The following is a 121,896-nucleotide window of genomic DNA, read 5'->3' as shown; positions in this document are numbered from 1 at the left end:
CATTATACCAGAAGGGTGAAAGTCCACTGTTCAACCTTGAGTGGGGTTGAGTGTTCAGACATGAGGCAAACAAGCAAAGCTAACATTTGTTTAGCCTGCTCCACAACTAACAATAACTGATGCCTATTAATGTTTTACAGAGGTGATACTTCATGAACACACAACCTAAGTTAATTTGAGATATTAAGCCATCATCTGTAGACAGATAATAATTAAAAGGGATTAAACTAACTGTAAAGGGGCTAAAGTTATGGCTCAGCAGTAGAGTGTTTTCCTTTCATGAGTGAGTCACTGAGTTCAATCCTCAACATTAAATAAGTTAATAAATAAAATAAAAATATTGTGTTATGTAAAAAATTAACTCTAAAGTTATAAACATTAAAGTTAAAATAGAATATTCTCAGTTTAAGACTGATAAAACTGACTTGCTGGATGTTAAAGGTCAAACTTAAAAATTAAGGTTAAAATAAAGGGGCCAAGAAAAACAATATTTGGCTCTTGCCCTCTGAGTCAGCCTGAACCCAGGACAGTGGGAAGAGCTTTGCAACTATGGGCTAATAATCTCCTGATAAGGGAGATTAATGAGACCACTGAGGAACAGAAAGCCAATGAGTGTGCATGCTGCAAAAGAGGAGGATCATTAAAAGGGGAGACATGTCTGATGCTTCCAAGGGAAGCCTCATGGTCAGCAATGCAGATGGCACTAGCAGAGCTGAAATGCTGCTCACAAGTTCCCCACGAGTGTCCTCCAAGGAAATTCAGCTGACTCTTACCAATAAATAGGAAAAAGTTCAGTTTGACCAGCTTGGTCTTAAACACCTAGCAAAAACAGTTAAAAATCAAAGTACAGCCATTCCTGGGCATTTAAAATAAACAACAGTTATTTTAATGTAACATAAAATGTAAACTTGTGTTAACACCCCCCAAAATAAGTAAGACTGGAGGCAACAAAAGAAAAATTCTTAGGCAAGAATGCCTGATAATAAAAATTGCCAGAGTCAGAAGTTTTTAGTCAGTTTAAGGCCTACATATTTTCCTAACCTCATACACAAGTAGACTTAATCAGTGTTTGCTAGTATAATTATCTTCCCCTAAGTAACAAAAAAAATCTCTACTGAATGTAGAGGTCATGCCAATAAAGATATTTTACAAAAATAAGATGACATTAACTAACTTAACTAAATGTTGTGTCTACATTCCTGATAATTCTGACAATGTTTTAAGATTTATGTCCCTAAAAAAAGGCCTTATTAGGCTTTTTTAGGCCTTGTTATGGGAACAATTTCTCAGGTCTTCTGCCTCCTGGTAAACAATTATTAATTTCAATCATTTTCATAATATTCATGAAAAGATTTCAGATGCTACAACTGCTATTTTGCATTAATCTTATTTCAGTACTCATGTCTTGTTTCTCTCATAGAAGTGCCCACCCCCAGATGAATTTACAATCTGTTCTTCCTGAACCAGATTTTACCATGGACTCCTTGACCCTCTCAGTTTCTACACAGGGACTCCAAACTGCTTGCCCACTGCACATTGCTACCTCTCAATTCAAAGCAGTAAGAACAGTCATCACCCTTTTCCCTTACAACAGTAGTAGGTCCCTAATATTAGTGAAAAAACTATGGTCAGTATAGGTGTTCGCCAATATGTCTAGCTCAGGAAGATGTACCTGGAGAACTACCCCCAAGATCACCCTGTGTGATCTCTCAGAAAGAGACACTTGCTTCCACAACCCAAATTATAAATGGGACAACTCCCTATTCACCAAAAATTGTGCTCCCCAAGTCCCACTTCAAACTCCTTGCCTTAATCTCAAAACTGTCATTAACTCTGAACTATGTAACCTACTATTTTGATGGAGAAAAAGGAAAAGAACCTGGGCTTATTAAAAGGCCAGGTCCCACTGATTTATCAACATAGACAGGCTGCCCCCATTTTAGTTCCCCTCCTGGCTGGTATGGGAATAGCTGGATCAGTATACTGCTTTGAGAACTGCAGATCTTATCACAGGCTCTAAAAATTTTAAGTCCCTCAGCCATCAAATAGATATAGATTTAAGAGAACTAAAAATGTCAGTCTCCAAACTAGAATTTTCACTAGACTCTCTGACAGAAATAGTATTACAAACAGATGAGGTCTAGATCATCTCTTTCTAAAACAAGTAGGACTTTGTATGGCCCTAGGAAAAAACGTGTTATTTTTGTGCAAACCATTCTGGGAAAATAAAAAAACAGTTTGGTGCTAGTGAGAAAGAAACACAAAACATAAGAAGCTTCAGGCAATTAGTTCCAAAACAATTTCTCATGGTCTCCTTGGCTGACTACCATCATCTCAGCCATAGTTGGGCCCCGAGTCCTTCTCCTGATTGGGACTACTATAGGGCTCTGCCTATTACACAAGAGTGTAGGTGAGGTCCGAATTATGGTCTTGCGAGCCTAGTATGGTCCCTTAGACACAGAAGGATGAAAAAGAAACTGAAGCCTAATGATGTGCAAGATTGACATCAAATCTACTAAAACCACTGGGAATGTGATAGTAAAAGCAAATGTGACTCCATTTTGTTTTGTGACACAATTCTGTAAAACAACCATGCCAAGTAGAAGGGTCATGACTGGGTCAAGATGTTCTTCTCCTTTTGCTATCAAAACCTTTAAGAATATGGAACTACCTAGTGGGGCATTGTTTCTGTAACTAGGGTAACGAAGCTCTATTTCTGTAACTGGGGTGACTGGACTCAACTGTTATTGGTTAGGCTTCCCATCACTTGACTTCACTCTCCTGCTTCTATAACCTGGCTTGCTTGCATTGGCTGGACCCCCAAACATCCCTTTTGTGGTTTTCAGGCTTATAAGGAGCACCCTTGAAATTGTTCAGGGCTGATGGGGGGAACAGCTTTAAGTTCTGGTCAGTGGCCACTAATGCACTTCAATAAAGGCTTGACTCAATTATATGTGACTGGTATGGACAAAGCTTTAACTATAACCGTACAATAAAACTAAATTACATCACTTCTAGATGGTACAGATTCATTCTTTCATGCTGGAGTGTGGAGGGAAATAAAAAAGAAAAGCACAATTGGGTTTGGGGTGTTTGTCAGGTTGCTAGTAGATTTTATATTGAGGGTAAATAAGTTTCTTTACTGATGCTAATCTCCCAGAGAGAGGAAAGATAATACAAAAGAAAAGAATAAAATTTCTTGAAATTTCTATCAGGTATTTTCTGTTCTAGACACTCATCATTTAGACATTTCTGTGAATTTCAGGGTGGGAGAATTGAGGTTTAGGAGGGAAGGATGTGCTAGGAGAGGTTCACAGGAAAGAGGGAATTGTTCAGTCAGCCTCCCAGGGAGTCTGAGGGGCTATGGTGCATTGTACAAATGGTTCTACAGCCAGGAGGGCACAGAAATCACCGTATGAACAGGTACAGTCCTCCAGAATATTTTTAGCAGATAACCCAGAAGATGAAGAGCAAAACCCAAGGAACCTGGTTTTCCCCAGAATTCCCAAAGCTTGAAAGGGTGAGGTTCCCACAGCATGTGATAAGAACTTATGCATTAGCTGTATCTGTTGAATTCTGGTTCATCACTCTAGGTGCAAACTCAGAGCCAATCAGATTATCTCTGGGGACACACCTCCCCATGAATCCCCAAACCCATAGGAATATAGATTTCAGGACAGGGAGAAGCTCAAGCAGTCTGCCTAAGATCAATAGAAAATTCTTAAGTGTTCATAACAATTTCAATTCCATCATCTATTTTGATCTTCCAAATAGTTAAGGAAAACAGGAACCTGATTAGGCCACCAACTCCAGGCTTCTGGAGGAGAAAAGGCTGGACATGACTCACAGATAGAAAAGCATAAGGCTGATAGCCAGGAGGACCCGGGTCTCTATGGAAGAATTCTGGGTCAGGTTCTTCACCACTTTTCTTCATCAGTTTGGAATTCTGTATTTTTCTTACAGTTATATGGGCTGCCCTTTGAAGAACTGTGCCTGCAGAGTGTCCCTTCTGTGACAAGCTATGATTCAGTGAGGCCAGTTTTTGTGCTGGGGAAGGAGGTGGGGCCAGGGATGAATCCAGTGGAAAGGCCACCTTTGCATCTCCTGGAATTGGAGGAGTCAAATGTCCTCTTTGCAGTTGGCAAAGAATCATGCACTCTCCTACTTTCACCTTTGTTTGAAAACAGGGAATACAGATACTGCCTTGTGTAAAGACATTGACCGTGGGGCCTGCAGCTGTACAATGAGTAACTAAAAGCAGGATAAAGCTTGGCATTCTGCCTTCATTCAATATCCTTTACTAACTTAATATTTGTGACTGCTCAGCTCTGCACATAGACATGTTAATAATTTAAAGAGTGCTCATATAAAAACTAGCAATAGATTACAAATTTATCTAACCTATCTTATCCCCCTTGAAGATTGAGACAAGATTGAAGGGACATTCAACTATCAGCTTTTTAAACAATATTCTTTTTAGTTGTAGATGAACAAAACACCTTTGTTTAATTCATTTATTTTTATGCAGTGCTGAGGGTCAAACTCAGTGCCTAACACATTACAGTCAAGTGATCTACCACTGAGCCCCAACCCCAGCCCCTCAAGTGTCATCTTTTACAGTATCTTATTTCATAACCCCAGGATGGTTCCCAGGAGTCTTCAGTCATTGCTTATTTCCTTCCAGGAAAGGCAGAGCCTTGTAGACAGATAAAAACAGGAGTTTATTCCCTCAACAGGAGCAATCATCCCATGGGACCTACACTGCCCCTTTTAGGATTCCAGGTCTGGTAGATAAACATCCTGAACAATAAATAAAATTTATTCCTTTGAAGTGATAAGGACTTCTCAGGAGCCACCTAACAGTGCTAGAAGTGAGATAGTGATCCTGCAGACCTCAGTTTGGACATGACTGCTTAACAATGCATACCTCTTCCCCACTGTCCCAATTCTGCTTCTATTTAAACCTTCAGGTAATGCCAGCACCCAGAAGACATGACTAAAAACATGGATCCCCTTGTCTCTCTGGTGTGGCTGCACTGACTAATGTTCTTTTCTTGATTTTTGCAATTACTTTTTGGATTTGGGATGGGGGGTGAGTGGCCAAACCTGGATTTTGTACCTGGCATGGGACTCCCATAATTCTTTCAATTCTCATTTTGTAGAAAATCAATAAATCACTGTGTAATCAATAATGCCAAAGGTTATGTGATATTATGAGAAACTCAAGTGAAGCCACTGAGATTAATCTCCTTATATGTTCCTGGAACCTAGCTGCTTTTCTTTTTGCTGTTGTTGTTGTTGTTATTGTTGTTGTTATTATTGTTATAAGTGGACACAATATCATTATTTTTATTTTCCTGTGATGCTGAGGATCAAACCCAGTGTCTCACACATGGTAGATGAGAGTTCTACCTCTGAGCACAGCCCCAGTCTCATAGCTGCTGTATGTACAAATCATGAGATCTTTGTCAACACAAGCTCCATCCATATATCTTTGCCCACACAGGTTCCTCTGTGTAGAATATTTTTGTGCCTCATTTAAGACTCCTGCTGAGCCTCCAAAAGCCAGCTCTTATAGCACCTATTTTGGTAGAGTCTTTCCTTACTAATCTCAAAGAGTAGGACAACTTATTCCTTGTCTGTTCTCCTCAGGACTCTGTAGGCTGAGGCAGGAAGATCATGAGTTCAAAACCAGCTTCAGAAATGCAGTGAACCCCTAAGCATCATATATATATGATATATATATCATATATATATAATTAAGGATTAGGTGATAAATCTTCAAAGTTCTTAAAAATCATATATATATATATATATATATATATATGAAAGATAGTAGAAAGAACTGGTCATTACCCTGTGTGCATATATGGTTACATGACTGGTGTATGTCTGCATCATGTACAACCAGAAGAATAAGAAGTTATACTCCATTTTTGTATAATGTCTCAAAATGCATTCTACTGTCATGTATAACTAATTAGAACAAATAGTGAACTGTTGGGGATATGGCTCAGTGATTAAGCACACCTGGATTCAAACCCCAGTACCAAAATAAATAAACAAATAAATAAAAATAAATGAATAAAGGCTGCACCTCAGTGGAGAATCACCTCTGGGTTCAATTCCCAGTTCAAAACAAAAAAAAAATTCTCACAAACCAAGAAATGAACAAACCACCACCATCACCACCATCAACAGCACTTATTCCTCTGAAGCAACTTCTGTGCTCTGCACACACTTCCATTGTTGTCCTCTCTACTCTTCTAGCACATTGCTTGTTTCCACCAGTGTTTCCCTGAACCAGACATTAAGCTTCTCAAGGGCCCAGTCTGGGTATTATCCACTATTGTAGCCTGATATCCAGCAGAAGGTTTTACTCCTGGCATCAAGAAAAGTTGGCTGAGTTGAATTGGGTGAGATTGTTGTGTTTCTGCATGACCCTTTCTGGGGAGTCTTTGGTGACCACTTCATCTTCCTGCCTTGTTAATATACCAAGAAAAGTTGTCTCTGTGTCTGTCACCTTCACTGTACTTTCAGGCTGAACTGTACTAATTCTGTTTGGGAAGATGGCCTCTCAAGGAGAGATGGGACATAGACAAGATGGAGCTGATGGTCCCACCAGTGGTATTCATGTTGCTGTGCAGTCCCTACAAGAATATTGCAGTAGACAGAAGTTACCCAAATTCTTGACAAAAGAGAGGTTCATGCTTTCTGGAAAGTCTGCATGTCCCAAACCAATGGATGTGAAAGGAAAGAAAAAGAAAACAGTGGCCTGCATGGACACATAGACCTCCAAACCCCTTGGTGCAATGCCAGAGCAGATGCAAGGTCTAGGAACACCAAAATATGATTTGAGCTTTTCCTTTGGGATGATAAGTCAGAATATATGGCCTCCTGATTTTTGGTGAATAGAGAAATAAATGGGTGGACATCAAGTTTGGGCAGCTAAGAGAGGAACAGCTCTGTAACACGTGTCACTACTAACTGTGAGCCCCCATCACTTTGGTGATGAAAGACATCCCCTGATTGTTTGGAAATAACACCAGTTTTTTATCTAATGTCACCATATGATGGACTATCTATCTAATTGGAACATTATCTAATATTCTGTGTCTACTTGGTCTGAGGAATTAAGTATTAGGTGATAAATCTTCAAAGTTCTTAAAAATCAACAGAAAGAGTAGGAATTTAAGCAGCACAAGCAGGTCATTCTTCTTTTATCTGTTCTCAGTGTCAACCTTCTGTATAAACTTATAACCAACCCAGGCAACTCTTCCCATCCCTCTGGTCTGTAAATCCCCAGGGATTCCTGACACTAGCCTGAAAATGTGGACTTCTCCCTGGCAAAATATGATAAGGTTTGAATGCATGTAAAACAACATTCATTCAACAAGGAAAGTTTGGAATATCATTTCATAACTATAAACAATTTAATTAGTCCACCCAAACCCCAAAACATTTTTATTTTCTTTTGGAAACACATTCCTATGGAAACTATATGTTTCTATGTTATAAAAACATGTGTTTTTCTGAGATGATGTTATGACTAAATCTAATTTGACTTTCCACCTGCTCTGCTTACATGAGGAACAGCTCACACATGTTAAAATGGACATAATGGAGTTTTACTCAGCCATAAAGAATAATGAAATTATGTCATCTGATAGGAAATGTTGGAACCACAGAACATCAGGATAAGTGAAATAAACCAGATTCAGACAGACAAGTGTTGAATGTTTTCTGTCATACGCAGAAGCTATACCAAACTAAGAAATAAAAAGGGGAGTGAAATCCCATGAAAGTGAAAGGGAGATCAGTGGGGCAGAGAAAGGGGAATGAGGGGAAGGGAGGAGGAATGAAAAAAAGAGAGAAAAAATAAAAATTAAATTGGCCAAATTATGCTATGTCCATAAATGAATGTACTATGTACATTGAATTTCACCTTTATGTGCATCTACAAACACTAATTTAAAAAGCTATGAATAAATAGAACACCAAGAGATTAAATGAAGTGCAACAGGGGGAAGGAGGAGAGGAGAAAAAGTGGATGCACTGGGGACCAAAGTGAAGCAAATTATATTTTATGCTTGTATGATTACATCAAAACAAACCCCAATATTATATATAACACACAAATAGAATCATTGAAAAACTGACATCAATATCAATAGGCTAATCTGTGCTTAGGACTGAAATGTAATATGTACCAGGTCTTAACCAATGCATTGGCCCATTCATTGATAGGATTGTGTGTTTTTTGGTGTTAAAATTTTTTCAGTTCTTTATATATCCTAGAGATTAATGCTCTATCTAATGTGTATGTGGTTAAAAATTTGCTCCGATTCTATAGGCACTCTATTCACCTCATTGATAAGAAGCTTTTCAGTTTGAATTCATCCCATTTATTGATTCTTGATTTTGATTCTTGTGCTATAAAAGTCTTATTAAGGAATTCAGGGCCTGATCCAACATGATGAAGATTTGGACCTACTTTTTTATCTATTAGGTGCAGTGTCTCTGGTTTAATTCCTAGGTCCTTGATCCACTTTGAGTTGAGTTTTGTGCATGGTGAGGTTTAATTTCATTTTGTTGCATTTGGATTTCCAGTTTCCCCTGCCCCATTTTTTCAAAAGGCTCTCTTTTCTCCAATATAATTTTTTGGCTCCTTTGTCTAGTATGAGATAACTTAATTTATGTAGGATTGTCTCTGTGTCCTCTATTTTGTACCATTGGTCCCAATACCATGCTGTTTTTGTTACTGTTGCTCTGTAGTTTAGTTTAAGTTCTGGTATAATGATGCCACCTGCTTCACTCTTCTTGGTAAAGTTTGCTTTATGTATTCTGGGTCTCTTATTTTTCCAGATGAGTTTCATGATTGCTTTTTCTATTTCTATGAGGAATGTCATTGGGATTTTGATTGGGATTGCATGAAATCTGTATAGTGCTTTTGGCAGTATAATCATTTTGAAAATATTAATTCTGTCCATCCAGGAGCATGGGAGGATCTTCCATCTTCTGAGGCTTCTTCAATTTCTTTCTTTAGAGTTCTGTAGTTTTATTTTAGAGGTCTTTCACCTCTTTCATTAAGTTGATTCCCATGTATTTTATTTATTTATTTACTTTGAGGCTATTGTAAATGGGATGATTTTCCTAGTTTCTCTTTCAGAGGATTTGTCACCAACGTAAAGAAAGGCCTTTGATTTATGGGTGTTGATTTTACAACCTGCTACGTTGCTGAATTCATTTATTAGTTCTAGAATTTTTCTGGTGGAATTTTTTGGATCTTCTAGGCATACAATTATGTTGTTGGAAAACAGTGATAGTTTGAGTTCTTATTTTCTAATCTATATTCATTTAATTTCCTTAATCTGTCTAATTGCTCTGGCTATGTTTTCAAGAACTATGTTAAATAGAAGTGGCAAAAGAAGGCATCCCTGTCTTCTTCCAGTTTTTAGAGGGAATGCTTTCAATTTTTCTCCATTTAGAATGATGTTAGCCTGTGGCTTAGCATAGATAACTTTTACAGTATTGAAAATGTTCCTGTTATCCCTAGTTTTTCTAGTGTTTTGAACATAAAGAGTGTTGTATTTTGTCTTTTCTGAGTCTATTGAGATGATCATAGGATTCTTATCTTTAAGTCTATTAATGTAATAAATTACATTTTATAATGAATGAATTGTATTGATGTGATGAATTACATTTATATTTATCTTGAACCAATCTTACCTCCCTGGGGTGAACCCTATTTGATCATAGTTCACTATCTTTCTAATATGTTTTTGTATTTTATTTGCCAGAATTTGATTGAGAATTTTTGCATCTATGTTTATTAGAGATAGTGATCTGAAGCTTTCTTTCTTTGATGTGTCTTTGTCTGATTTTGGAATCAGGGTAATATTGGCAGGATAGAATGAGTTTTCAAGTGCTCTCTCTTTTTCTTCTTCATGAAATAGTTTGAGGAGTATTTGTATTAGTTCTTTGAAGGTCTTGTAGATCTCAGCTATGTATCTGTCTGGTCCTGGGCTTTCCTTGGTTAGGAGGATTCTGATGCCTTCTTCTATTTCTTTCCTTAAAATGTATCTATTTATCTTGTGAATATTATCCTGATTCACTTTGAGCAAATCATATGACCCTAGAAATTTGTCAATACCTTCGATATTTTCTATTTTACTGGAGTACAAATTTTCAAAATAGTTTCTAATTATCTTGTGTATTTCTGTCGTGTTCATCATGATATTACCTTTCTCATCACAGATGTTAGTAATTTGAGTTTACTCTCTCTTCCTTGTAAGCATGGCTAATGGTTTATTGATTTTATTTATTTTTTTCAAAGAACCAACTTTTTATTTTGTCAAATTTTTTCAATTGTTTCTTTTGTTTCAGTTTCATTGATTTCATATCTGATTTTAATTATTTCCTGTCTTCTACTGCTTTTGGTCTTGATTTGTTGATCTTTTGGGGGGGGGCTTTCAGATGTAATTTTAGGGCATTTATTTGTAGACTTTTTATTCTTTTAAGGAATGAACATCATGCAATGAACTTTCCTCTTAGTATGGCCTTCATAGTGTCCCAGAGATTTCGATATATTGTGTCAGTGTTCTCATTTACCTCTAAGAATTTTTTAAATTATTTTAGATTTTTTGTGTAGTTGTACATGGACATTATTTCTTTATTTTACTTATTTTCATAAGCAGTTCTAAGGGTCAAGCCCAGAGACTCACACATGCTAGGCAAGCACTCTGTCACTGAGCCACAACCTCTAATAATTTTTAATCTCCTCTTTGATGACTTTCACAACCCATTGTTCATTCAATAGCATACTATTTACTCTCCAGGTTTTGGAGTATCTTCTATTTTTTATTTTGTTATTGATTTCTAATTTTATTTCATTATAATCTGATAGAATGCAGGGTAGTGTCTCTACTTCTTTGTATTTGCTAAGAGTTGCTTTGTGGCATAATATATGGTCTATTTCAGAGAAGGATCTATGTGCTGCTGAGAAGAAATTGTAATTCACTCATTGGTGGATGAAATATTCTCTATATGTCTGTTAAGTCTAACTTATTGGTTGTATTATTGAGTTCTATAATTTCTTTGTTTAGCTTTTGTTTGGAAGATCTATCCAGTGGTAAAAGAGGCATGTTAAAGTCATCCAGAATTACTATATTGTGGTCTATCTGACTCTGGAATTTGAGAAGAGTTTGATTGGTGAGCTTAGATGCTCTACTGCTTGGGGCATACATATTTATAATTTTTATGTCTTGTTGATGTATGGTTTCCTTAAGTAGTATGAAATGTTCTTCTTTATCCCTTTTGATTAACTTTGGCTTGAAGTCTATTTGATATGAGGATGGAAACCCCTACTTGTCTCCACAGTCCACGAGCATGTGTTTTTTCCCAACCTTTCACCTTTGGTCTGTGGATGCTTTTTTCTATGAGATGAGCCTCTTGAATGCAGCATATTGTTGGGTCTTTTTAAAAATTCAACCTGCCACTCTATGTCTTTTGACTGGTGAGTTAAGGGCATTAATATTGAGGGTTACTTTTGATTACCTTAGGTTTGAAGTTGACTTTATTCGATATGAGAATGGCCACTCCTGCTTGCTTCCGAGGGCCATGTGAGTGGTATGATTTTTCCCAACCTTTCACCTTCAGTCTGTGTATGTCTTTTCCTATCATATGAGTCTCCTGAAGGCAGCATATTGTTGGATTTGTTTTTTTAATCCAGGTTACTAGCCTATGTCTCTTGATTGGTGAATTTAAGCCATTAACATTTAAGGTTACAATTGAAATATGGTTTGTACTTCCAGTCATGTTTATTTATTTATTTATTTTAGATTGGCTAGTTTTCCCTCTTTCGTTATTTTTCTTCCCCTTTACTGAGATACCTCCCACTGTTAGTTTTGGGCGCTATTTTTCAATTCCTCTTCTTGTAATATTTTGCTCAAAATGCTTTGCAGTGCTGGTTTTCTGGCTGTGAATTCTTTTAGCTTTTGTTTATCATGAAATATTTTAATTTCATTGTCAAATCTGAAGCTTAGTTTTGCTGGATACAGTATTCTTGGTTGGAATCCATTATTTTTCAGTGTTTGAAATACGTTGTTCCAGGATCTTCTCGCTTTCAAAGTCTGTGATGAAAAATCAGTCGTTAACCCAATTGGTTTACCCCTAAATGTAATCTGCCTCCTTTCTCTCGTAGCTTTTAGTATTCTCTCCTTGTCCTGTATGTTAGCTATCTTCATAATTATGTGTCTTGGAGTTGGTCTATTATGGTTTGGGATGTTTGGGGTCCTGTAAGCTTCCAGGATTTGGCAATCCATTCCATCTTTCATCTCTGGGAAGTTTTCTAGTATTATCTCATTTAGTAAGCTATCCATTCCTTTGGACTGATTCTCTGTGCCTTCTTCTATCCCAATGACTCTCAAATTTGGTCTTTTGATGAGATCCCATATCTCTTGGATAGATTGCTCGTGAGATTTCAGCATCTTTTCTGTGTTGACTATATTCTTTTCAAGTTGATAAACTTTGTCTTCATTATCTGATGTTCTGACTTCTACTTGGTCTAGTCTGTTTGTAATATTCTCATTAGCGCTTTTAATCTGATTTACGGTTTCTTGCATTTCTATGATTACAACTTGATTTTTTTTAACACCTCTATCTCCTGATAAAGCTCATTCTTTGTGGATTGAATTTGTGTGGTTAGTTCCTCTTCAAAATATACTTTCAATGCTTGGATTTGCTGTCTCATGTCTTCTCTAATATTCCGTTCCATCTGAATTAGGTATGCCTTGATTTCTTTCCCTGTCCATGTTTCTGATTCTTCTAGGTCCTCCTGTATATTTAGATTGTCCTGCATTGTTTGTAACCCTTTTTTCCCTTGTTTTTTCTTATTGTTCATGTTGCTTTCCAGCTCTGTTTGACTGCTTTGTAACTGCTTTCTCCTATTCATTTGTTTTGGCTTTGTATATCTCTGTTGTCTCTATTTTGTGGTGGGAGATTATGCCTAGAAATGTTGGGCTTTGCTGTACTTTAAAGCTGATTCATTCAATTCATATAAGGCTTCTAGGTTCTGTATGCATATAATGATTTGCTGTTTGTTCTTAGGACTATATGTTTAGGTTGGGTGCTCTGGTGGTACGATGGTTAGTATGTCTTGGCTACTTTAGAAGATTGCTCCACTGAAGGTGGATACTACCAGGCAATTGGATCAGGGTGTTGGTAGTAGCTATGTATTTAGGAGTCTTATAGACAGCCCCGAGACATTCACCTATTTGCATTTAGACAATTACATGCAATGGAAGATGCAATGCTTGGGATGAGAGTTGGGGGGTAGGGGAATAAAGGTGCTGTTAAAAAGAAAAAAGGATAAAGGGAGAGATAGATTAGAGGGGAATGAAAACAACAATAAAACTTGAAATGGGATAGAAAGAGAGAAGGAAAAGGGGGGAAAGGAACAGGGTGAGAAGAAGGAGAGAAAAAAATATCGACAACAGCAACAACAACAACAACAAAAATTAAAGTCTTAGAGATCCACCTTCTTCTCTTCCAGTAGGCGGAGGTGTGCCCTCCAAGTGGAGCGTTTGCTCTCTACCTGCCGAGAGTTATCTCTGTAGGGCGTCTCCTGGGGGTCTCTCAGACTTGTCAGTCCAGAGCCATTTCACTTCTCCAGCTCTTAACCCCCTTCCTCCTGTCAGCCTGCCAGCCAGGTCCTGTTCCCCAGAAGTGATTCTCCAGAGATCTAGTTACACTTGCAGCCCCACCGCGTGTCCCTTTTAAGCCCCAGTGCTGTGGTAAACTGGTGGCTAAGACCTTGGGGGTCACCGCTGGTGATATGGGGGGCTGGGGGGCTGGGATCCCCTCTGCTTCCCTACGGACATGACCCCTAAGAAGTCAATGAAGTTTTTTGCATGTTGAGCAAACAACAATAAGTGCTGGCGAGGATGTGGGGAAAAGGGTACACATGTACATTGCTGGTGGGACTGCAAATTGGTGCGGCCAATATGGAAAGCAGTATGGAGATTCCTGGGAAAGCTGGGAATGGAACCACCATTTGACCCAGCTATCGCCCTCCTCAGACTATTCCCTGAGGACCTTAAAAGAGCATACTATAGGGATACTGCCACATCAATGGTCATAGCAGCACAATTCACAATAGCTAGACTGTGGAACCAACCTAGATGCCCTTCAATAGATGAATGGATAAAAAAAATGTGGCATCTATACACAATGGAGTATTATGCAGCACTAAAAAATGACAAAATCATGGAATTTGCAGGGAAATGGATGGCATTAGAGCAGATTATGCTAAGTGAAGCTAGCCAATCCTTAAAAAACAAATGCCAAATGTCTTCTTTGATTTAAGGAGAGCAACTAAGAACTGAACAGGGGGAAAGAGCATGAGGAAAAGATTAACATTAAACTGAGACGATGATGGGGGGAAAGGGAGAGAGAAGGGAAATTGCATGGAAACGGAAGGAAACCCTCATAGTTATACGAAATCACATATATGAGGTTGTGAGGGGAAATGGGGGAAGGGAGAGAACGGAACAACAACAGATGAGGTAGAGAGGGAAGATGGGAGGGGAGGGAAGGGGGGATAGTAGGGGATAGAAAAGTCAGCAGAATACAACAGTCACTAATATGGCATTATGTAAACATTGTGAATGTGTAACTGATGTGATTCTGCAATTTGTATTTGGGGTAAAAATGGAAATACATAACTCACTTGAATCAAATGTATGAAAGATGAAAAAAATAAAAATAAAAAAAATATTGAGGGTTACTATTCATACATGATTTGTATTTTAAATACCAAAAATAAACATAAATAGTCATTTATGTTTAATTTTTGTATTTAAATTGACTTGGTTTCTCTTTTGGCTGATTTTTCCTTTAGTGTAATAACACCCTTTGCTGATTTTCATTGCTGTTTTTTATTTTCTTCTCATGGACTATTTTGCCAAGGATGTTCTGTAGTGCAGTCTTTCTAGTTGTAAATTCTTTTAACTTATGTTTGTCATGGAAGGTTTTTATTTCATCATCAAATCTAAAGCTTAATTTTGCTGAATATGCTTCTTGGTTGGCATCCACTTTCTTTCATAGCTTGGTACATATTTTTTTAGGATCTTCTAGCTTTCAGGGTCTGGATTGAAAAATCTGCAGAGATCCTAATTTGTTTTCCCTATATGTGATCTCATTCCTTTCTCTGTGGCTTTTAAATTTTTATCCTTACTCTGTATGCTAGACCTTTTCATTATAATGCATCTTGGTGTAGATTTGTTGTAATTTTGGTTTCCTATAGGCCTCTTGTATTTGATTTTCCAATTTATTCTTCATACTTGGGAAATTTTTTGATATTATTTCATTGAAGAGATTGTGCATTCCTTTGGTTTGAATCTTTGTCCCTTCCTCTATCCCAATAAATCTTAGATTTGGCCTTTTGATGTTATCCCATAATTATTGGGTGTTCTGTTTATGGATTCTTACCATCTTCACTGTGCTCAAATTTACTTTCAAGATTATATTTTTTCCTCATTATCTAACATTCTGTCTTCCAAGTGATCTAATCTGATGTTTATGCTTTCTGTTAAGTTTTTGCTTGTTTGTTGATTGTTTCCTTGATTTCTGATTTTATTTTCAGAATCTCTCTTTCTTGAAGTACTCTTTTGCTACCTGTATTTGCCCCCTTATCTCTTTGTTGGTGGGATCAATGGTTGCCTGTATTTTCTCAATTAGGTCATTCTTTACTTTGTGGGTCATTTTAATTATGTATATTCTTAATTCCTTCTCTGACATTTCATCAACTGTACTGTCCATGGATTCTATTATTATAGTATCTTGGTGTGTTTGGGGCAATTTTATCCCTTGTTTTTTTTTTTGTTTTTTTTTCATGTTGTGTATGTGTCTTCCTTTCTTGCAGTGCAAATCTGAGTTATTACAGTTTCCACCCTATAATCTTATAGTGTCCTTGAAGATTACTTGTACCTCACCTTGGTTTTGGACTTCTGGCCCCCAGCCAATGTCCCATGATAAATGCTACTGCAACTAAATGTGTTGGTGGCAATAGTGGAGATAACTCAAGATAGCTGTGGGGTTGTCTTAAGATGGATGCAACTACTTTCAGAGATGGGGCTAAAAAGTGGGTCTTACAGTGGCTTTGAGCTGCCTGTTCTGAGATGCAGCTGCCTCCAAGCCCTACCTGTTCTCCCAAGGTGGAGACTACTGCATGGGGAAGGTTATGGTGACGCTTATAGAGGCCCAAGATGGAGGTGGGGTTAGGCCTGAGTTCTGTTGTAGGCCTGCCAGTCGGCTGGGTGGACTTGGGATTTCTTCCACCCTTTTTCGAATGTTTTCTTGCATTTTGCCCAAAAAGGTGTTAAAGGCTCACCTTGGACTTACAATTTTTAACCTGGAATCAGCCTTTTGTCTAACCAGCCCTGCTTCCTATAGTGAAATATGGTATTTTTGTTCCAGGATCTGGTCACCAAGACTGATCCACTGGTCTTGCTATTAAAATGTCACTGTCACCCAGTCCCATTAGTGCAGACAAGTATGAATTTAATTTTCTACATTCAAACACTCAAACACACACACACACACACACACACACACACACACACTTGTTTCTCTATTTTTCTATCTGGAAAAGCATGAATTCACAATGATACATTCCATTTCAGTCCTACTTAACAGGTCACATCCCACTTTTCTTTCCTGGACCAAATCTAATGGCATTAGGAGTAAATTATTCAAGAAGGGAAGGGGAAGTAAAGGGAAGAAAGAGAAGGGACAGGACATAAGATGAAAAATCCTGTGTAGCTCCTGATACCAGTTGAATCTGAGGAGCAGTGCTATAGAATCAATTGACTATCAACTACTTTCTAATTCAATGCTCCTTGTGCTTGTTATCAAATTAGGGGTTGAAGATGGACTACATATTTGTTTCTTGCATTCCAGAATCAACAAGGGAGATAAGATGGGAGTATGAAATCTAAGCTAGAGATATAGTAATACCTACCTCAGTAGAGTGTTACAAATTTTGTGCTTCAAAAATGACACAAGGCCACTATGAATATTCTTTTCCAGCAATGAGGAAATTCACAATGGATTAACTCTATCTTACTATTTAATTTGAATTTCTGAAAAAGTTCCATGTATTCACTGATTGTGATGATCAAAAGATTGAATTTTGACTCTCACTGATTCAGTACTATATATCCCCTTAAATAGACATAAATGCTTCAGATAAACATCTATAAGGATATGTTTATTGACTTTCTCATTATAAAATTTATCACAACATATTTCAAAGAACACATCGATATCAATGTCACTACAAAAGCCACTACAACCACCCTCATTCTAATTAAAAATTATTGACAAATTTGGTGATAATTGTTGATTCTCTGTTCAGAGCTCAGGAGGAGCTGCCAGGACTAACTGGCAGTGAGAGGAGAGAGCCCATTACACCCAGAAAGGGTGAGTCTTCACATCTGGAACTGAAGTGGGCACCTCCTTTCCATCAGAAAATACATAATACTTTGCACAGACCCTGAGCAAGCTCAGCAAAGGTCCAGCATCTCTTATCATTCATCAATTGAGGAATAAAGAGTCTATCTTCATTTTGAGTTTTCTTCACAAAATACATTTTGGTCTTCATAAAGCCATAGATTTAGAGCCCCCATGGTGAAGAACTCTAAATCTCAAAGATGGTGCAAAAGAAGACTCACTGGACTATAGATCTAAGAATTAAATGATGAATGAGCATATATTTTTCTGTGACTCAGCCCCTCTATTTGGAAAAACATCTTCAAATAAAACATTATGTATATGAAAAGCTACTGACCTGTGTTTTTTTACAAATTTGGAAGGAAAAGGTCTGCATTACTTTGACAAGAGCAAGTTTTATATTCATGAGAGCAAACTTCATGTCGATGCAGTTTTGGGGTCCATTTCCAAAGGGCATGTACACGTAAGGATTATTGCTGTCCTTGTGATTCTTACTGAACCTGGTTCCACAATAGATGACAAGTCAACAAAACATTAAAACCACAACAGTTACTTGTTTCGGTTTGTGCCTTAGACACCCCCAAGCAATAGTGTAAAAACTGATTTTGTGGGCTGGTCATTGAAATCCAGCTGTGGTTTTGCTATGAAAATTGTTAAGCTATGGAGTTTTTCTACCTTTCTCTTCCTTAGCCTATAGGATCTTTCAGTCTTTTTGAGATGAGATAAATGCTGTTTCAAAGGAAATCATGGTAAATTGAGACAGTAAAGAAAACAAAACACACATAAAATATAAAGAGTATAAGAGTGAACACATACAATGAAATGAGATAGTGATTATGTCAGTTATGGCACATGCTATAAAATTTGAAAACACAGAAAGACAGACACACACACACACACACACGCATACACACAGAGTCATGGTGCCATATCTGAGGAGAATTAGTTTTAGCATTGGAATAAACAAAATCCTGGGTGATCAAGTCTCTTATAAAAAATAATGGGAAAATACTTGTATAACCTATGCACATCCTGAAATATATTTTAAATCATCTCTGGATTGCTTATAATAACTAATAATATTTAAATACTACATAAATACTTGTTGTATTACACTGTTTAGGGGAAACTGACAAGAAAAAACATTTATAAGTTAATTGAAATTATAGATGCAAAAACCATACATACACACTGAGCATGGCAAACACCTGTAATCCCAGCAACTTGGGAGGTGGAGACAGCAGGATCCCAAGTTCAAAGCCAGCTTCACCAATTTAGTGAGGCCATAAACAACTCAGTGACCTGTCTCTAATAAAATACAAAATAGAGCAATGGATGTGGCTCAGTGGTCGACCACCCATGAGTTCAACTCCTGGTACCCCGCCAAAAAAAAAAAAAATCATAGATGCAGAGGTTGAATTTATATATTATCAGGTGGTAGCAAAAATCAAATATGATAAAATCTAGTTTAGCAAAATTATCTATATATGCCTAGAAATGTTTATGAGAACATGATCTTATTATTAATTCATGATTATTTAAAGAATTTAACTAAAAAGTTTCTTCTCAGCAAAAGAAACAACTTGTGAGGTGAATAAAGAGCCTACAGCTTGGGAGCAAATTTTTACCCCTCACACATTAGATAGAACATCAATCTCTAGGGTATATAAACAACTCAAAAGCAAAGCACCGAAAAAACAAATAACCCAATCAATAAATGGGCCAAGAACCTTAACAGACACTTCTCAGAAGAGGATATACAATCAATCAACAAATATATGAAAAAATGTTCATCATCTCTAGCAATTAGAGAAATGCAAATCAAAACTATTCTAAGATATCATCTCACTCCAGTCAGAATGGCAGCTATTATGATGCCATTATAAGTGTTGGCAAGGATGTGGGGGGGGGGGGAAGTACACTCATACATTGCTGGTGGAATTGTGAATTGATGCAGCCAATATGGAAAGCAGAATGGAGATTCCTTGGAAATCTGGGAATGGAACCACCATTTGACCAAGATATCTCTCTCCTTGGTTTATACCTAAAAGGTATAAACATGCTACAGGGACACAGCCACATCAATGTTTATAGCAGCACAATTCACAATAGATAAATTGTGGAGCCAACCTAGATGCCCTTCAGTAGATGAATGGATTAAAAATGTGGCATATATACATAATGGAATTTTACTCAGCATTAAAAGATATTAAAATCAAGGCATTTTCAGGTAAATGGATGGTGCTGGAGAAGATAATGCTAAGTGAAGTTAGCCAATTCCAAAAAAACAAATGCTGAATGTTTTCTCTGATATAAGGAAGCTGCCTCATAGTGGGGTAGGGAGGGGTAGCATGGGAGGAATAGACAAACTCTAAATAGGGCAGAGGGGTGGGAGGGGAAGGGAGGAGGCAGGGGAAGAGCAAGGATGGTGGAATGTAATGGACATCATTATCCACAGTACAGATATGAAGACACAAATTGGTGTCAACATACTTTATATACAAACAGAGATATAAGAAATTGTGTTACATATGTGTACTAAGAATTGTAATGCATTTTGTTGTCATTTATTTTTAAAAAAGCAATTTAAAATTTTTTAAAAAGAATTTAGGATAGTGAATGGACATAGCATTCGTTTTGTTCCTTGTCACAAATTCATATCATTTTGTAAGAAAGTGTTATATTTATAACAGGAAAACTGCTTAAAATACAAAGACGTATATAAAAATGATTATATAGCTACCTGTATGTCATCTATGATAAGAAATACAAGGACATGCTTGGACAACCCTAGCCCAGGGTGGTTCCCTTTCCCAGAGGCCCTGTACCTTTCAGGGCGGAACTCCTCAGGCTCTGGCCAGTGCTGTGGGTCTCGATGAAAAACAAAGATTGATATCATCACCACTGTCCCCTTGCTAATGGGCACTCCATTGATTTCAACATCTTTCTTACAGACCTTCTCAAGTCTGCCAGCAATTGGGTACAACCTGAGAGTTTCATTCACCACCATGTCCAAGTACTCCATCTGTAACACAGTATCATAGGTAGCAGGTGCCTAAAGAGAAAAAAAGAGATTTTGGGAAATTCATGTTTGGAACTAACTTTAAATTCAATCTACATAGTTTTATTAAAGTGTTAGGAGGTCTCAAGAATAACAGAATGGTGAAGGAGAGTAGTGCTTACAATTGACTAAGCATTGTAATAACAATCATGTCCATTTGACAACCATGTCCATGGCCCATTGAGAAGTGCAGAGTAGTTATGAACATAAGAGGCCTATGGAACAATCCCAAATTCAGTGTATAATATCCTCAGCATCATCATGTACGATTTTTCCTCATGTGAGGAAAAGTAACTAATAGAATATGACAAATACACTCAGGCAAAATATGTGAAAGTCACTGTTACCTTTCTCTAGAAAAGTCACATGTCTATTTCAAGGAAATAGAAAAGAGGAAATAACCCATTATATATCAGTTTTTTCTTGAATAATCCTGCTTTGAGTATATATATGTATATGTGTATATGTATATGTGTGTGTTTGGGTTTGTGTGTAGATAGAGAGATAGATAGATAGATGATAGATAGATAGATAGATAGATAGATAGATAGATAGATAGATAGATAGATAATATGTACATGTGAACATAAAAATATGTACACTGGGTCTGGGGTTGTAGCTCAGTGATAGAACACTCACCTAGCACACATTGAGGCACTGGGTTTGGTCCTCAGCACCATATAAAAATAAAATAAAAGTATTCTGTGCACCTACAACTAAAAATTATATATATATATATAAAACTTAGAGATAACACTACATCATATAAAAAATGTTGGGAGAAACTGGTAACTTCCATCCCAGTACCACCAAAAGAAGGCTAAGATTTGATGGCACCATGTCACACAATTTCAGTTCCAGAGAACATTCTAAGGAGGATAGGAAGCCACTCTCAGTCCCACCCCTTGTTGCTGGACCAGTCTCCTGGTTGTTCTTCATGGCTTCATTGTGAGCTCTGAAGAAGAGGCTTTGTGCCCACTTCACTGTCAAACCAGCCATGCCAGGCCCAGAGTCCAGGTGTCTTCATATCCAATAGACTCAATAGACTTCCTGTTTAGGCAGAGGTCTGAGGACAGCAGGCACAATATGTGGTTAATGCCTGCTATGACATTGGAGACGATACAAGGTAGAAGTAAAGAGTTTGGCTCAGGAGCCAGAAAACCTGACTCATCCCCTGGCTGCTTCTCTCTAATACATGACTAGAGTGTGAAAATATGTGGAGCAGAGCAGAATCGGCCTGCCCACCAAGCCTAGGCTCACTCAGCAGACAGCCAGGCAGGAGCTCATGCCACAGCTCAGCAGAGCCAATGATCTGGACACTTGAGTGACACATGCTTACCCTTCCTAGGTGTCATCATGGTAACTGGTAATGGATACAACTGAAACTACACTCTTTTAAAAATTCCTTGTAGTTTTGGGAATAGAATTTTCCCAAAAATACTGTTTTCTCATTCATTTGTCCCTTCAGAGCCTTTCCAAATAGAGATGGTGAAAAAATCAGTGACTATATTTGGACAAGGCCTCCTAGGAAGGGAAGAGGAGGCAGTCTTGTTGAGGCTCCACCTCTCTCCTCCCTCTCCAGGTACCATCTTCTCACCTTATTGGGCAAAGCTGCATCAATCTTCTGCTGCGGTTTGGTCTGGACATCAGGATGGGTGGCCAGTTCATACAAAATGAAGGAAAGAGCACTGCTAGTGGTCTCATAGCCAGCAAAAATGAAGATAATTGATTAAGCCACAAGCTCCAGATCAGACAGGGCTAATGGAAGAGGAAACACAACTTAGGTAAATCCAGCAAATCACAACATCAGAAGTTTAGATGAAGAGAAATCCCATTAAAACCCACAGATCACTAGGCAGGACCATGGAAAAGCAATTCAGAGGCATTCTTAGAGTGGTTTTCACTTTCGTGTCTATCTGATAGGGGAGACAAAGGAAGACTTTTTTAATCTAGTTTACCTGAGGTCTACACCACTCTTGGACTTGGCTACTAACTGTGCCATTCTCAGCACCACCAAAGACAGGTAATTTCAAGAGATACCATTTCTATCTAAGATACACAGTATTATCAATATGGACTTTCAGATACCTGGGCCCTGAAATAAACATGGTCTCTGTGCCAAATATGCAATTCAAGATAAAAAAAAAGAATACATAAAACAAGTGTTTGAAAGGTCTACAGAGTTCAGATTTATTGATGATGGTTTTCTATGATGATGTCATGAGAACATTTAATTATCAAATCTTTTATCCCAGTGAGTATGAACCCCATGAAATAGGACTATAAAGTCAAGGTTCAGGCCAGGTGCAGTGGCACACACCAGTAATCCTAGTGGGAGTCTGAGGCAAGAGGAACAGGAGTTCAAAGCCAACATCAGCAACAGTGAGGTGCTACGCAACTCAGTGAGACCCTGTCTCTAAGTAAAATACAAAGTAGGGCTGGGGATGTGGCTCAGTGGTTGAGTGCCCCTGAGTTCAATTCCAGGTAACCCTCTCCCCTGCACCAAAAAAAGTCAAGATTTGGATCTCGGCTGTTTACAATCCTAGCTACTAGCCACATGTGAATGTTTAAATTTTAAACAGTTCTTCAGTGGCACTAGCCACATGTCATTGCTAAGAAGGCACATGTGTTTGGTGGTTATATCATTGAAGAGTTAAACTACAGACTGTTTCCTTCATCACAGAAAGCTGAATAGAACTGGGTAAATACATACAGGATAGATGGATGGATGGATAGATAGATAGTTAAGTAAAAAGATAAATAGATAGATAGATAGAAAGATAGATGATAGATAGATAGAAGATAGATAGATAGATAGATAGATAGATAGATAGATAGATAATATGTACAAGTGAACATAAAAATATGTACACTGGGTCTGGGTTGTAGCTCAGTGATAGAACACTCACCTAGCACACGTTGAGGCACTGGGTTTGGTCCTCAGCACCATAGAAAAATAAAATAAAAGTATTGTGTGCACCTACAACTAAAAAACAAAAAATAACTTTTAAAAAAATATGTATACTGGCAGGCTGTAGTAAGTCCAGTCCTCATCTCTAGAATTAATTGCTCAACAGTCAGGACTTTCTTCAGATGGTTGTCAAGGCACTGGGTACCTCAAATTAGAACTTCAATGGGAGTTTTTGAGTATTACAGAAATAAGCAATAAATTAGAAAAAAATTTTTTGAATGAGAAAAATAGTTTATATCACAGGATGTGAGTAGATACAGAAATATTTCTTTCCTCTGTTGCATGTAGTAGTATTTCATGTTAATGATGTTGTCTACTGAGAGTATCTAAAAGCAAAAATCCACAAGATGATCACAAATTTTGATTTCTAAATTCCATTAATTGTGAAAACAAAAACAAAAAACAAAGCTGTCAGGAGAAACAGAGCAGAAACCTAGAATATCTTAAATCAGAAAGTAAGAAAATACTTAGAAAATAAATGGAAAGGGCACAGAATACACTGTATGCTACTACAATGTGGTTACATGTCATAGAATGTACAAGACCAAGAGCAAACCCTAAAGAAATCTATGGACTGTGAATGATAGAAGTGTGTCAATATAGGTTCCTGAACTGTGATAAATATAACTCTCTGGTGGTGGATATAAGGAGTGAAGCAGTATATTCATGACTACATGGAGAACCTCTATGTTTTCAGTTCAATATTGCTATGGCCAAAATAAACAGAAGCTACCTTTAAAACAATCATTAAAAAGATGACAAGAATAATAGAGGACTCAGGAGCCTACACGAAAAGAATTTCAGTGGACAAATATGGGGGAATTGAGCATCAAAATAAAAATAGTAAGAAAATAAGTTAAATAAAAATACCATGCTAGTGAAAGAAATACTTGTTTATATCAGCTTCAACATTTGAACATGGCTCTAGGTGTGCTTCTCTAGAAAGTTCCTCAGGCTACTGTATATAATATCCAAGCATGCACTTTCTGCAACTAGGTAGAAATACTCTTCTTCCTGGAAAATCTCCTGCACATTTCCAGAACAATCCTTCCCTCTGAGTTTCCCCATCAGTAGATGAGGTAGCAATCTTGTTTACCTTCATGAGACTCCACATCTTTGGAATTCTGTGAATTTATCATAAGCTGAAGAAAATCCACCTGATGCTAGAAACAGAGAGATTTCAAAGATAGAAGATCAATTACGAAGTCAGAAATAAATTAAGAGTGCAGAACTTATCTTCCCTTCTGAGACTATGACTTCTTTAAGTACAGAAGTCCAGCTGGAGTTTCCTAAGTCATCAGTGAAGAAAAACGTCCATATGCAAACTGAAGAGTAGGATGTTTCCCTGAGTGAAAACTGGCTGTGGGGTCCAATAGGTACTGGCCTTTGCTCTCCCTACTTGTGAGCTCTGTGGATTCTGAACACAGCCTCCTGGCCAGAGAGTGGCTGGCTTTGTCTCCTGTTACATTTGTTTGCTCAGGGAGAAGTCCTGGACTTCAATATTTTGTTTTACTACCTTAATTATTCACCAAAGATGCCACAGATTAGTCTCCTGACATTTTTAGAGCTCCTCATCAGATTTTGGGCAAGCTTCTTGAAAGATCCAACCATGCTTGAAGCTATGAACTTTGTACTGACACCTGGAGGGCCCATCCTGGTCCCCTGGCCTGCACACATCCTTGTGCTGACCTTCATACATGAAACAAAACCTTCACCTAAAGAACCCCATGCCTGCTCCATGAGGGGCCAGACAGTGCCAGCTAGCCTGATGATGCCTTCTGTGGTGAGTTTGTAAAGTGAGAGGTTTGGAAATGCAATGATTCTTGACCATATAAAATCTAATGAAATTACAGCACAGGAAAATAATTTTGATGTTGAAATTTTATCTATTGAATAGAAGGGATATGATAAAACATTTTTCCTCTATTTAAAAAATCAATTCAACTGATATATAAGAACATTAAGTTGTACATATTAACAATGCACCTGATTACTTTGATATATGTATATGCTGTTTGATGTTTATGTCAGTTTAGAAAAATCTTTAATTGCATTTATCATTTCCTGATGGTGGATGATGAAAACCCTCTACTACTCTCAACCAGGAGAGTACCTTTTAAAAATATACAAAAAAGTATGGAAGTCATACATCCATAGGCAAATAAATTATCAAAAATGAACCTCCTCTGTAACCACCACCGGATTTTACCTGTTGTTTCTCTTGAAGGCGACTTTCTTTCATTCTCTTTATAGCTTTCTTTAAAAAATTTGTGACATCCTTTGGAAACAGAGAGATATTCATTGACTCATAAATTGGAGTAAGGAATGGAAAGATTACTGCAGGGGAAAGAAAAAACAAAGAACACGTCAGTGAAAAATGTAAAATTTACCTGGAGCAATTACATCTTCTCTGCTTATCAGAAAAGTGGAAGTCACAAGAGTTCCTAAAGAGGAACTGTTTCTGTTGGGACAACTGATTGAGCTCCAGGCCACTGGCTGAGCAAGAGGATGTCATACATATGGCCACCACCAAACCAGTGAGATCAATGGCCCCTTTTGCCTCTGTGGATTGACCAAAGGAGCAAGATGAAAACCCTGACCCCTTTCCCCTTCATGTACAGGAATAGAGTGTCTTTGGATAAAACTAGGCTTTAGTCTGAGGCTGCAGCTAATCATGCTCTTCAAGAAAGAGCAATCAGGATGGGACTAAGAGAACATGTGTTACTTGAGCACCACGGGAGGAATCCAGAAGGCATTATTAGAAAGAAAATTGGAAAACACAAAGAATAAGCAAATTGGTCAATATATACCTAAATAAACACTGGATGAAAGAAGAAATATAGTGAAATAGATAAAGCATTGAAAGGAAAAAAGGAGACATTAATTTATCAAATTTACGGAATGGAGAAAAAGCCATCATTGCTCAGAGGGAAATTCTTATCTATTAAATAAAAACAAAGATCACAAATGAATGATCAAACTTTACATAATAAATCATGAAAAAAAGAAAAGCAAATTAAACTTAAAGGAAACAGAAGGAAGAAAATATTAAGGACCAAAGTGGAAACTAATCAAATAAAAAATAAAATCAATAGAAGAAATTAATAAAAACAAATGAAATTCTTTGAAAAAAAAACAACAAAATTTGCAAAATAATAGCTACACTGACCCAGAAATAGAAAGGCTACAGTTAGTAGCATTCAAAATGAAAACTGAAGAAGTACTGACATTATAAACATAGAAAGAATTATAAAGATATTGTAACAATCAGATTATCATAACAATTATACAAATTACATAAATGAAATAGACAAATTCCTAAAAAGACACAAACAACAGAAACTAACACAAAAAGTAATACAAAATATATATTGACATACATCATATGATGAGACTAAATTAGAAATTAAGAACTTTTCTACAAAGTGAAGCTCAGGTCCAGATATTCCATGGACAATTCTACCAAACATTAAAAGAACTAATACCAATTCTTTACCTCTTTACAAACATTCATAGAAATACCTAGTATTTCTAAATATAGAATATAGTGAACACTTGTAAAAGATCCTAAAATGCCCATGTTAACCTAATCCTGACTTAACACAAAGATAACACAGGAGAACTACAAACTGATATATCTTATAATTATGGATGCAAAATCTCAACAAAATACTTTGTTGTTCTCTCTCTCTCTCTCTCTCTCTCTCTCTCTCTCTCTCTCTCTCTCCTCTCTCTCTCTCTCTCTCTCTCTCTATCTATCTCTATCTCTTGAAAAAAAGAAAATTCACACTATCAACAAATCTATAGAGTCAGAAAATAGACCCATGATTGCTTAGGCTTGGGGAATAGAGAGTTGATAATGAAATGGTAGCCTGTTTCTGAGTTGATAAATGGTCACTAGTGATGGCTGAGTATATCTTTGTACTGAAAACAATTTAATTATATAATTAAGTGGGTAATTAAAAGATTATTAATTATGTATCAATAATGATCTTACTTAAATAAAGAAAAGGAAAAAATAACATGGTATTCCACATACTTATTGAGAGGAGCAAAGGGTCAAAGAAATCAAATTTTAAGAGCTTCTTGACTTTCTCCACAAAGGGATCTTGTGGGTTGTTGAGGGAATCGATGTTCACTCCAAATGATGTAGCAGTGATCACATCCATGCTGTAGGCCCCAAAGATGCTGAATAGAGAAAGATATGGAAAGATAAAAACAGTGCCTCTTCCCAATCCTTCCACTACACATGCATCAAGAAGTAGGAGTAAGTTCACATACCCAGGCAAGACAAGCAGAGAGCCACACACTCACAGTTATCTGCTGAACTATCAGATGAGTCCATGATCCCCTCACACTTACTATGAGGCCTTTATGAGTTTCAAATGAGGTACTGCCCTTGTTCCAGGAGTGATGGGGACAGTGAGGTGAGTTAGACTCACCTCTGAACTCAAGAAGCTCACCCACACAGGGATAAGATCCATAATCAGACACACTACAGTAGCACAAATAGAATGTGAATAATAATAGTTGTGTACAAACTGAGCTTCATCAGGACAAGGGAGGAATAACTAAGTCTTCCTAGAGGATTCACAAAAGGTGATCTTGACCTTGACAGTATTTTGTCTTCTAGTATATCCAAAGTCACAAATATTTGCAACCAAACAAACCTTGGTGGAAACAGGAGAGATCCTTTCTCCCCCAGCTGCCCTGTCTCCTTTTGGGAGCAGCTCCTTCTTGGATTAACAATTGGAGTTGTGACTCCAAACCCTTGCTTTTGTCTGCTCATTGCACTAGCTCAACATTTGGAATTCGGTTCTGTGGCAGGCAGTTGGACGGGCTCCTATTGGAGCTTGGAATGCCAGAGCTGCCCTGCTACTTACTCTTTCAAGTTGATAAACTTGCCCTTCTCTGATTCCAGTCTCATGTTTTTCACCAACAAATCTCCATACTGGTTAATGATGGGGAACATCTGGCACAAAACACACCATCACCCATAGTTAAGTGAGGAGACTCAGTTCCCAAGGCTATGGCTTTCCCAGGATGAAGAAGTGTGAGACATTTATAATGAATCTCAGTATATCTATTCTAAAACATAAAGACAAAAGAATATTTTTAGGAAGTTCAAATTCAGAGGACTATCCGTTTGAAAGGGACTACTATCTATCTCACTTTCTACCCATACCCAGATTAATCCTTTAAGTTTCCAATGAAAAGCCTTCCTACTTTATTACCTCCCTGAGTTTTCCACTGGTGAAGGTTGGAGACAGCAGTGTTCTTATTCTCTTCCATTCTTCGTCCTCAGACACGGTGATGACTTTTTTCATAAATTCCACTGGAACAAAATTCTAGAGCCAAAGAAAAAGAGATTTTGTCTACATAAATGTGGAGGTCTCCACAGGTGCAAAAGTTTGTTAAACAAGCTTTATTTATTTAAAAAAATGTTTAGTGTGTAATAGTAGAAAAAGAACACCTTGACTTAAGCCTAATGATGTGACATCAAACTACTAAAACCAGTGGGGAATGTGATAGTAGGAGCAAATGTGACTCCATTTTGATTTATGACTTCATCCTGTAAAACAACCATGCCAAGTAGAAGAGTCATGACTGGGGCAAGATGTTCTTTTCCTTTTGCTATAGAAACCTTTAAGAACATGGAACTACCTAATGGGGTATTGTTTCTGTAACCACGATAACAGGGCTCTGTTTCTGTAACTGGGGTGACTGGGCTAACTGTGATTGATTAGGCTTCCCTCCACTTGACTGCAGTGTCCCGCTTCTGTAACCTGGCTTGCTTGCATTGGCTAGACCCCCTGAACATCCCTTTTGCAGTTTTCAGACTTAAAATGAGTGCCCTTGCAATTGTTCGTGGCTGATCAGGGGAACAGCTTTATGTTCTGGTCAGCTGCCACCCGTGTGCCTCAATAAAGGCTTGATTTGATTATACTTGAGTGGTCTGGAAGTCAGTTTATGAAAACCCTGGGATGAAGCTTTAACTATAACATCTGGGGGCTCATCTGGAATCCATTTCTTCCTGACCCTCATGCCAAATTTGCCTCCAACGACGGGCCTTTGGACCTCAGCATCGTAGTAGAGGGGAGCTCCTGAGAGACACTCCTCAGCCTCACTCCAAGGACAACACCAATCCATCCTAGGACACTCTGAAAAGCCTCTTGCCGGCCTGTCAGTTCTGGTGAGTCAATTCTTCTGGGGGGAAAGGTCAGATTGGAAGCAGTCACTTACACCTTCCCAGGACGAGATGTTGTCACTGTCTCCCTGGAGGTCTCCCTGTGTGACCTCATCTGTCTGTATCTGGGGCCCACTGGAGGCCTCCCTGGGAGGCCTCATCTGTCTGGGGGCAGGACAAGACGTGGTCTCTGCCCCATTAGAGGTCTCCCTGCGTGACCTCAGTGATTGTTCCTTGTCCTGTGTCTGTTCTGCTGTTTCTCCAGCATCTTCTTACTGTTTGTCATTTGTCCCGTGTGTGTTTGCTGGCAGTTTGTCTTGTGTTTATCTGTCCGAATATGGTGTGAATATTTTCTTGTTCTCATAACCGCTCTTCTTTCATCACGACTCCTTGGCTCCACGGACATCATTAGACAAGGAAGCACTACAGAGATCTACCTGGACCCCTTTAACTTGTTTTCTTAACAATTTTCAGGACTTTGTCTGTTGGTTGGTTTTTGTTTGTTCCCTTTGTGTTCTGTGTTAATTTCTACCTCAGTTTGCTTCTAATGGGAAAAAAATGGTTAAAACAGTTTTAACTGTGCTCACTACAGCTTGTATTAAAATGTAAAGTACTGCCAACAGAAGTAAAAAAAAATTGTCAAAAGTAAAAGCTAAAGGTAAAAAAAAAAAAAAAAAAAAAAAGACATTCTAGAGATTGCCTTCACTTAGGAACTGGGCCAGGTGGCCAACTGGGTAAATCATGTCAGTTCCTATAAAGGACAGATTAAAACTACAGTGATTTATAAAATTATTATTCCTAAATTGTATAACGAAAAGCATAATTTTGTCTAGAAAATTTGGCTTTTGTCTCTCAGTATTTGCAAGCATGAATAACTCCCAACTATTAAAAATAGTTCAAAGATTTTTCAATTGTCAGCTAAAAGTTGGTGGCCACTTTCCAAGAAACCAGAAAAAACAGTTTAGAATGGGACCTCAACCTGGGAGACTCTCCCCAGGAGACCAATGGAGCTGCATCTTTGGGAAGTTCCTCCAGGGAAAAAATAATCCCCCTTCATTTGCCTATGTTCCCTCAACTCTTTTCACTTTGATGAACAGGACCACCTTAGGAAAAAAGTCAGAAAACTTTTAAAATTCTATGTTTGTTAAACTCATAATTTTGATCCAATATGCCTAGGTTAATATGTTTTTCTGATTACACTCTGGTTTATTCTAAGGCCAATTTACAAAGATTAACTCAATCTAATAGATTTTTTAAAAATAAGCTACAAGGCTTTTGTTTGTCTGTTTGCTTTGTGTGGGTGCACCAGTGTACTGTCTGTCTACATGTATTGCCATGTCTACATATATTTGGTACAAAAAATTGACATATGAGCTCAAAAATTAAAATTTTAAAAAATGGATCCAAATATTTTGGTTGATTTAATTTAAAAGGTTCAATTTAAATTGGGAAAATAGATAAAAGTACAAATGTCTTTAAAGTTACTAATGCACAGTTTTGTTTCTAGATGGTTAAACAGCTGTTAAAAATGTTAATGCCTATAAAGTGTCTTGATATCCATTGTCTCTAGGATTTTTCTTCATCAGGAAAAAAAAGATTACTAATACTATTCAATGCACCTGTCTGATACCTTGTTTTTTTAAAAAAAGATATGTAAATTTCATCTAAATGTATATAAAATTAATCGTGGTTGTGTTTGTTAGAGAAATCTAATTGGTACAAAGTTAAAATGCTAACGGTTAAATATAATATCAAGTATTCTTAACTCCTTAAATTCCATAAGGTAAAATATTTAAACAATGTTGGTGTTTTCATAAATTGGTAAACTAAAAAGGAAATTTAAAATTATTTTGTGTTATTATAATGTGATAGTAGGAATAAATGTGACTCCATTTTGTTTTATGACTTCATCCTGTAAAACAACCATGGCAAGTTGAAGAGTCATGACTGGGACAAGATGTTCTTTTCCTTTTGCTATAGAAACCTTTAAGAACATGGAACTACCTAATGGGGTATTGTTTCTGTAACCATGGTAACAGGACTCTGTTTCTGTAACTGGGGTGACTGGGCTAACTGTGATTGGCTAGGCTTCCCTCCGCTTGACTGCACTGTCCTGCTTCTGTAACCTGGCTTGCTTGCATTGGCTAGACCTTCTGAACATCCCTTTTGTGGTTTTCAGGCTTATAAGGAGTGCCCTTGCAATTGTTCAGGCTGATCAGGGGAACAGCTTTATGTTCTGGTCAGCTGCCACCGGTGTGCTTCAATAAAGGCTTGATTCGATTATATGTGAGTGGTCTGGAAGTCAGTTTATGAAACCCTGGGATGAAGCTTTAACTATAACATTTGGGGGTTTGCCCCGGATCTATTTCTTCCTGACCCTCACACCAAATTTGCCTCCAATGACAGACCTTTGGACCTCAGCAGCGGAGTAGAGGGAAGCTCCTGAGAGACACTCCACAGCCTCACTCCAATCCGTCCTAGGATGCTCTGAAATGCCTCCTGCTGGCTGTCAGTTCTGGTGAGTGACTCTTCTCTGGGGGAAAAGGTCAGATTGGAAGCAGTCACTTATTCCTTCCCCGGGACAGGACGAGATGTTGTCAATATCTCCCTGGAGGTCTACCTGTGTGACCTCATCTGTCTGTATCTGGGGCCCACTGGAGGCCTCCCTGGGAGGCCTCATCTGTCTGGGGGCAGGACGAGACGTCATCTCTGCCCCATTAGAGGTCTCCCTGTGTGACCTCAGCGATTGTTGCTTGTCCTGTGTCTGTTCTGCTGTTTGTCATTTCTCCAGTGTCTTCTGCTGTTGGTCATTTGTCCATTGTCAGTTCGCCAGCCATTTGTTCTGTTTTCGGGGTGTCTGCCCCATTAGAGGTCTCCCTGTGTGACCTCAGCTATTGTTGCTTGTCCTGTGTCTGTTTGGCAGTTTGTCATTTCTCCAGCGTCTTCTTGCTGTTTGTCATTTGTCCCGTGTCTGTCCGCCTGCAGCTTGTCCTGATTGTCTATCTGAGTGTTGTGCATGGGCCCTTTTCTTGTTCTCATAACCACTCTTCTTTCATCAGGACTCCTTCGCTCCACCGACATCAGAGACAAGGAAGCACTACAGAGTTCTCTACCTGGACCCCTTTAACTTGTTTTCTTAACAATTTTCAGGACTTTGTCTTTTGGTTGGTTTTTGTTTGCTCCCTTTGTGTTCTGTGTTCATTTCTACCTCAGTTTGATTCTAATGGGAATAAAATGGTTAAAATGGTTTTATCTGTGCTCACTACAGCTTGTATTAAAATGTAAAGTACTGCCAACAGGACTAAAAGAATTGTCAAAAGTAAAAGCTAAAGGTAAAAAAAAAAAAAAAAAGGCATTCTAGAGATTGTCTTCATTTAGGAACTAGACCAGGGGGCCAACTGGGTAAATCATGTCAGTTCCTATAGAGGACAGATTAAAACTGAAGTGTTTTATAAAACTATTATTCCTAAATTGTGTAATAAAAAGCATAATTTTATCTAGAAATTTGGCTTTTGTCTCTCAGTATTTGCAAGCATGAATAACTCCCAACTATTAAAAAATGGTCTAAAGATTTTTCAATGTCAGGCTAAAAGTTGGTGGCCACTATCCAAGAAACCAGAAAAAAACAGTTTAAAATGAGACCCCAACCTGGGGGACTCTCCCAAGAAGACCAATGAAGCTGCATCTTTGGGAAGTTCCTCCAGAAAAAAATAATAATAAGCCCCCTTCATTGGTCTATGTTCCCTCAACTCTTTTCAGTTTTCATGAACAGGACCACCTCAGGAAAAAGGTTAGAAAAATTTAAAATTCTGTATATGTTAAATTCATAATTTTGATCTAATATGCTTAGGTTAATATGTTTTTCTGATTAAACTCTGCTTTATGCTAAGGCCAATTTACAAGAGTTAACTCTCAATCTAATAGGTTTTTTAAAAATAAGCTACAAAGTTTTTGTTTGTCTGTTTGCTTTGTGTGGGTGCACGGGTGTACTGTCTGTCTACATGTATTGCCATGTCTACATATACTTGGTACAAAAAATTGACATATGAGCTCATACATTAAAATTTTTTAAAAATGGATCCAAATACTTTTAATTGATATAATTTAAAAGGTTCAATTTAAATTGGGAAAAAAATAAAAGTACAAATGTCTTTAAAGTTACTAATGCACAGTTTTGTTTCTAGATGGTTAAACAGCTGTTAAAATGTTAATGTCTATAAAGTGTCTGATATCCGTTGTCTCTAGGATTTTTATTCAACAGAAAAAAAAACGAAAATAAATTACTAATACTATTCAATGCACTTGTCTGATACCTTGTTTTTAAAAAAAAGAAATGTAAATTTCATCTAAAGTATATAAAATTAATCATGGATGTGTTTGTTAGAGACATCTAATTGGTAAAAAGTTACAATGCTAACTGTTAAATATAATATCAAGTACTCTTAACTCCTTAAATTCCATAAGGTAAAATATTTAAGCAATGTTGGTGTTTTCATAAATTGGTAAAATAAAAAAGAAATTTGAAATTATTTTGTGTTATTATAAAAACAAGGTTACTATAAATTACAAAGTCCCAACAGGTATAATTCTACAAACAAAGAGTCAAGAGTTTTCAACTGTATTTCAATTAAAATACTCTAAATAACAAATATTTCATCTTATTAAAATGGATTAATTTATCTAAATTCAAAAATTTATAAAGGTTATTACAAGGTACAAACAATAAAAGGGATCAATGGATTAAAATTATTAAAAAGTTCTAAATATAAAAATGTATTTAATGAAAAACATTTCCAGGTAAAAAGTCTTTATGTGGTTAAAGTATAATTATAATACAGCTAAGTAAACAACAAAAGGGTCTAATTAAGTAATATAAATATCTATAAATGAAAGACAAATATTAAAAGGTTTATATGTAACTAAATTGGTTAAAAATGTAACACAAATAGTTAAAACTATTCAAGATTTTTCCCTAAGGATAAATAATAATGTACTGATATATTTATATTTTAAAATGACAAAGACTTCTAAAAATATTAACAGACATGTCTGTTAAGTTTTATCCCCTAGAACAAGTAATCTTGGAGAAATTAAGGTTTGTACATCTGTGGCTAAACAGCAACTCTTATTTTAAAGTATTGTCCTACATTACAGAGTTTAAATTTCCCTTTAAAAGCTAATCTTGGTTAATATAAAAACAATAATAAAAGTGTGGTACACTACTCTTCTTTACAAATTAAATGCGTTCATATCTTTCAGGTATACAAGTCTTTAAGATAAAAGGTTTAAAGAAACATTTTATCAAGGTGGTATTCTCCAAACTAAAGTTGTCTGTAATGGTTATTTAAACTTATAAAGATAATAAATTTTATTGGGGATTTATTTATATTATTTGATGTTTTGTATCCAAACCTTTTGTTATCTTTTACATTGGGATATAAAAATTTAAAGGTATTTTAAAAAGGATTGAGAGCCTAATTTTTTAAAGATTAATATTATAAAACATTTTGCCACTTTTCCACATGGAAAAAAATGTTAAGGGCTCTCAGCCTTTCCTTAATTAATATTTCAGATATATGTCATATTGTGCTAGCTAACATTCATACAGAGTCAGGAAACAATATATGTAAACTTTATAAAAAGAGAGACAAAGATCAACTTTAGAACTAAAACACTTTACCTAAGATTGTGAAGAGTCCTGCCTTACCTGAGATAAGGCTCTATCTCCCACCTTACAACATGTCAGAATAACTTCAAAGTAGGCTAGATTTCAGTTAATTTAAAGTTATATTCAAAGATTAATTTTATTACAAAGATTACTGTGATCTCAAGTAAATAATATAATGTATAACTCAGCCAAGGTTCAAAATTATATACAAGCTAAATATGTTTGTACTATTGTTAACTTCACTTTGTATTTTCATTATAGCTAAAAAAATGTGACCACTACACTCAGAAAAACCAAGAGACCTTTACTGTGACAATGTCTGATTAACACAAAAAGAAAAAAAGGAGAGAACAAGAGAGGAGGACCTGGCAAGAAAAAAATTTTATAGCCAAAATTTAATGTGGTCTCTGGGTCTCCAAGCTGCCTTGTTGGTGTACAGTGATTGGATCATACAGTAGATGCTAAGTTGTCATCTTCTGCCTTAAGGCAGATCTTCAGCATTACATAAATTAATAAATAAGGATACTGTGTTACGTAAAAATTAACTGTAAAGTTATAAAGATTAAAGTTAAAACCCCAGCATTCTTACTTTAAAACTTGTAAAACTGACTTGCTGGATATTTAAGGCCAAATTTAAATATTAAGGTTAAAATAAAGGGGCCAAAGAAACCAATATTTGGCTCTTGCCCTCTAAGTCAGCCTGAACCCAGGACAGGGGGGGAAACTTTGCAACTCCAGGCCAGATAACCTCCAGATAAGGGAGATGAATGAGACCACTGGAGAACAAAAAGCCAATGAGTGTCCATGCTGCAAAAATGGAGGGTCATTGAAAAAAGGATACAGGACTGATGCTTCCAAGGGAAGTCATATAGTCAGCAAGACCTTGACCCATCCTATTGCACATGACACTAACAGAGCTAAAATGCTGCTCACAAGTTCCCCAAAAATGTCCTAAAATGAAACTCAGCTGACTCTTACCAATAGATAGGAACAAGGTCAGTTTGACCAGCTTGGTCTTAAACACCTAGCAAAAACAGTTAAATTAAAACACAGCCTTTCCTGTACACTTTAAAAAAAACAGTTATTTTCATGTAACTTAAAATGTACACTAGTGTTTAGCACCCCTCAAAATGAGTAAGACTGGAGACAACAGAAGGGAAATTCTTAAGCAAAAATGTCTGATAACTACCAATAAACATTGCCAGAAGTTTTTAGTCAGTTTAAGGCCTGCAGATCTTCCTAACCTCCTACACAGGTAGATGTAATCAATGTTATTAATATAATTATCTAGCCCTAAGTGACAAAAGGATCTTTACTGAAAAGAGAGGTCATGCCAAAAAGGTTTTTACAAAAATCAGATAACATTAACTAATTTAACTAAATGTCGTGTCTACATTCCTGATAATTCTGACAATGTTAAACATTTATGTTCCAAACAAAAAGTGACTTATTAGGCTTTGTTAGGCCTTGCTATGGGGACATTTTCAGGTCTTCTGCCTCCTGATAAACAATTATTAATTTCTGACGTTTTCATGATATTTCATGGACAGGTTTCAGATGCTAAAACTGCTATTTCATATTAATCTTATTTCAGCACTCATGTCTTTTTGTTTCTCTCATAGAAGTGCCCACCCCAGTTGAATTTACATCCTGTTCTTCCTGAGCCAGATTTTTACCATGGACTCCTTGACCCACTCAGTTTCTAAAATGGGACTCCAAACTGCTTGCCCACTCATTGCACATCGCCCCCTTTCAGCTGGAAGTAGCAAAAATGGTAATCACCCTTTTCCCTTACAGCAGTTGCAGGTCCCTAATATTAGATAAAAAATTATAGTCAATACAGATGTTCACCAATATGTCTAGCTCAGAAAGATGTACCTGGAAAACTACTCCCAAGATTACACTGGGTGATCTCCCAGAAAGAGATACTTACTTCCACAACCCAACTTATAAGTGGAACAACTCCCTGTTCACCAAAAATTGTGCTTCCCAGGTCCCACTTTGAACTCTTTGACTAAATCTCCAAACTGTCAATAACTCTGAACTATGTAACCTACTATTTTAATGGAGTAAAAGGAAAAAATTCCTGGACTTATTAAAAGGCCAGGGCCCACTGATTTATCAGCATAGACTGGCTGCACCCATTTTAATCCCCCTCCTAACTGGTTTGGGAATAGCTGGATCTACTGCTTTGGGAACTACAACTCTTATCACAGGCTCTAAAGATTTTAAGTCCCTCAGCAGTCAAATAGATATAAATTTAAACTTCAGACAATTGGTTCCAAAACCTGTTCTCATGGTCCCCTTGTCCACCATCATTTCAGCCATGGTTGGGCCCCTAGCCCTTCTCCTGATTGGTATTACTGTAGGACCCTGCATCTTAAAAACTCTCCTAATCCATATACACAAAAATGTAGGTGAGATCAGACTTATGGTCTTGCGAGCCCAGAATAGTCTCTTAGACTCAAAAGGTTGGACAAGATTGACATCAAACCTACTAAAACCAGTGGGGAATGTGATAGTAGGAATAAATGTGACTCCATTTTGTTTTATGACTTCATCCTGTAAAACAACCATGCCAAGTAGAAGAGTCATGACTGGGGCAAGATGTTCTTTTCCTTTTGCTAAAGAAACTTTTAAGAACACAAAACTACATAATGGGGTATTGTTTCTGTAACTAGGGTAACAGGGCTCTGTTTCTGTAACTGGGGTGACTAGGCTAACTGTGATTGGTTAGGCTTTCTTCCGCTTGACTGCACTGTCCCACTTCTGTAACCTGACTTGCTTGCATTGACTAGACCTCCTGAACATCCCTTTTGCAGTTTTCAGGCTTATAAGGAGTGCCCTTGCAATTGTTCGGGGCTGATCAGGGGAACAGCTTTATTTTCTGGTCAGCTGCCACCGGTGTGCTTCAATAAAGGCTTGATTTGATTATACACGAGAGGTCTGGAAGTCAGATTATGAAAACCCTGGGACAAAGCTTTAACTATAACAATAAAAACAAGGTTACTATAAATTACAAAGTCCCAAAAGGTATAATTCTACATACAAAGAGTCAAGATGTTTCAACCATATTTCAATTAAAGTACTGTAAGTAACAAATATTTCATCTTATTAAAAGAAATTAATTTATCTAAATTCAAAAATTTATATGGGTTATTTCAAGTTACAAACAAAAAAGTATCAATGGGGTCAAAAATTATTAAAAAGTTCTAAATATAAAAATATATTTAAAAAGTCTTTGTGGTAAAGAATAATTATAATACATTTAAGTAAACCAAAGGGTCTAATTAAGTAATATAAAGGTCTATAAATAAAGGACAAATATTAAAAAGTTTATATGTAACTAAGTTGTTTATGTATGTAACACAAATAGTTAAAACTATTCAAGGTTGTTCCCTAAAGACAAATAATAATGTACTGATATATTTATATGTTAAGTTGATAAAAACTTCTAAAAATATTAATTACATTGTGTTTATTAAGTTTTAATTCTCTAGAACAAGTAATCTTAGAGAAATTAAGGTTTGTAGGACTCCAAGATGGCCACGAATAGAGTGCATCACACCCCATGTACCACGTCACTGTGCAGATGAATAACGAGTTAGAACGACAAAAAACTATCTTGTTAGGAATTTACAGCAAAAGTGGGGTGCACCGAAACCTAGAGGAAGGATTTCCAGCACCAAGGTCTGGTAATTGAGTCTCAAACATGAGCCAACTGTGCCACCAGAGATCCAGGCTGACTGATCCACACGGCCTGCCCCGCGGCTATAGACGGCGGGCGCCGGCAAGAAGTGACCAGCAAGCAGAGAGAAACGTTGCTACCAATTCTGTGGAATCCTGCCGGCTGTGCCCTCACTTAGCCCCGAGCTGAGTTTGGGATTTCAGACAGGGAAGGAAGGATAATTGTTATGTCTTATTGATGGATGGTTCCTTTTAACAGTATATAGTGTCCTTCTTTATCCCTTTTGATTATCTTAGGTATGAAGTTGATTTTATTCGATATGAGTATGTCCTCTCCTGCTTGCTTCCAAGGGCCATGTGAGTGGTATGATTTTTCCCAACCTTTTACCGTCAGCCTGTGTATGACTTTTCCTATCATATGAGTCTCCTGAAGGCAGAATATTGTTGGATTTGTTTTTTTTGATCCAGGTTACTAGTCTATGTCTCTTGATTGATGAATTTAGGCCATTAACATTTAAGGTTACTATTGAACTTCCAGTCATGTTTATTTGTACTTCCAGTCATGTTTATTTATTTATTTATTTTAGTTTGGCTAGTTTTCACATTTTGTTTATTTTCCTCCCCCTTTACCGAGACACCTCCCGCTGTCAGTTTTGGGCACTATTTTTCCATTCCTCTTCTTGTAGTATTTTGCTCAAAATGCCTTGCAGTGCTGGTTTTCTGGCTGCAAATTCTCTTAGCTTTTGTTTATCATGAAAGATTTTTATTTCATTGTCAAATCTGAAGCTAAATTTTGCTGGATACAGTATTCTTGGTTGGAATCCATTATTTTTCAGCGTTTGAAATACATTGTTCCAGGATCTTCTTGCTTTCAAAGTCTGTGATAAAAAATCAGTCGCTAACCTAATTGGTTTACCCCTGAATGTAATCTGCCTCCTTTCTCTCGTAGCTTTTAATATTCTCTCCTTGTTCTGTATGTTCGCTATCTTCATAATTATATGTCTTGGACTTGGTCTATTATGATTTTGAAAGTTTGGGGTCCTGTAGGCTTCCAGGATTTGGCAATCCATTCCATCTTTCATCTCTGGGAAGTTTTCTAGAATTAATTCATTTAATAGGTTGTTCATTCCTTTGGTTTGAATCTCTATGCCTTGTTCTATCCCGATGACTCCCAAATTTGCTTTTTTTATGACATCCCATATCTCTTCAATAGATTGCTTGTGAGATTTAAGCATCTTTTCTGTGTTGACTATATTCTTTTCAAGTTGATAAACTTTGTCTTCATTATCTGATGTTCTGACTTCTACTTGATCTAGTCTATTTTTAATATTCTTGTTTCAGTTTTTAATATGGTTCATAGTTTCCTGCATTGCTAGGATTACCGTTTGATTTTTTAAAGAGGACTATCCCCTGTGCATGTGGTGACTCCTGCCCCCTCTTGCCCCCAGCACCATCTATACAACACACCAATTTCCCCTCAGACTCCCTGGAAGGTAGACTGCACAATTCCCTCTTTTTTATCCTGGCACTTCCCTCCCTTGTAAAACTCAATTATTTCACCCTGAAATTCACAGAACTGTTTCCTTCTAAATGATAAGTGTATAGAGCAGAGAATACCTGACATAAATTTTAAGAAGTTTTATTCTTTCCTTTTGTATTATTTTTCCTCTCTCTGAGATATTAGCATCAGTAAAGAGACTTATTTCCCCTCAATATGAAATCTTCTAGCAGCCTGAACAACATCACAAAGCCAATTTGGCTTTACTTTTTTTCCTTTACACTCCAACATGAACACATGAATGAATATCATCTAGTAGGGAAAATGCTTTTACTAATGGGATCCTGACATGAAGCAGAGGGAAAAAGGTTATTTTGATTGTGGGTAGGAGAGATTCCACACAGGTCACATCTGATGTTTGTCTCAATTTCACTCTTAAAGTAAGGAATCAAAATAGCATGAAAAATGAAAATATAGATCTGGCTTTGATTCTCTGAAAGAAAAGGTACTAATTCAGGGTGTTGTGGCAACATAATCTTCTCTCTGTAGACATTTTCTAGTGAATCAATGTAGTTTAATTTTAATGTATGTAATGACAGGATTTGTACAGAGTATGTAAAAACTATACTGCCTTAAACATTCCCCTCCAAAGAAGCAGCAAGTTCTTATTCAACTGTCTGGAACACATTATGGGTTCTTATTTTATGTTGCATGTTGTCTGCTCTGTCACCAGGACTGTCACTGAAATTTGGAAGGTCACCTTCCATGTAGCTAAAAGGAATTCCTGGGTATGTTGAGCTATTTAAACATGCCACTCTTTTCTCCTCTGTGCTACTATGGGGCAATCTTTGCAAAACTGGTTGTTTCATAATTGAAGTAGCTGCCAGGAATCTCTTGTTGACCATTTTTCCTTTACCTAGTCTTCCATCTATTATCAATGCTGATGGGAGTGAAAATTTTAGGATCCAGAACCCCCAGGCATGGGGCTGTGAACATGACACATCTGTGTTGCAGGTTGGCCAACCCAAGGAAGCACCAGCCTTTGTGGGTTTTCATACAAGGAGAGTTGATGCGTAGAGGCAATAAACAAAACTGTTTTGTGATTGACTGCTTGGTAAACATGAGCGTGCCTGACTCTGTGCTGCCATCTGAGCATCACCAGTTGGAGGATCAGACTCAATGAGAGGAGGAATGGCCTGGAGATGATTCCTCAGTCATTTATTCCTCACAGTAGCACTCAGAGTATAAGGGAACTTGCTCAAGTCACTTAGATTGTCTGACAATGGATTTGGGTGACACTCAACATGGCTCACATTGGTATGAAGCCAATGGAAGTCCCAGTTTTCTTAAATGTCACATTTGTCATTCAACAGAAATAAGAATACTATGACTGCTTCCAAATATCCATGTGAAGTCAAATTTAAAGAAGGGCTGAATGCTGAACCAGAGACATGGCATAGAAAGAAGGAAAAGTATGAAAGGTTTATGTCCAAATTGCAAGAAACAATGTTACCATAGGTTCTCAGTGAACACTCTGTGCTTGAATGGATTTGGTTACCCAAAATCTCATTATGAAAGTCATGTCAAAGCATTGGCCCTTTTTTACTAGGAATCTCTACGTTAAGGAAAGGTTAACATACCAAATACACATAGCAACTGCGATGCCCTGGCAGAATGCCAGCCTGAACTTCTCAGGCGCATTCAAGGCTGGGAATGTTTATTAAGAACAAACCCAATAATTGGGCCCATGAAGACTCAAGTTCTTTTACCTAATCATTGTGCCTCTCGTGGCAGGAAGTTATCTCTAAGTGGTGTTGGAAAACAGAATGTGCCATTGGAGTTTTTGTTGTTATGTATCACCTACATGTTACCTATCTCACTGCCTGGTCCAGTTTCTGAGTCAGAGACTGGTGAGGCCCTTATCTATAGAATGACAATCAGGATGACCTGGCTTTCTATTTCACTTTATAGCTATGGAACCTATTCTCATGGGCTATTTAAGAAGCTGGGAATACCTGGGCCAACACCTCTGCCTTTATTTGGAACTCTTCTGTACTACCGCAAGGTGAGTGTGCTTGAGCTTCCTCTATTTTTTCTCCTGAATACTAATGCCAGTTTAGTGCCATCAGTCAAAATGTCCATCTTCAGGAGAAATTTAGTAGTTTTTATCCTTTGAGAAACAATGTTCAGGCCCATCCTGGAGCATGGCCAGGTTTTCCCTGGAGCTCTGATGTCAACTCTTCAAGAGCCTCAGTGGAACAGCTTGGATCTCTGGTACATCTGCATTTGATCTTCATGATGTTGTTCAGACTTTGAGTTCGTCATAAAAAAGGTGTTTAACTTGCTGGGTGCACATTTCCAGGAAGATTATATTGTGCTTAGTATTTGAGCAAAAAGTCTGTGAAAGAGGGCATGGTGAACACCTTCAAACATTCCTATTCTTTGCAAGGTCTCATGAGTCCCTTTGTAAATAAAAAATGAAACTACAGTTTCTGAAGTACCCCAAGCATTCATAAGTTGACAATTTGCACATGCTTAATATTTGAACGTGTAAATACCCTGTGGTTATTTCCATGGCTTCACCCAAGTTTTACTTCCTGTGACATATTTGGAGGATTTAACAGATGAAACGACAGCATTCTGCATTTCTTCTTATCATCCAAAGATAGCACCCTAGCAGTGAGTCTTAGCAATGAATATGTATGAATGAGATGAGGTAGCCCTTGTCTATGGATTTCACATAGTTAAACACAAGATGTGTATTGTTTTTTAACAAAGGCAGTATCACATATAAAATGAGCAGTAATCACATGATTAAAAAATTAAAATTTAAGTTAACTGAATGGAATGTAACATGTTCCACAAGAAATGTGAATTTTCATCAAGCCTTTGTCATTAACCCATTTAGATATCTGACTCAGGACCTGACTACTGACATAAATTTATGAGCTCAAAACCAGAGGCCAGAAAAAAGGCTACACTCTTCTCAGATTATCTTTTCCAAACACTGAGGCTTGTTTATCATATTCTTATTCTATATTTCTGAGCAGAATTATAGACCCCCCTGAGAATTATAGACTCCCTGACCCCTTGAGAATTCCATTCTGCTATTCCTGCCAAGAAGGCATTATTTTCCTATTCACACTTTCCAGATCAACAGTATACTAGACAGGCTGTAAGAGCCACAAATTGGGGTCTCCCTGTGCATCCTGAAAACATCATCCCTGAAACATAGCAACAGGAAGATTTCTTTTTAATTGTTAGAAGCATGAACTTAGAGCAAGTACTTAATTTGTTGACTCCCATGGGTAGGAGTGGCATCTTTCCATCTTTTCCACATTGAAATGGAAAACTGGAAGGTGACTCCATTTTGTCAATCCTCACTCATTCTTTCTCACTCCACAACATACATGAGAATCACTGTTATGGTGTTGGTGTCTCTCAGAAGCTCATGTGTGAGGCAATGCAAGAAAGTTCAGAAATACAGTGATTGGATTGTGAAAGCCTTAATCTACTCAGTACACTATTTCCTCAGTAAGGATTAACTGGGGGCAACTGGAGGCAGGTAGGGTGTTGGTGGAAGAGGTGGGCCACTGGGGGCCTGGCTTCAGGGCATCATTTTGTCCCTGGTTAGTGGAGTTTCTGTCTGCTTCCTGGTGCCACGTCCTGAGCTGCTTTATTCCGTCACACTCTTCTGCCACGTTATTCTGCCTCACCACAGACCACAGCAACAGAGGAAGCCGTGTATGAACTGAGACCTCTGAAACTGTGAGCCCAGTAAATCTTAGTTTTCTACATGGTTCTTGTCAGGGTCACAGTAGTGAAATAGCCAGCTAAACTAATCACATCAACATGGTCAACTTAGAGGTGACTGGTGCCTTGAACTTCCTAATTTCCCCAGTATTCTAGGAAGATTCATGAGAGAAATGAAAAAGATCTGGGGAAAAATGAGTGAAGTGTCCTTGAGAATGTCCCTGGGAAACTCACTCACTTTCTCTCAGCTTTGATTTTTTCACATCCAGGTGGAGGGAATGATTCAAAGTTGGCAGGATTTCAGAAACAGTCCATGCACATGAGAAAATGATACAGAAAATTAGACTTGCTTCATATTCATACTCAAGGACAACTAGTGAAACTGTGGCACACACCTGTAGTCCCAACCACTCTGGAGGCTGAGGCAAGAGAATCACAAATTCAATGTCATTATAGAAAACATGGCAATACCTTGTCTAAAAAAAAGAGGATAATTTCTTCAATATGTACAATACTTCAAGAAAATTCAAGATGGAATCTAAATTCCCTTTTCTAATATGCCACAGTCTGGCTGGGCACAAATTAATTGAGTTGCCACAAAGCCTTGTAGGTTCAAACAGTAACTCTTTATTCCCGAACTCTCACCAGCACTCTACACACACTTCCCGGGAACACACTCCCTCCACCAGGCTTCAGGAGCAAATTCTCAATGGGTACTCCAAAGTAGCCAGTGCTGGAGGCAGCAGGATCCACCCTAATCCCAGCAGGATCCACCCTAATCCTGGAGCCACCCTAATCCCAGAGCAGGGTCACCTTTCAACCATTCCCTCTAGCAAAATGCCAGGCGTCATTCTGACTAAACTGTGGCTCTCAACATTAATATCCCATTTATTTTCTCTTCTTTGCCTTTGGATGTCTTAGAATAAGAGCTTCTCTCTAACTGACAGTGATGGACCATATTTCAATCTGATTTCAAGGGATTGGAATCATTGGTTCCTGAATTAGAAGCAGGATTCAATATTTTCAAAATAACAATATAAATTCTCTGTTTCTCCACCCAGGGTTTTTGGAATCCCGCCGGCTGAGTGTACACTGACACCCGGGCTGAGTACGGGATTCCAGATGGTGAAGGAAGCAGTACAGTTCTGTCTCCCACAGCGGAGATTCCACCAAGGAAATCAGCAGCCACCATCTTGGAGAGCTGAAGTGACCACAGCCACTCTCGGACAGATTGCAACAATAAAACAGGTGTGTTACTCAGCTCATCCCCCATACATCAGGGAATTCGCATAAAATCTCTCCTAGGCTTTCTGGGGGAGGGAGTATCAGAGCGAGCCTGCATAAAGACTCAGGGAAAACTAGAGACACCTGACCTTCAACTCCCCCTCCCTTCAGCAACCAAAACAAAACCTGTTTAGCCAGCGCTGGGGGAGGGGCTAGAAGGAAAAATCAAAACATTAGAGTGCCTGGATCCCAATAGCTAACTGAGGGACCAGAGATCCGGGCTGACTGATTCGCGCTGCCTGCCCTGTGGCCACAGACAGCGGGGCACAGCAGAGAAGCGATTAATTAGCAAGCAGGGAGAAAAGTGGCTGTGATTCTGTGGAATCCTGCCAGCTGAGCGTGCACTGACCCCCGGGCTGAGTACGGGATTCCAGACAGTGAAGGAAGCAGTACAGTTCTGTCTCCCATAGCGGAGACTCCACCAAGGAAATCAGCAGCCACCATCTTGGAGAGCTGAAGTGACCACCGCCACTCTCAGACAGATTGCAACAATAAAACAGTTGTGTTACTCAGCTCATCCCCCATACATCAGGGAATTCGCATAAAATCTCTCCTAGGCTTTCTGGGGGAGGGAGTATCAGAGCGAGCCTGCATAAAGACTCGGGGAAAACTAGAGACACCTGACTTTCAACTCCCCCTCCCATCGGCAGCCAAAATGAAACCTATCTATCCAGCGCTGGGGGAGGGGCAAGCGGAGAAAATCAAAACAATAGAGTGCCGGGGTTCCCAATAGCCACCCTCCATACCCAAAAAACAGCAGGCCCAGAGTACGGTTTGAACTGCCGAGAGCCATCACTTAGGGGAAATCTAGTCTAGCAGGAGAAACCAAGACTAGCAGGAGAAGCCAGGGGTCTAGAGGCCAGGCCCTCGCGACTGGGCGGCTAAAAAACGCAGGCCTGCCAGCAACAGTCCACCCACTGCCTGCGTAACTGGGCGGCTAGAGAACGCCTGCCCTCCGGCTACCGATCACGCGACTGGGTGGCTAGAGATCGCCCACCTGCTAGCGACAGGCGGGCCCACTGCCTGTGCGACTGGGCAGCTGGAGTCCGCCCCCCCGCCGGCGACCGATCACCCGCCCGCTGCCTGCAGGACTGGGTGGCTGGAGATCGCCTGCCTGCCATGACCGGGAGCTGAAACCAACCAGAGACAGTCCAGTCACACCCCCGCAGTGGGACACCCCGGCAAGGAGCCTGGGGCCCCTCATTGCAGAAAAGTGATATCATTGGAGCTCGGCCGTCAGAATTCCTTCCCAGCGGAATCCATGTTAGCAGGCATAGTTTACCAACACAAAGGAGAGACAACAGATATATACAAAACCAAAACAAATCTATAGAAGAGAGCAGAAACACAGCAATCAAATAGAGCTGGAAAGTAACGTGAACATCATGGGAAAACAAGGGAAAAAAGGGATACAAACAATGCAGGATAACTTAAATCTACAGGAGGACCTAGAAGCGTCAGAAACAGGGTTAGGGAAAGAACTCAAGGCATACCAAACTCAAATGGAAAGGAATATTAGAGAAGACATGAGACAGAAAGTCCAAGCAATAAAATTATATTTTGAAAATGAATTAAACAAACAAATTCAAATGGCAGAGAATGAGCTTTACCAGGAGATAGAGGTTTTTAAAAAAAATCAAACAATAATCCTACAAATGCAGGAAACTATAAACCAAATTAAAAACTCAAACGAGAATATTACAAATAGACTAGATCAAATAGAAGTCAGAACATCAGATAATGAAGACAAGGTTTATCAACTTGAAAAGAATATAGTCAACACAGAAAAGATGCTTAAATCCCATGAGCAATCTATTCAAGAGATATGGGATGTCATAAAAAAAAACAAATTTGAGAGTCATCGGGATAGAAGAAGGCATAGAGATTGAAACCAAAGGAATGGACAGCATACTAACTGAAATAATTCTAGAAAACTTCCCAGAGATGAAAGATGGAATGGATTGCCAAATCCTGGAAGCCTACAGGACCCCAAACATTCAAAACCGTAATAGACCAACTCCAAGACATATAATTATGAAGATAGCCAACATACAGAACAAGGAGAGAATATTAAAAGCTACGAGAGAAAGGAGGCAGATTACATTCAGGGGTAAAACAATTAGGTTAACGACTGATTTTTCATCACAACCTTTGAAAGCAAGAAGATCCTGGAACAATGTATTTCAAACCCTGCAAAATAATGGCCTCCAACCAAGAATACTGTATCCAGCAAAATTAAGCTTCAGATTTGACAATGAAATAAAAATCTTTCATGATAAACAAAAGCTAAGAGAATTCGCAGCAAGAAAACCAGCACTGCAAAGCATTTTGAGAAAAATACTACAAGAAGAGGAATTGAAAAATTGTGCCCAAAACTAACACTAGGAGGTATCTCAGTAAAGGGGGAGGAAAAAAACCAAAAAGTAAAACTAACCAAACTAAAATAAATAAATAAATAAACATGACTGGAAGTACAAATCATATTTCAATTGTAACCTTAAATGTTAATGGCCTAAACTCACCAATCAAGAGACATAGGCTAGTAACCTGGATCAAAGAAACAAATCCAACAATATGCTGCCTTCAGGAGACTCATATGATAGGAAAAGACATACACAGGCTGAAGGTAAAAGGTTGGGAAAAATCATACCACTCACATGGCCCTCAGAAGCAAGCAGGAGTGGCCATATCATAACGAATAAAATCAACTTCAAACCTAAGATAATCAAAAGGGATAAAGAAGGACACTATATACTGTTAAAAGGAACCATCCACCAACAAGACATAACAATTATCAATTTGTATGCACCAAACAATGGAGCTGCAACGTTCATAAAACAAACTCTCCTCAAGTTCAAGAGTCAAATAGACTACAACACAATGGGTGACTTCAACACACCGCTCTCGCCATTAGACAGATCCTCTAGACAAAAACTGAATAAAGAAACTCTAGAACTCAACAGCACAATCAATAACCTAGACTTAACTGACATATATAGAACATATCAACCATCATCAAGTGGATACACGTTCTTCTCAGCAGCACATGGATCCTACTCAAAGATAGACCATATATTATGCCATAGGGCAACTCTTAGTAAGTATAAATTCGTGGAGATAATATCATGCACCATATCTGATCATAATGGAATTAAATTGGAAATCAATGATAAAAGAAGGAAGGAAAAATCCTACAACACATGGAAAATGAACAATATGTTACTGAACGATCAATGGGTTACAGAAGACATAAAGGAGGAGATAAAAAAAAATTCTTAGAGACAAATGTTAATACAGACACTACATACCGGAATCTATGGGACACAATGAAAGCAGTTGTAAGAGGGAAATTCATTTCTTGGAGTTCTTTCCTCAAAAAAAAGAAAAACCAACAAATAAATGAACTCACACTATACCTCAAAAACGTAGAAAAGGAAGAGCAAAACAACAGCAAATGTAGTAGAAGACAAGAAATAATTAAAATTAGAGCAGAAATCAATGAAATTGAAACAAAAAAAAACATTAAAAAATCGATAAAACTAAAAGTTGGTTCTTTGAAAAAATAAATAAGATAGACAGGCCCCTAGCCATGCTAACAAAGAGAAGAAGAGAGAGAACTCAAATTACTAACATACAGGATGAAAAAGGCAATATCACAACAGACACTACAGAAATACAGAAGATAATTAGAAAGTATTTTGAAACCCTATATTCCAATAAAATAGAAGATAGTGAAGATATCGATAAATTTCTTAAGTCATATGATCTGCCCAGTTGAGTCAGGAAGACACACACAATTTAAACAGAGCAATATCAAAGGAAGAAATAGAAGTAGCCATCAAAAGACTCCCAACCAAGAAAAGCCCTGGACCGGATGGGTATACAGCGAAGTTTTACAAAACCTTTAAAGAAGAATTAATACCAATACTTTTCAAGCTATTTCAAGAAATAGAAAAAGAAGGAGCTCTTCCAAATTCATTCTATGAGGCCAACATCACCCTGATTCCGAAACCAGACAAAGACACTTCAAAGAAAGAAAACTACAGACCAATATCTCTAATGAACTTGGATGCAAAAATTCTCAATAAAATTCTGGCGAATCGAATACAAAACCATATCAAAAAACTTGTGCACCATGATCAAGTAGAATTCATCCCTGGGATGAAGGGCTGATTCAATGTACGGAAATCAATAAAAGCTATTCACCACATCAATAGACTTAAGCACAAGAACCATAATGGTCATCTCGATAAATGCAGAAAAAGCATTTGACAAAGTACAGCATTGCTTTGTTTTCAAAACACTAGAAAAACTAGGGATAACAGGAACTTACCTCAACATTTTAAAAGCTATATATGCTAAACCTCAGGCTAGCATCATCCTAAATGGAGAAAAACTGAAGGCATTCCCTCTAAAATCTTGAACAAGACAGGGATGCCTTCTATCACCACTTCTATTCAATTTAGTTCTTGAAGTACTAGCCAGAGCAATTAGACAGACAAAAGAAATTAAAGGCACAAAAATAGAAAAAGAAGAACTTAAATTATCACTATTTGCGGATGACATAATAATATATTTAACAGACCCAAAAGGGTCTACAAAGAAACTGCTAGAGTTAATAAATGAATTCAGCAAAGTGGCAGGATATAAAATCAACACGCATAAATCAAAGGCATTCCTGTATATCAGCAACAAAACTTCTGAAATGGAAATGAGGAAAACCACTCCATTCACAATATCCTCAAAGAAAATAAGATACTTGGGAATCAACTTAACAAAAGAGGTGAAAGATTTATACAATGAAAACTACAGAACTAAAGAGAGAAATAGAAGAAGATCTCAGAAGATGGAAAAATGTACCCTGTTCATGGATAGGCAGAACATCATCAAAATGGCGAATTACCAAAAGTTCTCTACAGGTTTAATGCAATGCCAATCAAAATCCCAACGGCATTTCTTGTAGAAATAGATAAAGCAATCATGAAATTCATATGGAAAAACAAAAGACCCAGAATAGCAAAAGCAATTCTAAGCAGGAAGTGTGAATCTGGAGGTGTAGCGATACCAGAGTTCAAACTGTACTACAAAGCAATAGTAACAAAAACAGCATGGTACTGGTACCAAAACAGGCAGGTGGACCAATGGTACAGAATAGAGGACACAAAGACTAATCCACAAAGTTACAACTATCTTATATTTGATAAAGGGACTAAAAACATGCAATGGAGGAAGGTTAGCATCTTCAACAAATGGTGCTGGGAGAATTGGAAATCCATATGCAACAAAATGAAACTGAATCCCTTTCTCTCACCATGCACAAACGTTAAATCAAAATGGATCAAGGAGCTAGATATCAAATCAGAGACACTGCGTCTGATAGAAGAAAAAGTTGGCTAGGATCTACATACTGTGGGGTCGGGCTCCAAATTCCTTAATAGGACGCCCATAGCCCAAGAGGTAATAACAAGAATAAACAAATGGGACTTACTTAAACTAAAAGGTTTTTTCTCAGCAAGAGAAACAATAAAAGAGGTAAATAGAGAGCCTGCTTCATGGGAACAAATTTTTACCCCTCACACTTCAGATAGAGCCCTAATATCCAGAATATACAAAGAACTCAAAAAATTAAACAATAAGATAACAAATAACCCAATCAACAAATGGGCCAAGGACCTGAACAGACACTTCTCAGAGGAGGACATACAATCAATCAACAAGTACATGAAAAAATGCTCACCATCTCTAGCAGTCAGAGAAATGCAAATCAAAACCACCCTAAGATACCATCTCACTCCAGTAAGATTGGCAGCCATTATGAAGTCAAACAATAAGTGTTGGCAAGGATGTGGGGAAAAGGGTACACTTGTACACTGCTGGTGGGACTACAAATTGGTGAGGCCAATTTGGAAAGCAGTATGGAGATTCCTGGGAAAGCTGGGAATGGATCCACCATTTGACCCAGCTATCGCCCTTCTCAGACTATTCCCTGAGGATCTTAAAAGAGCGTACTATAGGGATACTGCCACATCAATGATTATAGCGGCACAATTCACAATAGCTAGACTGTGGAACCAACCTAGATGCCCTTCAATAGATGAATGTATAAAAAAAAAAATGTGGCATCTATACACAATGGAATATTATGCAGCACTAAAAATGACAAAATCATAGAATTTGCAGGGAAATGGATGGCATTAGAGCAGATTATGCTAAGCGAAGCTAGCCAATCCTTAAAAAACAAATGCCAAATGTCTTCTTTGATATAAAGAGAGCAACTAAGAACAGAACAGGAAGGATGAGCATGAGGAAAAGGCTAACATTAAACAAAGACGAGAGGGGGGAGAGAAAGGGAGAGAGAAGGGAAAGCATATGGAAAAAGTAGGAGACCTTCAATGTTACACAAACGTATAAGAGGTTGTGAGGGGAAAGGAGGAGGGAAAAAAGGGAGAGAATTAAACAACAGCAGAGGACGTAGAGAGGGAAGATGGGAAGGGAGGGCAGGGGAGGTGGGATAGTAGGGAATAGGAATGGTAGCAGAACACAACAGTCACTAATATGCCATTATGTAAAAGTGTGAGTGTGTAACTGATGTGATTCTGCAATTTGTATTTGGGGAAAAAATGGGAATTCATAACCCAATCGAGTCAAATGTATGAAACATGATATATCATGAGCTCTGTAATGTTTTGAACAATCAATAAAAAAATAAAATAAAAATAAAATAAAATAAAACTGCACTGATTATGAAATATTTTTAAATACAAAAATTATTGGAGAATGAGATAGAAAACATATACGCACCATTTAGACATCTCTGACCAGGCTCTTCTTATAAAGAATTTCTTTCATCTTTAAATATCTCTTCCCTGCTTCAGTTACATGATCTTCATTTTATATGGCCAGAATCTTGTTGTGTGTCATCACCTACCTTGAACTTGTAGCTAGTGTCACTGTGCATTCTACAGTCAGGCATATGGATTATGAAATATCAGTTTGCATTCCTGGGTGTTGCTCTAACTGAAGAATATGGCTTAGTAGGTTAAATGAGCTCTTCTTTCCCAACACAGATTGTGTGATGGCCAACAGCCTGTGTTGGTTATTTCAGATCCAGAGATGATCAAAACAGTGCTGGTGAAAGAACATTATTCTGGTTTTACAAATCGGCCGGTAAGCATTCATTTTTTTAAATTTATTTTTTTCTTTTTTTATTGATTTTTTAAAAAATAAATGACAGCAGAATGCATAACAATTCGTATTACACATATGTAACACAATTTTTCATATATATGGTTGTATATAAAGTATGTTGACACCAATTCATGTCTTCATACATGTACTTTGGATAATGATGTGTATCACATTCCATCATTTTTGCTAACCTCGTCCCTTTCCTTTCCCTCCAACCCCTCTGCCCTATCTAGAGTTCATCCATTCCTCCCAAGCTCCCCTTCCCTAACCCACTATGAATTAGCTTCTTTATATCAGAGAAAACATTCGAGCATTTGTTTTTTGGGGGATCAGTTAAGTTCACTTAGCATTATCTTCTCCAATGCCATCCATTTACCTACAAATGCCATGATTTCATTCTCTTTTATTGTGGAGTAAAATTCCATTGTGTATATATTCCCCACCCCTTTTTTTATCCATTCATCCACTGAAGAGCATGTAGATTGGTTCCACAGTTTAGCTATTGTGAATTGTGCTGCTATAAACACTGATGTGGCTGTGTCCCTGTAGTATGCTGATTTTAAGTCCTTTGGGTATAGACCAAGGAGAGGGATAGCTGGGTCAACTGATGGTTCCATTTCCAGATTTCCAAGGAATCTCCATACTACTTTCCATATTGGCTGCACCAATTTGCAATCCCACCAACAATGTATGACTGTGCCTTTTTCTCCCCATGCTCGCCAACATTCACTGTTGTTTATCTTCATAATAATTGCCATTCTGACTGGAGTGACATGAAAGTGGTTTTGATTTGCATTTCTCTGATTGCTAGAGATGATGAATAGTTTTTCATATATTTGTTGATTGAGTGTATGTCATTTTCTGTGAAGTGTATGTTCAGGTCATTTTAAAAAATACAGATATTTATTGATTAAATTTGTGTCTTGGAGTAATCACAGCTTCACAGAAATTGGCTCCAAAACTGTTCAGGGAGGTTTCATATAACTTTTCTTCTGTTTTTCCCAATTGACATGCTTTGAATATCATATTACTTATCTCTGAATGTAGTCTATTCCTGTTACTAGAGTAACCAGAAATTGACATTGATACAATCCACAGAAGTTATTTAGATTTCACCAGTTTTATGTGCCCGTGTACATGTGTGCCTATGTACAGTTGGGCAAAGTTGCTGCTGTGGATAAATTCATATAATCACCAGCTTTCTCAGGATACAGTGTTCCCCAAAGCTCCCTCTTGCTAGTCTTTTAAAGTCCTGATGGGTCACTTGTCTTTTCCTCTTAACAGGGTCTCCATAAGAGCAAATATTGTCTTTTATGGGGGAGGCTAATCCATGAAAAGCTTTGCCTCTGACTTCTATGTTGTTCTTGTTTCTCTCCTAAAAGTTATAGACTTGACAATTTAAATGAAAACCTATGATCTATGTCATGCTCATTGTAAAACACGGTGAGGGTTCATTTGTTGTTGTTGTCTTGTTTTGTTGGCCTGTGGCTGTCCAGTTGTTTCAGTACCATCTTTAGAAAGACTGTCCTCCCTCTGATCATTCTGTTTTCACCATTGTCAAGCATCCATTTGGGCTGATAGGGTGTGTCTATTTCTCACTCTGTTTCATTTTAGTTGTGCCTGTGCTCTTCTCTCCACTGTGTTTTTTCTTGCAATGAGTCTCATTACCATTTTAAGTACCTACCTTGGAGGATGGTGACTGTTAATAAAGCAAAGGAAAGAATATGTTATCATCTTGGGGCCAGGGTTGTGTGGCTCAGTGGTAGAGTGCTTGCCTAACATGTGTAAAGTGCTGGATTCAGTCCCCTGCACCACATAAAAAAACAAACAAATAAAATAAAGATATTGTGTCCATCTAAAACCATATATATATAACCAAAAAGTTACCATCTTAACTTTTCTATGCATGCATTTGCCCCTTAGTTCAAAAAGATGTGACACCTCATCTCGGGGAGTCCCTAGTATTATTATCAGAACAGGGCAGACTAGTGGACTCTCTCAGTGGGTTTTATTGTAATGACCTGGTCTTTGCCTCTGGCTTGTTGGTTTTTCTGATGACTTCATAGCCTCAGAATGCTGAGCTGACTTCTCAAACTCCTGTCTCCTGGTTTGTTAAGTTAGCATTAGAGACTATCATACTGTTTAACTCCTAATTTTCTGTTATGTTTGTCAATCTGCTAAGACTGACTCAGTTTGTCTGTTTCACTCCCACTTTATTTATTTATTTATTTATTTATTGAGAGAAAGAGTTTTTTAATACTTATTTTTTAGTTTTCGGGGGACACAACATCTTTGTTTGTATGTGGTGCTGAGGATCGAACCTGGGCCGCACGCATGGGAGGCGAAGCGCTACCGCTTGAGACACATCCCCAGACCTCCCACTTTATTTATGTTGCCCCTTTAATTTTTCATACAAATTCAGAATAAGCTTGTCTGCAAAAACCCATTTGGTGAGATTTTGATAAGAATTCAATCAAATCTATAGATTAATTTGGAGAAAATCTGTATCTTTTCCTGGGTTAAATCTTTCAATCCATGTTATGCTTCTCCATTTCTTGAGATTTTCTTTAATATCTTTGATCAACATTTTATAGTTTCCAGCATAGCAATCTTGTACTTGTTTTTATGTCTGTTCCTAATATGTCTCATTTTCTTTTGAGTGACAGTGAATAGTATTGTGTTTTTAATGTTTTTTCACATTTGACTTGTTGTTATATAGAAATGTATCTTGTTTTTGCATGTTAATACTGTATCTTACAATCTTGGTGACCTATTTATTAGTTCTAGAAGTTTTAAAATATTCTTTGAGATTTTCCACATTGATAATTTTGTCCCCTGAAGACAGAGTCACTTCAGGTTCTTTCATTTCCAATTTACATGCCTTTTTAAAAACATTGTCCCATTGCTCCAGTAAGGATTTACAGTATGGTAATATTGGATAAGAATGATAAAAGTAGAAAACTTTAAATTGTTACTGATCTTAGGAGAATAGATTCACCATTTCACCAGTAAATGTTATGTTAGCTGAAGGTCTTTGTTATTGGTATTGGGTTTTTTAGTATATAGAGTCTCTTTCAGATTGAAGAAGTTTTTTTTCTTCCTAGTGTTTTGAGCTTTCATCATGAATGAGCACTGGATGTATACCTTTATAAACAAAACACAGTGTTGGAAGCTGAAAGACAGCTTTGAGCAGGTTGGATTGACAGGCCAGTCTCAAGCTGGGAAACATAATTATCTTTCCTTTTCCTTCTGTCCCTCCATGTGTGTGTAGTGGGGATGATTCAAAAAAAAGGACTTCCATATAATTGCATTATTTTTTCAGAACTGAGAAGTTCCTAATCTTTTAAGTTATTAGCTACTATTTTTAAGTGGCTACATCCTGGCATCCCTTGCATGATATCGATGCTGTACATATATGGAAAAGCATAACTGGTCTGGGCAACCTAGTTTTCCAAGGTTATCTGGATGACCATCATCAATCATTTCTTTCCTGTGATGCCTATGTAGGATGCCCTAGGTCATAATGCTCTCTGTCCCCTGGGAGAACAGTTTACCTACCATAAGGGGCCTTTGTATTTACACAACAGCTGTAATATAAATACTGAACATGCATCTGGGGCCTGGGTACCACCTCTACCCTCACAAGAGAAGAGGAATTTGGGATAAAAGTTTATGGAGCATCTAGCACAGGGCCTTCCCCCTAGTAGACACTCAGTAAATAACTGATTAAAAAAGCTGATGCCTGTTTAACAAGTTCTCTACAATGTGGAGACTTCCAAAACATACCTCATACAAAATGTCTTTTTCTTTGTGAACTTCAGGTAGTTGTGCCCCTGGGATTTATGCAAAAAAACTCTCATTGCAGCAAGGAATGAAGAGTGGAAGAGACTTCGAGTCTTGCTGTCGCCAGTGTTCTCCAGTGGGAAACTCAAGGAGGTAATAAACTAAGAGGACTTTAATTAGAAACTTAAATAAGGATTTGGGGATGGGACATACGTGAGAACATCATCATTTTCCAAAGAATATTCCACTAAGTTTGAAATTCCTAATTAAAAAAAACTAAAATTAAATATCAGAAAGATCAATAGAGTAGAAGGAAGGGAACAGAGGGAAGGAAGAGAGGAGAGAAAGGGGAAGTATTGGGACTGAGTTAGAACAAATTCTTTTTCCATGCTTTTATAATTATTTCAAAAGGAAACATTGTTATGTATAAATAAAAAGAACTAATTAAAAATTTCAAATCACCTTTTGTCTTTAAGTCCTAGAAGAGTTATTATTTGATTCATTATAAATATCTCATACTTTGTAATCCTGGGAAAACCAGAGCTTTGGGGACTCGATTCTCCTCTAACTGAGGGTGGAGTTGTGTTTGTGCTTAGATGTTCCCCATCGTTAACCAATATGGAGACGCATTGGTGAAGTACCTGAGCCAGGAAGTGAAGAAAGGCAAGCCTGTCACTGTGAAGGAGTAAGTAGCAGGCAGCTCTGGGGTTCTGAGCTGTTTTAAGACCTTCCAGCAGCCTGCCAGGGAACTGAAATTACCACTGTTGAGCTACTCCCCTGACCAGACAAAAGTAAGTGTCGGGGTATCACAACTACAATGGGCCACACAAGGAGGAGAGGCTCCTAGGATGAGGCAGGGTGCTGGGACATCTGTGCACAAAAACAGAATTAGTTTATCTGCTTGATCATCAATGTGGATATTATGTAAGTCAAAACACATGTTTTACAATGAAGAACATGATCACTCAGAAGTTGAGGGTAGAGACTAGGGAATGTTGGATGGGTGGAAGTTTCTGGTACCTATTGAGCAGGGATAGAAAGATATAATGCAGGGCTAGGGTTGTAGCTCAGTGGCAGAACACTTGCCTAGCATGTGTAAGGCACTGAGTTCGATCCTCAGCACCACATAAAAATAAACTGATAAAATAAAGGCATGCTGTCCTCTACAACTAAAAAAAATTATTTAAAAAAATTTTAAAAAGAAAGATACAATGCAGGCTATGGAACAACAAATCTCTTCATGGTTGCACTGAGAATATCAGCAAAATACAAAATATGAAATATTCTCACCACTTCTTCCTCCAGTCTCAACAGAGATAAGGTCCTGAAAGGATATGGATTACAACGACCATATCATTTGTTGTATAAAATGGGTTATTTTGACCCATGAACAACCACTGATACTGTCTTGGGAAATCTGAGAGAATATGTTCACCAAGTTGTGAGCTCATCCAAGTACATTTTGAGGAGGTTTTCAATGTTTTAACTGAGAATATTCTTACTCATTCCCTTTTGCGAGATTCTGCCCTTGGGGCCACCTTGGGTCTTGGAGTGCAGTACCTCTCGGGAGCAGTAGCAGTGGGTGCAGAGAAGGGGGAACAATGTTTCTGCCTCTCAGAACAGGGTGTTGCTGTTATGTGATGTGCTGGAGAGGAATCAGCTCTGCACAGACTCTGCTTAGGCAGGACCTAGGTCAAGGTCACCTATCTTGGATCCCCTAGCAGGAGTCAGTTATAACACCCTGGTCCTGCTGAAGCTCTATACTTAATCACTTTTATCATCTACACTCCACTCACTGATGTAATTTGTCTGATTAAGGATGTCTGTCTCTCTGTGACTGAACTCCTTGAGCTCACTACCCTAGTGTCCCTAACTCCCCTGGCCCAGGGGCAGCTGCCTCATGGCATTTGATAGGAGCATGGACTAGTCATTTGATCAACAGATATTTCTGACAGTGTGTGAATGTGCTCATATCACTTCTTCCAGCATGTGTAGTAGGAGAGTAAAGCAGTACAGATTAAAATTTTACGTTTCTTTCTTTACTCAGAATGTTGGGGAGCTACAACATGGACGTGATCCTTAGCACATCCTTTGGAGTTAATGTCAACTCCCTCAACAATCCACAAGATCCATTTGTGAAAAAAGCCAAGAAGATCCTTGGTTCAGATGTCCTCCATCCAATTTTTTTTATAATTAGTATGTGGATTACCATTTCTTTTTTTCTTTTAAAGTAACAACTTCATTAAGATATTATTTACATACTATATGATTCCTTAAAATATAAAATTCCATAATTTTTAGCAGGTTAAATGATACATGCAGCCATCACCATTGTCAAAACACAGAAAACTCATTATCTTTTAACTGTCAGCATTCAAAATCATTTACCCTAAACAAACACTACTCTATTTTCTATTTCTTTAGCTTTGCATATGATGTATACATTATAAAAATGGAGACATGTAATATGTGGTCTTTTGTGATGCAAAGTGATATCATTTAGCATTTTGTTTCCACGTGAAATATATATCAGTACTTCATGTTTATGGCCAAATAATATTCCACTGTATAGATATACTACAAGTTAGTTATCCTTTCATCAGATGATAGACATTTCTGTTATTTTCACCTTTTGACTAATATGAATGGTGCCGTTATGAACATTAGTGTGAAACTTGTTTGTGAACTCTAGTTTTCAATTTCATCTGAGTGCATACTCAGGAGTGAAATTTCTGCCTTACAAAGTACTTCTGTCAGTGTTTTCCATAATAGCTGTACAATTTAATATTCTTACCAAAAATGTATGAAGTTTCCAATTACTTCACTAATTTCCTAACACTTCCTGTTTCCATCTCTTATTTTAGACATTGTAGTGGATGTGAGATGGCATCTTATGTGGTTTTGATTTGCATTTTCCTGTTGGTTACTGATAACAAGCAATGTTAATCACTTTTTATTTGTTCTTTTTAGATATGCATGACATATTTATAAAAACATAAAGTATACTTTATTCTAATTAGGATCCCAGGCTTGTGTATGTACATGATGTGGAGAATCACTATGAGGTGTTCATCTATGTACATAGGAAAAATAAGTCCGATTCACTATTTTTAAGATTATCTAGATAGATAGAAATTGCCCACAATTTCCTGAAGCATTTGTCTTTCTGTTTTGAGGCTTAAGAATTTTACTGGTGTGAGTCTGTACCATGTACAACCAGAGGAAGGAAATCTTGTGCTCCATTTGTGTACAATCTGCCAAATGCATTCTACTGTCATGTATAACTAAGTGGAACAAATTAAAAATAAAGGAAAAAATAATTTTTAAATAATTTAATTGAAAAAATACTTTTTGATATATTCTTTACACAGTTTCTTATCAGATTATGATTTGTAACATGTTTTTCCTATTCTATAGATATCTTTTTACTTTCTTGATAGTGTCCATTGAAGCACAAAGTTTTTAGTTTTTTGCAGTTTATTCTTATCATGGGAGATACTACATATCCCAACCATTACAATGAATGAGCTGGATTTCAAAATATTAAAATGTATTCATCTTAAAGCTGCAGTGTTCACAAAAGAAAATCAACTGACATAGATGCATTGAATTTGATGCCATTTATATAAATGTTAAAAACTCAACAGGTCTTGGAAACTTACATTTAAAGGATGTATGATTTATGTCATTTCCTTTTGTTATTTGTGTTTTAAGTATCAAATCTAAGAATCTATTGAGACCATATGAACTTATACACTTTTATGGTCTACTACTAAAAATTGTAGTTTAGCCCTTATATTTAGGTTGCCCAACCATTTTAATTTAAGTTTTACATACAGGGCCAGGTGAGGTCAACATGTTATTCTTTTGCATGTGGCTATCCAGTTGTTCCAGCACCATTTTTTGAAGAGTGTCTGCCCCATTCAATGGCCATGGCACCTTTCTCAAAATTCCATGGGCCATAGACATGTGGGTTAATTTCTGGACTCTAAATCCTATTCCACGGAGCTATATGTTTACCCATTTTCAAGGACCACATTTTATTTTTGCTTTGGAGTAGGTTTTTAAATCAAGAAATGTGAGTCCTACAACTTTAATTCATTTTCCAACATCATTTTAGCTATTCTGTGTCCCTTTGAATTCCATGTGAATTTTAAATCAACTTGTCAATTCCTCAAGGAAGCCAGCTAAGATTCTGTTACAAATACATTAGGATCTGCAAATCAATTTCAATACTATTTCCATTTGGATAATATTAAGTTTTCTGATCCACAAACCAGAGATGTTTTTCTAGTCATGTAGATCCCCTTTCTTTTCTTTCAACAGTATTTTGTAGTTATTATTGTGCTTGTCTTGTACCTTTGTTAAATTGATTCCTAAGCATTTTATTCTTTTTAATGACATTGAATATAGAATTATTTTTTAACTTCTTAGTTTTTCTTTTGGGTTGCTTATTACACTATATAGAAATGCAGTTTATTTTTGTGTACTGATCTTACATATTGAAATGCTAGTGAACTTGTTATTACTTGCAATACTCCAAGAGAAGTGGTGAGAGAGAGAGAGAGAGATGCTTGTCATGTTCTTGGTTTGGGGTGAAATATTAAGCTGCAAGTTTTCATAGATATCCTTTATTATGCTTACAAAATTTCATCCTATTTCTAATTTGTTGAGTGTTTTATCACAAAAGAATGGTTTTGAGGATTATTTTTCCATGGGGAGGAAAATATTTTTTTTTTATTTTAATCAAATGTTTTTTTCTGCATCAATTGAAACAATCCTCTGTGTTGACTTTTTATTTTTGGATTTGGTGTATTACACAACCTTTTCCTTGTTGTCTTTGCTTTGTGTTAGTATTAGGGTAATACTGGCCTTTTAGAATATATTTAGAAATGCTCTTTTAATTTTGGAAGTTTTGTGAATAATTGTTATTAGTTCTTTATTTCATAGAATCTACTATTAAAACAATCCAGATCTGAGCTTCTTTTGTGAATAATTTTCTATTTCTAATGCAATCATGTTACATTTTACAATTTTAGACAGGTTGTATATATAATTCTCAATCAATTTCTATAGTTCATGTCCTTAAGGATTTTCTGCACAAAGATATGTGAACAATCAAATTGTTTGAATTCTTTCAAAATCCATCTCCAATGTTAGTAATAATTTCTCCTTTCATTTCTCTTGTTATTCATTGCATTCATTTCTTTTTTAATATTTATTTTATTTTTTAATTAACATGTATGTGTTATGCAAATAAATGGGGTTCCGCATGATGTCTCAACACATGTACACAGCATACACAAATGAAATACAGCCTTTCTTTATCCACCTTCTGCCATAACCCTTCCCAACCTTTAATAATCACTATTATACATTCAGGTCAAATATTTTACCTTCCACATATGAGAAAGAACATTTGGTACTTGTATTGATGTGTCTAGTTTAGTTCATAAGCTGAATGTCCTCTAATTCCATCCACCTTTTGCTACAAAATACAGGATTTCATTCTTCTTTATGAATGAATGTTCCATTGGGCATATATGTATGTGTGTGTATATATATTTTTATTATAATGTATATTATAAATACATAAATTTTATATTATAATATATATATATATATGTGTGTGTGTGTGTGTGTGTGTGTGTGTGTGTGTGTGTATCACTTTCTTTATCCATGCATTGATGGATACCTAGATTTAATGCACATCTCAGGTATTCAGAATAATGTAGAAATAAATCTGGATGTACAGATGTTCCAATCATTTAGATAAAAATAGATTAATATAAAGTATGTTTTATGTATCTATAGAGTATTAAATTTATAAATGATATATATTTCCATAATATAACAAATTTTTAAAAACTTAATGACCAAACCCCCAAGTAATCCAGTTTAAAAATAGCAAAATGCTCCAAATAGTTATTTCTCAAAAAAAATACAAATGACTTAAAAATACATGAAAAAACTATTCAATATCACTTGGTGTCAGGGAAATGCAAATCAAAACCACAATAAGACATCATCTCACCCTGGTTAGAATAACCATTATCAAAAAGAGAAAGAATGAATGAAAAAATAACAAATACTGGCTAGATGTGGAGAAAAAGTTCTCTTACATATTGTAGGTGGAAATGTACACCATTCTGGAAAAGAGTGTGAAGGTCCCAAAAATAAATAAAAGTAGATATACCTTCTGATCCAGATGCTCCCTTCTAGTACATATTGAGAGGAAATATCATCATATGAAACTGTAATCCCTTTGTATTTCTTGGTCAATCTGGCTAAGGGTTTGGTGATTTTTATGATATTTTCAAAGGGGTAAGGTGACTTATAAACACCTTTGGTTTTTGTCAATTTTATTTCTTTTCTATTGCATTTGTTTCTACTTGGTTTTCTATTATTTTCTTCCTCATGCTTGCCTTTTGTTTAATTTCCTCTGTTCACCATTTTATGATTTAATTTAGACTATTGACTTGAGAACTATCTTTTATAAAACTTATACATCTGTAGCTGTATGTTTATGAGCGCTGCTTTTGCAACTTCTCCTAAGTGTGATATAACATGTCTTCACCTTAATTCACCTAAAAACAACTTCTAATTGCCTTTGGATACCATCTTTGATGCTTGACAACTGTATCTAGAAGTTTTATGGTTAATTTGCACTTCTGTCTGAGTTTCCTGATTTTCCATCTGTTATTGATTTCTGGTTTCATTTCTTGACAGCTGAGAAACATAGGCCAAATTGTAACTATCCTGCCTACTTTCCTTGAATGCATAATTAATTACAGCACTGATTATATACTGGTTTACCCAGACACCCAATTACAATTCACAAAAGGGTAAGGGGCCAGGGAATTTAATCCTCTTCCTTTGCTCAGTCCAGTTGCATTGATGGGGCCACTGATTCCCTGCTATGGTGGCTGCAACCCCATGTATGAAGTGCCCTTGCTCAGCCATGAACCAGACACCAGGTACTGGCCACAGAGGGAATGGCTGCTGGTTGAGAAAACGGATGATTTTTCTCTTCTGTATTTTTTAGAAAATGATCAATGCTCCTGTGATGTTGCCTTTTCATCAAGGTTTCTCTTTATGTTTTCTTTCATTTTCTTTCTAGTGCTATTTCCATTCCTTAGACCAGTGTTTCAAGCACTAAATGTCTGCAGGTTTTAAAAAGTGTTCTGGATTTTTTTAAAAATGCTGTAATGATGATGAAACAAAAACGCCTAGAAGATAAAGAAAAGGTAAAACCTGGTGTTGGTGACCTGACGATGTTTGCTTTCTGATCATTTATTTGCTGTGTACATCTGACTTGTGCGTATATAAATATACATGTAATTTTGTAAGTGGTGCTGGGGATTGAACCCAAGGCCTCATATATGCTAGGCAAATACTGAATCACTGAGCTTCATTCCTCAGTCCCTCTCTGTACATTTTTTAAAGTTGATGGAAAACTTTAAGATTTGCACTGGAGAATTTTTACATTTTGGTTAGAATGAAGATCAAATTTAAAAACGGCAAACTGACAATGAGTAAGATTGACAATGTTTGATACAATAATTGATGTGATGTTATGTCTTGAAATAAATATCATTCAAATAAAAACCTTATCATTTCCCTCCGATTCAGTAAACTGTCAAAATAAAAATCCTATTTCAAAATAATTTTACTGTTAAAAAGTATTCCCCAAATCTTAGATTGGTGAACAATCATTACAATTCCAAGTCCTTTACATCTTAGTTGACACATTCTTCAAAGGAAGGTCCTATTGGGCACCTGGTGAAGTATGTGTATGTTAAATCTGAGTCCTTTCCTGTCCACAATCAGGCCGTGCTCTTCAGTGACCATCAAGGTGATATGCTAACCCAGCTTTGCCTTCTGCTTTGCCTGGAGGTTGGCACAAGAATGTCTCCAGGTCAGGGAGGCAGGACAGCCATCCCCACATGTCACTGAAGATTGAATCATGTACCTAATGGGTGGAGAATTTGATGATACACAAACAAAAGCTAGTAATCATCTTTGAAACTATCAAGTGTATTCAGTGTGGCCATTGAATAAGAATTAAGGCAAACTAAAAGAATTGAAGTCCAGGACCACTTCCTGGGCAAGCAGGTGTGACAGGAGAAGGAGACAAACCCAGCATTAGGGAGAGCAAAGACTAACAGATATTGGACACCATAGCTGGATTTCTCTCAGGAAAATATCCTGTTTTCCATGGCTTATACATGCATGTCTTGTTCACTGGTGGGTTGTGCAAACCTAGACAGACTTCTGGACTTAAAGGAGCCATATTCTAAGAAGGGAGGTGAAATGCTACATTCCAGATTTACTTCTGATATATGGCTGATTTAGTCATTTCCATTTCCATTTCTGCTTCCAGCACCGCATTGATTTTCTCCAGTTAATGATTGATTCCCAGAATTCTCAAGACAAGGAGCCCTACCAAGGTAACCAAGAATGTTTCATGGTCCATTGACAGGGAAATTCAAATAAGCAAATTATCCTGAAAATATACACATTAGAAAACATGTATATTTCTCTAGAAAGAGAAAATAGATTTTCACCAAATTGCAGGAAGATCCACATTTGGATATTGCAAATGGTGCCCACATGTACTGTCTAGAATCATACAGGTGTAACAAGGCTCAGAAATTGAAGGGAAACTAGGAGAAAGCATTTCAGTCTTGAAGTTAGTCTGTTTTCCTTTTACCATCGACATCAGAACAAATGCTGATTCGCAGCCTCATTCAGATGCACTGAATCAGAACCTCTGCCTGGATATTTGCATTTGTACATCCAATCAGGAGGTTCACTGTCCCACTAGTGGTGAGGGTCACTGGCAGTACTGGGTGAAAATGTGTTCACTAGCTTCATCTGATATTAATATTAATTTTTTCCCATGTAATTCATAAGAATGTTGTGGGGGAAACCTCTGGCACTGTGTAAGCATCCTGTTCCTCAACATATATTCACCAACTAGTTTTATCATTCATGTATGATTTTTGATAGAAAGCATTTGTATTATGATGTTTACAAACTGCTATCTTATCATTCTATCATCTACTGTACATATATGAGTTGGTATTAGATTGTAAGAGAGTTCCATTTTTATTTATGTCAGTATGATGTTATATACTATGAATTTATTCTCTTGCTATCATTTTTTATTTTGATGGTCAAATTCTCTTGGGCTTAACTCTTTTAGCAACTTCTCTCTCCTCCTTCTGTTCCTCCTCCCTCTCCTCTTCCTCATCTTATATTTTGATTGTTAAATTTGACTATATTTTATAGCAGTTTTAGTTTCATAACAAAACTGAGAAGAAAGCATAGAGATTGCACATATCCATTTTTTTCTCTAAATTCATATGTTGCCAACATTACAAACATCCCTCACCAAAATGATATATTTGTCATAATTAATGAACCATCACAGAAAAGTCACCTTACCTCTAAGTTCATATGTTAACATAATGGTTCTTGAGTTTGTATATTCTCTCAGTTTTGATACCTATATAATGGTATATCCACATTGTAGAAATATAAACAGTGTTGCATATGTTTTCTCATATTTCTTTGGGAGAACATTCTTGCTTTCTGGTGCAAGAAACTCTAGGTTTCTTGTCTATTTCCTCTGATCAGGCCTGGAATCACCAATTTTCCAGAAGCCCTGGCTCCTTTAAGTGAAAGACTGTATTAGAAACCAAAATCTGGAAGTGTAATGTGACCATTACTACTGTAGTTTCTTCTAGAACCTTTCTCTGAACAGAGATATGAAAATAAAATATATTAGTGCAGACTGAGCAATATAAATATTTCTATGTGAGTCCATATACATGGTTTAAACAGTAATCCTCTCCCTGATTCCACTACAACTTTCTGTGGTGAAGGAAGTACTCAATATACATTTTGTTCATACAGTAATCACTGGACATGTGCCTTTGGAGCTTTTGGCATGTAGGCAATGTTACTGAGGAAGTGTACTTTCTATTGTTATTTAGATTTAATTCATTAAAATTTAAATTTAGATAGATACATATGGTTAGTGGCTACCAAATTGTACTGAGCAGTTGTAACTTAAGTTTATAATCCAATTTCATTTCAGTATCATTGGGTTTATGCCAGTAGTGGGGAAAACACGGTGTGAGTTTTCCCACAATAGCATCATAGAAAGCTTGTGTAAGATAGAATTCCATGTAGATCTTTCTCACACTCATTTTGCATTAATTTTTGTTATGAATTACATGGTTGGAATGTATACCATGTTTCTTTCAGGTATTCCAGTATCAACAAATCCTAATCATTTCTCCAATCAATGAGATGAATACTTGAATGTGACTTTTTAGGAGAAAAGTCAAGAGAAACAACACCTTCTATCACAAAGGCTGTTTGATGATTATGAATTTGAGCTAATAGAGGGGACATGTACTAGGAAAGATGACATTCAGCCCAAGATTGATAAGCAATGTTAATTCCACCCCGGAACCCCATTGTACTATAGCTTCTGCCTAATGCCCTGTATCAATACATTCTTTCTTGTGTGATTTTAATACCACTCATTAGACTCCGGTTAATCACTACTCTTCTGGGTTTTTTTTCTGTATAGTTTCTACACACCCTGAGATCATCCATTTTGAAGACTGGTGCCCCAGCTCTTCTATTACCTGATGATTCTTAGGTAATAGAACAGAGTTGACCACATCTCATGAAAGTTCAGATTTCAATTTGGTAGCTCTAGAGCAATGCTTGAGATTCTGTGTTTCTAATAGGCTCCTTGAAGCTGTGGATACTGCTGGTCCATGGACCATAGTTTGTGTAGAAAAATTTCTCTGTGGCTCAGTATAGTTCTGTCAGTCATGGCCTTTATTTTCCCTGCAAAGATGCCAGTATTTCAAATGCTTTCAAGGTTCTTCTATCTACATTCTAGATAGAGTAAGTTTATTTTTTTCCAGGGGAAGAGTGCTACCCACTATTTATAGCTAAATAACTTTCATGATATTCAAGGCACATTTGAAAAATACTGTGTTTGTTTGACATCCATACTGTCCCTTGAAATCACCCAGTTGTGTTCATGGTGGGGGGGAAGCAGAATGAGGAACATTATGAATTGCTCTTCCAGTTTTTCCTCATGGGATTTTGGATCATCATTCTGATTTATGTTCATGTAAACGGTAAAGTGTGTATGGACCCACTTAGACTAAATTGTCTTTCCTCTCCTTTTAGGTCTATCTGATCTGGAGATTGCAGCCCAGTCTATTATCTTTATTTTGGCTGGCTATGACACAACTAGCACCACTCTTTCATTTATTATGTATGTACTGGCCACCCACCCTGATGTCCAGAAGAAGCTTCAGCAGGAGATTGATGAGACTTTGCCCAATAAGGTGAGTGAATGGCACCTGGAGGGGAGAGGAGAGGTAAAATCTCTGCATCTCAGTGTGCCATTGGGCAGTTCTAAAATCATGATGGTTATTAAATGCTTTGTAAATGCTATGGTATTTTATGAATATGAGTTATTTGAGGAGCTCTGAAAACATCAGTGTACTGTGTCAACAGAGTTTTAAGTCATTTCCAAATCTTAATTTACAAAATATTTCTTTCTTGCCAGGCACCTGTTACATACGATGTACTATTTGAGATGAAGTATCTGGACATGGTGGTGAATGAAACTCTCAGATTATATCCAATTTTTGAGAGAACTGTGAGAGTCTGTAAAAAAGATGTTGAACTCAATGGGGTGCTCATTCCCAAAGGAACAAATGTGGCTATACCAATATATAGTCTTCATCAAAACTCCACGTACTGGCCAGAACCTGAAAAGTTCTACCCTGAAAGGTACAGGGCTCCTGAGAAAGGAAATCCACCCTTAAGAGGCTGTTTCACACATATTCTGAGGTCTCTTAGTGCAGATGACATACATGTGATTTTAAAATTTTCTTTTTTTAAGAAAATTTTAAGAAGTCTTTTACAAAGTGGTAATTATTTTAGAAAATAAACATTAGAAAAAATAAATGACTATAGCATTTAAGGCCCTAGAACATCAAGATAAGCCCTATCTATTATTAATGTGATAAATGACAGTATGGACATTTTTATGTAAATGTGTAGCTTTTAAGGGCTGAAATGCTATCACATTTCACATGATGTTAAACAGTAATCTATAAACCTTTCTGCCAGTTGACCACTCTCTTATTTTAGGTGCTTACCTTTTTTAATAGTTTTAGGGTTTTTGTCCTGTTCACTTTAGCTCCTTGAATTTTCTACCAGCTTTAGGAAGCACTTCTATCTTCCACTTGAGTAAACATTGGTTCCTGGTGCATCCAGCACAATTGTTAAATACAAGTTAAGGCCTGAGGACTGCCCCCCAAATGGTTTAAGCAGCCTCACTGAGGATGGAGAGAGCTCAGATCCTCTGAGTCTTGTCTCTGGAGTGTTCTGGGCCAGCTTCTCATACTCTCCACAGTTGATGAGTCTTTCAAAGCCAAGTAACCTGCCCCCAAGACACCTGAAGTATTCATCCTTAAATATGTCTTGACCTTGGTCTTCTGAAAATTTGGATCCAACCTCACAGTTTGCACTCTGGAAAGAGTTACTGTTTTCCTGTTGTTGTACTAAAGAGCAAAATAGAGAAAGTTTTCAGGGTAGTGGTGGGTCAGGTGGCATGGGATCAAGACTTCTCTTGGCCCCTAACTTACACTTCTTGATGAGAGTGACTTTGTCTTGTTGGCTATGAGTTGCTCAGAGCCAGTTTCCTCCAATTTCAGCACTTCCAACTTTTGACACTCCACAGATACAAAATCAGAGATCACACATCTCTTTGATTCACTGAGGCATGATAAGATACTAATTGCTTAAGGTTCATCAGGGACTAGACTAGGATGAGGAAAATTACAAAGATGTATGGTATGGAGGACACTTGACATACACGCAAGCATAATCTACAGACAGTAGTTTGGAAAACACTTTTAATGCTTCTGCATCTGCTCATCATCTGCCCAAATAACAATCCACCAACGTCAGCAGACCCTCCACACACCACCACACCCTCCAATAGCTTCCATGTTACTTTGAATCACAATCACCTATAAATTTGCCAAAATGTTCTCAAATATATAACAATACGTTTAAAAACAATCACAATGTCATTATCACTTTCTCCAAATCAACACTTTCTCCTTAAAGCAATCAAATAACTAGGAGTCAATTTGAGTAAAACCTGCATTCAACATTCAAGGAATTATTTGTAACCTGATGAGACAGACTCAGAAGACAATGATGATATTCTATGGGGAGAGAGGCAGAGACAGAAGGAGAAGGAGAAAAAAGAAGAATGAGGAGGAGGTAGAGGAAGAGAGGAATTGGGAAAAGGAAGGGAGGGAGGAAGGAAGGGAGACAAGAAGATCCAGAAAAAAAGGAGTATAGAGAAGAGAGGTAATTATAGTGGGAGCATTTTCTCCTCCTTCATCAATAAAAATATGAAATGCAGGAGTGGGAGTTGAGGCAGGAACACACTTTTCTTCATTTATAAGCTCATTTTCTAATTTTTTCAGAGTGTGTATGGATCACAATCCTGAGTATAATTTCAGTACTTAAAGACATATTTTCTTTTAAATAGCATTCATCACATCTTAAGAAGACAGAGAGCTCCTCTAGTGTAAGGAGAATGAAAAAGTTTTGTAGGTTTCAATTTTTATAAGCAAAGTCACAGCAGGATTTCAATGACCATTCCACAAAAGAATCCTGTGTTTTGCTGGTTATGAATGTTTAGGAGACAACCCCAATTATGTAGGTTTCATAGATTTATGTCTGAATAACTTGTTTTCATCTACTATTGTGGAATCAGGTTCAGTAAGAAGAACAAGGACAGCATCAATCCTTACGTATACATGCCCTTTGGAAATGGGCCCAGAAACTGCATTGGCATGAGGTTTGCTCTCATGAACGTGAAACTTGCTCTCATCAGATTACTGCAGAACTTCTCCTTCCATCCTTGCAAGGAAACACAGGTCAGGACACTTTATGAAAAAGTAAGGTCTTGTGGGTAGTTACTTTTAGTTGAGAAACCTATTTAAAGAAAGGTACCTGCTCATTTAAAGAATCTCTTTTGAGACACTTGTGCGATGTTAGGCTTCTTCAGTTTTGGAGCTCTATATCTGTGGCTTTATAAAAAACAAGAGTTTAAAGATCAGGTAGAGTCCATTGAGATTAGGTTGACATGCTTATGTGCAGTGTTTCTGAACTTTATCAAAGTATAAACTCGATTTTAATTCAAATGAGGATGAGGCTGCTTTACATAATCAATCCTGAACTGTGAAAATCATGTTTTGATGATGTCAAGTGCTGTTTTCCTCAACAGAACTTATGGAAATTTTGTGACAGTTTTTCTCAACTATTTTCTGAACATTGAAATCAACATAGAATTTTAAAAATACAAGATATTTGGGTCATCTCCAAAATGCTAAAATCACTTGCCTAGAGTTTGACTCTAAAAGCTCCCTGTTGGTCTCATTCTCAGACAAAGTTGAGAAACATTGACATCAATCATTTCTTAAAGATAGGAAGGACTTATGCAGTTCAGTGTTTTCCTAATTGATCCAACCTTCCTGGAGTCCTGTTGCAGAAAAACTATTTTTACATTTCAATAGTAACTCTTTGAATCTTATTTCCCCATTTTTCTCATTCTATTCTTATCTTTCAAATTCTAGTTCAATCTCCATACTCCTCTAAGGAGTCCTCCCATCAATGCAAGACCCATTCTTTCCTCTCTTTTGAAATTGGTTACTCCAAACTTTTATGATCATCTAAGTTAACATTTTGTCCCCAAAGCATCCCATTTAGAGGCCCGTTTATTTCTGTATATTAACTACATCATTACCACTTAACTACACCACCTCATTTTTGCCCTTCATGAACTCTCAGTGGTGACTTAGAGGGAAACTTGTTCATGGAAGTATTCAGGAAATATTTAAGGAGAGACTTATCATTGATTTAGAGTACTTGGGTGTCAATTTTTTGCTTTTTTTAATTTTAAAATTTAACAAATGTCATTTCTCTCTGTGTCTCTCTCTCTCTCTCTCTCTCTCTCTCTCTCTCTCTCTCTCTCTCTCTACCTCTTTCTCTTCTAATCTAATGTCAACCTAATCTAAAGTTTGTGTTTCTCTTCATGCAGAAAATATTTTCAAACTATTTGAAATTTAAGAATAGTAATGTGTTACATTTATGGAACTATGTGGAATCTCTCCTGTGAAGAATACACTTTTCATTGAGTCTCAAAAAGCAAGGTTCTATATGGCTTATTTCTAGGAACTGATCATTTATTATGCAATTACTTTCCCATTTGTTCATGTTCCATATGGGAAAGGGGGAGACAGAAGTGGTGACCATTTTATTTGAGAAGTCAGGGCAGTCAGGTAGCTACCCTCTAAACAGGAAGGAACTTAAATCACAGAGAAAGTAGGTCTCTAGTACATCTGAGATGGGGCAGGTACTCTCTGCAAGCTCCTAGTATTTCCCAGATTGGAACTCCTCAATCTCCATGACAATTGTCTTCCCTTCTCTCTCTTGGTGTAGAAGATTACTCTGTTGGAGGTACCCCCAACACTAAAGGAATGCCTTGGTGAGAATGGGACAAAAGAGATACTCAAAAGTATGTAGGACTCAAATGTTCCCCATTTGCACTTCAAAGAGGAAGAGAAACTTTAGGGGGAGAAAGCATGTTGTTCCCTGAAGGTCTTTTCCATCTTTAAACTTCATGGGTTCTATCAAGAGGCATGCCTGGACTCTTAGAAGGGAAGGACTGCTCATAGAGTTCAAATTATAAAACCTGATCAGGGTTACCTATGTAACCCATCCGTGAAGCAACTTGAGCAAACATCCATGAAGTTCGTTTTATTTAGCTTTACAAAAAAGCATTTGAAATAATACCAAAAATCTAGTTTAAATTATTTAAATTCATCTATTTTGCTGAAAATTTTTTATTTGTGTTGCTGGTGAACGAAGGGCATCACACATGCTAGGCAAATGTTCTACCACTCAGGCTCGTCATCACCTCTTTTCCTAAAATTTAAATTAAAAAGAACACAAGCCAACATTATTTTATCTCAGCGGTGGTAGAGAATAGATGCTCATGAAATACTTCTTTAAATGGACAGGGGATGTGTGCTTTCATTCTACAATATTGTCAAAGCTTAAAGAATAAATGTAAGGAATCCCAGACACATGAGGCTGAAAGTAGTTTTTATATGTTTGTATAGCTTTATTGTCTGAAATGTACCTTTTCCGATTCTTTCTGTTGTTCGGGTTTCGTTTACTACATCTAAATATACTTGCTTAATGTTTGCAGATTCCTCTGAAATTAAGCAAGACACCATTTCTTCAACCAGAAAAACCCATTGTTCTAAAGGTTGTGTCAAGAGATGAGCCTGGAAAGTAGAGTCTAAATCTCCCTAAAAATCTCTGCTCTGTTCTTCAAAGAAGATGTATCTCAGAACAAAAGACATATTGATTTTCTCTGTGAATAAAAATTGGTATTGAAGATGGATTTATGGGTGGATGCTGCTCTTGAGTTACTAGGGATGCTGGACCTTTGCTGGGCTTGTTCAGTGTCTGTGCACAGTATTATGTGTTGTGTGATGGAAAGGAGGTGACCATCTGTGTGCCAGATATGAAGACTCAGCCTCTCTGGTATTGGGGGGTATTCTATCCACCCACCTCTGCACCCTCACCTCTTCATATTTGCCCTTATAAATTCTTAAACACTGATTCAGTAACTCAAAAGATCTGAGTACAAATATTTTATCATCAACTCTTTCTTTCAAAACACGCTTTACTTCACAGGTTTCTAATATTAATCAACACATTCTAATTTTATACTCCCTAAATAGTCTTTGTTGTCATGATTTACTATGTATTATCAATAAAAATAATGATAGAAAAGGTCTTTATATATTTATCTTAATATTTTTAGAGTATCACTGAACTTCATATGTCATACTTATTAACTAGCCCCTAGAGAGAGTATTCCCATGTTATCTTCAGAACCAGATCCCCCACCCCTGCAAACAAACTTCAAGTACAGCACCATGGGATACTCACTTCAGTAAGTGAGTACCTGAGTAAGGTACTAAACATAATAGCAGATTAATCCTCAATGCTCCCAGAGTCCAACAAAAAACCTCTTTGCAGTCTCTGTGGTTTTGGATCCTATAGCACACTTGTCATAGTTTACCTCATTCCCTAGTAGTATCATACAAGTATGTATGTATTATGAGTTACTAAGCTCCTTCCTTATCACAGAGATGTTTCCTCAACAGTAATCAAAGGGGTCAGAAGAGGCCAGACTGGCCTGACCTGAGCCAGTCATGAGGGAAGAGGAGCATGCTCCATGAGGATGAAACATCCCCCAGGTCCTCAGGACCTCTGATGTCAGCAGCGGTGAGTAGAGATCTGAAGACCTGATGGCATCAGGGATTCCCACTCAGAAGACACACCGGATGTCTTCTGGGCACCATTCCCCAAGATACCAATTAGTCTGTGCCATGTGCACTGAAGTGAGTATCCCATGGTGCTGTACTTGAAGTTTGTTTGCAGGGGTGGGGGATCTGGGTAATTTGGGGGATCTGGTTCTGAAGATAACATGGGAATACTCTCTCTAGGGGCTAGTTAATAAGACAGAGTAACTGTTCCTACAGTCCCTGATTTGTTCTGTTCATTACAGAATCCAGGTCCCAGTAGCCCCTTTCCATGGTGTGAGAAATATCTCATGAGCGCCTGCTGCGTTCCAAGAACTGTACTGATTACATAGTGATTAACAAGCATGAGGGGTCTTTTCCTCCTTAGGAGTTACAGACACACTTTGTCAACTTGTGATAAGGATTTGTAATACAAGTGACATATGACAGAAGGTGTTGAATCTTTTTTTCTTTTTAGTTATGTCTAACATTAGGATTCATTTTGACATAATTACAAAGCATGGATATAATTTGTCCCAATTCAGTCCGTAGTATTTCCCTTTCCCTTCCTTCCTCCCTTTCCCTTTTCTTTCTTCTACTCTACTGATCTTTCCGCCATTTACTTTCAGGGTTTTTAAATAGAAACGTGTGGATATACATTATGGTGAGATTCCTTGTGGAATATCCATGTATGTGGTATAATCATATATGTATTTTACATATATTCCTATATGTGAAACTTAGTTCAGATTCACTCTGCTGTTCTTCCCTTATCATGTACCGTCTCCCCCTTCTCATTTCCCCTTATCTAGTCCACATATCTTACTTCTATTTTGATAGAATCCCCCAGTTTCCTTTAATCTTTTTCTCTCACACACACCATGAATAAATCATATAAATGCCAAGACTGCCTAAATTAAAACTATATCTGTCATAAAGGGAGGTACCAGATAAAAGTAATAGCCTGTAGGTTTTGAAGCAAGTGATAATACGTTTCCTCTACTTAAACAACAAGCCATGATATAGAGTGAAGCAAGGCATTTTAATATCTGAGTTGAGAAAAGAGAAACAAGAATAGCTCAAATATGCTCATGATGAGAGGAGGGCAGTGAGTGAATAAAACATGGGAGTAAATGAAATGTAGGGAAATGCACTGTTATTTCTAACTCTACTGACAAGCTATTTTGTGTGTTCCTTAGAATTGAAGCACCAACAAGACTCAATGTGGGAATGACCTGCTGCCATTTCTATACATGACACATGTGAAAAAGCAGAAAAGTGGCCACTGGGCAAGAAGACACTCAGACTGTCTTCTCAAAAGAGTAGCATAGAAAGGGGCTACTGAGACCTGGATTCTGTAATGAACAGAACAAATCAGGGACTGTAGGAACAGTTACTCTGTCTTATTAACTAGCCCCTAGAGAGAGTATTCCCATGTTATCTTCAGAACCAGATCCCCCAAATTACCCAGATCCCCCACCCCTGCAAACAAACTTCAAGTACAGCACCATGGGATACTCACTTCAGTGCACATGGCACAGACTAATTGGTATCTTGGGGAATGGTGCCCAGAAGACATCCGGTGTGTCTTCTGAGTGGGAATCCCTGATGCCATCAGGTCTTCAGATCTCTACTCACCGCTGCTGACATCAGAGGTCCTGAGGACCTGGGGGATGTTTCATCCTCATGGAGCATGCTCCTCTTCCCTCATGACTGGCTCAGGTCAGGCCAGTCTGGCCTCTTCTGACCCCTTTGATTACTGTTGAGGAAACATCTCTGTGATAAGGAAGGAGCTTAGTAACTCATAATACATACATACTTGTATGTTACTACTAGGGAATGAGGTTAACTATGGCAAGTGTGCTACAGTGATCCAAAACCACAGAGACTGCAAAGAGGTTTTTTGTTGGACTCTGGGAGCTTTGAGGATTAATCTGCTATTATGTTTAGTACCTTACTCAGGTAACATGAATGGCCATTTCTATTTCCCAGGCTCTCGATCTGGTAATGGAAGGAAGTTCAAATATAAGTTCAGAGTCAAGAGGAAACATATGCACCACACCAAGTCCCAACTAGTAGGGGCTAAATGCGTTCAGTTTTACTTAATCTGTCTGACAGGGCTCAAAATAATGAACACAGATTTTGAGAGGCTCCCAGAACACCATGTCCTATTGTTTGTGTGATGCTCGATCCTAGGGTAATTAGTGCAAACCATGATGAGTGAGCTGGACAAATATTGTCTCTGATATTCTGCTAGAAGATGCAGCTTCCAGGGTTAGAGGAGGAGTCTGAGGAGTACTTCAGCAAGTGATTCTGTGGAAGACCAATAGCCAATGTGTGGCTGGGAGGACTGTTCTTCTCAATCCATTTCACTTCTGTGCACAAATCTCTGCAGAGAAAATTGCAGGTAAGATAGTGTTGGGACTTGAGGTGTTCAGAAGCCTTTATCAGAAACTAGGGCATTGTGTTATCCTTTAATCAATGGTGACATTTCATCAGCACATGAGGATGCTTCCTGAGAAGATAGAGAAAAACATAATTTAAGGGGTACAAGTAAGAATGGGTTGCCTGAGGAAGGAAGAGAGAATAGAGCCAGATCATGGAAAACTTATACCAAGGAGGTTCATAGAGATATTCAGAAACTAATGAAGAAAGAGAAAGAGATGTATGTCTATAATTAGGTAGAAAAGAAGTATGCAGATCATGTTGACTGGGTTGGAGTAATCAGGGGCATCAGGGTTGAAATTGTTCTCTTAGTCCACAGAAGCTGAGCAGGAAGTAACAGTGTGACGTGACTGTCATCATAATCCTAGAGCGACCCTAGGACAGAAGAAAAATAAATGTGAGCTCGTTTTTACTGGCGGAGTTGAAATTTGATCAGAATGCATTAAGTCCTGTGTTTTTTGCTTTTATTTTTAAAGTTTATTTTTTATACTCTCATAATTATTTGTAATTACTGGTATTCATTCCTATAATCGTCATGATCACTTTCCTTCAATGGTGGTGGTTCTTTCCTGTTAATGTACATCAGGAATTAAGAATATGTGAAGTATAGGAAGATATTTAGGAGGTAAGACACAAGAAGTGATAGAAGGCTCTACTTAATTTATGACCTTTTTGAGTCTAATTTCCCCATGGAGATCAACTTCTCATTCTGATTAGTGTTTGTGGGAGAACTGGAGAGGGGGCAGATTGGCAAGTGTGGCTGAATCAATGTGAAAAAACTAGTTTTGTCAGCATTTTTTTGTCATCTGTTGACTCACAAATCTACCCAGGACATAGGTATGGTTGCTTTGTTTTGTGTCAACACAGCACTCAGGCATTTTTTAAAAATTTTTGCTCATTATTCAAATAAAGACAACCTAAAATATCCTTCTACCTAATCTGATATGACTATTCTATGTATAACCTAAGACATCATCATCTTTACCCAAGGAGATTATGTAAAATATGCAACCCTTTCCTCATTAAGGGAGAAAAATCCTTTTTTTTTTGCATTTTGTGTGAAATATATTCTGTTTCTACTGATTCATACTCCTTCATTTATATCCAGTTATTTAAATACTGAGATATGATTTTAGGTATTATCCACACCTCATGTTTGAGAGGAGGACGACAATGAAATAAACACTTAATTTGTATAATATAAATATACAAATTCTTATCAGCATTAGGAAGAAATGCAAAAGAATGGCAGTTTGTGTTCCTGAGAGTTTGTCCACATGGTCATTACTGGTCTTTATAACTATCCTATTTCACTCCACAGTCCATACTGCCTTGGTTCACAGCTGGTCATTGTTCCTGGTCAGTTGGGTGACCCAAACCTTCATCTCTGAAGTATCTGAGCCCTTATCAGTGTGACCTGACTTGGGCTTTAGTTTCCTATTGCCCTCCATCACAGGACCTGGGAGTTTGAAGAGGCACCGAGAAAATGTCCTATGTCACACTTGCTCTTCCTCTCTGTATTGTGTAGTAGCAACTCAGTTTCCCTTCCTAGTCAGAATCAATCACTCCATGCCACAGAGTGACCTTCTTCTTCACCTGTTGATTCAGCTATAATGAGCATCCTAAAGTGGCTACCTCAACTCTCAGGGATAAACTTTACCCTTGATGCCATGTCCTGTTTGTTCACGGATCTATTGGGCAGATGCCAGGACTGAGTGAGGAAACAGGGGCTGATATCCAAAGTTCAGGTTAACCCTCTTTTGCATAAGAATCTCTATCCAGTGGGTTGTAGTAATGAGTATTTCTTTCTTGTTTCCATAAGAAAATGGAATCACTTTGTGTCTGGGTGGAAGAATCTCTCCCTTTGTGGCTAAGAGTTTTCTAAAGCAGCAGAACAGAAATGTTAGTGGTTCATAGACATCAATCTTATAGGGAGAGAACACACTCTCATTTCTATCCATTAAATGCTTGGGGGTCTGATCCTATGAATTCTTGCTGTGGGAGAAGCAGTACCATAAATTAGATGCAGACGTCGAGCATGTATCACATCCTGGAGGACATTGCTCCAGCAATGAGAGGTGTTGCCACCTAGGTGTTGCTTGAGGCAGAGTCTTCCGAGGGTATTTCACCATTCTATCAGGTTCTGTGTTTCAGGAAGATGGAGGACCTATGTTAAGTATAACAAATCCCATGAACACAGGCCACATTACACACTTGTTTGCTGTGAATCGAGCTCCTTGTTCAGAAGCAATGCTGCATGGAATACCCTTATGGTGAATAAAGCATTCTGTGAGTCCAGAGATGGTAGTTCTGGCAGCAGCACTTCAGGAGAGGAAGCAAAATCCATACCAAGAGTGAATGTCCAGTCCAGAAAAAAAAGGAGTGTCCCTTTCATGTTGAATGTGGTCCAATGTCATCAATGTGCTATGCAGTGGCTGGCTGATCACCCCAGGGAATGGTGTGTTGTGGGGAATTCACGATGGTCTTTACTGTTAGCCATGAGTACTCAGCAGTGGCTTCAGACAGATTGGCCTTGGTGAGTGTACGTCCATCATGCTGAATCCAGGGATAAACTTTACCCCTGATGCCATGTCCAGTTTGTTCATGGATCTATGGGGCAGATGCCAGGACTGAGTGAGGAAACAGGGGCTGATATCCAAACTACTGGTTAACCATCTTTTGAATAAGAATCTCTATCCCATGGGTGGTAGTAATGAGTATTTCTTTTTTGTTTCCATAAGAATATTTTTCATATATATTATCCAGAAAATTTTGAAGTTCCAGGATATTAAAGGGAACACATGTATCAGAGGAATGAATGTCTCCCCTAGACAAAATAAAGAACTTTGGATTTTCTTCTGGAGAAAGGGTTAACGTGTTTGCCTTCATGCTGGATGTATTGTATTTAGTTACACAGGTATCATTTTTGTATTTGGAGGTTAACCTGACTGATGGAGGTGTGCATGTGTACCAAAAGGGCAGAAGATGAACTGCAGTGACTTTGCGATGTGTGACGTTTTCTAGGATGAACTACATCTCACCAAATTCCCTCTAATCCATCGTTTCTGTTTAAGGTGGGTCTCAAGAGGAGCTTCCTGGGAGATTAGAGGGCAGAAGGGAAGCAGCCATCCTGTAGTACTAATACATTTTTGCTGGTCTGCTGGCTCACACCTCACTGGTAGGGAGCAGTGGCTGGGCCTGCAGTTGCTCTACCTTCCCCAGGATTCTCCTTTAGGCTCTTGGAATTCTGGGCTAGGGGTGTGCATTCAGCTTCATTAGAAATCTGACCTAAATTTCCAATGTGCCTGTATGAACATACCATATGGATCTCATCTTTATGTGTAACCACAAGTAACTAATAAAAAACCCATAAATAAATAGCAGATCAGCAGAGTAGAGGGAAGGGATCAGAGGAAGGGAGGAGGAGAGGGAAAGGGGAAGTATGGGGACTGAATTGAGGCCTATTTTATGCTTTTTAATTATGTCAAAAGAAACCCTAATGTTTTGTAGAATTCAAAAGAGCCAATACAAAAAGAAGAACCTTAGTGCCTAATTCTATAGGCAAACAGACTGACTCTTTTTGTTTTCTCTTGTGGGGTCACAGCTCATGCTTTGGGATTTCGTCTGTCTCTTGTCTGCCCTGCTTTGTACTGTCTTCCCTTTCTACTGCTTGTCCTGTAGACTTTAAGTTTCCACATCAGGCTTAAACATGACAGCAGTATACCAACTCCTTAACCAGCTTCCACAAAGAAATAAGGCCAAAGTTCTGTAACACAACCATTAACAATTACATGCATAACTGGAAACATCTTGGTGGTTCAGCTGCTCTTGTTAGAACCTGCCTGGTAAAATAGGAAACATAATCCAACAACCATACAAACACAGACACACACTAACACAAATCACACATATGATTACACACATATATGCCTATTTTTAGTAAGAAGAGTCATAAATTCTGGCCCTTAATAGAGTCTTGGAATTTCAAATGACCATGATCGTGATGGTCTTGTTTGTTTTGAAACAAATTGAATTTCAATACTTTCAGTTTCTGGATAGTTACAAATAGAGAAAAATCTCTTTACAAATGTTTTCTTGGGTCAAGAGAGCTTATCACCCTGTACACAGGATCCCATATTTGTGGCATTACACTTTGTCTCCACTCCCTGTTTCCCCAGGGGCTGAGAAGGGACCATGTGGTTGAGGAATCAGACGTCTCTGGCAGACTTCATCCTTGAAGGGCTCTTCGATGACTCCCCGACCCACCTTTTCCTTTTCTGCCTGACCATGGTGGTCTTCCTCGTTGCACTGAGTGGCAACACCCTCACCATCCTCCTCATCTGTGTGGATCGTGGGCTTCACACCCCCATGTACTTCCTGCTCAGCCAGCTCTCCCTCATGGACCTGATGCACGTCTGCACAACCATCCCCAAGATGGCTACCAACTACCTGTCTGGCAGCAAGTCCATCTCCTTCCTGGGCTGTGCCACCCAGCACTTCCTCTATTTGTCTCTGGGTGGCGCTGAGTGTGTTCTGCTAGCTCTCATGTCCTATGACAGGTATGTTGCCATCTGTCATCCTCTGCATTACACTATGCTCATGAGCAGGAAGGTGGCACTGATGATGGCCCTCACCTCATGGTTGGGAGCATCTCTGAACTCCCTAATTCACACAGTCATCTTGATGCACTTTCCCTTCTGTGGATCTCGGAAAATACACCACTTCTACTGTGAATATCCAGCTGTTGTGAAGTTGGTATGTGGTGATGTCACCGTCTATGAGACCACAGTGTATATCTGTAGCATCGTGCTTCTCCTCCTCCCCATCATCCTGGTTTCTACATCCTATGGCTTCATCCTGCACAGTGTCATTGAGATGCATTCAGCTGGGAGTAAGAGAAATGCTTTTGCCACTTGTAGCTCCCACCTCATTGTGGTCTCTCTCTGGTTTGGTGCCTGCATCTTCTCATACATGAGGCCCAGGTCCCAGCGCACTCCACTGCAAGACAAAGTTGGTTCTGTGTTCTATAGCATCATTACTCCCACACTGAATCCTCTGATTTATGCTCTCCGGAATAAGGATGTAGCTAAGGCTCTGAGGAGAGTGTTGAGGAGAGGTATTATCACCCAATGACTACACCTGTAGTTGGCCCAAGTATAGAGTGTTATTATGGGTAAACCTCTAAGAATTTTCAAGAATCCAGATCCATGACATACTTTGACTATCCCAAGAATAAAGTGGTTTACGTATACCTTCACTATTTTAACTTAGTTGCAGGAATTCAAGTAGCATTGTGTATGTGTCTATAATCCTTCAGAGTATTATGGAAAAACCTTTACAAATCCCATTTAAAGTAGACATATGAAGTTCAGTGATACTCTAAAAATATTAATATATAAAGACCTTTTCTAACATTATTTTTATTGATAATACATATGTAAATCATGACACCAAAGACTATTTAGGGAGTATAAAATTAGAATGTGTTGATTAATATTAGAAACCTGTGAAGTAAAGCGTGTTTTGAAAGAAAGAGTTGATGATAAAATATTTGTACTCAGATCTTTTGAGTTACTGAATCAGTGTTTAAGAATTTATAAGGGCAAATATGAAGAGGTGAGGGTGCAGACGTGGGTGGATAGAATACCCCCCAAAACCAGAGAGGCTGAGTCTTCATATCTGGCACACAGATGGTCAACTCCTTTCCATCACACAACACATAATACTGTGCACAGCCACTGAACAAGCCCAGCAAAGGTCCAGCATCCCTAGTAACTCAAGAGCAGCATCCACCCATAAATCCATCTTCAATACCAATTTTTATTCACAGAGAAAATCAATATGTCTTTTGTTCTGAGATACATCTTCTTTGAAGAACAGAGCAGAGATTTTTAGGGAGATTTAGACTCTACTTTCCAGGCTCATCTCTTGACACAACCTTTAGAACAATGGGTTTTTCTGGTTGAAGAAATGGTGTCTTGCTTAATTTCAGAGGAATCTGCAAACATTAAGCAAGTATATTTAGATGTAGTAAACGAAACCCGAACAACAGAAAGAATCGGAAAAGGTACATTTCAGACAATAAAGCTATACAAACATATAAAAACTACTTTCAGCCTCATGTGTCTGGGATTCCTTACATTTATTCTTTAAGCTTTGACAATATTGTAGAATGAAAGCACACATCCCCTGTCCATTTAAAGAAGTATTTCATGAGCATCTATTCTCTACCACCGCTGAGATAAAATAATGTTGGCTTGTGTTCTTTTTAATTTAAATTTTAGGAAAAGAGGTGATGACGAGCCTGAGTGGTAGAACATTTGCCTAGCATGTGTGATGCCCTTCGTTCACCAGCAACACAAATAAAAAATTTTCAGCAAAATAGATGAATTTAAATAATTTAAACTAGATTTTTGGTATTATTTCAAATGCTTTTTTGTAAAGCTAAATAAAACGAACTTCATGGATGTTTGCTCAAGTTGCTTCACGGATGGGTTACATAGGTAACCCTGATCAGGTTTTATAATTTGAACTCTATGAGCAGTCCTTCCCTTCTAAGAGTCCAGGCATGCCTCTTGATAGAACCCATGAAGTTTAAAGATGGAAAAGACCTTCAGGGAACAACATGCTTTCTCCCCCTAAAGTTTCTCTTCCTCTTTGAAGTGCAAATGGGGAACATTTGAGTCCTACATACTTTTGAGTATCTCTTTTGTCCCATTCTCACCAAGGCATTCCTTTAGTGTTGGGGGTACCTCCAACAGAGTAATCTTCTACACCAAGAGAGAGAAGGGAAGACAATTGTCATGGAGATTGAGGAGTTCCAATCTGGGAAATACTAGGAGCTTGCAGAGAGTACCTGCCCCATCTCAGATGTACTAGAGACCTACTTTCTCTGTGATTTAAGTTCCTTCCTGTTTAGAGGGTAGCTACCTGACTGCCCTGACTTCTCAAATAAAATGGTCACCACTTCTGTCTCCCCCTTTCCCATATGGAACATGAACAAATGGGAAAGTAATTGCATAATAAATGATCAGTTCCTAGAAATAAGCCATATAGAACCTTGCTTTTTGAGACTCAATGAAAAGTGTATTCTTCACAGGAGAGATTCCACATAGTTCCATAAATGTAACACATTACTATTCTTAAATTTCAAATAGTTTGAAAATATTTTCTGCATGAAGAGAAACACAAACTTTAGATTAGGTTGACATTAGATTAGAAGAGAAAGAGGTAGAGAGAGAGAGAGAGAGAGAGAGAGAGAGAGAGAGAGAGAGAGACACAGAGAGAAATGACATTTGTTAAATTTTAAAATTAAAAAAAGCAAAAAATTGACACCCAAGTACTCTAAATCAATGATAAGTCTCTCCTTAAATATTTCCTGAATACTTCCATGAACAAGTTTCCCTCTAAGTCACCACTGAGAGTTCATGAAGGGCAAAAATGAGGTGGTGTAGTTAAGTGGTAATGATGTAGTTAATATACAGAAATAAACGGGCCTCTAAATGGGATGCTTTGGGGACAAAATGTTAACTTAGATGATCATAAAAGTTTGGAGTAACCAATTTCAAAAGAGAGGAAAGAATGGGTCTTGCATTGATGGGAGGACTCCTTAGAGGAGTATGGAGATTGAACTAGAATTTGAAAGATAAGAATAGAATGAGAAAAATGGGGAAATAAGATTCAAAGAGTTACTATTGAAATGTAAAAATAGTTTTTCTGCAACAGGACTCCAGGAAGGTTGGATCAATTAGGAAAACACTGAACTGCATAAGTCCTTCCTATCTTTAAGAAATGATTGATGTCAATGTTTCTCAACTTTGTCTGAGAATGAGACCAACAGGGAGCTTTTAGAGTCAAACTCTAGGCAAGTGATTTTAGCATTTTGGAGATGACCCAAATATCTTGTATTTTTAAAATTCTATGTTGATTTCAATGTTCAGAAAATAGTTGAGAAAAACTGTCACAAAATTTCCATAAGTTCTGTTGAGGAAAACAGCACTTGACATCATCAAAACATGATTTTCACAGTTCAGGATTGATTATGTAAAGCAGCCTCATCCTCATTTGAATTAAAATCGAGTTTATACTTTGATAAAGTTCAGAAACACTGCACATAAGCATGTCAACCTAATCTCAATGGACTCTACCTGATCTTTAAACTCTTGTTTTTTATAAAGCCACAGATATAGAGCTCCAAAACTGAAGAAGCCTAACATCGCACAAGTGTCTCAAAAGAGATTCTTTAAATGAGCAGGTACCTTTCTTTAAATAGGTTTCTCAACTAAAAGTAACTACCCACAAGACCTTACTTTTTCATAAAGTGTCCTGACCTGTGTTTCCTTGCAAGGATGGAAGGAGAAGTTCTGCAGTAATCTGATGAGAGCAAGTTTCATGTTCATGAGAGCAAACCTCATGCCAATGCAGTTTCTGGGCCCATTTCCAAAGGGCATGTATACGTAAGGATTGATGCTGTCCTTGTTCTTCTTACTGAACCTGATTCCACAATAGTAGATGAAAACAAGTTATTCAGACATAAATCTATGAAACCTACATAATTGGGGTTGTCTCCTAAACATTCATAACCAGCAAAACACAGGATTCTTTTGTGGAATGGTCATTGAAATCCTGCTGTGACTTTGCTTATAAAAATTGAAACCTACAAAACTTTTTCATTCTCCTTACACTAGAGGAGCTCTCTGTCTTCTTAAGATGTGATGAATGCTATTTAAAAGAAAATATGTCTTTAAGTACTGAAATTATACTCAGGATTGTGATCCATACACACTCTGAGAAAATTAGAAAATGAGCTTATAAATGAAGAAAAGTGTGTTCCTGCCTCAACTCCCACTCCTGCATTTCATATTTTTATTGATGAAGGAGGAGAAAATGCTCCCACTATAATTACCTCTCTTCTCTATACTCCTTTTTTTCTGGATCTTCTTGTCTCCCTTCCTTCCTCCCTCCCTTCCTTTTCCCAATTCCTCTCTTCCTCTACCTCCTCCTCATTCTTCTTTTTTCTCCTTCTCCTTCTGTCTCTGCCTCTCTCCCCATAGAATATCATCATTGTCTTCTGAGTCTGTCTCATCAGGTTACAAATAATTCCTTGAATGTTGAATGCAGGTTTTACTCAAATTGACTCCTAGTTATTTGATTGCTTTAAGGAGAAAGTGTTGATTTGGAGAAAGTGATAATGACATTGTGATTGTTTTTAAACGTATTGTTATATATTTGAGAACATTTTGGCAAATTTATAGGTGATTGTGATTCAAAGTAACATGGAAGCTATTGGAGGGTGTGGTGGTGTGTGGAGGGTCTGCTGACGTTGGTGGATTGTTATTTGGGCAGATGATGAGCAGATGCAGAAGCATTAAAAGTGTTTTCCAAACTACTGTCTGTAGATTATGCTTGAGTGTATGTCAAGTGTCCTCCATACCATACATCTTTGTAATTTTCCTCATCCTAGTCTAGTCCCTGATGAACCTTAAGCAATTAGTATCTTATCATGCCTCAGTGAATCAAAGAGATGTGTGATCTCTGATTTTGTATCTGTGGAGTGTCAAAAGTTGGAAGTGCTGAAATTGGAGGAAACTGGCTCTGAGCAACTCATAGCCAACAAGACAAAGTCACTCTCATCAAGAAGTGTAAGTTAGGGGCAAAGAGAAGTCTTGATCCCATGCCACCTGACCCACCAGACACTACCCTGAAAACTTTCTCTATTATGCTCTTTGGTACAACAACAGGAAAACAGTAACTCTTTCCAGAGTGCAAACTGTGAGGTTGGATCCAAATTTTCAGAAGACCAAGGTCAAGACATATTTAAGGATGAATACTTCAGGTGTCTTGGGGGCAGGTTACTTGGCTTTGAAAGACTCATCAACTGTGGAGAGTATGAGAAGCTGGCCCAGAACACTCCAGAGACAAGACTCAGAGGATCTGAGCTCTCTCCATCCTCAGTGAGGCTGCTTAAACCATTTGGGGGGCAGTCCTCAGGCCTTAACTTGTATTTAACAATTGTGCTGGATGCACCAGGAACCAATGTTTACTCAAGTGGAAGATAGAAGTGCTTCCTAAAGCTGGTAGAAAATTCAAGGAGCTAAAGTGAACAGGACAAAAACCCTAAAACTATTAAAAAAGGTAAGCACCTAAAATAAGAGAGTGGTCAACTGGCAGAAAGGTTTATAGATTACTGTTTAACATCATGTGAAATGTGATAGCATTTCAGCCCTTAAAAGCTACACATTTACATAAAAATGTCCATACTGTCATTTATCACATTAATAATAGATAGGGCTTATCTTGATGTTCTAGGGCCTTAAATGCTATAGTCATTTATTTTTTCTAATGTTTATTTTCTAAAATAATTACCACTTTGTAAAAGACTTCTTAAAATTTTCTTAAAAAAAGAAAATTTTAAAATCACATGTATGTCATCTGCACTAAGAGACCTCAGAATATGTGTGAAACAGCCTCTTAAGGGTGGATTTCCTTTCTCAGGAGCCCTGTACCTTCCAGGGTAGAACTTTTCAGGTTCTGGCCAGTACGTGGAGTTTTGATGAAGACTATATATTGGTATAGCCACATTTGTTCCTTTGGGAATGAGCACCCCATTGAGTTCAACATCTTTTTTACAGACTCTCACAGTTCTCTCAAAAATTGGATATAATCTGAGAGTTTCATTCACCACCATGTCCAGATACTTCATCTCAAATAGTACATCGTATGTAACAGTTGCCTGGCAAGAAAGAAATATTTTGTAAATTAAGATTTGGAAATGACTTAAAACTCTGTTGACACAGTATACTGATGTTTTCAGAGCTCCTCAAATAACTCATATTCATAAAATACCATAGCATTTACAAAGCATTTAATAACCATCATGATTTTAGAACTGCCCAATGGCACACTGAGATGCAGAGATTTTACCTCTCCTCTCCCCTCCAGGTGCCATTCACTCACCTTATTGGGCAAAGTCTCATCAATCTCCTGCTGAAGCTTCTTCTGGACATCAGGGTGGGTGGCCAGTACATACATAATAAATGAAAGAGTGCTGCTAGTGGTGTCATAGCCAGCCAAAATAAAGATAATAGACTGGGCTGCAATCTCCAGATCAGATAGACCTAAAAGGAGAGGAAAGACAATTTAGTCTAAGTGGGTCCATACACACTTTACCGTTTACATGAACATAAATCAGAATGATGATCCAAAATCCCATGAGGAAAAACTGGAAGAGCAATTCATAATGTTCCTCATTCTGCTTCCCCCCCACCACGAACACAACTGGGTGATTTCAAGGGACAGTATGGATGTCAAACAAACACAGTATTTTTCAAATGTGCCTTGAATATCATGAAAGTTATTTAGCTATAAATAGTGGGTAGCACTCTTCCCCTGGAAAAAAAATAAACTTACTCTATCAAGAATGCAGATAGAAGAACCTTGAAAGCATTTGAAATACTGGCATCTTTGCAGGGAAAATAAAGGCCATGACTGACAGAACTATACTGAGCCACAGAGAAATTTTTCTACACAAACTATGGTCCATGGACCAGCAGTATCCACAGCTTCAAGGAGCCTATTAGAAACACAGAATCTCAAGCATTGCTCTAGAGCTACCAAATTGAAATCTGAACTTTCATGAGATGTGGTCAACTCTGTTCTATTACCTAAGAATCATCAGGTAATAGAAGAGCTGGGGCACCAGTCTTCAAAATGGATGATCTCAGGGTGTGTAGAAACTATACAGAGAAAAAAAAAAAAACCAGAAGAGTAGTGATTAACCGGAGTCTAATGAGTGGTATTAAAATCACACAAGAAAGAATGTATTGATACAGGGCATTAGGCAGAAGCTATAGTACAATGGGGTTCCGGGGTGGAATTAACATTGCTTATCAATCTTGGGCTGAATGTCATCTTTCCTAGTACATGTCCCCTCTATTAGCTCAAATTCATAATCATCAAACAGCCTTTGTGATAGAAGGTGTTGTTTCTCTTGACTTTTCTCCTAAAAAGTCACATTCAAGTATTCATCTCATTGATTGGAGAAATGATTAGGATTTGTTGATACTGGAATACCTGAAAGAAACATGGTATACATTCCAACCATGTAATTCATAACAAAAATTAATGCAAAATGAGTGTGAGAAAGATCTACATGGAATTCTATCTTACACAAGCTTTCTATGATGCTATTGTGGGAAAACTCACACCGTGTTTTCCCCACTACCGGCATAAACCCAATGATACTGAAATGAAATTGGATTATAAACTTAAGTTACAACTGCTCAGTACAATTTGGTAGCCACTAACCATATGTATCTATCTAAATTTAAATTTTAATGAATTAAATCTAAATAACAATAGAAAGTACACTTCCTCAGTAACATTGCCTACATGCCAAAAGCTCCAAAGGCACATGTCCAGTGATTACTGTATGAACAAAATGTATATTGAGTACTTCCTTCACCACAGAAAGTTGTAGTGGAATCAGGGAGAGGATTACTGTTTAAACCATGTATATGGACTCACATAGAAATATTTATATTGCTCAGTCTGCACTAATATATTTTATTTTCATATCTCTGTTCAGAGAAAGGTTCTAGAAGAAACTACAGTAGTAATGGTCACATTACACTTCCAGATTTTGGTTTCTAATACCGTCTTTCACTTAAAGGAGCCAGGGCTTCTGGAAAATTGGTGATTCCAGGCCTGATCAGAGGAAATAGACAAGAAACCTAGAGTTTCTTGCACCAGAAAGCAAGAATGTTCTCCCAAAGCAATATGAGAAAACATATGCAATACTGTTTATATTTCTACAATGTGGATATATCATTATATAGGTATAAAAACTGAGAGAATGTACAAACTCAAGAAAAATTATGTTAACATATGAACTTAGGGGTAAGGTGACTTTTCTGTGATGGTTCATTGATTATGACAAATATATCATTTTGGTGAGGGATGTTTGTAATGGGGGCAACATATGAATTTAGAGAAAAAATGGATATGTGCAATCTCTATGCCTTCTTCTCAGTTTTGTTATGAAACTAAAACTGCTATAAAATATAGTCAAATTTAACAATCAAAATATAAGATGAGGAAGAGGAGAGGGAGGAGGAACAGAAGGAGGAGAGAGAAGTTGCTAAAAGACTTAAGCCCAAGAGAATTTGACCATCAAATTAAAAAATGATAGCAAGAGAATAAATTCATAGTATATAACATCATACTGACATAAATAAAAATGGAACTCTCTTACAATCTAATACCAACTCATATATGTACAGTAGATGATAGAATGATAAGATAGCAGTTTGTAAACATCATAATACAAATGCTTTCTATCAAAAATCATACATGAATGATAAAACTAGTTGGTGAATATATGTTGAGGAACAGGATGCTTACACAGTGCCAGAGGTTTCCCCCACAACATTCTTATGAATTACATGGGAAAAAATTAATATTAATATCAGATGAAGCTAGTGAACACATTTTCACCCAGTACTGCCAGTGACCCTCACCACTAGTGGGACAGTGAACCTCCTGATTGGATGTACAAATGCAAATATCCAGGCAGAGGTTCTGATTCAGTGCATCTGAATGAGGCTGCGAATCAGCATTTGTTCTGATGTCGATGGTAAAAAGAAAACAGACTAACTTCAAGACTGAAATGCTTTCTCCTAGTTTCCCTTCAATTTCTGAGCCTTGTTACACCTGTATGATTCTAGACAGTACATGTGGGCACCATTTGCAATATCCAAATGTGGATCTTCCTGCAATTTGGTGGAAATCTATTTTCTCTTTCTAGAGAAATATACACGTTTTCTAACGTGTATATTTTCAGGATAATTTGCTTATTTGAATTTCCCTGTCAATGGACCATGAAACATTCTTGGTTACCTTGGTAGGGCTCCTTGTCTTGAGAATTCTGGGAATCAATCATTAACTGGAGAAAATCAATGCGGTGCTGGAAGCAGAAATGGAAATGGAAATGACTAAATCAGCCATATATCAGAAGTAAATCTGGAATGTAGCATTTCACCTCCCTTCTTAGAATATGGCTCCTTTAAGTCCAGAAGTCTGTCTAGGTTTGCACAACCCACCAGTGAACAAGACATGCATGTATAAGCCATGGAAAACAGGATATTTTCCTGAGAGAAATCCAGCTATGGTGTCCAATATCTGTTGGTCTTTGCTCTCCCTAATGCTGGGTTTGTCTCCTTCTCCTGTCACACCTGCTTGCCCAGGAAGTGGTCCTGGACTTCAATTCTTTTAGTTTGCCTTAATTCTTATTCAATGGCCACACTAAATACACTTGGTAGTTTCAAAGATGATTACTAGCTTTTGTTTGTGTATCATCAAATTCTCCACCCATTAGGTACATGATTCAATCTTCAGTGACATGTGGGGATGGCTGTCCTGCCTCCCTGACCTGGAGACATTCTTGTGCCAACCTCCAGGCAAAGCAGAAGGCAAAGCTGGGTTAGCATATCACCTTGATGTTCACTGAAGAGCACGGCCTGATTGTGGACAGGAAAGGACTCAGATTTAACATATACATACTTCACCAGGTGCCCAATAGGACCTTCCTTTGAAGAATGTGTCAACTAAGATGTAAAGGGCTTGGAATTGTAATGATTGTTCACCAATCTAAGATTTGGGGAATACTTTTTAACAGTAAAATTATTTTGAAATAGGATTTTTATTTTGACAGATTACTGAATCGGAGGGAAATGATAAGGTTTTTATTTGAATGATATTTATTTCAAGACATAACATCACATCAATTATTGTATCAAACATTGTCAATCTTACTCATTATCAGTTTGCCGTTTTTAAATTTGATCTTCATTCTAACCAAAATGTAAAAATTCTCCAGTGCAAATCTTAAAGTTTTCCATCAACTTTAAAAAATGTACAGAGAGGGACTGAGGAATGAAGCTCAGTGATTCAGTATTTGCCTAGCATATATGAGGCCTTGGGTTCAATCCCCAGCACAACTTACAAAATTACATGTATATTTATATACGCACAAGTCAGATGTACACAGCAAATAAATGATCAGAAAGCAAACATCGTCAGGTCACCACCACCAGGTTTTACCTTTTCTTTATCTTCTAGGCGTTTTTGTTTCATCATCATTACAGCATTTTTAAAAAAATCCAGAACACTTTTTGAAAACCTGCAGACATTTAATGCTTGAAACACTGGTCTAAGGAATGGAAATAGCACTAGAAAGAAAATGAAAGAAAACATAAAGAGAAACCTTGATGAAAAGGCAACATCACAGGAGCATTGATCATTTTCTAAAAAATACAGAAGAGAAAAATCATCCGTTTTCTCAACCAGCAGCCATTCCCTCTGTGGCCAGTACCTGGTGTCTGGTTCATGGCTGAGCAAGGGCACTTCATACATGGGGTTGCAGCCACCATAGCAGGGAATCAGTGGCCCCATCAATGCAACTGGACTGAGCAAAGAAAGAGGATTAAATTCCCTGGCCCCTTACCCTTTTGTGTATTGGAATAGGGTCTCTGGGTAAACCAGTCCATAGTCTGTGCTATAATTAATTATGCATTCAAGGAAAAGTAGGCAGGATAGGTACAATTTGGCCTATGTTTCTCAGCTGTCACAAATGAAACCAGAAATCAATAACAGATGGAAAATCAGGAAACTCAGACAGAAGTGCAAATTAACCATAAAACTTCTAGATACAGTTGTCAAGCATCAAAGATGGTATCCAAAGGCAATTAGAAGTTGTTTTTAGGTGAATTAAGGTGAAGACATGTTATATCACACTTAGGAGAAGTAGCAAAAGCATTGCTCATAAACATATAGCTACAGATGTATAAGTTTTATAAAAGATAGTTCTCAAGTCAATAGTCTAAGTTAAATCATAAAATGGTGAACAGAGGAAATTAAACAAAAGGCAATCATAAGGAAGAAAATCATAAAAACCCAAGTAGAAACAAATGAAATAGAAAACAAATAAAATTGACGAAAACCAAAGGTGTCTATAAGTCATCTTACCCCTTTGAAAATATCATAAAAATCGCCAAACCCTTAGCCAGATTGACCAAGAAATACAAAGGGATAACAGTTTCATATGAAGATATTTCCTCTCAATATGTACTAGAAGGGGGCATCTGGATCAGAAGGTATATCTACTTTTATTTATTTTGGGGACCTTCACACTCTTTTCCAGAATGGTGTACATTTCCACCTACAATATGTAAGAGAACTTTTTCTCCACATCTAGCCAGTATTTGTTATTTTTTCATTCATTCTTTCTCTTTTTGATAATGGTCATTCTAACCAGGGTGAGATGATGTCTTATTGTAGTTTTGATTTGCATTTCCCTGACACAAAGTGATATTGAATAGTTTTTTCATATATTTTTAAGTCATTTGTATTTTTTTTTTGAGAAATAAATATTTGGAGCATTTTCCTATTTTTAAACTGGATTACTTGGGGGTTTAGTCATTAAGTTTTTTTAAATTTGTTATATTATGGAAATATATATCATTTATAAATGTAATACTCTATAGATATATAAAACATACTTTATATTAATCTATTTTTTTATCCAAATGATTAGAACATCTGTACATCCAGATTTATTTCTATATTATTCTGAATGCCTGAGATGTGCATTAAATCTAGGTATCCATCAATGCATGGATAAAGAAAGTGATATATATATATATATATATATATATATATATATATATATAAAATATTATAATATAAAATTTATGTATTTATAATATACATTATAATAAAATATATATATACACACACACACATACATATATGCCCAATGGAACATTCATTCATAAAGAAGAATGAAATCCTGTATTTTGTAGCAAAAAGTGGATGGAATTAGAGGACATTCCGCTTATGAACTAAACTAGACACATCAATACAAGTACCACATGTTCTTTCTCATATGTGGAAGGTAAAATATTTGACCTGAATGTATAATAGTGATTATTCAAGGTTGGAAAGGGTTATTGCAGAAGGTGGATAAAGAAAGGCTGTATTTTATTTGTGTATGCTGTGTACATGTGTTGAGACATCATACAGAGCCCCATTGATTTGCATAACTCATACATGTTAATTAAAAAATAAAATAAATATTAAAAAGAAATGAATGCAATGAATAGCAAGAGAAATGAAAGGAGAAATTATTACTAACATTGGAGACGGATTTTGAAAGAATTCAAACTATTTGATTGTTCACATATCCTTGTGCAGAAAATCCTTAAAGACATAAACTATAGAAATTGATTGAGAATTAAATATACAACCTGAATAAACTTGTAAAATGTAACATGATTGCATTAGAAATAGAAAATTATTCACAAATACAAACCCAGATCTGGATTGTTTTAATAGAAGATTCTATGAAATAAAGAACTAATAACAATTATTCACAAACACTTCCAAAATTAAAAGAGCATTTCTAAATATATTCTAAAAGGCCAATATTACCCTAATACTAACACAAAGCAAAGACAACAAGGAAAAGGTTGTGTAATACACCAAATCCATGAAATAAAAAGTCAACACAGCGGATTGTTTCAATTGATGCAGAAAAAAACATTTGATAAAAATCAAAAAAAATTATTTTTCCTCCCCACAGAATAATCCTCAAAACCATTCTTTTGTGATAAAACACTCAACAAATTAGAAATAGGATGAAATTTTGTAAACATGATAAAGGATAGCTATGAAAACTTGTAGCTTAATATTTCACCCCAAATCAAGAACATGACAAGCATCTCTCTCTCTCTCACCACTTCTCTTGGAGTATTGCAAGTAATAACAAGTTCACCAGCATTTCAATATGTAAGATCAGTACACAAAAATAAACTGCATTTCTATATACTGTAATAAGCAACCCAAAAGAAAACCTAAGAAGTTAAAAATAATTCTATATTCAATGTCATTAAAAAGAATAAAATACTTAGGAATCAGTTTAACCAAGGTGCAAGACAAGCACAATAATAACTACAAAATACTGTTGAAATAAAAGAAAGGGGATCTACATGACAAGAAAAACATCTCAGGTTTGTGGATCAGAAAACTTAATATTATCCAAATGGAAATAGTATTGAAATTGATTTGCAGATCCTAATGCATTTGTAACAGAATCTTAGCTGGCTTCCTTGAGGAACTGACAAGTTGATTTAAAATTCACATAGAATTCAAAGGGACACAGAATAGTTAAAATGATGTTGGAAAATGAGATTAAAGTTGTAGGACTCACATTTCTTAATTTAAAAACCTACTCCAAAGCAAAAATAAAATGTGGTCCTGGAAAATGGGTAAACATATAGATAAGTGGAATAGGATTTAGAGTCCAGAAATTAACCCACATGTCTATGGCCCATGGAATTTTGAGAAAGGTGCCATGGCCATTGAATGGGGCAGACACTCTTCAAAAAATGGTGCTGGAACAACTGGATAGCCACATGCAAAAGAATAACATGTTGACTTCACCTGGCCCTGTGTGTAAAACTTAAATTAAAATGGTTGGGCAACCTAAATATAAGAGCTAAACTACAATCTTTAGTAGTAGACCATAAAAAGTGTCTTAAGTCCATATGGTCTCAATCGATTCTTAGATTTGATACTTAAAACACAAATAATAAAATGAAATGACATAAATCATACATCATTTAAATGTAAGTTTCCAAGACCTGTTGAGTTTTTAACATTTATATAAATGGCATCAAATTTCATGCATCTACTGTCAATTGCTCTCTTTTGAGATCACTACAGCTTTGAGATTAATACATTTTAATATTTTGAAATCCAGCTCATTCATTGTAATGGTTGGGATATGTAGTACCTCCCATGATAGGAATAAACTGCAAAAAACTAAAAACTTTGTGCTTCAATGGACACTATCAAGAAAGTAAAAAGATATCTATAGAATAGGAAAAATATGTTACAAATCCTAATCTGGTAAGAAACTGTGTAAAGAATATATGAAAAAGTATTTTTTCAATTAAATTATTGAAAAATTTTTTTCTTTTATTTTTAATTTGTTCCAATTAGTTATACATGATAGTAGAATGCATTTTGACACATTGTACACAAATGGAGCACAAGATTTCCTTCCTCTGGTTGTACATGGTACAGACTCACACCAGTAAAATTCTTAAACTTCAAAACAAAAAGACAAATGCTTCAGGTAATTGTGGGCAAAAGATATAGATAGATAATCTTAAAAATAGTGAATCTGAATTATCTTTCCTATGTACATAGATGAACACCTCATAGTGAATCTCCACATCATGTACATACACAAGCCTAGGATCCTAATTAGAATAAGGTATACTTTATGTTTTTATAAATATGTCATGCATATCTAAAAAGAACAAATAAAAAGTGATTAACATTGCTTGTTATCAGTAACCAACAGGAAAATGCAAATCAAAACCACATAAGATGCCATCTCACATCCACTACAATGTCTAAAATAAGAGATGGAAGCAGGAAGTGTTAGGAAATAAGTAATTGGAAACTTCATACATTTTTGATAAGAATATTAAATGGCACAGCTATTATGGAAAACACTGACAGAAGTACTTTGTAAGGCAGAAATTTCACTCCTGAGTATGCACTCAGATGAAATTGAAAACTAGAGTTCACAAACCAGTTTCACACTAATGTTCATAACGGCAATATTCATAATAGCCAAAAGGTGGAAATAACATAAATTTCTATCAACTGATGAAAAGATAACGAAATTGTAGTATATCTATACAATGGAATATTATTTGGCCATAAACATGAAGTACTGATATATATTTCACTTAGAAACAGAATGCTAAATGATATCATTTTGCATCTCAAAAGACCACATATTACATGTCTCCATTTTTATAATGTACACATCATATGCAAAGCTAAAGAGAAAGAAAATAGAGCAGTGTTTGTTTAGGGTAAATAATTTTGAAAGCTGACAGTTAAAAGATAATGAGTTTTCCGAGTTTTGACAATGGTGATGGCTGCATGTATCATTTAACCCGCTAAAAATTATGGAATTTTACATTTTATGGAATCATATAGTATGTAAATAATATCTTAATGAAGTTGTTATTTTAAAAGAAAAAAGAAACGGTAATCCACATACTAATTATAAGCAAAAATGTTTGGAGGACATCCGAACCAAGGACGTTCTTGGCTTTTTTCACAAATGGATCTTGTGGATTGTTGAGGGAATTGACATTAACTCCAAAGGAGGTGCTAACGATCACGTCCATGCTGTAGCTCCCCAACATTCTGAGTAAAGAAAGAAATGTAAAATTTTAATCTGTACTGCTTTACTCTCCTACTACACATGCTGGAAGAAGTGATATGAGCACATTCACACACTGTCAGAAATATCTGTTGATCAAATGACTAGTCCATGCTCCTATCAAATGCCATGAGGCAGCTGCCCCTGGGCCAGGGGAGTTAGGGACACTAGGGTGTGAGCTCAAGGAGTTCAGTCACAGAGAGACAGACACCCTTAATCAGACAAATTACATCAGCGAGTGGAGTGTAGATGATAAAAGTGATTAAGTACAGAGCTTCAGCAGGACCAGGGTGTTATAACTGACTCCTGCTAGGGGATCCAAGATAGGTGACCTTGACCTAGGCCCTGCCTAAGCACAGTCTGTGCCCAGAGCTGATTCCTCTCCAGCACATCATATAACAGCAACACCCTGTTCTGAGAGGAAGAAACATTGTCCCCCCTTCTCTGCACCCACTGCTACTGCTCCCGAGAGGTCCTGCCTCCAGGACCCAAGGTGGCCCCAAGGGCAGAATCTCGCAAAAGGGAATGAGTAAGAATATCCTCAGTTAAAACATTGAAAATCTCCTCAAAATGTACTTGAATGAGCTCACACTTGGTGAACATATTCTCTCAGATTTCCCAAGACAGTATCAGTGGTTGTTCATGGGTCAAAATAACCCATTTTATACAACAAATGATATGGTCGTTGTAATCCATATCCTTTCAGGACCTTATCTCTGTTGAGACTGGAGGAAGAAGTGGTGAGAATATTTCTTATTTTGTATTTTGCTGATATTCTCAGTGCAACCATGAAGAGATTTGTTGTTCCATAGCCTGCATTGTATCTTTCTTTTTTAAATAATTTTTTTAGTTGTAGAGGACAGCATGCCTTTATTTTATCAGTTTATTTTTATGTGAAGCTGCGGATCGAACTCAGTGCCTTACACATGCTAGGCAAGTGTTCTGCCACTGAGCTACAACCCTAGCCCTGCATTATATCTTTCTATCCCTGCTCAATAGGTACCAGAAACTTCCCCCCATCCAACATTCCCTAGGCTCTACCCTCAACTTCTGAGTGATCATGTTCTTCATTGTAAAACATGTGCTTTGACTTACATAATATCCACATTGACGATCAAGCAGATAAACTAATTCTGTTTTTGTACACAGATGTCCCAGCACCCTGCCTCATCCTAGGAGCTTCTCCTCCTTGGGTGGCCCATTGTAGTTGTGATACCCCGACACTTACTTTTGTCTGGTCAGGGGTGTAGCTCAACAGTGGTAATTTCAGTTCCCTGGCAGGCTGCTGGAAGGTCTTAAAACAGCTCAGAACCCCAGAGCTGCCTGCTACTTACTCCTTCATAGTGACAGGCTTGCCTTTCTTCACTTCCTGGCTCAGGTACTTCACCAATGCATCTCCATATTGGTTAATGATGGGGAACATCTAAGCACAAACACAACTCCAACCACAGTTAGAGGAGAATCGAGTCCCCGAGGCTCTGGTTTTCCCAGGATTATAAAGTATGATATATTTATAATGAATCAAATAATAACTCATCTAGGACATAAAGACAAAAGGTGACTTGAAATTTTTAATTAGTTCTTTTTATTTATACATAACAATGTTTCCTTTTGAAATAATTTTAAAAGCATGGAAAAAGAATTTGTTCTAACTCAGTCCCAATACTTCCCCTTTCTCTCCTCTCTTCCTTCCCTCTGTTCCCTTCCTTCTACTCTATTGATCTTTCTGATATTTAATTTTAGTTTTTTTTTTAATTAGGAATTTCAAACTTAGTGGAATATTCTTTGGAAAACGATGATGTTCTCACGTATGTTCCATCCCCAAATCCTTATTTAAGTTTCTAATTAAAGTTCTCTTACTTTATTACCTCCTTGAGTTTCCCACTGGAGAACACTGGCGACAGCAAGACTCGAAGTCTCTTCCACTCTTCATCCCTTGCTGCAAAGAGAGCTTTTTGCATAAATCCCAGGGGCACAACTGCCTGAAGTTCACAAAGAAAAAGACATTTTGTGTGAGGTATGTTTTGAAGTCTCCACATTGTAGAGAACTTGTTAAAAAGGCATCAGTTTTTTTAATCAGTTATTTACTGAGTGTCTACTAGGGGGCAGGCCCTGTGCTAGATGCTCCATAAACTTTTATCCCAAATTCCTCTTCTCTTGTGAGGGTAGAGGTGGTACCCAGGCCCCAGATGCATGTTCAGTATTTATATTACAGCTGTTGTGTAAATACAAAGGCCCCTCATGGTAGGTAAACTGTTCTCCCAGGGGACAGAGAGCATTATGACCTAGGGCATCCTACACAGGCAGCACAGGAAAGAAATGATTGATGATGGTCATCCAGATAACCTTGGAAAACTAGGTTGCCCAGACCAGTTATGCTTTTCCATATATGTACAGCATGAATATCTTGCAAGGGATGCCAGGATATAGCCACTTAAAAATAGTAACTAATAACTTAAAAGATTAGGAACTTCTCAATTCTGAAAAAATAATGCAATTATATGGAAGTCCTTTTTTTGAATCATCCCCCACTACACACACATGGAGGGACAGAAGGAAAAGGAAAGATAATTATGTTTCCCAGCTTGAGACTGGCCTGTCAATCCAACCTGCTCAAAGCTGTCATTCGGCTTCCAACACTGTGTTTTGTTTATAAAGGTATACATCCAGTGCTCATTCATGATGAAAGCTCAAAACACCAGGAAGAAAAAAAACTTCTTCAATCTGAAAGAGACTCTATATACTAAAAAACCCAACACCAACAACAAAGACCTTCAGCTAACATAACATTCACTGGTGAAATGGTGAATCTATTCTCCTAAGATCAGTAACAATTTAAAGTTTTCTACTTTTATCATTCTTATCCAATATTACCATACTGTAAATCCTTACTGGAGCAATGGGACAATGTTTTTAAAAAGGCATGTAAATTGGAAATGAAAGAACCTGAAGTGACCCTGTCTTCAAGAGACAAAATTATCAATGTGGAAAATCTTAAAGAATATTTTAAAACTTCTAGAACTAATAAGTAGGTCACCAAGGTTGTAAGATACAGTATTAACATGCAAAAACAAGCTACATTTCTATATAACAAGAAGGGAAATGTGAAAAAACATTAAAAACACAATACTATTCACTGTCACTCCAAAGAAAATGAAACACATTAGGAACAGGTATAACAACAAGTACAGGATTGCTATGCTGGAAACTATAAAATGTTGGTCAAAGATATTATAGAAAATCTCAAGAAAGAGAGATCATAACATGCATTGAAAGATTTAACCCAGGAAAGATACAGATTTTCTCCAAATTAATCTATAGATTTGATTGAATTCTTATCAAAATCTCACCAAATGGGTTTTTGCAGACAAGCTTATTCTGAATTTGTATGAAAAATTAAAGGACCAACATAAATAAAGTGGGAGGGCTGGGGATGTGGCTCAAGCGGTAGCACCCTCGCCTTGTATGAGTGTGGCCCAGGTTCGATCCTCAGCACCACATACAAACAAAGATGTTGTGTCTGCCGAAAACTAAAAAATAAATATAAAAATATCTCTCTCTAAACAAATAAATAAATAAATAAATAAAGTGGGAGTGAAACAGACAAACTGAGTCAGTCTTAACGCGTTAACAAACGTAACAGAAAATTAGGAGTTAAACAGTATGATAGTCTCTAATGCTAACTTAACACACCAGGAGACAGGAGTTTGAGAAGTCAGCTCAGCATTCTGAGGCTATGAAGTCATCAGAAAAACCAACAAGCCAGAGGCAAAGACCAGGTCATTACAATAAAACCCACTGAGAGAGGCCACTAGTCTGCCCTGTTCTGATAATAATACTAGGGACTCCCCAAGATGAGGTGTCACATCTTTTTGAACTAAGGGGCAAACACATGCATAGAAAAGTTAAGATGGTAACTTCTTGGTTAAAAAAAAAAATATATATATATATATATATATATATATATATATATATATATATATATATATAGTTGTAGATGGACACAATATCTTTATTTAATTTTTTGGGTTTTTGTATGTGGTGCAGGGACTGAACCCAGCACTTTACACATGTTAGGCAAGCACTCTACCACTGAGCCACACAACCCTGGCCCCAAGATGATAACATATTCTTTCCTTTGCTTTATTAACATAGTCACCATCCCCCAAGGTAGGTACTTAAAATGGTAATGAGACTCATTGCAAGAAAAAACACAGTGGAGAGAAGAGCACAGGCACAAGTAAAATAAAACAGAGTGAGAAATAGACACACCCTATCAGCCTAAATGGATGCTTGACAATGGTGAAAACAGAATGATCAGAGGGAGGACAGTCTTTCTAAAGATGGTACTGAAACAACTGGACAGCCACAGGCCAACAAAACAAGACAACAACAACAAATGAACCCTCACCATGTTTTACCATGAGCATGACATAGATCATAGGTTTTTATGTAAATTGTAAAGTCTATAACTTTTAGGAGAGTGTCGGAACCGCTCTTCCGACAGAGGTTGAGGAGAATCACTAGACCAGCTAGTGTCTCCGGGCTGAGCGAGAGGGTGAGTGTTGCGACCTGGCCCGCCACCCAGCCTGGCAAAAATCACACCGAGTCGGGAGTTGAGTCAGCCGAGATGGTGCAGCAACTCAGTTTATTGTGGAGGGAGAGGACTTATATAGAAAGAGGAGAAGGAGTCCCAACCTATGGGACTCTCGGAGATCGGAGAGTCCCATAGGTTGGGGTATCCTAGGCACCCCAGTTACAGAAACAGAGCCCCAGTTACAGAAACAATACCCCATTGGGTATGTGTGCCCCATTGCTGGGAAGTTATTCTTTGTGTTTGCGGAAGCCATATCTTGGGGCCGTTCAGGCACGAATATGGAAGCCATTCTCAAGCTCTAACTGTCATGTACATGGAGAATCACAAAACCAGAATCACAAGACTGGGGATTTCTTTTTCCCCAGGGATTACACTTCCATTGTCAGCAGAGGTCCTAACAGGAGAGAAACAAGAACAACATAGAAGTCAGAGGCAAAGCTTTTCATATATTAGCCTCCCCCATAAAAGACAATATATGCTCTTATGGAGACCCTGTTAAGAGGAAAAGACAAGTGACCCATCAGGACTTTAAAAGACTAGCAAGAGGGAGCTTTGGGGAACACTGTATCCTGAGAAAGCTAATGATTATATGGATTTATCCACAGCAGCAACTTTGCCCAAATGTACATAGGCACACATCTACACAGGCACATAAAACTGGTGAAATCTAAATAAGTTCTGTGGATTGTATCGATGTCAATTTCTGGTTACTCTAGTAACAGGTATAAACTACATTCAGAGATAAGTAATATGATATTCAAAGCATGTCAATTGGGAAAAACAGAAGAAAAGTTATATAAAACCTCCCTGAACAGTTTTGGAGCCAATTTCTGTGAAGCTGTGATTACTCCAAGACACAAATTTAATCAATAAATATTTGTATTTTTTAAAATGACCTGAGCATACACTTCACAGAAAATGGCATACACTCAATCAACAAATATATGAAAAACTATTCATCATCTCTAGCAATCAGAGAAATGCAAATCAAAACCACTTTCATGTCACTCCAGTCAGAATGGCAATTATTATGAAGATAAACAACAATGAATGTTGGTGAGCATGGGGAGAAAAAGGCACAGTCATACATTGTTGGTGGGATTGCAAATTGGTGCAGCCAATATGGAAAGTAGTAAGGAGATTCCTTGGAAATCTGGAAATGGAACCATCAGTTGACCCAGCTATCCCTCTCCTTGGTCTATACCCAAAGGACTTAAAATCAGCATACTAAAGGAATACAGCCAGATCAGTGTTTATAGCAGCACAATTCACAATAGCTAAACTGTGGAACCAACCTAGATGCTCTTCAGTGGATGAATGGAAAAAAAGGGTGGGGGGTAATATATACACAATGGAATTTTCCTTCACAATAAGAGAGAATGAAATCATGGCGTTTGTAGGTAAATGGATGGCATTGGAGAAGATAATGCTAAGTGAAGTTAACCAATCCCCCAAAAAACAAATGCTCGAATGTTTTCTCTGATCTAAGGAAGCTGATTCATAGTGGGTTAGGGAAGGGGAGCATGGGAGGAATGGATGAACTCTAGATAGGGCAGAGGGGTTGGAGGGAAAGGAAAGGTACGAGGTTAGCAAAAATGATGGAATGTGATACACATCATTATCCAAAGTACATGTATGAAGACATGAATTGGTGTCAACATACTTTATAAACAAGCATAGATATGAAAAATTGTGTTACATATGTGTAATAAGAATTGTAATGCATTCAGTTGTCATTTATTTTTTTAAAAATCAATAAAAAAAGAAAAAAGAAATTAAAAAAAAATGAATGCTTACCGGCCGATTTGTAAAAACAGAATAATGTTCTTTCACCAGCACTGTTTTGATCATCTCTGGATCCGTAATAACCAACACAGGCTGTTGGCCATCATACAATCTGTGTTGGGAAAGAAGAGCTCATTTAACCTACTAAGCCATATTCTTCAGTTAGAGCAACACCCAGGAATCCAAACTGATATTCCATAATCCATATGCCTGACTGTAGAATGCACAGTGACACTAGATACAAGTTCAAGGTAGGTGATGACACACAACAAGATTCTGGCTATATAAAATGAAGGTCATGTAACTGAAGCAGGGAAGAGATATTTAAAGATGAAAAAAATTCTTTATAAGAAGAGCCTGGTCAGAGATGTCTAAATGGTGCGTACATGTTTTCTATCTCATTCTCCAATAATTTTTGTTTTTAAAAATATTTCATAATCAGTGCAGTTTTAATCTGCACTTCTCTAATTGCTAGATATGTTGAACGATTTTCATATATTCATTGATCGTTTGTATTTCTTCTTTTGAGAAGGGTCTGCTCAATTCTTTTGCCCATTTATTGATTGGGTTATTTGATTTTTTGGTGTTAAGCTTATTGGGTTGTTTGTATATTGTGAATATTAACACCATAAATGAAGTGCAGGAGGCAAAGATTTTATCCACTTCTGAAGGTTCTCTTTTTATGCTTTAATTATTTCTTCTGATGTGAAAGGATATTAAATTAGAGAAAAATAGACAAGTAAATTATTAAGTTCTTACAAGTGCTTAAGACACAAGAGACAGCTGGGGTTATATCAGTGGGGACTCAGCCCTGTATGCTCTTTCCACTCAACAACATGGCCTTTATGAGCCATGCCAGTTAGGCAGGATGATGTGACCAGCTCTGCAGTATTGAGGACTTGATGAGAAAAGATGAAGAGGGAGGAAGAGGCAAAGCCATCTCCCACTTGCTGATTTCACCCTAGCCAATTATGAAGTACACAAGGTCATGGGAACACAGTGGTTTAAAATGTACTGGCCATCCATTCATCAAAGTCAATAGAATGAGGTAGGCAGAGAAATCCCTGTGTATACTTCTATTGAAAACTCCTAATTGACAGGGAAAAACAAATGAAATCCCCAAGACTTTACACTTGCAGAGAAAGTTAAAATAAAAGAAAGCAGAGGTCAAATCATTTCCCAATCTGTTCATCTCTCTCTCAGCTTTTCTTTCAAATGTACATAATAACCCCCAAATTTATATAAAGATCACTTTTATTCAATGTGGCAATCTTGAAAGGAGATAAAGCCATGCACATTTTAGAAAGGTCTGACTTAATGCCTCCTATGCAGTATTAAAGGCTCCTAATGAAGAAAAAATGGAAAAGGGGGTAGAGGCTGGGCACTTGAGAGAAGGTGAGGCCAAGAGTTTTGGGGACATCAGAGACTGAGAAAAGTCAGAAGTATGACATTCTTGGCTATGAACCTTGACACCTGGTGAAATATGGGACCCTTGGCAGGAGGAGGAGCCTCTAAAAGCTTTATGATAATTAATTCCTAGTAATAGCTCTAGACAGGCATTGTCCTCTTGCCCTGGAGTGCCTCATCCAACAAGTCTATCCAAGGGAAGTTTCAAAAATACTCACCCCCACATTTTCCCATACTTTTCATGACATTGGACGTCATACTGCCAAAAACCCTGGGTGGAGAAACAAGAGAATTTATATTGTTATTTTGAAAATATTGAATCCTGCTTCTAATTCAGGAACCAATGATTCCAATACCTTGAAATCAGATTGAAATATGGTCCATCACTGTCAGTTAGAGGGAAGCTCTTATTCTAAGACATCCAAAGGCAAAGAAGAGAAAATAAATGGGATATTAGTGTTGAGAGCCACAGTTTAGTCGGAATGACACCTGGCATTTTGCTAGAGGGAATGGTTGAAAGGTGACCCTGCTCTGGGATTAGGGTGGCTCCAGGATTAGGGCAGATCCTGCTGGGATTAGGGTGCTCACTACTTTGGATTTCCCATTGAGTTCTCTTGCAGGGTTCAAAGAGAATTGGCCACATGGAGTCCAGTGGAGGGAGTGTGTTCCCGGGAAGTGTGTGTAGAGTGCCGGTGAGAGTTCAGGAATAAAGAGTTTCTGTTTGAACCTACAAGGCTTTGGGGCAACTAGGTTAATTTGTGCCCAGTCAGACTGCGGCATATTAGAAAAGGGAATTTACAGTCCATCTTGAATTTTCTTGAAGTATTGTACATATTGAAGAAATTATCCCCTTTTTTTTTTAGACAAGGTATTGCCATGTTTCCTATAATGACCTTGAATTTGTGATTCTCCTGCCTCAGCCTCCAGAGTGGTTGGGACTACAGGTGTGTGCCACAGTTTCACTAGTTGTCCTTGAGTATGAATATGAAGCAAGTCTAGTTTTCTCTATCATTTTCTCGTGTGCATGGACTGTTTCTGAAATCCTGCCAACTTTGAATCATTCCCTCCACCAGGATATGAAAAAAATCAAAGCTGAGAGAAAGCGAGTGAGTTTCCCAGGGACATTCTCAAGGACACTTCACTCATTTTTCCCCAGATCTTTTTCATTTCTCTCATGAATCTCCCTAGAATACGGGGGAAATTAGGAAGTTCAAGGCACCAGTCACCTCTAAGTTGATCATGTTGATGTGATTAGTTTAATTGGCTATTTCACTACTGTGACCCTGACAAGAACCATGTAGAAAACTAAGATTTACTGGGCTCACAGTTTCAGAGGTCTCAGTTCATACACGGCTTCCTCTGTTGCTGTGGTCTGTGGTGACACAGAATAACATGGCAGAAGAGTGTGAAGGAATAAAGCAGCTCAGGATGTGGCACCAGGAAGCAGACAAAAACTCCAATAACCAGGGACAAAGTGTATGCCCTGAAGCCAGGCCCCCAGTGACCCACCTCTTCCACCAACACCCTACCTGCCTCCAGTTGCCCCCAGTTAATCCTTACTGAGGATTGTGTACTGAGTAGATTAAGGCTTTCACAATTCAATCACTGTATTTCTGGACTTTCTTACATTGCCTCACACATGAGCTTCTGAGGGACACCATGACCATAACCGTGATTATCAAACATGTTGTGGAGTGAGAAAGACTAAGTAAGGATTGACAAAATGGAGTCACCTTCCAGTTTTCCAGCTCAACATGGAAAAGATGGGGAGATGCCACTCCTACCCATGGGAGTCAACAAATTAAGTACTTGCTCTAAGTTTTTGCTTCTAACACTTAAAAATAAATCTTCCTATTGCTATGTTTCAGGGATGATGTTTTCATGATGCACAGGGAGACCCCAATTATGTGGATCTTACAGCCTGTCTAGTATACTGTTGATCTGGAAAGCGTGAATAGGAAATAATGCCTTTTCGGCAGGAATAGCAGAATGGAATTCTCAGGGGGTCAGGGGGTCTATAATTATCAGGGGGGTCTATAATTCTGCTCAGAATTATAGAATTAGAGTATGATAAACAAGCCTCAGTGTTTGGAAGAGATAATCTGAGCAGAGTGTAGCCTTTTTTTCTGGCCTCTGGTTTTGAGCTCATGAATTTCTGTCAGTAGTCAGGCCCTGAGTCAGATATCTAAATGGGTTAATGACAAAGGCTTGATGAAAATTCACATTTCTTGTGGAACATGTTACATTCCATTCAGTTAACTTAAATTTTAATTTTTTTAAATCATGTGATTACTGCTCATTTTATATGTGATACTGCCTTTGTTAAAAAACAATACACATCTTGTGTTTAATTATGTGAAATCCATAGACAAGGGCTACCTTATCTCATTCATACTTATTCATTGCTAAGACTCACTGCTAGGGTGCTATCTTTGAATGATAAGAAGAAATGCAGAATGCTGTCGTTTCATCTGTTAAATCCTCCAAATATGTCACAGGAAGTAAAACTTGGGTGAAGCCATGGAAATAACCACAGGGTATTTACACATTCAAAAATTAAGTATGTGCAAATTGTCAACTTATGAATGCTTTGGGTTCTTCAGAAACTGTAGTCTCATTTTTTATTTACAAAGGGACTCATGAGACCTTGCAAAGAACAGGAATGTTTGAAGGTGTTTGCCATGCCCTCTTTCACAGACTTTTTGCTCAAATACTAAGCACAATATAAACTTCCTGGAAATGTGCACCCAGCAAGTTAAACACCTTTTTTATGACGAATTCAAAGTCTGAACAACATCATGAAGATCAAATGCAGATGTACCAGAGATCCAAGCTGTTCCACTGAGGCTCTTGAAGAGTTGACATCAGAGCTCCAGGGAAAACCTGGCCATGCTCCAGGAGGGGCCTGAACATTGTTTCTCAAAGGATAAGAACTACTAAATTTCTCCTGAAGATGGACATTTTGACTGATGACACTAAACTGGCATTTGTACTCAGGAGAAAAAATAGAGGAAGCCCAAGCACACTCACCTTGCGGTAGTACAGAAGAGTTCCAAATAAAGGCAGAGGTGTTGGCCCAGGTATTCCCAGCTTCTTAAATAGCCCATGAGAATAGGTTCCATAGCTATAAAGTGAAATAGAAAGCCAGGTCATCCTGATTGTCATTCTATAGATAAGGGCCTCACCAGTCTCTGACTCAGAAACTGGACCAGGCAGTGAGATAGGTAACATGTAGGTGATACATAACAACAAAAACTCCAACGGCACATTCCGTTTTCCAACACCACTTAGAGATAACTTCCTGCCACGAGAGGCACAATGATTAGGTAAAAGAACTTGAGTCTTCATGGGCCCAATAATTGGGTTTGTTCTTAATAAACATTCCCAGCCTTGAATGCGCCTGAGAAGTTCAGGCTGGCATTCTGCCAGGGCATCGCAGTTGCTATGTGTATTTGGTATGCTAACCTTTCCTTAACGTAGAGATTCCTAGTAAAAAAGGGCCAATGCTTTGACATGACTTTCATAATGAGATTTTGGGTAACCAAATCCATTCAAGCACAGAGTGTACACTGAGAACCTATGGTAACATTGTTTCTTGCAATTTGGACATAAACCTTTCATACTTTTCCTTCTTTCTATGCCATGTCTCTGGTTCAGCATTCAGCCCTTCTTTAAATTTGACTTCATATGGATATTTGGAAGCAGTCATAGTATTCTTATTTCTGTTGAATGACAAATGTGACATTTAAGAAAACTGGGACTTCCATTGGCTTCATACCAATGTGAGCCATGTTGAGTGTCACCCAAGTCCATTGTCAGACAATCTAAGTGACTTGAGCAAGAAGGAAGGCTGAGTTCCCTTATACTCTGAGTGCTACTGTGAGGAATAAATGACTGAGGAATCATCTCCAGGCCATTCCTCCTCTCATTGAGGTTGATCCTCCAACTGGTGATGCTCAGATGGCAGCACAGAGTCAGGCACGCTCATGTTTACCAAGGCAGTCAATCACGAAACAGTTTTGTTTATTGCCTCTACGCATCAACTCTCCTTGTATGAAAACCCACAAAGGCTGGTGCTTCCTTGGGTTGGCCAACCTGCAACACAGATGTGTCATGTTCACAGCCCCATGCCTGGGGGTTCTGGATCCTAAAATATTCACCCCTATCAGCATTGATAATAGATGGAAGACTAGGTAAAGGAAAAATGGTGAACAAGAGATTCCTGGCAACTACTTCAATCACGAAACAACCAGTTTTGCAAAGATTGCCCCATAGTAGCACAGAAGAGAAAAGTGTGGCATGTTTAAATAGCTCAACATGCCCAGCAATTCCTTTTAGCCACATGGAAGGTGACCTTAAAATTTCAGATACAGTCCTGGTGACAGAGCAGACAATATGAAACATAAAATAAGAACCCATAATGTGTTCCAGACAGTTGAATAAGAACTTCCTGCTTCTTTGGAGGAGAATGTTTAAGGCAGTATACTTTTCACATACTCTGTACAAATCCTGTCATTACATACAGTAAAATTAAACTACATTGATTCACTAGAAAATGTCTACAGAGAAGTATTATGTTGCCACAACACCCTGAATTAGTACCTTTTCTTTCAGAGAATCAAAGCCAGATCTATATTTTCATGCTATTTTGATTCCTTACTTTTAAGAGTGAAATTGAGACAAACGTCAGATGTGACCTGTGTGGAATCTCTCCTACCCACAATCAAAATAACCTTTTTCCCTCTGCTTCATGATGTCAGGATCCCATTAGTAAAAGCAATTTCCCTACTAGATGATATTCATTCATGCGTTCATGTTGGAGTGTAAAGGAAAAAAAGTAAAGCCAAATTGGCTTTGTGATGTTGTTCAGGCTGCTAGAAGATTTCATTTTGAGGGGAAATAAGTCTTTTTACTGATGCTAATATCTCAGAGAGAGGAAAAATAATACAAAAGGAAAGAATAAAACTTCTTAAAATTTCTGTCAGGTATTCTCTGCTCTAGACACTTATCATTTAGAAGGAAACAGTTCTGTGAATTTCAGGGTGAAATAATTGAGTTTTACAAGGGAGGGAAGTGCCAGGATAAAAAAGAGGGAATTGTGCAGTCTACCTTCCAGGGAGTCTGAGGGGAAATTAGTGTGTTGTATAGATGGTGCTGGGGGCAAGAGCAGGCAGGAGTCACCACATGCACAGGGGATAGTCCTCTTGCATGTCTTCTGCAATAGGCAGAAATCCAAGAAGATAAAAAGACAAAACTCAAGTAAACTGGTTGTTCCCAGAATTCCCTAAGTTTGAAAGGGAGTGAGGTTCCCACTGCATATTATAATAGTTATTATTTAGCTGTATATGCTGAATTCTGGTTTATTCCTCTAGATGCAAACACAGAGCCAATCAGATAACCCCCAGAAACAAATCTCAACACCAATTGTCTTATCCACAGGAACATGGATTTGGGTGCAGGGAGCTCAAGTGATCTGCTTAAGATCAATAAGAACTTTTTAAGTGTTTATAGAAATTTCAATTCCATCATCTATTTTGATCTTTCAAATAGACAAGGGAAAGAGGAACATGATTAGGTCCCCACCTCCAGGGTTACAGAGGAGAGGAGACTGGACAGCTACTCACAGATATAGGAGCACCAGGAAGATAGCCAGGAGGACCCAGGTCTCTATGGAAGAATTGGGGATCAGGTCCATCACCACTTTTCTTCAGCAGTTCTGTCTTCTGAATTGTTTTTTCTGTTATGTGGGCTTTTTTGCCAAAATGTGTCAAGCTGTAATCCAGTGAGGCCAATTTATGTGCTAGGAAAGGAGGTGGGGCCAGGCATGCAGCCAGTGGAAAGGCCACCTATGCATCTCCTGGAATTGGAGGGGTCAGGTGTCCTCTTTGCAGTTGGCAAAGAATCATGCACTCTCTTCCTTTGATATTTAAACCATTGACTTAAACAAACTTCCTTTGGTAATTTCATTAACTTTGAGGCCAGCAGCTGTCCAATGGGTAACTAAAAGCAGAATAAATCTTGGCATTCTGCCTTCATTAGGTATCCTTTACTAACCTAATATTTGTGACTACACAGCTTTGCACAAGACATGTGAATCATTTAAGGAGTGCTTATCTAAAAACTAGCAAAATAATAATTTTTAGCCCCAAATATACCTAATCTGATACCACCTTGGAGATTGAGGCAAGACTGAAGGGACATTTGATTGTCACCTTTTGGGGGTTTGTTTTGTTTTGTTTTGTTTTGTTTGTTTTTTGTTTGTTTTGGTACTGAACCCAGGGCCTTGTGCATGCAAGGCAAGCACTCTACCAACTGAGCTATAGCCACAGCCCTGATTGTCAGCTTTTACAGTAGCTTTTTTCAGAGCCCCAGAGTGGTGCCTAGAATTTCTCATTCATTTTTCAATTCCTTCCAGGAATGGCAGAGCCTTGTAAACAGATCACTATGAAGAGACTGTTCCCTCAACAAAAGGAATCATATCATGACATCTACATTGCCTCTTCTAGGATTCCAGGCCTGGTAGATGAACATCCTGAGCAGTAAAAATTTACCCCTTTCAAGTGATTAGGACTTCTTAGGAGCCACCTCACAGTGCCAGAACTGAGATAGTGATCCATGAGACTACAGTTTGAGCAAGATTGCTTAACAATGCATACTTCTTCCCCACTGCCCTAATTCTTCTTCTATTAAAGCCTTCAGGTCAAGTCAGCACCCTGAAGACATGCTAAAAATATGTCTTCCTGGGGTGGCTACACAGATTAAAGTTCTTTACTTGCTTTTTACAATTACCCTTTGGGTTTGATTTTTGGGGTGAGTGGCCAGACCTAGATTTTGTATCTGGCCTGGAACTTCTGTAGTATGCTTAGTTCATATTTGGTGGAAAAATCAATATATCACTGTGTAATCAATAATGTCAAACATTATTTTATATTATGAGAACTCAAGCAAAGCCATTAGCATTTAATCTCCTTACGTGTTCATGGCACCATAGCTGCTGACATGATAATACATGAGACCTTCATCAAAACAAGCTACATCCATAAATATTTGGCTACACAGGTTCCTGCACCTAGAATGTTTTTGTGCCTCACAAAAGACTTCAGCTTACCCTTCAAAACCCAGGTCCCACGGCACCTATTTTGGTATAGTCTTTCCTAATTTATCTTGAACAGTAGGACAACTTATTCCTTGCTGTGATCTCCAAGATTCTGGAAGCTGAGGAAGGAGGATTGCAAGTTTAAAACCAGCCTCAGAAATTCATTGAGCCCTATGCCAGTTAGATAGATCCTCTCTCAAAATAAAATACAAAAAGGAAAGGATAATAAAATGAATCAGACAGTATTACTTTATGTGCATATATAATTACACAATCCAGGTAACTCTACATCATATATAACCAAGAGATTCATTCTACTATACTTCCTACTCATAAACCCCCTTCGTTCAATTCACACACTTCTACTTATTCCAAAGTAGTTCTATTCTTGTCTATACCCCCCTTTATTGTGAATTAGCATCCAGATATCAGAGAAAACATTTGACATTTGGTTGGGGGGGGGGATTGTCTTATTTTGCTTAACATAATATTGCTGGTAAAAAAAAAAATTTACTCGTAAATCCACTTACCAGTAAATACCATTTTATTCTTCTTTAAGGCTGAGTCATATTTCATTGTGTGTGTGTGTGTATCACATTTACTTAATATATTCATCTGTTGAAAGACACCTACGTTTGTTCCATAGTTTAAGTATAAAGATCTGCTCTAAGTACTTGGTTATATAGAGACTCAGCCCCAGATACCATGCTGATTTGAGAGGGGCACACATGAACAGGCAATTGTAGGCTAATAAAGTAATCATAGAGGTATGAGAAAAAACATTTTTATCAGTTTTAAAGGTGGAGCTTCTTTCTTGGCATGGGACAGTCCATTCTCTTGTGCATCGTCAGCCCACATAATATCTCTTTTGAGAAGCCTGTTATTACTTCCACTGGAAAATAAATTGCACATGGTTTTGGCTTTTGTTTTACATTCAAAACTCACAGGTCATAATCTTAAGTATGCAAAAAGAAAAAAAAAGAATGGAATGAAAGAAAAAAATAAAGATGATTTTTTAAACTCAGCTCTCAAATGCTCTTTCTTTTAAGTAGGGACTATTTTCATCTTGCCTACTTTGGGAGGCAGACAGTATCTAAGCTTTGTGGCAAGGAGAGGGAATAGCCAAGTATTCTGGCCTTGTGTTTGGAGTGGTGTGAAGACTTTCAAATCCAGGAACACATCCTCTTGGACTGAAGGAGGAGTGTTCCTCACCCCATAGTCACTGCAGGTTGAATGAGATGTATGCCCACTGTGTTCAGGACCTGTGTCAAGCATTACACATGAACTATCCAGAAACTTGGCTTTCAAGAATTTTAACCTTTGTTGGGGGAATGAAACACTAAACAGCAAGAAGAAAAAAAACCACACATATAGATTTTGAATTATAAATTTGGATGAGTTCTGTGAAGTAAAAGAATACTTTACTGAAACTTGTAGCAGGATTTGATTCACTCATTCTTTCCTTTTTTAAACTCACTCCTTTTTCAAAAAATATAAAAACAGCAGAATCAATGGAACTAAAGAGAAGGGAAGTGTGAGCCGTTGGGTGTGCCTAGACTTCTTTCCTCATGTAGGTGATGGATATTGCCTAGAATTGACCTAAGATGTCCACGGGTCTTATTAGCTGAATCACAGGACTTGCTCAGGACTGCCTGCCTCTCTCAGGATTGATATAAAACACACCCCTTCCTCATTATTCTACTTATCTTGTATATTAAAGTTCATAAGTTCCTGCAGTCCAGTCAGGAACCAAGAGATCCTATGATCATGATGCACAAAGGTGGAATAGGCAGGATCTCAAAGAAGACACACCTGCCATAGAAGCTCTGAGCCCTAAAGTCTAGAGAGGTTTCTCAACTGGGAGTGCAGAGAGAGAGAGGTACACCACACCCCCACACACCCCTTACCTCAAGAAAAACTAGCTAGTGTTTATTTTTTTACTCTTTAAATTTTTATTTGGGATTTTTGATATATATGACAGAAGATTGTATTTTGACATTATGCATACGTGGAGTATATCTTATTCAAATTAGGATACCATTTTTGTGGTTGTATGTGATGTGGAATTTTACTGGTCATGTATTCATATATGAACATAGGAAAGTGTCTGTAAGTCACTGTCCAATTCCTTCTACTTTCTTTTCTAATATTTTGTTGTTGTTGTTTTGTTGTTGTTGTTGTAAGGACTTCTCCTTCATTAACTGGCACAACCCATCCAACAATTCTATGAGATATGTATGGCTATAATTATCATTTTATGAAAGAGCAACTAAGCCCCAGAAATTTTAACTCACCATATACAGTTACATAGCTAATTACTACCATCAAAAAGCAGGGCCCTGGAGCAAAATCCTGTGATTCCATTTTCCATTGAAAGTTCAAGAGACCTTCTAAAAACCCTGGTTGATGTTTCAACCTCACATGGGTTACATATTTCTTTCCACATCTCCCAGAACACTCCCAACCCAGTTACAAAATGCTGCAGAACTGCTTGTAAACACAAATCCACAGACGACCTTTTGTTTATTTATTACTAAATGTGAATTGACTGAATTCCATGAGTCAGCAGACAGTCAGAGATAAAAGGAGTTCAGCCATTTTGCAATCAGAATCATTCCAATAGTCAGGAAAACAAGAATTAAAAGAGGTCAAAACCAATAAATCAAAGAGAACTGATAGAATTAATCAGTGAGGACAAAATGTGCATCATGGGGTTATGTTGAAAACGCCTGAAAAGTCTGCACACTGCCCCTCTATGTGGGCCAGTGACTTTCTAACTTGCCTGGTGGGACTGCAGTCTGGCCTTATCCAGGGAATGACCTGCTCAACACCATGCAGATCCCTGTAAAATGGATCTTTTAACATTTCTTACTGATTTTGTTACCCAGTCCTTTTTATTTTTTATTTTGAAAGAGAGTCTTGCTAATTGCTTAGGACCTCACTATGATACAGATTAAAACTGATAATCCACTGGCTTATGTAAGCTCTTCTTTTCAACAATTTCACCAAGAGTTTTGGATTTACCATAAAACAGTTATTCCATAAGGAATATTCCATATTCCCTCAAGGTCAAGCCATTGTAGAATGAGCTCATTTATCTATTAAGCTACAATTACAAAAACTAAAAGGGGGATATAGGACTATGACTCCCCAACATAACCTCAATAATGCTCTATTTGTTTTAAATTGTCTAAATTATGACTCAGAAGGTCACACTGCACTGAGTGACACATGCCTTCCACAGCAACAGGCCCTTTAGGACTTACAGACTGATCAATGGAAATGACAAGACCCAGTGATTATGTGGGGCAGAGGTCATGCTTGTATTTTTCCAGAAGGTGCTTTTTGTCCTATTTGGGTAACTGAACACACCATCAGGCATGGAGGACTTAGAACCTAGATTCAAATGACTGAAGATCGACCCAGAGAAGCCTTCACTCAAAAGTTAGAAAACACAATATTGTGTCCCTCTACAACTAAAAACAATTTTTAAAAAAATCAAAAGAAGAGAAGAAGAGGGACCCTGAGAAACTGAACAAGGAAGCTAATCTCATGGAAGGACCTGAAGAAATTGATGCTATTAGCTACAGAAATGATTCGACAGCAAGGGAAAGCTAATACTCTAATGGTGATGCTTGCTGCAGTAACAGCTCTATTGAGCTGTTGGGTAAAAGGGAATCAGAGAGAAACTTATTGTACATATTTTCCAGATCCACCTCTAGTACACCCAGCTGTGTGGACTGGAGAATCCATCCCAGTATTTACTAATGACTCACATACGATGGGAGGACTTACAGACACTCATATTACTCTCACTGATGTGACTGGATTTAATTATTCTGGCTATGTTGTGTTGGTTCCATGATAAACATGCTGGCTGCCTAAAAGTGTTATTTGAGGGAAAGATGGAATTAGAAGACTTAGACCAACTAATTGTATTGTTAATGGAGACTTAAAGCCTTATATTAGATGAGTTATTAAAATGGGACTTTGCCATAACAAACCAGTCATCTCAGCAGAGCGTCCATGAATAATACCTCATTGTCCTAACTGTTCTGCAATAGAAATTGGTAGTTTTCCACTACAACATAAAGTGCCTAAAAATAGTGGGTATATTTTGTACTGGTCTCCTAAAATTGACAAAAGGCAGTTATGCAAGAGTACTGCCAAATTCCTGGGGGATTTGTTAGCAACATCTTGACTTTCAGCAAAGGTGGCATTGAGAAAGATGTTTGGTACTTAATTGCTGCCTCAGAATTCTTACATTTTACTGACAAGCCTTTACCAGACTTTGTAGGCAAGAATTGTAAGGAAGGTTCTTGCTATGGCTTATGAGCCTGTGTTCAATCTCCTTATGTCTTAATTACTGGAATGTAAAAATTAAATGGAAAGATGATAGATATCTTGTAACATGTACTAAATGTAATTTAACTAACTGTATCACCAGATATAATAGAGGAAAAGGAATACTCCATCAGCCTTCTTTTGTCTTATTACCAGCTAATATTTCAGAGCCATGGTACATTGAAGCTGGTTTTCAAGTCTTACAACAAATACATGCCCAGCTAGTGAGATCTAAATGTGCTCATAATAGTGGGAGTTGTTGCCTTGGTTTCTTTTATTGCTCCAATGGTCACAGCTTCAGTGGCCGTATCTCAAAATATTCAACATGCAAATTTTCTTAATAATTTGGCTCAGAATACTTCCAAGGCTCTTCATAATCAAATAAATATTGGTGAAAGAATTGAGACTAAGCTAAATGCTTTAGAGGCTACTGTCATAAATATTAGTAATGAACTTTCAGGTTTGAAATTCAAGGAAAGACTTAAATATCATGCTAGCCAAATACAATGCTTCCCAATGGGATTGGAAGAAGGTTAAAAACCATTTGTTGGGTATTTGGCAAAATAATAATAACAGCTTGGATCTTTTGGAGCTCCATCATTATATTCAAGATGTAAAAAAAAAAAAGTAAAATTGGGAGAAGGGAAGATGGTGGTGAAGGGAGTGCATCACCCCTGTGTACCGCGTCACTGAGCAGGAAAATGACGAGGTAGAATGGCTAAAAGTTAGCTTGTTAGGAATTTCCAGCAAAATCGGGGTGCTCCGAAACCTAGAGGAAGGATTTCCATCGCATGAGGATCAGCTACTGGGGCTCAAATGCGAGAGATTTGTCCGCATGGAGGGTCATGCTGCTTATTCAGCAAATTGCCCGTCTGCCGCGCGCGCTGGGAAACGATGAGATAGCAACGCAAAGATATAGTGCTGCGGATTCTGCAGGCTCCTGCCAGCTGTGCAATTACTGTACTCAGAGCTGAATTCTGGGTTTCAGATGGAAAAGGAAGCGGTCCAATTCAGTTCTCCACACCGGTCAGACCATAGAGGAAGTCAGCGGCCACCATCTTGGAGAGCTGACGTCACCATCCCTGTTTTGGACTGATCGCAGCTCTTTCAGCTATAGAACAGCGGGGGGGAAACTTAAGGGCCCCTCCCAGCTCTCCCGTGAGTGTGATAGCCAGACCGAGGGAATCAGGAGTGGCGCGGGATTCACGGCAGCGTGGGACTCGCGGCGGCCTGGGACTCACGACGCTGAACTCCCACTTACCACTCCCACCAGTGCTGACAACTGAGGTCTCTTGCACCAGATACCGGGGGCGTGGCTACCGAAAGGTAAGCAAATTCGCTGGGGGTTCTCAGCCCCAAACTCTACAAACATAGGGTCTGAGGGAGGCAAACAGGGAGAGTGTGCCCAGGCGCTAATGAAAACAGGGCTCCCAGGAGCAGCAGACGTGGCGTGTAGCCAGTATTGTGGTGAGCCTCACAGGTGAGCGGGGCCTGGCTTGAGGAAACACAAGAGAAGGCCCTAGACACTCAGGATTGGAGACCCGCCCAGTCTGGGAGGAAGAGCTGCTGCACAGTGACTGATTCCCACCTATTGAGAGGAGAAGCTTGACCCAGTGGGCACAGCTCCACCTACTGGAAGAGAAGTTAATCGAACTCTATGACTGCATTTATTATTACTATTATTTTTTTTAATTTGGGTTTTTTTTCTTTTCTTTCTTTCATTTTCATTTTCTTTTTGTGGTTGTTGTTCTTTAACTTCTTTTTTAATGTTTTTAATTTTTTTAACTTTTTTATTTTTATTATTATTATTATTATTATTAAAATTTAACTTTTATTTTTTAATTATCATTATTATTTTTTAAAAAAATTTTTTCTTTCTTCCCTTATTTTCTATTTTTTTGTCTTTTCATCTCTTTTCAATTTTCTTATTCCCCCTTTCTTGAATTCTACTTGCCTACCCTCATTCTCTTTAGTGACTTCTTCCCTTCCCTTCTACTATCTTTCCTCCCAAGCATCAAATAAATTTATAAGAGTCAACAGTAACTCTGCAATCAAACAGAACAAGAAGTAACATGAGCAGCATAAAAAAGCAAGGAAGAAAGGGAGTACAAACAATGAAAAACAACCTAAATATTCAGGAGGACCTAGAGTCACCAGAAAAATGGTCATATAAAGAACTCAAGGAACACCTTAGACAGATGGAATGCAACCTTAAAGAGGATGCGAGACAGCAAATCCAAACAGTGAAAGAACACATTGAAAATGAATTACATAAACAGATAAAAGAAGAAGTAAAGCATCTTTATCAGGAGATAGAGATTATTAAAAAAATCAAACAATAATTCTAGAAATGAAGGAAACGATAAACCAAATTAAAAACTCAATTGAGAGTATCACTAACAGAGTGGAGCAAGTAGAAGCCAGAACGTCAGATAATGAAGACAAAATATATCATCTTGAAAAGAGTCTAGCCAACTCAGAAAGGCTGGTAAAAAATCACGAGAAAAACATCCAAGAGATATGGGATAACATTAAAAAAACAAACCTACGAGGAAGGTACAGAGAATTGAATCAAGGGAATGAGTAATCTTCTGAATGAAATAATAACAGAAAACTTTCCAGAAATAAAAAAGGAAACGGATATACAAATTGTAGATGCATACAGAACACCAAGCACACAAAATCACAGTAGACCAACACCAAGACACATTGTTATGAAGATAGCCAATATACAGAACAAAGAGAAAATATTAAAAGCTACAAGAGAAAGGAGGCAGATTACATTCAGGGGTAAAACCAATAAGGTTAACAATGGATTTTTCATCATAGACGCTGAAAGCGAGAAGATCCTGGAATAAAATATTTCAAACACTGAAAGACAATGGATGCCAACCAAGAATTCTGTATCCAGCAAAATTAAGCTTCAGGTATGACAACGAAATAAAAATATTTCATGATAAACAAAAGCTAAAAGAATTTGCAGCCAGAAAACCAGCATTGCAAAGCGTCTTGAGAAAAACACTACACGAGGAAGAAATGAAAAACAACAACCAAAACCATCAGTGGGAAGTGCCTCGGTAATGACAGAGGGCAGGGGGCAAAGCTAATCATAGAGAAAAAAACTAAATTTAAAAAAAAAAAAAAAGATAAATAATCAAACATGGCTGGCAGTACAAACCATATATCAATAGTAACTCTAAACGTTAATGGCTTAAACTCTCCCATAAAGCAACATAGGCTGGTAACATGGATTAAAAAAACAAATCCAACAATATGTTGCCTCCAGGAGACACATCTGATTGGAAAACACATACACAGGGTGAAGGTGAAAGGGTGGGAAAAAATATACCACGCACATGGTCCTCGGAAGCAAGCAGGGGTGGCCATCCTCATATCAAATAAAATCGACTTCAAGACTATGTTAATCCAAAGGGATAAGGAAGGACGTTATATACTGTTAAAAGGAACCATTCACCAACAAGACATAATAATTATGCACCAAATAATGGTGCTGCGATGTTCATAAAACAAATTCTCCTCAAGTTCAAGAATCAAAGAGACCACAACACAATAATTATGGGTGACTTCAACACACCTCTCTCACCACTGGACAGATCCTCCAAACAAAAGTTGAATAAAGAAACTATAGAACTCAATATCACAATCAATAACCTAGACTTAACTGACATATATAGAATATATCAACCATCATCAAGTGAATATACTTTTTTCTCAGCAGCACATGGATCCTTCTCAAAAATACATCATATATTATGCCATAGGGCAACTCTCAGTAAATATAAAAGGGTGGAGATAATACCATGTATTTTATCGGATCATAATGGAATGAAACTGGAAATCAATGATAAAAGAAGAAAGGAAAAATCCTACATCACATGGAAAATGAACAATATGTTACTGAATGATCAATGGGTTACAGAAGACATAAAGGAGCAAATCAAAAAATTCTTAGAGATAAATGAAAATACAGACACAACGTATAGGAATCTATGGGACACAATGAAAGCAGTTTTAAGAGGGAAATTCATCGCCTGGAGGTCATTCCTCAAAAAAAGGAAAAACCAACAAATAAATGAGCTCACACTTCATCTAAAAGCCATAGAAAAGGAAGAGCAAAACAACAGCAAATGTAGCAGAAGGCAAGAAATAATTAAAATCAGAGCGGAAATTAGCGAAATTGAAACAAAAGAAACTATTGAAAAAATTAACAAAACTAAAAGTTGGTTCTTCGAAAAAATAAATAAGATCGACAGACCCTTAGCCATGCTAATGAAGAGAAGAAGAGAGAGAACTCAACTTACTAACATACGGGATGAAAAAGGCAATATCACAACAGATGCTACAGAAATACAGAAGACAATTAGAAATTATTTTGAAAACCTATATTCCAATAAAATAGAAGATAGTGAAGACATCGATAAATTTCTTAAGACATATGATTTGCCCAGACTGAGTCAGGAGGATACACACAATTTAAACAGACCAATTTCAATGGATGAAATAGAAGAAGCAATCAAAAGACTACCAACCAAGAAAAGCGCTGGACCAGATGGGTATACAGCAGAGTTTTACAAAACCTTTAAAGAAGAGTTAATACCAATACTTTTCAAGTTATTTCAGGAAATAGAAAAAGAGGGAGCTCTGCCAAATTCATTCTCTGAGGCCAACATCACCCTGATTCCGAAACCAGACAAAGACACCTCAAAGAAAGAAAACTACATACCAATATCTCTGATGAACCTAGATGCAAAAATTCTCAATAAAATTCTGGCGAATCGGATACAAAGGCATATCAAAAAAATTGTGCACCATGATCAAGTAGGATTCATCCCTGGGATGCAAGGATGGTTCAATATATGGAAATCAATAAATGTTATTCACCACATAAATAGGCTTAAAGATAAAAACCATATGATCATCTTGATAGACACAGAAAAAGCATTCGACAAAGTACAGTATCCCTTTATGTTCAAAACATTAAAAAAACTAGGGATAACAGGAACTTTCCTCGACATTGTAAAAGCTATCTATGCCAAGCCTCAGGCTAGCATCATTCTGAATGGAGAAAAATTGAAGGCATTTCCTCTAAACTCTGGAACAAGATAGGGATGCCCTATATCACCACTTCTATTCAATATAGTTCTCGAAACACTGGCCAGAGCATTTAGACAGACAAAAGAAATTAAAGGCATTAAAATAGAAAAAGAAGAACTGAAATTATCACTGTTTGTGGTTGACAAGATTTTATACCTAGAAGACCCAAAAGGGTCTACAAAAACACTACTAGAACTAATAAATGAATTCAGCAAAGTGGCAGGACATAAAATCAATACGCATAAATCAAAGGCATTCCTGTATATCAGCGACAAAACTTCTGAAACGGAAATGAGGAAAAACACTCCATTCACAATATCCTCAAAAAAAATAAAATACTTGGGAATCATCCTAACAAAAGAGGTCAAAGATTTATACAATGAAAACTACAGAACCCTAAAGAGAGAAATAGAAGAAGATCTTAGAAGATGGAAAAATATACCCTGTTCATGGATAGGCAGAACTAACATCATCAAAATGGCGATATTACCAAAAGCTCTCTATAGGTTTAATGCAATGCCAATCAAAATCCCAAAGGCATTTCTTGAAGAAATAGATAAAGCAATCATGAAATTTATATGGAAAAATAAAAGACCCAGAATAGCAAAAGCAATTCTAAGCAGGAAGTGTGAATCAGGCAGTATAGGGATACCAGATTTCAAACTATATTACAGAGCAATAGTAACAAAAACAGCATGGTACTGGTACCAAAACAGGCGGTTGGACCAATGGTACAGAATAGAGGACACAGAGACTAATCC

At 37.5% G+C, this 121,896-nt stretch overlaps 2 protein-coding genes and 2 pseudogenes across 2 annotated transcripts; 2 read left to right on the top strand and 2 right to left on the bottom strand.

The window, feature by feature from the left end:
* Positions 1–2,334: 2,334 nt before the first annotated feature.
* On the bottom strand, positions 2,335–28,885 carry LOC143384888 (cytochrome P450 3A9-like; annotated as a pseudogene).
* Positions 28,886–42,556: 13,671 nt separating this feature from the next.
* LOC143384887 (cytochrome P450 3A4-like) lies at positions 42,557–73,023 on the top strand (annotated as a pseudogene).
* A 7,657-nt stretch (positions 73,024–80,680) lies between these two features.
* Positions 80,681–81,619, top strand: LOC143384946 (olfactory receptor 2AE1-like). The gene has a single exon (XM_076840113.1). It carries the CDS (start codon positions 80,681–80,683, stop codon positions 81,617–81,619), a length of 939 nt encoding a protein of 312 aa, XP_076696228.1.
* A 775-nt stretch (positions 81,620–82,394) lies between these two features.
* Positions 82,395–110,275, bottom strand: LOC143384886 (cytochrome P450 3A9-like). The gene is made up of 13 exons (XM_076840066.1): positions 110,205–110,275; positions 107,611–107,704; positions 104,799–104,851; positions 103,186–103,285; positions 98,660–98,773; positions 98,126–98,214; positions 96,627–96,775; positions 91,586–91,713; positions 90,383–90,449; positions 87,443–87,603; positions 86,992–87,218; positions 84,817–84,979; positions 82,395–82,484 (listed from the first exon to the last, which is right to left on the bottom strand). The coding sequence occupies exons 1-13, from the start codon at positions 110,273–110,275 to the stop codon at positions 82,395–82,397; spliced, it is 1,506 nt and encodes a 501-aa protein (XP_076696181.1).
* Positions 110,276–121,896: the final 11,621 nt, after the last annotated feature.

Source organism: Callospermophilus lateralis, chromosome 19 (genome assembly GCF_048772815.1).
Source record: "Callospermophilus lateralis isolate mCalLat2 chromosome 19, mCalLat2.hap1, whole genome shotgun sequence".
Lineage (NCBI taxonomy): Eukaryota > Metazoa > Chordata > Mammalia > Rodentia > Sciuridae > Callospermophilus > Callospermophilus lateralis.
Note: the sequence above shows the minus strand (reverse complement) of the source record. Positions and strands in the feature narration are given on the sequence as shown.

Coding starts and splice junctions, on each gene's coding strand:
- LOC143384946 (XM_076840113.1), top strand. CDS start 80,681: ATGTGGTTGAGGAATCAGACGTCTCTGGCAGACTTCATCCTTGAAGGG.
- LOC143384886 (XM_076840066.1), bottom strand. CDS start 110,275: ATGGACCTGATCCCCAATTCTTCCATAGAGACCTGGGTCCTCCTGGCT. Junction 90,450..91,585: donor GCCTAGAAGATAAAGAAAAG/GTAAAACCTGGT, acceptor TTCTGCTTCCAG/CACCGCATTGATTTTCTCCA. Junction 87,219..87,442: donor ATGAGACTTTGCCCAATAAG/GTGAGTGAATGG, acceptor CTTTCTTGCCAG/GCAACTGTTACATACGATGT.